This window comes from Coregonus lavaretus (genome assembly GCF_964263955.1).
Source record: "Coregonus lavaretus genome assembly, chromosome: 2".
NCBI lineage: Eukaryota > Metazoa > Chordata > Actinopteri > Salmoniformes > Salmonidae > Coregonus > Coregonus lavaretus.
This window is the reverse complement of record NC_139989.1, coordinates 33,227,347-33,371,525: the sequence shown is the minus strand read 5'-3', so window position 1 is coordinate 33,371,525 and position 144,179 is coordinate 33,227,347. Positions and strand designations below refer to the sequence as shown.

The window sequence follows — 144,179 nt, the reverse complement described above, 5'->3', positions numbered from 1 at the left end:
ACGAACCGGACCGGGCTGGCGACGCTCACCATAGGCTTGGTGCGGGGAGCAGGAGCGGGCCGGGCCGGGCTGGCGACGCGCACCATTGGCTTGGTGCGGGGAGCAGGAACAGGCCGGGCCGGGCTGGCGACGAGAACCATAGGCTTGGTGCGGGGAGCAGGAACAGGCCGGGCCAGGCTGGCAACGCGCACCATTGGCTTGGTGCGGGGAGCAGGAACAGGCCGGGCCGGACTGGCAACGCGCACCATTGGCTTGGTGCGGGGAGCAGGAACGGGCCGGACCGGACTGGTAACACACCCCAGTACCTCTCGCCGTGCCTCTACACCTTCCTTCCCCTCTTTGACCAGTGGCCCCCGTAACCTGGCGGCCTCCTCTGCCAACCCGCTGGGCCGCTCTATCGCGGTCTCCTGCTGCCCCGTCGTCCACGGCGTGAGCCCCCCCCCTAAAAAATGTCTGGGCTTCTCTCCTACCCGTGGACCAGGTCTCCATATTTTTCGCCAGCCTTTCGCCCTTCTGCTTCCAAGTCAAGCCCCTCTCTTCCTCACCCGGCTTGACCCAGTCGAGGAGGTGAAGGAGATCCGCTAGAGATCTCCCTGGCGATGGCTCCTGGACACGCTGCTTGGTCCAGTCTTGGTGGTTTCTTCTGTCACGATCGTCGGGAACAGAGGAGGACCAAGGCGCAGCGTGGAATGCGAACATATTTATTTATAGATGATCACACGAACAAAACAACAAAACGAAAACGTGACGTCCCTGGTTGCATTCACAAACCAACACGGAACAAGAAACCACACCAAATGAATGCCTAACGGCTACCTAAGTATGACTCCCAATCAGAGACAACGAGCTACAGCCGTCTCTGATTGGGAGCCACCCTGGCCAACATAGATATACAAAAACCAGAACACCCAAAGGAAACTCACACCCTGGCTCAACATACAAGTGTCCCCAGAGCCAGGGCGTGACACACACAAGTGTCACGGGACTCTTCTGAAGGTAACCCGGTACCGGTTAAAAAAATGAATGGAAGTATGGAAGTCGTTTTGTGCATCTTAAAAAACAGGGGTTATTAATAGAGAATATAATTTATCCATTTGGAAAGAAAGAGAGGAGAGACCGGAGAGAGAGAGCATTCAGACCACCAAGAGAGGACACCAAGACGGGGAAGGGGGATGACTAAGCCAGGACAGAAAAATAAAGCTAAAGCAGAAACAACGTCACATAAAAACCAGGGTCATATTCACTAGATACCAAACTGAAGAAAATAGACAGAAATGGGGAGGGACTGCCTGAACTTATAAGGAACGCTCGTTTTCCATTGCAAAACGAAGTGCAATATTGAATACGACCCTGATGTTATTCAATGTAAAGCCAGCGACTCCCTGCGAAGGTACATCTGGGCCTCCTTGTTATTATTCTATCCAACCCACCTGGAACAGAGTGGGCAGGAGCCAAATGATACAGTCATGATAATGGATTGAGAGAGAGAGAGAGAGAGAGAGAGAGAGAGAGAGAGAGAGAGAGAGAGAGAGAGAGAGAGAGAGAGAGAGAGAGAGAGAGAGAGAGAGAGAGAGAGAGAGAGAGAGAGAGAGAGAGAGAGAGAAAAGTGAGTGCCAACATGGCTGGCAGACAGTCACATCATTTCTTAATCTCTGCTGTTTCAAGGGGCTCAGGAGATACATTTGGAAAATAGATAAAGAGCAAGATATAAAGAAAGAAAGCTAAAGAGAGAGAGGAAATATGTCACAGAAACCGGAGAGAGGGAGCCAAAGACAGGAGAGTTGCATGCAACGAACCAAAAACTATTTGGAGAAGGAGCAGAGTGGAAAATAAATATTTTTTTAAATATAAAGAGTAGAGAATAAGTAGAGTCCTTCAAATGGGCTGATTAAACATGTAGCTAGCTAAGGCATCAAGCTGCGAGAAGAGACTAGTGATTCCATATTCACAACAGGCCCTTGACAGGGAGAGGACAGGAGAGGTGCCTCCTGTCTGGCAGGTAGAATACTACTCATCTCCTCAGATTTCCACTCCAGTTGTACACTTGACAGAAATACAGGGGACAGAGGAGGAGAGGAGAGGCGAGGAAAGGAGAGGAGGTGGCACTCTTGCATTTCATTTGGCACTGGTTGCATGTGGAGGAGCAGAGAGATGAGTAGAAAACTCAGCCAAGCCAACAGCATGGCACCTCAATCACACCGTATCTATCTCTGCTCAGAGCAGCATCCACTGGGCCGTTACTGAAGCAGTTTAGCTTATCAGCTCCTCTCCTCTTGAGGCCTCCCTCACTTCCATTCCTCCCTCCGGGACGCTGCCACCTCACAAGCCTCACACACCTCTCCTAATTATGCCCCCTGTCTGTCTCCCAGCCTCTCCCCCCTTCCTTCCTCCCCTCTCTCTCTCCCCCCTCTCATCTTGTTAGCTCCATTACTAGTTCAGGTGGCTCATTGGCAAAGCCGCTTCAGGTTCAAAACCAATGCTGGCATTCTGAGCAGATTCCATTATCGTCATGACAACAGTAAATAGAGATTGGTAGCAGAATGGTAACAACAGTGGCCAACTTCAATAGATAATCATTGTTCTGTACCCTGGTCAGTTCCTTGGGATTACCTTGTTTAATTAGGGGCGTTTTGAAATGCAAGGTCATGCACGAGCACTGAGGCATAGAACAATTGTCATTTATCAATGGTGATCTCCTACCGGTGTGAGTATGACACTCATAGGATTGTTTTATAATCACACCTTTTCTATGCATATGAACATTCTAAATTCCGTTCGTAAGTAGTATTTGAGATAAATTGATAAATGAGGCCCCAGGTGTTCCTTGTCTATGTTCTGTCCACTTACCCACTGCCTATGCTCTATAAGAGGAATGAGACATAGACAAAGGGCTGGTTAAAAAGTTTGGCTGCATCAAATATCCTTACAACCCCAAAAAATGATGTTTATTTTGCACTTAGTCTGATAGTCTCTATCATGTGTGTCTTTCACTAGTAGAGCTTCTTGCCAAGCCTGGCTATAGATGAAATAGTCCCCTCTTTGTGTTCACATTCAAACCCCTCTGCCCATATGTGTGAGACTAAGATATATAGAGAGAAATAGTGGGGGACATGAAAAAAAAGAGAGGGAGAGAGAGCCAATGGAAGGATGTGAGAGAGAGACAGCTTGTGTGAAAGTGTGGGCATCTAAGTGCCTCGGGAGAAACAGTTAACATTAGAATGTGAGTAACTGAACTGAGCTCTCGTGGCTCTCTGCTCTAACGTGATGTCTTTAAAAAGCAGGCTCCTTCAAATGCATTGCTGTCTCTCCACTGGCTTGCCTTTTGGCCAGTGAGTATAACCTCCTAGATAACTCCTCTCCTTTCACCAACCCGTAATTGTGTGGAAAGAGTCACGATAGAGTTTACGACTCAGTTAGTTATTATAATGCGTCTGTATTAACCAGGGTTGGGGTCAATTCCATTTAATTTCCAGTCAATTCAGGAAGTACAATAAAATTCAAATTCTCTTCTATGCTTTTCAATTAGGAAATATTTGAATTTGAATTGGAGTTTGGTTCACTTTTTGGAATTGACTGGAATTTAAATGGAATTGGTCCCAACCCTGGTATTATAAATAATAATATTCCTCTGACCCTACACTACACTACACTACACCTCTCCTCTCCTCTCCTCTCCTCTCCTCTCCTCTCCTCTCCTCTCCTCTCCTCTCCTCTCCTCTCCTCTCCTCTCCTCTCCTCTCCTCTCCTCTCCTCTCCTCTCCTCTCCTCTCCTCTCCTCTCCTCTCCTCTCCTCTCCTCTCCTCTCCTCTCCTCTCCCCCTTCATCTCTCATCCCTAGGCGACGTGGACCCATCCTACATCTTAACACGATAGTGATCCTCATCCTACATCGACTCACTGACTACTGACACGAGGGGAACCAACAGGGTCATGAACCATCCTCATCATATAGGCAGGCCTATAATGTGAACCGAAATGTGTCTTCTCTGTGCCTCCATCTCTCTGTGTAGGCCGAGAGAGAGCAGAAGAAAACACAGTGTACTAGTAGAGAGAGATATATACACTAAAGGCATAATAAATAGCCTAAGAGTGAACACTATCAGGTCCTTGCTCGCTAGCTGCTGACAGTACGGGCGTAATATCAAACCGTAGTCCTTCCTCTGACCGTCAGGCTCTGTGAAGCAGGAGAGGGTGTGAGCGGGTTTAAAGCTTGATCAATAGCTCGACCTTTGGGCCGATATGGCTGAATAGTATCCGTTACTCTCCTGGGACTCTGCGTTCGTTCAACGGCCAGATTCAAAAACGTGCACAAGCCAGGTGAATGTCAATGTTCTTGACTTCCAAAAAGAGTGGGCATGTGTTTGTGTGCATGTGCACGTGTGTTGTGCATGTATAAATAGTGCTCTCTGTCATCTCCGAGAACACAGAAAGAGTAATAGAATGCATAGTTAAAGGACATAAGAAGATGGCAGAGAGAAAGAAAAAAAGAGAGAGATAGAGATAGAAAAAAGGGGAGATTGTGTGAGAGAAAGAGAGAGTTATTATATTTTAAACATAAACAGTGCATTCGGAAAGTGTTCAGACCCCTTGACTTTTTCCACATTTTGTTACGTTACAGCCTTAGTCTAAAATGGATTAAATTGAATAACCTCATCCATCTACACACCATACCCCATAATGACAAAGTGAAAACAGGTGTTTAGATTTCTTTGCAAATGTATTAAAAATTAAAAACTGAAATACCTTACATAAGTATTCAGACCCTTTGCTCCAGAGTTCCTCTGTGGAGATGGGAGAACCTTCCAGAAAGACAACCATCTCTGCAGCACTCCACCAATCAGGCCTTTATGGTAGAGTGGCCAGACGCAAGCCACTCCTCAGTAAAAGGCACATGGCAGCCTGCTTAGAGTTTGCCAAAAGGCACCTAAAGACTCTCAGATAATGAGAAACAAGATTATCTGGTCTGATGAAACCAAGATTGAACTCTTTGGCCTGAACGCCAAGCGTCACGTCTGGAGGAAACCTGGCACCATCCCTACGGTGAAGCATGGTGGTGGCAGCATCATGCAGTGGGGATGTTTTTCAGCGGCAGGGACTGGGAGACTAGTCAGGATCGAGGGGAAGATGAACGGAGCAAAGTACAGAGAGATCCTTGATGAAAACCTGCTCCAGAGCACTCAGGACCTCAGACTGGGGCGAAGGTTCACCTTCCAACAGGACCCTAAGCACACAGCCAAGACAACCCAGGAGTGGCTTCGGGACAAGTTTCTGAATGTCTTTGAGTGGCCCAGCCAGAGCCCGGACTTGAACCCGATCGAACATCTCTGGAGAGACCTGAAAATAGCTGTGCACCGACGCTCCCCATCCAACCTGACCAAGCTTGAGAGGATCTGCAGAGAAGAACGTGAGAAACTCCCCAAATACAGGTGTGCCAAGCTTGTAGTGTCATACCCAAGAAGACTCAAGGCTGTAACCGCTGCCAAAGGTGCTTCAACAAAGTACTGAGTAAAGGGTCTGAATATTTATGTAAATGTGATATTTAAGTGTATTATTGTGTATATGGGGTATTGTGTGTAGATTGATGAGGGGGAAAAAACAATTAAGCAATTTTAGAATAAGGCTGTAACGTAACAAAATGTGGAAAAAGTCAAAAGGTCTGAATACTTTCTGAATGCACTGTATATGATCAAAATCACCCCCATTAAAGCCAGCAGGGAATATACAACGCCGTACCATAAAATACAATGGCACAACCAAAAAAAGCTAACTGAAATAGAGGTGCTAATGTCAGAGGTTGAGTACTACCAAAAGGTTTTATTTGGCTCGCTCAGTTGTGGCTTGACCAGTAAAAAATAAAACTACAGAGAGGAACATTACGACAATTCAAGTTGCTTTACCTATGGCAAATATACTTCAAATGAGTAGGCAACACTCACCAATGAGCCGTCCATCCTCAACAGCTCTCTCCTGTAGGCGTATAGGCCAACATTGCTGTTCTGCAGAATGAACGAGTCCACATTTATAATGAACGAATCTCAAATATAAAATATATTTTGATTTGTTTAACACTTTTTTGGTTACTACATGATTCCATATGTGTTATTTCATAGTTTTGATGTCTTCACTATTATTCTACAATGTAAAAAATAGTAAAAATTAAGAAAACCTTTGACTGGTAGTGTATATTTTTCAAAATGTTAGAATCTGGACAAAACAATGACAATTAAATCCATTTTAATCCCAGTTTGTAACACAAAAAAATGTAAAGGGGTGTGAATACTTTCTGAAGGCATTTTTTTTGTCAAAATTGCTCAAGCTCATTAAAATCTGATGAAAAATGTATTTTTGGCCTTACTGCTATTAGCCTATTAGCCATTAGAAAACATATTCACTACATGGAACAACAGATAGTCCCAAAAACATATCAACAGGAAGTTTGTTCTGAAGGGTCTCTCCAATATCTGAGAGATATAAGAAAGATCAGTACATTTTTTTTTTTTTTTTTTGACATGTACTTAACCCCATATTTTTGGCATCAAACAGTCTCCATCAGTGGAGGCTGCTGAGGACGGCTCATATTAATGGCTGGAATGGAGTAAACTGAATGGTATCAACCACATGGAAATCATGTGTTTGATGTGTTTTATACCATTCCCCTCAGCAGCCTCCACTGGTCTCCATATATACTGTACTTCCATACATTTTTTCAACTGATACCGGGGGACCTTCAGACGAGTCTTGTGAGGCCTGTAGGTTTCCTAGAGCAAAACAACCAACATGTACATGTTCGTGAGAGTCTCACCATTGCACAGATGGGGTAGCCCAAATGGTATTAGTGGGTCGCCCAAACGGTTCGGACTTCAGACGAGTCTCCTGACACTTGTGGAGGTCATAGAGCAAAACGGAGAACATCATTGTGTTCGTAAGAGTCTCATCTTTCCATAGACGGGTTTTATAGGCCAAACTGTTCAGATGCTACAGACGATTTTGTTAGAAGACCCTTTCACCACAGATGCGGAAGTGCGGCATAGGCGGATGCAGTGGATTGAGACGCATCAAATGCAAAAAAACAGATATCTCTAGCTTAAACTGACAGATTTCTATGGGGATTTTTTTTATGCTATTTGATTTCCGCTGGGGCGCAAACATCAACCTTATGGGATGAAATTTGCTTGAAAATCAGAGACAAGGTTTGAATATTGCTGTCCATCAATGACTCCCAACATAATTGAATGAGTTTGAGCAATTTTGACGTAAACAATTTATATGTGTTAACCTTAGAGTTGTGTGAAGTTGGTAGACTCTTAATGAAAATGATTCCCAGCTGTAATGGCTGCCAAAAGTGCTTCCACCAAGTATTAACTCAGTGGGGTGGAGACTTATCCAATTATGATATTTCAGTTGATTTATTTATATTTGTAACATATTCTAAAACTTTCACTTTGAAAATGTGGAGTAGGTTGTGTAGATCTGTAAGAAAAAAATGTAATTGAATCCCTTCTATATAACATTTTAAGGCAGCAAAATGTGAAAAAAATTCAAGGGGGTGTAGACTTTCTATGAGCACTGTATTTTTTCCCCATTCACTAGGCTACACTTGACAAGCAGTTCCCTTATTCCACCACTTGGCACCGTGCATACACATGGTCATGGCTGTGCGTAAATTGACGCACACTCTCAAGCAAACTTTCATATTGATAAATCTCACACAGTGTGGAAATGATCTCATGCATGGTTTACACACAGATTTGTGCCTACGCATGATTGATATATGAGGTCCCTGGTGCGCTGTCATCTACTATTCTATCTTAAAAGATTAACCTGAAGCTGGGATTATTTACTTTTATGTGAGTGTCAAAATTATTCTTTGATCTTTTTTAACCAGCTATGGCTCTATGGCTTTTCTCAGATGTAACAGCAGTGGTTGGTTATTCTGTCTTTTTGGTAAATTATTCATTGTTTCTGTTTGTTCACACAAATCATGAATGATTCAGAAAGAGAGACTCTGAGACAAATCACCCAATACCCCAATTAGAAGACAATGGTTTGTGCATGCGTGTGTGTGTGTGTGTGTGTGTGTGTGTGTGTGTGTGTGTGAGTGTGTCTCACCCATTAAGTTGGGATTGTGTCAACTGGAATCCCCCACATAAGTAATTAATACAAATTAACCAACATGGTTTCTCCGAAACTGAAATGTGATATTGTGTGAATGTAATTTCTGCTGAGAGAGATAACAATAGTTACTGGCGTAAAGCTCATTACCTATATTGAGTGCATCCGAAAAAGACACTCACGACCCCCCACTTCAAAATCTGCTACACACAGTTAAACCTAACACCACCTATACTCTACATACAGTATATGTTACTAAATAAATGGCCCAAAACAATTAATGCTTCTTTAGATAATTACACTATGGTGCAGTTGGCTAGTGCATCGACCGTGATAAGTCTAATGGGGGCATCCCAAATGGTACCCAATTCCCTACCCAAGAAAGCAAAGGTAAGTGAACTAAATGACTATCGCCCTGTAGCACTCACCTATGTCATCATGAAGTGCTTTGAGAGACTAGTCAAGGATCATATAACCTCTACCTTACCTGTCACCCTAGACCCGCTTCAATTTGCTTACCGCCCCAATAAATCCACAGACGATGCAATCGCCATCACACTGCACACTGCCCTATCCCATAGCTACGCCCCTGCCCAGTCATGTGAAATCCATAGATTAGGGCCTAATGAACTGATTTCCTTATATGAACTGTAACTCAGTAAATCCGTTGAAATTGTTGCATATTGCGTTTATATTTTTGTTCAGTATACATTTAGGGGAATAATTATCATTGTTGTAGTTATTCTAATGCTGTGATGTGGCCATTTGGAGCTGCAGTTTAAGCCTGACTGCTTCTTAAGTCGAATGATCTTTAGTGCTCTCTCTTCCTCAGGCCTTGATCTGGTGTGGTGCTCGCTGTATATATTAGAGCTACTATTTACAGTCTTATTACAGTTCATTCACACTACATACTACACCCACACATCTGACACATGTAGCCTACAACTTCAAGGTCAAACCAATCTTGGTGTGAGTGTGTGTGCCTGTGCCTGTGTGTGTATGTGTGTGTATGTGTGTGTGTGTGTGTGTCGACATGCATGCTTGCATTTTTGTGCTTGCTTGGTGGTGTGATTTTCAAGCGACATGGTTATAAATGTCATTTTGTTGGTTGGCCTACAGAGGAACAGAAGGTATCACTGACTCGCTGACATGCTTCCTAAAACAAACAGGAACACACTGACATCAGAACCCAAGGAGAGCTGGAAAACGTATGACAAAAATGCCTTTGATATACAACACACTGATATTAACTCAAAAAGAGAAAGGATGAATCTTTTACAAAAAGTGTTTTGTTTCCATCCATTATCCATACTATGATTACATATTTCACACACATCATTCCTCAAACGCAAACTTGCCAGTATCCAACATTTGTTATGACGACATCGCCAGGGATACAGCATCTGTCTCCCATATTACATTTGTAGCATCGCCGGGTGCAACTCAACACCTATCTCTTGAGTTGTAAGTCGACAGATCCTCCTGAGGAATCTCCTCACCCCTCTACTCCCTCTCCCCCCTCACCTCCCTCTCGCTCGCTTTCCCTTCTCAAACTCATTTCCTCACCTTCCTTTCACTTATATCTCCCTCCTCAAATCCCCACACCCTTCTACTCTCCCTCTCATCCCTCTCCTCATATCTCTTTCCCCGTGTATCTCCCCTTCACAATCTCATATTCTCCCAAAGCCTATCTCTCTGGTCCAAAGCACCGGTTGAAGGGATTACACACCTCCCTGTGCCAAGTCCACTACAGACCAGCTCTGATACTCTTCTGCGTCCCAAATGGCACCCTATTCCCTATATAGTGCACTACTTTTGACCAGAGCCCTTAGGACCCGGGTCAAAAGGAGTACATTGCATATAGGACTAGGGAATCATTTGGGACGTATACTCTGTGTGAATAACCCACCCATCGTCTCTGTTGACGTTCAGCTTTTCTAATGAGGCCACATCATCTCAAGGGGCTTTCAAGATTTATTGGAGTGATTTAGTTAGGATTTGTTGGCGCGATTCACATTGGTTGTCCATACTGGTGTGACCAACTGGATCTGTTAGCCTGCTAAGCCTAGGCATTAACTTGGAGCTAACACAAGTCTTCAGGTCTAAGAAAAGTTAGGCTACTAATCATGCGAGTGCAGTTCACCGAATCACCTCCATTACACTGTTCATCGTTGATGATTGGGATAGTTAACTTTCAGCCTGACTGTATGGTCGTCTTTTGAGGTTGACGACAAGACACTGGCGTCCATCTTATTTTTTCACCTATAGATTGAGGAACCTTCCTTCATCACATCCGACCAAAACTCTATTTGACCTCTTTCTTTCTCTCCCTTCCTCTCCTTTCTCTTTCTTCCTGTCTCTTCCCTCTGTATCTTCTGCACACTATATCTCTCCTAGCCGTCAGACTGGCCCATCATTCTTACTGTCTCTGTGCGTCTCTTGGTATTCCTCTTTTGGGTGTGTCTTCCTAAGCCCTGTGGCGTTCTGTCTTTTCTTGCATCAGAACGAAACAGCATTACATCATTGCAACAGAACGGCTGATCATGCGGAGTGAGAGAGGAGGCCCATCCATCTTAATATTTCAAATGCAGACTCCAATTTGTTAAGGCTAGGGGATGATCCCTGCTGATGGACGACCCAGTAGCTCCTTTATTAAACAAGTCATTCATTTCTGTCCCATGGCCGTCCAGCTCTTATTCTCCTCTCATTCCCTTTGTCCTTGTCCATCTTGTCCTTTCTCTCTCTCTCTCTCTCTTTCTCTCTCTCTCTCTCTCTCTCTCCCTCTCTCTCACTCTCCCTACCTCCCCTTGGACAGTATCTCATTCCATCGCCTCTCCATTTCCTACCCTTTGTCTTTCTCCCCCTCTTTACACCTTTCATGTTCCCTTTATCCTTCTCAGTGTCATTTTTTCGCTCTATGTCTCCCTTGGAGAAAATGCTGAAACAGAGAAATGTAATAGTTGAAGGGAGGATGATGATTCTCTGTAATGGGTCTATCATGTGATGTCCCACAGCAGGCCAGACAGACGGCAACAGTAATGCATCTACATACCCACACCTACTGCCAGGTGGCAAGGCTCAGCACAGCACAGCTAAACAAGTAAACAATGCATTGCTTTCAGTGGGTTGCTGAAACAGACGTCACCAGTATTTTACTGGATACTGATGTTACAGTAAATAAACCAGGCTACAAGAAAAGGCTGGCCCTCCAAAATGTACATAAAAGAAGAAGAAAAAAGATGTCACCTTGTTTGAAAAGAAAAATGCTAACACATTTATTTAAACAGTGGTTGTTTCAATCCTTCATTTCGTCCAACTTCTCATCCAGACCCACACTGTTCTGCAAAGATGACATTTGGAGATCCCACTACCTCTCATCTCACCCTGGACCAGCCGCAAAGCCCTGACTTCTGCCTCTTCCAAAGCTGTCAGTTTCAAAGGGACTGAGATTTTGTCTGTTTTAGCTGAGCTTTTTTAGGACTTTTTCAAAGCTTCCCTCCGTCCCCCACCCCCTGTCCCCCCTCTCTCTCTTTCTCTCCCTGGAATTCGGCTTCCTCTAAAACGTATTCAGTTTTATCCTCTCACTCTGTCTTCCTCAGAATAACTCTGTCTTTGTTATTGCAGGGAAACAGGGAAATATGTAAACCTATTTGTGCTTTCTTCAGCCACAGGAAGTGGCTCTCGCTAGGAAGTGTGTTATAAAGAGGAGTCCTTCAAACGACAGTCGCCCACCAGAAACGTAAAAAAGTAATATGTGATTTGGCTAAAGTATAACCATATTTGACATTTTGTTTCATATTATAACTTTGTTTCAGATTAGGCCTAGTGTGAAAATGTCAGTGTGTTCAAACAACCAATCAAATGTATTTATAAAGCCCTTTTTACATCAGCAGATGTCACAAAGTGCTATACAGAAACCCAGCCTAAAACCCCAAACAGCAAGCAATGCAGATGTAGAAGCACGGTGGCTAGGAGAAATGACCATGCCGAATCTTTTCAGCCTCCTGAGGGGGAAGAGGCATTGTCGTGCCCTCTTCCCGACTGTGTTGATGTGTATGGACCATGATAGTTCCTTAGTGATGTGGACACTGAGGCACTTGAAGCTCCTACTGCCCCGTCTATGTGCTTTGTTGTATTGTTGTTTACGCACCCTGTAAACAATCCGACAAGGAACTTTTGATTTCCATATTAACATGCTATTAAGAACATAATTTATCGATACATCCATTTTCAAATAGTCAACCTCAATAAAAACGTTTCAAATTAACCAACAGAAATGTAAACAAAAAGTCATTTGAATCAAAGAAGCAGAGAATTCCATCACCTTCCATCAATTCCATTACAAAACTACGACATGTATCACATTTTTTATATTGTTTTGCTCAAAAGGTTTTTGATTGTGTCAGGTGCAATGCCTGTTAATGACAGCTAGGGTATTGGGCACAGGAGGTTGGTGGCACCTTAATTGGGTATGATGGGCTAGTGGTAATGGCTGGAGCGGAATAAGTGGAATTCTATCAAATATATCCGTTCCAGCCATTATTATGAGCCCAATATTAGCCCCCCAAAAATTCAATCACCCACCAACTGAGATAAAGATGGACCAGCCCATTTAGTATTTTCCCGAACTGCCCTATGGCCAGTCCGTTTCTGCCACCACCCTGGCTCCACCGCTGAGCACCACTGTCATCCCTGAGAGAGAGAGAGCCCCAGGCAACACTCACGCTGTGGGGTTAAGTCATGCCTCTCGTGGCTCTTGGCTGCATGGCCCTGAAAGGCAGAGAGAGGAGGATGATACATTTAGTCTAAGGAAGGATGGAAAGCACAACAGTTTAGTGGAAGGAGGGAAGGAAGGAATGAAGGAAGGGGCCCCTTAAAAGGAGGGAATATACCTCTTCATGCAGTGAACGGAAGGCGGAATGGATGATATCTTGAAGGGAAATAGAGGAGAGAAAGAGTTAAAAATATAAAGTGCTTGAGCGCATTAGAATTGGATGGGGGAATAACAATCCCATGAGTGGTACCAGAGGGAATGAGGGATAGGAGAAAAATAGGGATAAATTATAGAGTTATAAATTGCAGAGAAGTACAGATGGGGAGGTGTTCCATATCAAAGTCATTGATTGGAAATATGTCACGATGACTAATCAGCTAATCAAACTGCGTGATTAACCTCATTTGAGAAATGCAAGTCATTCCAGAAACAAAACTTTATCAGGTTGTTTAAAAAGTACAGCATCTGCTCCATAAACATTCCCATTGAGATATGGTAAGGTTTAATAGCAGCAGTCACTGAGGTCCCCTACAGAGCAGCAAATCCCTCCCCCTCCTCATCACACCATGTCCCAGTATATTTATACATGGGAGCTCAGTGACCCACACCACCACTGCCTCCCCACAAGCATTTTGCTATAACATCTGCTAAATATGTGTATGTGACCAATACAATTTGATTTGATCATTTCCAATAGTAAACCTGTTTATTGCTCTCTTTAAGTACAATACAGTAGCACCACAGCCCACATCGCAGTCTCCATCTCTGCCTTCAAACCCACCTTTTCAAAGGTCAAAGAGCACACACACACGCATGCATACGCACGCATGCACGCACATACACACACACACACTATACACAAACACACACACAATCCACCCCCCTCCCCACACACACTTCAATAATATCTCAGACATGGAAACAGCTGATGTGTGCAGTCCACTGGTACAGCCATAATCAGTAATACATATCTATATGTGACAGGCTTTAGAGATTCCTGAGGGGGTGCTGCCTGAACCAGAGTGATCTGACCCACCAAGCCGCTGTGTTTTATGGTTAGATGATGCCGAGACCCTGTTTGGATTCTTTCCACACTAAGTAATATAAACTGCGTCCCAAATGACGCCCTGTCCCCTATATAGTGCACTAATTTTGACCACACCTACACTGTACATATGTAGGATCTTAATTTGATCACTTTTTTGTTGCTGAGTATTTTCCTGCACCGCAGGAAATGCAGATGAGCTTCATGATTTATATAAATTCACTGAGAACTCGCATTAAAACACGGTTGTATTAACAGTATTGCACTTTTCATGTAGCCTAATTTTGACCAGCTAATAGCCTAACCACCGATCAAGCAACATTATGGACTAAACGTTCAAATCCTGTTGCTGCAGAATTATTTTGCTACAACAATACTGGTCAAATGAAGATGCTACAAACTCATATGAGCATAGAGCATAAGGTGCCCACGGATATCAGATTTCAGTTACAGTTAAGATCATGGACGTCAAAAGAAGTAATGATTGTTCAGGTATTTCCTTCAGCTTTGCCTTGCCGTGTGTCTGCTATATATAGATTAATTAGGGACAGACAAAACAAGAATAGGATAATGAAGGTGGATGTAAAGGGATGGATTAAGGAAGTTGGCTGATGGTTTCAATCCCCCATGACAAGGAAAGGTAGATGAGAGAGATGTTGAGATAGGGATGGGCATACATTACAATTAGAAAATACAACTACAAAATACCCTAAAGACCAATGTATCAAAATAAAATATAAGCTACTTTTGCAAGTAAACGACCGAACAGAAACAACATTCTCAGTAACGGTTACAGAAAATTCTTACTTGCTATGACTGTGATATGTTGTTGTTAATCTACCTTAGTTGAATGCACTGTCTGCTAAATGACCAAAATATAAATGTATATGTGAAAATGAACAACTGCAAAGCACACTTGCTATTGTCATTGACCTTGTTTCGGGGCGGCGCTCATTAGAATAATACTCAGCATGCCTTGCAATTGTTATTTTTTACATATACATTTACATTTAGTTAATTTAGGAGACACTCTTATCACACCATAGTGACATCAAACTTTTGATACCAATGTAGGGTGAAAGGGGGCCACAAAATGTTTAACTTCTTTAAAGAAATGGTATAGAAAAGTATTTTGTATTTAGAAAATTACAGCTTTCGAAAATATCTTGTTAGAAAATACATTGGACTGTAGTTCAGCCCAATGTATTACACATACAAAATACTCAGAAGTAATTCAAATACGTATTTCAAATACATGTAACAGAACTACTACCCTTCTCTGCTTTGAGAATGGTTAAGTGTGAGAGACAGGGCAAGTTGGAGAGAAAGAAAGGCTTAGGAGATGAAGAGAGTGACAGAGAGAGGAGGAAAGAGAGAGAGAAAATGCAAAATGAGAGAGTTTGTGAGAAAGAGAGATATCAAAGGAGGATCGAAGGATAGAGCCCCCTGAGCGTGAGGTGTAAGAAATTCAGATGGGTGGAGGGAAGCGAGAAAGTGTGAGAGTAAAGAAAAAGGTGTCAGGTGGAATGGGTGCTCGAGACTGAGCAGGTAATTATTAATAGCAGGGGTTTGATTAGTTAAGTGTGGTTAAGGGAAGCGATAGGGTTTCCATCTTTCCCTCCTAAAATAGGCGGAGGGGAGGGGTATAAAAAAGAAAGGAGTGGACCCTCGTCTCTTTATCAGACCTCCACCCCACCTCTCTGGCCCCTTTCTCCGTCTCCTCCATACTACTCCTCACCTTAACTCAGGTAAGGCTGCGTGCTTTGGGCAACAACCAGGGCTGGGGTCAATTCCATTTTAATTCCATTTTAATTCAGCCAATTCAGGAAGTAAACATTGGGATTTCAGTTTACTTCCTGAATTGAAATGGAATTGACCCCAACCCTAGTAATAACATGAATTGGTCACCACAGTAGAGAAGATAAATAATTCAATTTTAGGCAGTTTTGCAGTACACTTACTAACAACTACTTTGGGAAAAACATGTCAAAATTCTACGCAAGCTGTTGTTTAAGTATGGCGGTTACATGTTGGAAAATAGCATGAACAGGTGCAATTTGTGGTGTTAGTTAGTTGTATAATGTGAATAGCTACTGTATAAAGAATATGAACAAAATGACCAAACCGTTCAACAATGATGAAGAGGACATTAACTAAGTATGGTGCAAATTGCTAACCTTCCCTCATTATCATTCTGTATGTGATTACGTTGAGTCGTTGAGAATGATTAATGCATTTGCATGATACTCATGTGTTCATATCTCCATGTTAATGCATATTCATGGAGTGTCAGTGAACTATTTTAGTGGCTATAGCCTCTGTTAATTAAACAGAGACAAATAATAGATGTGTCCCAAATGGCACCCTATTCCCTATATAGTGCACTACATTTGACCAAGACCAAATAAGGCCCTGGTCAAAAGTAGAGCACTTTGTAGGGGAAAGGGTGCCATTTGGTACGCATAAAACGTGTTGTTTGTGTGTTATGATGAAATATGTATGACTTAAAGACTTTAGATGTTGCTTTAAATGCTAATGAGTAGCTTAAGCGATTTACACATTTTTATTTATTGAATAATAGTATATTATTCTGTTTGTGTTTTATGTAAATGTCTCGTGACGTGGTTTCATTATTGACATGTTTGGCATTTGCATGTAGATTATTGATTGTCCCATTGTCCCAGATGGAGTTATGAGATTATGTGATTAGTTGATTAGATAAGATTACATTATTACACTGCGAGTCACAGCTGTACCTTTGTGTACCAGCCAGGATACTACTACACAATGCCTGTTGTTGTAGCTACTTAGTCATTGAATTGTGGTAGCCAGACCTGGTTTCAGATACTATTTGAAATATTTTTTGCATTAACCTACCTGGATAACCAGGTGGGCAAGGTTTGCACTGGGACCGCTCTATTGGTTCCATTGCTACAGTCAGATTTGGTCAAGTACAGATAACGTATTTGAACACAGGTCTGATTGTTCAGTTGTACTTTGGCGGTACAGTAGGTAGGTAGCTCAGCAGTTCTTTTCAGCACCATGCTGTGAGATAAGATAGTGGACTTTTTTGATATGTCCAAAGATGATCCCCCACAATCCATCTGGGTGTTGTTATTATGGCCGTGCCACTCGGATCACTGCTCTTTGGGTTTTGATATTGTTACCATGACAAGAGAGGCTGACTCCACTTTTTATAATGAAATCAATGACTTGCAGAATCAATAGCATTTGTTCTGAAGGACCGTGAATACCAAACATTAGATTGGATACACTTAGCACAAGATAGCAGCCATAACTAAATACATCATTACCCTTGGAGCTACAGCATTGTGTTGTAGCCACCCATTTGAGCTGTTCTTTACACACTTTCAACAATTCATTTACAAGTTGGCTATCATTCTGAATCAAAATCCTCCAATAAAATGCTTCTGCTGGACAGTAGGCTAAAACAAGCAGAGTCCCAGTTTGTTGCGTTTAAATCATTCTGATTCACATAGTGGGTATTTAAATGTAAAATCAGCTGTAAGTAAGAGCCCTACAGGGTATATGAGTCCAGAGTCACAAAACATTATCTCACCAACAGCACACAGACGTACATAATGCATGTACACAAACACACACAAACTCATCCCTGCCCCATGGGAGCATGCACACACACACACACACACACACTCATAACCCCCCCATGTGCACACCTAACCTATACCAAGCACACAGATCAAATCTAAGTTCACACACGTCACAGACATATTAGCAAAGCAACACATTCATACATACAAACACACACTCTCACTCGCACACTGACACTAGAAACGACCGCATACAAACATACACATGCTATAGTAAACTGAGATCGAGGGGGCTTAACTTAAGGGGCTCGAGTTTCTTGAGACGCAAGTACATTCTCCCTTGATTCCTTGCTCTCCTCACCCACACCCGGCCTGCCTAGACCCAGAACCCCCTCCTCCAAACATGCACACGCACGCACACACACACACACACTATGCAGCTGTTGTAATGAAGGCTAGGAGTCGGTCCGTTCTCCTGAAGCGCGGTTGGGTTTCCCTCACCTCTGGGTGAGAAGAAGGGCACAGCCAGCTCTCACGCAGAAAAAAAAATGAGGGTTTCATATTTATACTTTTCATTGGAGCCAAAGGGTTAGCCAAATGGAGGAGTGTTGGAAAGGGGTTGGGTGAAAGGAAGCGCTAGATCTCAATAAGATGAGGCTGACTGTTAAGGCATTCGCATAGGACAAACTGTGGAAAGAGGCTAACTACTAAATAGGGTCTTGTACGCTCCTATAGAGAGCAATAGTAATGGCGTCTTTTTGTAGGCACTAACTCCACCATGGCTCATTGGCCAAAGCCTATGGGAAAATGAATGTTTTTTTTTAGGGTTTTTGGATAAACGGCAAAGTAAGGTCTGTGGTAAACACAGGCTTAGGAGACTTTATATGTCTTGTTCTATGAGATCATCTTCATCAGCTAATGTCACTTTTTGTGAATTTTGAAGCATTTATGTAATCAAAACAAGCACATAAAGCACATAACCCTTACGGAAAAACCACATGAATTTCACGTGATCACATGTGAAAACATGTTATCGTGTGATCACATGTCAAATTAATGTGATAACATGGGGATGCAAGATTTCCACGTGTGTCACGTTCGTCGTGTAAAGGATCGGACCAAGGTGCAGCGTGATATGCGTACATAGTAGTTTATTATATAAACACCGACAAAATATCAAATCCAACAGAACGTGAAGTTCAAAAGGCTAAACATCCAACAAGCCAAACAGAAACAAGATCCCACAACATAGGTAGGCAAAATGGCTACCTAAGTATGATCCCCAATCAGAGACAACGATCGACAGCTGCCTCTGATTGGGAACCACACCCGGCCAACATAGAAATACACATACTAGATATTCACACCCATATATATACACCCTGACCAAACCAACTAGAGATCTCTATGTCAGGGTGTGACAACGTGACAACATGTGAGCACGTGAAAACTTGATCTCATGTGAAATAAATGTGACAACATGGGGATGCCAAATGTCAACATGTGATAATTCATAAAGGCCATGTTAACTAACTGATATTATCTCACAGAACAAAACATCTCCTAAGCCTGTGATAACCTCAGACCTTATTTTTCGGCGTTTTTCCCAAAACCCCATTCTTCCCCCATTAATTTCCCCCATAGAAACGGCCAAACGAACCAGAGGCAACGCATTTCCGTATTTTAGGACTACAAGCTGGCGAGCTCTATTGTACTATATATGTCTAGCTGGGCCTTTTTTCTCACTTATCCCATGAGCCATTGCTGCAGCAGTGTCTTAGGGAAATATCTTAGAGCACCCTACTTGGCCCTGCAGTCCTGACACCCTGGAGCAGGGCCACCCCTAAGGGGCCATTACAGACGTAAACGAATCCAAAGATAGATGTATAAATTGCCCTTGCACGATATCATAGCACGGCAACCACACGGCAACCACACGGCAACCACACCTCAACCCACTAATCCATTCCTCAATCACTCCTTCTCAACACCACTCGCTCCCCAACTCTCCTCCTCCTTTCCTCTCCTCCTCCTCTCCTCGCCTCTCCTCTTCTGGGAGACAGATGGGGGCTGGGGGGGGGTTAGGAAGGGTATGGTGATACATTTGTAAGTATGAAGCAATTGACTTCAATGGCACACAAGGTCGGACACACAGGGCCAAGGGGTTTGGACACACAGCTCGCCTTTCAAAGTGTAAGACATATGGAGCCCCCGTCCAACTCGATAGCTCTACACAGCTCTAACTCTTGTTCTGTGGTATGTCCAACGGCCTCCTAGCTCCACAGCTCTAGCTCTTGTTCTATGGTATGTCCGACACAGCATAAGGCTCAGATCCTATGGCGCTAACCCTGCTGAGTAGACGCCTGGAGACCTGCCACGTTTCTCTTATAATACCCCCAACCTCAACCCCCTCCCAAAAAGCACGCAAAAACTAAATGGAGAACTGAGCACCCCCCACCCCCTCCTCCATTTTCTCCTCCTCTCCCTCCTTTCTAATTCGTTCTCTCAATATCTCGCTCTCGCCCTGATTTCTTGCTCCAGTTCACAAGTCTCAGCAGTGTAATATGAGAATGTCTCTCTCTGTTCCCTTTGCTCTCATGTACCCTTGTGTTCAACTTCTTTCCCCCCTTTTCTTCTCCTCCTTCCTTCTTCTCCCCCTCTTTCTTAACGTTCCAGCTGCCGAGATGGCGATGAACAGCATTCTCAACGCTGCCGATATCAAGAAAGCCCTAGACGCATTCGCAGGTGAACAAACTTCATTTTATTTTCTTACATCACATTTAGGAACAGTCCAGGACTAAGAAGCATTCTCAATGAAGATTCTCCATTGAAAGAGTTTGTTTTTTGTCCAGGACTAGGCTTAATCTGTGTATGGGAAACCATCCCATAATGTGTCAACAAGAAAACACTGAATAGAGGCTAATAATGCTTAGTAAAAGTATAATTCACTTCTTGTATTGCACATTAGTGGCTTATATGTGTTCTCTATACTAAAGTTTTAACGGGTAGATCCCCTTGGTCCAACAGACACATTGGATGTGTTCCAAATAGCACCCTATTCCCTATAGTACACTCCTTTTGACCAGAGCCTTATGGGATCAACACATTTTTACATATTTATGATACTGTAATAACACATCATATATGACATAATTATGATACTGTAATAGCACATCATATCTGACATAATTATACTGTAATAACACATCACATCTGACATAATTATGATTCTATAATAACTGGTATTGTGTAACACATCTGCCAGAGGATGCCAGCTAGTCCTGGGGTTGGCACAGTCCTCTGACCTATAGAATTGATGTGACCACTGGCACAACACAAGCTCTGAATCCACACACACAGATACATGTACACACAGACAAACGCCGCATCACAGTGTAAAAATAGTAATTTCTTAATTAAGGCTTGTTTGGCATTAACGTTTAGCCTCTGGGGTGTTGTATCCAGGCAGTCACCCATGTTGTTTTTTGTACTTTGTGTGTGTGTGTGTTCACTAAACTGTGTGTCCATTATGCCATGCAGCGGCTGACTCGTTTGACCATAAGAAGTTCTTTGAGATGGTGGGTCTGAAGGCCAAGTCAGCTGATGATGTGAAGAAAGCCTTCCTGGTGCTGGACGCTGACGCCAGCGGGTTCATAGAGGAGGAGGAGCTCAAGTAAGAGACACACACAGGGAGACACACACAGGGAGACACACACACACAGACAGACATACACAGAGACACAGAAAAACACAGACAGAGACACACACCGACACTTTGACTGACCACACACTCCTTGATTGATTAAACAAAATACAGCGTGTGGTGACTGACCAGTGACCACGTGGACATGCATCCGCATCCCACATACACATACTCATGGTTAACTGTTTAGGCACCAGAGCGTTCCTAATTGTTGCACTGTCTGTACTCAAGTCTCCCTGCCCTCCTGCTGTTGTCCATAGGTTCGTACTGAAGGGATTCGCCTCAGACGGCAGGGACCTGACCGATAAAGAAACCAAAGCATTCTTAAACGAAGCCGACAAGGACGGGGACGGCATGATCGGCATCGACGGTAAGAAAACTATCTCTCTGACCGACGGACACGTACTCACCTGTGTCATCACAGCGTAATCAGACCAGAGTCTACAGAGTGTTCTAACCTCTTGTCTCTTCTTGTTCTCTTTCAGAGTTTGTTGCCCTGGTGCACGAGTAATAGACTCCTCCCTAAACCGACTAGTGCTCCACCACCCGGCCCCGACACTCACTCCCCCTCTCCCAGTCTGCAGCCGACCCCCACACACCCCCCTCATCCCTCCACCTACCCTCACTGACACCCAGCTCTCTCCCACTCAAGCGCACTACTACTACTGCACTGGAGGAAGGGGGTCGTGGCTCCCGCCCCCCCACCCCGCTAACTTACCCCTCTCCCCCACTCCCACCCACAACCCCCACCCTATTTATTTTTTCCTTTTTATACAAGCATATGTGTTTCTGTTTATGTATAGTTATCAGACCACCTGGAAGGCCAATAACCTTAAGTTAAAATAATAATGTAGATATTTCAAAATGAGAGAAAGTCATATCTCCTTTGAGTTGATTTTACTTCACCCCCGTTTTCTCTCTCCCTCTTCCCCCACTCTTTCTCTTTCTCTGTCCCTTGTTTCTGTCTCTCTCTTCTATCTCTATTTCAACTTTATGGCACTGCTCCCCTCCTTTCCTTTCCTCCCCATCCCTCCATCCCTCTCTCCTTTGGTAATGAGCTGTTGTAAAAACACACCAAAAGATGAAAGAGGTCAAGCTGTGAAAGAACAAAATAAAATAAAGAAATGCCTCAAGAACAACTGACTCACTCCGATGCTTCCTTTAATGCTTCCTCTGTTTGTCTCCTTCACTTCTTTGATTGGTAGTGCTGAGCGATTAGTGGTTTTTGAGGTCGGTTCGATTACAAAAAAAGTATTCACGGTTATATTTTGCCTTTTACTGCAGTGGGCTAAATCAGGGTCACACAGAGTGATTGGTAGTCTTAAACAAATATACTTTGAAACAAAAGTATACCCCTCATTCACATGGTTATAGGCTTAAAATAATAAGACACCTGTACCATGTCAGATATAGAGTTGAAATGTATTCAGTTTTGAGTTTCCATCCCAATATTACACTACAGAAGACGGACTTTATTATTTTTCATTCCTTAAAGTCATCATCTCATCTCTGCTCAGGCAGTAGCAGCCAGCCAGACCATCTAACGTTATCTCTGTGCTCCCCATACTGTACTGTCTTTAGTCATCCTATTTAGCGAGGCTAGCCTGTCTAATAATGCTGCAGAGCAGTCTGACGAAATCATTTGACTAGTTCTTCAAAGGAGATAAGGCATACATTCACGAATTGTCTCTGTCCCTCGCATCGCTGTGTTGTGTACATTCCTCTCATGTGGTCTGTTTGGTCTGTGTGTATCTAACCTAACAGCCAAGCCGGAAAGTACAGGCGCAATAGATTATGGTCATTGTAGTTCATTACCACGTTTCTGCACTGAACTAGGTTTAATTATTGGCTTGATACTACAGCCAAGCTGTCACGCCCTGACTCAGGGGACGTTGATTTGTTGAGTCAGGGTGTGTATATTCCGTGTTATGTTGTGTTTTTCCATGTTTAGTGTCTAGATCGTGTAGATCTATGTTGGCCAGGGTGGTTCCCAAACAGAGGCAGCTGTAGCTCGTTGTCTCTGATTGGGGACCATACTTAGGCAGCCGTTTGGCACCAGTCTGTGTGGGATCTTGTTCCGTGTGAGGTATGTTATTTGTCTACCTTGGACGTCACGTTTCGTTTGTTGTTTTGGTTGTGCGTTTATTCGTGAAATAAATATGAATGCATATCACGCTGCGCCTTGGTCCTTCTCGTTCATGAACGATCGTGACACAAGCGTCGCACATAGTTCTTGAATTGATTTCTCTCGTGAATTATTTGATTTCTCTCTACAGAAACCACGCGTTGGGCTCACCCTCCCAAATAAAATGGAATTCAATTAACTGAACCGACGTCGGTCAATTGGTTGTTCAATAACCCCCCCCCCCCCCCCCCCCCAAAAAAAAAAACAACACAAAAACAATTTTGGTTAATCGCTCAGCACTACCGATTGGCCATCAATAACTAGAAAATACATGTGTAAAATATCGACAGCAACAGCAACTAAAAAACGTCAGAATCAGAGGATGTATTTCTGTCTGATTAAAGGAATTTGAAACAATGTGAAAAGCAGCTGCCATTTTTATTCTAGCAGTAAAGTAAAAAGTAATTGTTTATTTAGTGCTATTACATTAGCTCAACACTTTCACATGTCAACCATTTACATAGCTGAGTACACACTAAGGCTAATTTAGGTTAAGTATCCCCATTGGTGGATCTTATAGAACATTTACTAAAGGCACTGGACAAGGTTTTGGATAGGGTTAAAACATTAAGTTTAGGCACTCATTCCAATGGTTAAGGTAAGGGTTAAGGTTTTGGATAGGGTTAAAACATTACGTTTAGGCACTCATTCCAATGGTTAGCACTGTTAAGTTAGTAGCTCAAATTCACTTGTCATAACAATCTATCTACATGGCATTCCTAAGAGAAAGATTAGCTCACTGTGGTTCACTGTAGTTTAGAATGAAAGTGAAGTATTGGTTTAAATTGGCATATTGTTACTGTACAAGCAAAACTAAACAAAAGTGCTACTTGAAGACAACAATTCAAAAGGCTTTGATAAACACAACTACCTCTACCACAATATTACCTGTACCTGACATGTATATGAAGTCAGTAAATATCCCTGATTCTGAAGAAATGTGCATAAATGAGCGCCCTCAAAGATTTGTCTCACTAATGAAATAAAAATGATTAATGCACTTGCCAGGTCAATCAGTGTACCAAGCATCTGTTAGGGTTTCTGGCATCTTACATTGCCCCCTGAACTTCCTTTATCACTGTAGTCATCCGATAAACTCCATAATATTTTTTAAATAACCTACTGTACAATATTGGTATTAGGGGGTGCTTGGGGAAAGTTTGGGGCAGTTTTAAGACAGTTTTCAACAGTTTGGGAAGATTTGGGTCAGTTTTAGGGCACCAACCCTAAAACCCCTGCTGCATGGTAGTGGACGCGTTTTAGGCTGACTACATTTCAGACACCTGCCAGATCTCACAACGCCTGGATAGGTATTTATTTAACAGATCAGTGAATCATATGAAATAGCAGTCGACTGCACAGTCGATAAAGTGGCATGAAACCATTTGTTGATGCAATGCAACAACTGAAATGTAGTCGACCTGGAACGCGCCCAGTACCTCCCAAAGGCGTGACCTCTTCACCGACGGAGTCGTGGAGCAGATCTGTCATCGGTGGACGTGGGCTTCAGCTTGACAGTGGCGAAAGGGTTCGTGCCCCTATACAACAAAGACAGAGTGAGAGAACAGAGATATGTAAGGCCACCGAAACTCACACAGTTTGTTAACTAACATTAACAGTCCAAAACAATGATTTCCCATGAAATAATCAAGTAGTCGTTTATTTGGATGAACACAGTGCAAAGCAGCACTAACCCAACGCACACCGGCGCCTCTCCAAAACGAACTGACCCAGCATGCCCCAGCTTCATCACATAGAGCAACTAATTTGCATAACATTGTGTGATAGGCTGAGAGACATTCAAATGTCTACACACATTACAATATCACCAACAAGCTCTCACAGTCACACTACAGAATTAGATGTTCATCCACGTTCTCCAAACGTGTCATTTCAAAATTGCTCCAAATGTTTTTGACACCCTGGGTTGACTCCTGCTGCTCTGTATCGTTCCATTTCTCCAAACGTCAAATTTCGAAGTTAAGGGATAAGTTTAGGCACTCATTCCAATGGTTAAGGTAAGGTTAAGGTTTTGGATAGGGTTAAAACATTAAGGTTAGGCACTCATTCCAATGGTTAAGGTAAGGGTTAAGGTTTTGGATAGGGTTAAAACATTACGTTTAGGCACTCATTCCAATGGTTAAGGTAAGGGTTAAGGTTTTGAATAGGGTTAAAACATTACGTTTAGGCACTCATTCCAATGGTTAAGGTAAGGGTTAAGGTTTTGGATAGGGTTAAAACATTAAGTTTAGGCACTCATTCCAATGGTTAAGGTAAGGGTTAAGGTTTTGGATAGGGTTAAAACATTAAGTTTAGGCACTCATTCCATAAGGGGCAATCAATCCATTTTTGGACTTATAAATTCATGATATGTACCCATTGATTCTTGAAGAATATAACTTAGAAATTCCTAATGAGATTAGTTCAACTGTCGTACCCCAATAGAACTTAAAATATAAGCTTATTTTGCTTCAACATTTGTAAACTAAGAAAATGTTAACATGATTAAAACTATAATTTTTATATCATGGATGGTCAGTCTTTGCATCCATAGTCTGTCTATGAATTCGAGAGTGACTACATTTCTCCAGCCCCATCCCTCAGCTTTTTACCAAACCAGGGGCGGGGATTCTGCTTTGTTATTATTTCTACTGCTGATTGCCGCTTTAAAACCTCTTAAGGATCGGACCCTTTTTTTCAATTTTCGCCTAAAATGACATACCCAACTCTAACTACCTGTAGCTCAGGACCTGAAGCAAGGATATGCATATTCTTGATACCATTTGAAAGGAAACACTTTGAAGTTTGTGGAAATTTGAAATTAATGTAGGAGAACATTAGATCTGGTAAAAGATAATACAAACAAAAAAACGTGAAATGCAAGAGAAAGGCCCCAATATAATATTGCAGTTTAGGCGCAATTTAGATTTTGGCCAATAGATGGCAGCAGTGTGTGTGCAAAGTTTCAGATTGATCCAGTGAAGCATTGTGCAATACTGGACTATTGCAAGTCTGCCCAAATGTGCCGAAATGGTCAATTGATACATTTTCAAGTACATAGAGAACATACAAAAATGATATGGTAATACAAAATGTAAGTTTACACACTCCCAGGAATGTCATACATGATGGATCATTAGCTTATACACTACATTTCACATAACTAAATGGCCGGACGGGGTGGGTGTGGAGCCAGAGACAGCAGGGGTTCAAACTGTAGAACCCAGTTCCTATATTTGAATATAAAATTTGATTTTATCAAACAAAACTATGCTACATTTTATCTCTGGGACCCTTAGGATGACAAATCAGAGCAAGATTACTGAATGTAAGTACATTATTTACCTTCAGAGGTGAATGTATCAAACCAGTTGCCGTGATAATTTTGTTGTTGTTGTGCACTCTCCTCAAACAATAGCATGGTATTTTTTCACTGTAATAGCTACTGTAGATTGGACAGTGGAGTTAGATTAACAATAATTTAAGCTTTCTGTCCATATAAGACATGTCCATGTCCTGGAAAGTTTGCTGTTACTTACAACAGTCATGCTAATCACATTAGCGTACGTTAGCTGAACCGTCCCGTATACGGGACACCGATACCGTAGAGGTTAAGGTAAGGGTTAAGGTTTGGGATAGGTTATGTATATATATATATATATATATATATATATATATATATATATATTTATTTATTTTTTAAACAGTGTGCACAACTGGGATCGAACACACAACCTTCTGATCCAGAATCATGGGATTACACCCAGCCACCATAGCCGTCCACAACGCCCTAGCAAAACCCAAGCCTACTTGATGGTAATAGCGTTCACTGTTGCCCCTAGTGGCCGGTTTTGAAGGCATTTCCCGACGTCCTCGGGACATGGATAAACATCAAATTTAGACGTCCATCTTGAACAATCTCCCTAGATATCACTTCTTAGTAATGAATAAACATAAATTGGACTGCAATGGTTGTTCCTTACTTTGGGAAGAGGTTTGGCCCAGGTCCACCATGGCGCTCTCCTCTCTGGAGGGGGAGGAATGAATACAACTTGAAAGGTGTCTATTCCAACCCATGCAAACATTTTTACATATAGAGCTGAAACCCAGAGAGGGGGGCAGAGCATCTATGGGTGTGCAATCCACACCATGCAAAGATCCAACACCATGCAAACACACACAGAAACACACACACACACTCACACACTCCTCACCCCCCTACACTGTCAGCAGCTGGAGCTTCCCCCCTGCATCCACCAGAAGGAGGGCTGTGGCGTCATAGAGAACAGCACATTGCCACAGTGCCCCTGCTGGCTGGAGGACAAACATGCAGCAGATTTTAAATACTAACTTCTCTATTTGAAGCTTTCATTAAACCTTTTCAGCTTTAACTCCATTCTAACTAGCTTTTACTATAACTAGCTTTTCCTTACTTGTTATGCCTCACCAAAAACCTGAATAGGAATGACTTTCACTCAGAAACTTTCCTCAGAGTATCATGTTAACAATAACAAACCAACATTGATTTTTTAGAAACACTAAGTTAGTGTAGAACAGCAGGCTCATCATAGAGTAAACACTGTAAACACTAGACTTTAAGACCTTCATGGCCAACATCGATCCTCAGTGATCATTCACCCAGGCAGCACTACCTTGTTGTCAGAGTGAGACTCCACCCTTCTCTCCATGCTGGGTGTGATTGGACGCATCTCTGTCTGTCTATTGGGTGGAGGCGGGGGCGGGGGCGGGGGTCTGCCGTTGCTCATGCCTCCTGATTGGTCCAGCAGGTTGTCCATACTGTGGGCGCTCCTAAGAGTGGAGCTACTGAAGGATCAAAGGTCACCAAAATTCAAAACAGCATTAGCATTAGCAACTATTTTTAGAATATAAAACACGATTAACATAGCTCACTAGCAATGTTTCATAATTCGCTAATAATTTCCCTTGAGGGGAAATTTGGGTGAAGTGTCCCTTTAAGAGACAGTGGAGCTAGTGGATTACCTGGAGCCAGTTGATCTAGGGGCCTCCTCCAGTGGCCCCACAAAGGCAGCTGGGAACCAACCCTGACTGTGGGGGGAAGCAGAGAAGAGATACATTTCGATGAGTTTCTATGAAAGAAAGAGAGCTATGCCATGCTAGCATATTCAGCAAAAAATATATATATTAAAATGGTATTTTAAATGTTCTGATACATATCCCAAAGACTACAATATCTAGTGGAGTATCTCTTGAATGGCTTGAAGTTTTCCTTATACAATGTTGTTCTGTGAGGGCAGCTCTGCCTCGAAGGCAGGAGCATCTCTCTCTCTCTCTCATTTTAGTCATTTAGCAGACACTCTTATCCAGAGCAATTAGGGTTAAGTGCCTTGCTCAAGGGCACATTGACAGATTTTTCACCTAGTCGGCTCGGGGATTAGAACCAGCCACCTTTCGGTTACTGGCACAACGCTCTTAACCACTAAGCTACCTGCCGCCCCCTCTCCCTCACCGTGAGCTGTTCTCTGCCCGGCCGTAGAGCCAGCCGTTTCGGGGCTCCTGCACCAGCACACTCACCACCTCCCCCCGGGAGAAGGGCAGCAGGGTGGGGCTGTTGGAGTTAGCAGGGTGGGACACCAGAGCTCTCATAAGTCTCCCTCCTCCACCCAGACCTAGGGACTCCCCAAATGAGCTGGAGCGGGAACGGATGTTCTGGGGTGAGGGGCCTGGAGGGGGGATGGAGGGGGACAGGGGATGGGGGAGTGAAGGGTGAGAGGGGAGGGAGGAGAGAGAAGGAGAGGATGTATGAACATCAGAGGGCCAGGAGGGCAGGTCATAGGAGAGGAAAGACATCTGAACACCATGGGTATGGTATGTGCATGGTCTAGTATTTATTTATGGTATGGTCATAGAGCTAGACATAGGACTCCAGATGGATATAACCTGTTTTAGTATGGACATTGCTATTGATGGCTTCCACCAAATTAGTCAACTGGGCTATCTATCTAACTCTATAGGTATGTATACTGTAGTGTAGATATACAGTATCATGCCCCCACCTCTAGAGGGCACTCTTCCCAGAGGCTGCTCCTCTTTGCCTGACCATTGGCTCCCCCTGTCCTCCTCCCTCATTCTGGACGTGTTGTCCTGGCCCAGTCGAGAGGGATTCCGGGATCCAAGTCCTCTGGTGGCGTTGACCTGGTCCCTCCATCCATCAGCTTTCTGCTGTAGGCCTCCCCCTGCCCCTGTCTGGCCCATCGAAAACACACACACACAAACACACATTACATTACTTTCATTCACCTTGTTTATTCATTGGCTTTAATCTAGTCAGGAAACTCACTCTCTTCTCTCTTACTTTGGTGACTCTCTCTCACTCAAAATAAAAACTGAAAGCAACAAACTAGGTGGAGCCTCTACTTATTAATTCCCTTCAAATCCACAAACTGGAGGTAACAAGGAAAGGCCAGGAGCAGGTTGTCATATTAGAAACCAGCCAAGGTTCTTCTATGATGAATGTGGTTTATGACAGTATTGGAGAGGGTGGTCCTCTGTAGCTCAGTTGGTAGAGCATAATAATAATAATATGCCATTTAGCAGACGCTTTTATCCAAAGCGACTTACAGTCATGCGTGCACACATTTTTTTTGTGTATGGGTGGTCCCGGGGATCGAACCCACTACCTTGGCGTTACAAGCGCCGTGCTCTACCAGCTGAGCTACAGAGGACCATGGCAACTGGATAGTGGGTTTGATTGCCGGGACCATCCGTACGTAAAATGTATGCATGCCTGACTGTAAGTCGGTTTGGATAAAAGCGTCTGCTAAAATTATTGTGTGTTTGTCTGTACTATGACTAAATGAGACTGTAGTACAATGAACTAAGCTACACTACCTTGTTCATGAGATAAATGATGGACTGAGTGAGACCACAGTGTTTCTCAGCCAGGAAACGGTATCTCCTCTCCTCCTCCATCAGAGCCTCGCGCTGACTCTCCCTCAGGAATTGAATGTACTCATCCTGTGGGCGCACACACACACACTGTGTAAATATATAACTAACAAAACCATCATATTTACAGAAACGTAAGACAATGGCGTTCTCCCTGGTGCACTCTTAAACTTTATTTTTTATTTATTTTACTCATACTCTTTATCTGACACACACACAGAGTGGACTGACCTGGTGAGGCCCTCTCCACGGCTGTCTCTCCAAAGATGTGGCCTTGTTCCTTATCTCCATCTCATATCGCCTCCTGCTGCCCTGGAGGAAACATTACACCAATGCCAGATTTACACTGAGCGTGCTCTTTCCATGACGGAGACTGACTAGGTGAATCCAGGAGAAAGCTGTCATCCCTTATTGATCTCACCTGTTAAAGCCACTTCAATCAGTGTAGATGAAGGGGAGGAGACAGGTTAAAGAAGGATTTTTAAACCTTGAGACAATTGAGACATTGATTGTGTGTGTGCCATTCAGAGGGTGAATGGGCAAGACAAAAGATTTAAGTGCCCTTGCCAGGCGCACCAGTTTGAGTGTGTCAAGAACTGCAACGCTGCTGGGTTTTTCACGCTCAACAGTTTCCTGTGTGTATCAAGAATGGTCCACCACCCAAAGGACTTCTGTGGGAAGCATTGGAGTCAACATGGGTCAGCATCCCTGTGGAACGCTTTCAACACTTTCTAGTCAAAGCCCCAACTAATTGAGGCTGTTCTGAGAGCAAAAGGGGGTGCAACTCAATATTAGGAAGGTGTTCCTAATGTCTTGTACACTCAGTTTATACGTTGTAACACCACCATAGTCTTCATGTAAAAATATAATTAAGGACCAGTATTAAACACGAATAGTCCAGGAGTAAATTACACTGTTTGATCCTCACACAAAGCATCAAACTTGGAGCACTGCCCACTACTTCTCTTCTCCCTTCTGATTTTGTCTGTGCGCCAGTCCATGCTCTTTACTGCATTACTTCTGTACTGTCAACACAAGGGGGTACAGTATGTGAAAGGAATATGTGAAGGAGAGTGGTTACTCACTGCTATGTAGTCCTTATCCAGTTTGACATTGTTGTCCATCTCCTGCAGCACCTCAGTGTGGAACCAGCGGAACTAGAGCAACACAGAGAATGGTTATTATGATCGCAGTAGTTGAAACACCATTGGTTAGCCAAACAATCACATCTCAAACTGACAGATTATAGAATCAACTGTGTTGTTACACCATCTAGTAAAATATACAGTACAATATCTTAAGTGGGTTGCTTAGTTGTGAGTTGTTTTGAGAGGTGTATAACTACAACCCAGGTAAAATTGCAATACACTCTTAATTCTTCATTTTGAATTCTAATACAGTAAAAGGACTAGTGCAGTGCTACTGTTCTACTGTTTGATGAGGAGTGTAAAGTAACCTACTACTCCTTCCAGTTCAGTGGTGAGTCGCCTCTGGTTCTCTGAAATCTGAATCAGGACATCTCCTGTGAGACACAATGAGAAATGATTATCATGGGCAGGCATTAAGAAACACACACACACACACACACACACACATCCCAAAAAGAGAGACACACGTCAGCACACACACATACTCCCACTCCCCCCCCCCCTTTTATAATCGCTTTTATAATCGTTCACAATATCCCAAGGCTCATCTCTCTGACTACACTAAGACGTTTCTGTAATTTCAACAGTAAAACACTGTAGAATTCACAGTAAAATATTGTGAAAATTAAATAAATAATACATTTTAAAAAGCACATTGTAAGACTTTTCTGTAATTTGACATTTATAATTTAGTCATTTAGCAGACGCTCTTATCCAGAGCGACTTACAGTTGTTGCATTCATCCTAAGACAGCTAGGTGGGACAACCACATTTCACAGGCATAGAAAGTACACTTTTAAAGGTGTGACTTGTAAGAGGCTATATTTGTTGCACCCATTAGTGAGAATGCTGTACAAATTTAACTATAATGGTTGAGTGGCTACACAGTAAACCCCATTTACTTAAATACTTCTAATACGTTGAACTCAAAGTCAATGAAAAGTAATTATTACTTCAAATGTTTATGTGGTACTGACTCAAAACGAAATGAGAAGTCACATCAACTCTATTTTTTAAATATACTGCAAGTAAATTTTTGGGAATTGTTTTTAAGATATGTTTTTGCATGTACATTGAGTGATTGATCAATTGATCTTATGCTTCATAAAGATAAATAACATACATTTTTCAACTGTTGGATATCCTAACTCTGGCTGGATTCCAATAGGAATCAAACATCACTTTGCAAACCAGCATAAAGTGACTTGCAGGTAGGGTTGCAAAATTCGGGTACATTTCCCAGGTTTTCCAGAAATCCCCGTTGGAAGATTCCTGGAAATCCTTCAGCCAGGATTTTTGAAAATCTGGGAATTTGGGGAAAGTTACTTGAACTTTGCAACCCTATTTGCAGGCCTGATGTGGCCTATAAACAATTATTGTCAGGCCACTGTATTAGGGTAAAGCTAGTCCTCAAAATAAGGCCTTATGAGACATGTAATGTATTTTCATAGAGCTTTGTTATAATGATAACTGATTAACTCACTTGGTGAAGACCAAAGGACTGAAAATGAACAAATTCAACAACTGTGTTTCTTTTGCCCTGTAGTCACTGTCAGTTTCGAAGCCTTTGTTAAGGCCTATAGTGCAAGTAATATAAGACTTCAAATATCAGTTGGTATGCTGTAATATATCATTACATATTCACTATTAGCAATTGCTGAATAGCTTTTCAATACAATTCAACAATAAAGTAAAGTATTGCTCTTTTGCTGTATATTTTTTATGTAGCAAACTGTAAATTATGGTGCATTTTGGAAAAATATTGTTGGCGGGGAAAGAATCGCTGGTTTATTAACATATTGTAAGGCATGCGTTGTAAGTGGCTATATTTGTTTCACCCGTTAGTGAGAGTCCTGTACTGTCCTGTACTGTCCTGTCCTGTATATGGTAGTAGCTCCCAAACAATTAAATGTATATAGAGGATAGATCAGAGTGGAAACTGGTTTTATTTTTACTGGTATTGTTCGCCCCTCCTGCACATACTGTTTTTTTTACTGTTACAAATTGTCTTTCTATTTGTGCAAAATAAACGGAACAAAATTTAAACCTTCAATGGTTTACTATTTCACCATGTCAATTAGATTTATTTTGCCCTCTAATCACAGCCAGTTTGGAAGCCTTTGTATAGGCCTCTAGAAGTGCAACTGATGTAAAACACCTATTCATTAATATGTTGTAAATGACTAGCAGCCAACCTGCTTGCTCCCATCCCTTGTAATTACAGTAAAATACTGTAAAAATAACTTTCTGACAATTTAAAGTATTGTACTGTGTTTCATTGCTTTGACATTATAATAATTTACAGGAAGCTGGCATCAAGTTAGCGTGAATATCTCAGTATTGGCACTATTCAGATATGGTCAGAGATTGTAATTACAATTATTTTGAAGACCAGTGTATCCTTAAATGCCCACACCAGTAAAAATGTTGTTGCACAACAACGTAAGTCAATAAGTCGTAGTTTTAGTCATAATATATTATGGCTTGAAGTGACAAATCCAAACTTACCACTTCCTGCAAATCCGTGTGAATGACGCATCTTTTCCTATGATACAGTATGACATACAAATTATTTTCAACCTACGTTTAATTTCAGGGCTGGGATTTATTTGAATGTTACCACGCCACCAGCATAGCATTGTTTATTAATCAGAAACAGCTGCAAAGTAATTCCTCTTCTTGACTGAGATGAGCCAAATAGCCTGGTCAGTGATATCCGGAATCCTTGGGACGTCCCTACCCAAAACCCTAACCTTAACCTTAACCCCTACCCTAACCATATTAAATTGGGGTAGGTACGTCCAAAGGATTCCAGATAGCATGGCACAAAGAGCCTTGTGTCCACATGGCCTCCTGAGCCATGGCGCAAATAAAAATGGCAGTGCAAACGTATCTTTTTGCACCTCCACTTTTTTACCAGAAAATTATCATAATCCATTGGATCATTGGATCATATATACAGTACCAGTCAAAAGTTTGGACACACCTACTCATTCAAGGGTTTTCTTTATTTGTACTATTTTCTATATTCTAGAATAATAGTGAAGACATCAAAACTAGGAAATAACACATATGGAATCACGCAGTAACCAAAAAAGTGTTAAACAAATCAAAATATATTTTATATTTGAGATTCTTCAAAGTAGCCACCCTTTGCCTTGATGACAGCTTTGCACACTCTTGGCATTCTCTCAACCAGCTTCATGAGGTAGTCAACTGGAATACATTTCAATTAACAGGCGTGTTCATTTGTGGAATTTATTTCCTTCTTAATGCGTTTGAGCCAATCAGTTGTGTTGTGACAAGGTAGAGGTGGTATACAGAAGATAGCCCTATTTGGTAAAAGACAAAGTCCATATTATGGCAAGAACAGCTAAAATAAGCAAAGAGAAACGACAGTCCATTACTTTAACATATGAAGGTCAGTCAATACGGAACATTTCAAGAACTTTGAACGTTTCTTCAAGTGCAATCGCAAAAACCATCAAGTGCTATGATGAAACAGGCTCTCATGAGGACCGCCACAGGAAAGGAAGACCCAGAGTTACCTCTGCTGCAGAGGATACGTTCATTAGAGTTAACTGTACCTCTGTCACGGTTTCGGCCGAGGCTGCTCCTCCTCCTTGTTCGGGCAGGCTTCGGCGGTCGTCGTCCCCGGAGTACTAGCTGCCACCGTTCAATGTTTCATGTTTGTTTGGTTTTGTCTGTTTGTACACCTGTCCCTTTTTAGTGTTTCATTTTGTTTCCTATTTAGTTATCGTGTGTTGGGTCAGGTGTTATGTGTGATTGTTTTTTGTCAAGCTGTTGCTCTCTGTATTTACTCTCGTGTTTTGTTGTTTTTCGAGAGTCCGCACTGTGTGCGCTATCGTCGTTTTACGCACTGTGGTTATTGTGCGTAATTTGTATTTTGCCTCCCGGTTGGGTTGGCTGTTCGCCTGTTTGGTGCTGCTTTCGTTTACTAAAGTCTGTTCACGAACGCCCGTGTTTCCTGCGCTTGATTTCCACACCGCATCTACACTCAGCTACTGACAGAATCACACATCCACCCATGGAATCAGCAGGAGCAACCGCGCCAACGGACATCATGGAGGACCGTCTTCGTGGGCAGGAGGACAGGATCAACCAGATCGGTCACGCCCTGGATCGGGTGATGAACACTCTCCACCGATGGGAAAGCAGCGGGGTACCCACGCCCCCACCTACCGGACCATCCCCATCGGTCAGTCCTCCTGTCCCCCTTCCGGAACCCAGCGGGATTCGGCTCTCGCTCCCGAGGGCGTACGACGGCTCCGCTGCCGGGTGTCAAGGGTTCCTGTTGCAAGTGGAGCTCTACCTCGCCACCGTACACCCGGCGCCCTCGGGACACGAGAGCGTCTCCGCCCTCATCTCCTGTCTCACCGGCAAGGCGTTGGAGTGGGCCAACGCCGAATGGAGGAGAATAGACGCCGCTACTATTACCTATGCGGAGTTCTCCCGCCGCTTCCGTGCCGTGTTTGACCATCCACCAGAAGGGAAGGCGGCGGGGGAGCGTCTGTTCTACCTCCGACAGGGAATGAGGAGCGCACAGGATTTTGCTTTGGAGTTCCGGACTCTAGCGGCAGATGCAGGGTGGAATGAGCGGGCCCTCATAGACCACTTCCGCTGCAGCCTCCGGGAGGACGTCCAGAGAGAGTTGGCGTGCAGGGATACCACGTTGTCGTTTGACCAACTGGTCGACATGGCCATTCGGCTGGACACCCTGCTCGCCACCCGTGGACGTCCCGGGTGGGGGTTGCCCATTCCACCTTCCGGCACCTCCGAGCCGAGCCCTATGGAGCTCGGAGGTGCTGGCGCTAGAGAACGGAGGAGTAGGAACCCGAGGGGGGCCGTTCCCTGCACCAACTGTGGCCGTGGAGGGCACACCGCGGCTAGGTGTTGGGGAAGGTCCCCCGGTGGAGGTGAAGGCAGGCCACGCATTGGGGAGTCCTCCCAGGTGAGTAGGCGCCCTACTTACCCAGAGCTTTCTGTCGTTCACATAACCTTGCCTGTTTGTTTCCCACAGGTTGCACCTCGTTCCCAGCATAAGGCGCTAGTAGATTCAGGCGCAGCTGGGAATTTTGTAGATCGCCAGTTCTGTGTAGAGTTAGGGATTCCTCTCCTTCCCGTTGATAAGCCTTTCCCTGTACATGCCCTAGATAGCAGTCCGTTAGGATCTGGGTTAATTAGGGAGGTCACAGCGCCCCTTAGGATGAAGACGCAGGTGGGTCATGAGGAGACGATTCAGCTCTATCTGATTGACTCTCCTGCGTATCCGGTGGTGCTGGGACTTCCCTGGTTGATTACCCATGATCCTACTATTTCGTGGCGAGAGAAAGCTCTTAAAGGGTGGTCTGTTCAGTGTGAGGGGCTATGTCTGGGTGTTTCCATAGGGGCGACCTCGGTGGAGAGTCCAAATCAAATGCCCGCACTGCATATTCCCCCCGAGTATGAGGATTTGACACTGGTGTTTAGTAAGACAAGGGCGGCGCAGCTGCCGCCTCATAGACAGGGGGATTGTGCGATAGATCTCCAGTTAGGAGCAGCACTCCCGCGGAGCCATGTGTATCCCTTGTCTCAAGAGGAGAGGAAGGCGATGGAAACTTACATTGCCGAGTCTCTGAGACAGGGATACATACGGGCCTCCACTTCACCCGCTTCCTCTAGCTTCTTTTTTGTGAAGAAAAAAGATGGAGGTTTGCGCCCGTGTATTGATTACCGCGGTCTCAATCAGATTACAGTGAAGTACAGTTATCCACTTCCTCTGATTGCGACTATGACGGAGTCATTACACGGTGCTCAGTTCTTCACAAAATTGGATCTCAGGAGCGCATATAACTTGGTGCGCATTAGAGAGGGCGATGAATGGAAGACAGCATTTAGCATGACCTCCGGTCATTACGAGTATCTCGTCATGCCATATGGGTTAATGAATGCTCCCTCAGTCTTCCAATCCTTTGTAGATGAGATTTTACGGGACATGCAGGGGCAGGGAGTAGTCGTGTACATAGACGATATTCTGGTGTACAGTTCTACCCGAGCTGAGCATGTAGCCCTGGTGCGCCGAGTGTTGAGGAGACTGTTGGAGCATGACCTATATGTCAAGGCAGAGAAATGTCTGTTCTTTCAGAAGTCTGTCTCCTTTTTGGGTTATCAGTTGTCTGCGTCAGGGGTGAAGATGGAGGTTGACCGGGTGTTAGCTGTGCGTAATTGGCAAACCCCAACCACTGTGAAAGAGGTGCAACAGTTCTTGGGTTTTGCGAATTATTACCGGAGGTTTATCCGGGGTTTTGGACAGGTGGCAGCTCCCATAACGTCTCTGTTGAAGGGGGGTCCGGTGCGCTTGCGGTGGTCAGCTGAGGCGGACAGGGCTTTTGGGAGACTGAAGGACCTGTTTACCTCGGCGCCGGTGTTGGCGCATCCGGATCCCGCTTTACCATTCCAGGTAGAGGTAGACACGTCCGAGGCCGGTATTGGGGCCGTCCTCTCACAACGGTCTGGCACACCACCTAAGCTCCGCCCCTGTGCCTTTTATTCTAAGAAGCTCAGTCCGGCGGAGCGGAATTATGACGTAGGGGACAGGGAGCTGTTAGCCGTGGTACAGGCCCTAAAGGTGTGGAGGCATTGGCTTGAGGGGGCTCAACACCCTTTCCTCATTTTGACGGACCACCGTAACCTGGAGTACATCCGGGCAGCTAGGAGACTGAATCCTCGCCAGGCCCACTGGACTATGTTTCTAGCCCGGTTTGTGTTTAAAATCACTTACATCCCTGGGTCCCAGAACGGGAAGGCAAATGCCCTGTCTCGGCGGTATGACACGGAGGAGAGGTCCGTTGAGCCCACTCCCATACTACCAAAGTCTTGTCTGGTGGCACCGGTGGTATGGGAGGTCGATGCAGAGATCGAGCGGGCGTTACGCACCGACCCAAGTCCTCCACAGTGTCCAGTGGGTCGGACGTACGTTCCGCTCGAGGTACGCGATCGCCTCATTTATTGGGCTCATACGTCCCCCTCCTTTGGACATCCAGGTATCGGCCGGACAGTTCACTGCCTTAGCACTAAGTACTGGTGGCCAACGTTAGCCAGGGATGTGAGGGTTTATGTCTCCTCCTGTTCGGTGTGTGCACAGTGTAAGGCGCCCAGACATTTGCCCAGGGGTAAGCTACAACCCCTGCCCGTTCCACAACGACCCTGGTCCCACCTCTCGGTGGACTTTGTTACAGACCTTCCCCCCTCACAGGGGAATACTACCATCCTGGTCGTTGTGGATCGGTTCTCGAAGGCCTGTCGTCTCCTTCCCATGCCGGGTCTCCCTACTGCCCTACAGACCGCTGAGGCTCTGTTTACCCATGTCTTCCGGCATTACGGGGTATCCGAGGATATAGTGTCTGATCGAGGCCCCCAGTTCACCTCCAGAGTGTGGAGACCCTTTATGGAACGGTTGGGGGTTTCGGTGAGCCTTACCTCGGCTTACCACCCGGAGAGTAATGGGCAGGTTGAACGTGTAAACCAGGATGTGGGTAGGTTTCTGAGGTCTTATTGCCAGGGCCGGCCGGAGGAGTGGGCGAGATACGTTCCGTGGGCCGAGATGGCGCAGAACTCCCTCCGCCACTCCTCCACCCAACTAACCCCTTTCCAGTGTGTGTTAGGGTACCAGCCGGTTCTGGCACCTTGGCACGAGAGCCAGATCGAGGCCCCTGCGGTGGATGAGTGGGTGCGGCGCTCGGAGGAGACATGGAACGCTGCCCACGTCCATCTGCAACGGGCCATCCGTCGGCATAAGACAAGCGCCGATCTCCACGGCAGTGAGGGGCCTGTATACGCACCTGGAGATCGAGTCTGGCTCTCGACCAGAAACCTGCCCCTCCGCCTGCCCTGCCGGAAGCTGGGTCGGCGGTTTGTGGGGCCATTCAAAGTCCTGAGGAGGTTGAACGAGGTGTGTTACAGGTTAGAACTGCCTATTGATTACAGGAATATTAACCCCTCGTTCCATGTGTCTCTCCTCAGGCCGGTGGTAGCTGGTCCACTCCAGGACTATGAGATAGAGGAGACTCCTCCGCCCCCGTTGGACATCGAGGGGGCTCCGGCGTACACTATGAGGTCCATCCTTGATTCGAGACGCCGGATGGGGGGTCTCCAATATCTCGTGGAGTGGGAGGGGTACGGCCCGGAGGAGCGGTGCTGGGTGCCGAGGAGGGACATATTAGACCTGTCCCTGCTGACCGAGTTCCATCGGGGTCATCCTACGCGCCCTGCTCCGCGTCGTCCTGGTCGTCCCCGAGGCCGGGATCGGCGCACGGCTGGGGCCGCGCGTCAAGGGGGGGGTACTGTCACGGTTTCGGCCGAGGCTGCTCCTCCTCCTTGTTCGGGCAGGCTTCGGCGGTCGTCGTCCCCGGAGTACTAGCTGCCACCGTTCGATGTTTCATGTTTGTTTGGTTTTGTCTGTTTGTACACCTGTCCCTTGTTAGTGTTTGATTTTGTTTCCTATTTAGTTATCGTGTGTTGGGTCAGGTGTTATGTGTGATTGTTTTTTGTCAAGCTGTTGCTCTCTGTATTTACTCTCGTGTTTTGTTGTTTTTCGAGAGTCCGCACTGTGTGCGCTATCGTCGTTTTACGCACTGTGGTTATTGTGCGTAATTTGTATTTTGCCTCCCGGTTGGGTTGGCTGTTCGCCTGTTTGGTGCTGCTTTCGTTTACTAAAGTCTGTTCACGAACGCCCGTGTTTCCTGCGCTTGATTTCCACACCGCATCTACACTCAGCTACTGACAACCTCAGATGGCAGCCCAAATAAATGCTTCACAGAGTACAAGTAACAGACACATCTCAACATCAACTGTTCAGAGGAGACCGCGTGAAATCAGGCCTTCATGGTCGAATTGTTGCAAAGAAACCACTACTAAAGGACATCAATAATAAGAAGAGACTTGCTTGGGCCAAGAAACACGAGCAATGGACATTAGACAGGTGGAAATCTGTCCTTCGGTCTGAGGAGCCAAAATTTGAAATGTTTGGTTCCAACCGCCATGTCTTTGTGAGACGCTGAGTAGGTGAACGGATGATCTCCGCATGTGTGGTTCCCACCGTGAAGCATGGGGGAGGAGGTGTGATGGTGTGGGGGTGCTTTGCTGGCGACACTGTCAGTGATTTATTTAGAATTCAAGGCACACTTAACCAGCATGGCTACCATAGCATTCTGCAGTGATATGCCATCCCATCTGGTTTGCGCTTAGTGGGACTATCATCTGTTTTTCAACAGGACAATGACCCAAAACACACCTCCAGGTTGTGTAAGGGCTATTTGACCAAGGAGAGTGATGGAGTGCTGCATCAGATGACCTGGCCTCCACAATCACCTGACCTCAACCCAATTGAGATGGTTTGGGATGAGTTGGACCGCAGAGTGAAGGAAAAGCAGCCAACAAGTGCTCAGCATATGTGGGAACTCCTTCAAGACTGTTGGAAAAGCATTCCTCATGAAGCTGGTTGAGAGAATGCCAAGAGTGTGCAAAGCTGACATCAAGGCAAAGAGTGGCTACTTTGAAGAATCTAAAATATAAGATATATTTTGATATGTTTAACACTTTTTTGGTTACTACATGATTCCATATGTGTTATTTCATAGTTTTGATGTCTTCACTATTATTCTACAATGTAGAAAATAGTAAAAATAAAGAAAAACCCTTGAATGAGTAGGTGTGTCCAAACTTTTGACTGGAACTGTATATATACTGAACAAAAATATAAATGCAATATGCAACAATTTCAAAGATTTTACTGAGTTACAGTTTATAGAAGGAAATCATCCAATTGAAATGAATTCATTATGCCCTAATCTATGGATTTCACGACTGGGCAGGGGTGCAGACATGGGTGGGCCTGGGAGGGCATAGGCCCACCCACCAGGCCCAGCCAATCAGTATGAGTTTTCCCCCCAAAAAGTGCTTTATTACAGACAGAAATACTCCTCTGGGATTTTTTATTTCAGCTCATGAAACATGGGACCAACACTTTACATGTTGTGTTCATATTTTTGTTCAGTATATGTGACTCGTTTCAGGAAACTAGGCGTATGTCGCGCGTCACTACTTTACAGGAGAGCCATTTGAACGTAAACTTTTTTATTTTTATTAAAAATTCATTTTTTGGCAGAAATGCCTTCTGGAACATGTGAACTTTCATGTACCTTAATAACAAACGTGTATGCGATCTTTAAATACGACTAAAATTGTTAAATTACGAGCCTAGATGGTTTAGCCACAGAAAAAGACAGCAACCTTCACGCTAGCCATGATTGGCTGAGATAATGAGTGGGCTGGACATGGACAAGCCAAGAGATGAGTTCGGATTGGTCTGCCATGTAGCACGCTTCTGTCTATTTGAGCTGGTCAGTATGTGTAGGTAATCCTGTCTAACTTGGCTTTAAAAAATATATATTGCATAGTAGAACCGCACAAGTGTTGCTCTCCACTTTCTGGAGGACCGAGTTTTGAAATCAGTATAATTAGAGTATGATAGCTAAGGAAATGTTATACAATTGTATAATCTATATAATTGTAAATATTGGGTCTAATATAGAACCCCCCTCCATGCAAAAAGTGCAAAAGAAAAAGTAGGTCATTACCACATTAAGAGAAAAAAAATGTAGGCTTTGATATTCACATTATTATTACATTCTAAAATCTCTATGTACTTTGCTCCGTTCATCTTTCTCTCAATCCTGACTAGTCTCCCAGTCCCTGCCGCTGAAAAACACCCCCACAGCATGATGCTGCCACCACCATGCTTCACGGTAGGGATGGTGCCAGGTTTCCTCCAGACGTGACACTTGGTATTCAGGCCAAAGTGTTGAATCCTGGTTTCATCAGACCAGAGAATGTTGTTTCTCATGGTCTGAGAGTCAGGTGCTTTTTGGCAAACTCCAGGCGAGCTGTCATGTGCCTTTTACTGAGGATTGGCATCCGTCTGGCCACTCTACCATAAATGCCTGATTGGTGGAGTGCAGCAGAGATGGTTGTCCTTCTGGAAGGTTCTCCCATCTCCACAGAGGAACTCTAGAGCTCTGTCAGAGTGACCATCGGGTTCTTGGTCACCTCCCTGACCAAGGCCCTTCTCCCCCGATTGCTCAGTTTGGCAAGGCGGCCAGCTCTAGGAAGAGTCTTGGTGGTCCAAACTTCTTCCATTTAAGAATGATGGAGGCCACTGTGTTCTTGGAGACCTTCAATGCTGCAGAAATGTTTTGGTACACTTCCCCAGATCTGTGCCTCAACACAATCCTGTCTCGGAGGTCTACGGACAATTCCTTCAACCTCATAGCTTGGTTTTTGCTCTGACATGCACTGTCAACTGTGGGACCTTATATAGACAGGTGTGTGCCTTTCCAAATCATGTCCAATCAATTGAATTTACCACAGGTGGATTCCAATCAAGTTGTAGAAACATCTCAAGGATGATCAATGAAAACAGGATGCACCTGAACTCAATTTCGAGTCTCATAGCAAACGCTCTGAATACCTAAGTAAATAAGGTATATCTGTTTTAAATTTTGTATTCATTTGCAAACATTTCTGATAACCTGTTTTCACTTTGTCATTATTGGGTATTGTGTGTAGATTGCTGAGGATTTTTATTTATTTAATCCATTTCAGAATAAGGCTGTAACGTAGCAAAATGTGGAAAACGTCAAGTGGTCTGAATACTTTCCGAAGGCACTGTATTCACGTTTAGTCCTCTAAGTACACATGTCGAACTGCATCATTTTTGTTTGTTTGTTTCAAACCATTTTGAAATGTTTATCCCAATGTCACACATTGGCTCATTATTTATAGAAAGACCCATATACTGTATACAGTGCCTTCAGAAAGTATTAACACCCCTTTACTTTTTCCACATTTTGTTGTGTTACAGCCTGAATTTAGAATTGATTAAATTGAGATTTAGTGTCACTGATCTACACACAATAACCCATAATATCAAAGTGGAATTTTGTTTGTAGAACATTTTAGAAATTAATACAAAAATGTAAAGCTGAAATGTCTTGAGTCAATAAGTATGCATAAATTAATTCAGGAGTATAATAAAATAAATTCAGGAGTAAAACTATGCTTAACAAATCGCACAATAAGTTTTATGGACTCATTCCGTGTTAAATAATAGTAGATAACATGATTTTTGAATGACTACTCCATCTCTGTACCCTTCACATACAATTATCTGTAAGGTCCCTCAATTCTAGTAGTGAATTTCAAACAGATTCAACTACAAAGACCAAGGGGGGGTTCAATGCCTCACAAAGAAGGGCACCGATTGGTAGATATGTAAAAAAAAAAAAAACTAGACGCTGAATATCCCTTTCAGCATTTTAATTAGGCTTTGGATGGTGTATCAATACACCCAGTCACTACAAAGATACAGGCGTCCTTCCTAAATCATTTACGGAGAGGAAGGAAACTGCTCAGGGATTTCACAATGAGGCCAATGGTGATTTGAAAACAGTTACAGAGTTTAACAACATTGTAGTTACTCCACAATACTAACCTAAATGACAGAGTGAAAAGAAGGAAGCCTGTACAGAATACGAATATTACAAAACATGCATCCTGTTTGCTACAAGGCACTTAAATAGTACTGCAAGAAATGTGGCAAAGAAATGAACTATTGGTCCCGAAAACAAAGCGTTATGTTTGGGGCAAATCCAACACAACACGTCCCTGAGTACCACTCTCCATATTTTCAAGTATGGTGGTGGCTGCATCATGTTATGGGTATGTTTGTCATTGCCAAGGACTATGGATTTTTGGGGGGATAAAAATAAATGGAATTGAGCTAAGCACAGGCAAAATCCTAGAGGAAAACCTGGTTCAGTCTGCTTTCCACCAGACACTGGGAAACGAATTCACCTTTCAGCAGGACAATAACCTAAAACACAAGGCCAAATCTACACTGGAGTCGCTTAACAAGGTGACATTGAATGTTCCTGAGTGGCCTAGTTTCAGTTTTGACTTAAATCCGCTTGAAAATCTATGGCAAGACTTGAAAATGGCTGTCTAGCAATGATCAACAATTAACTTGACAGCTTGAAGAATGTTAAGAATAACGGGCAAATATTGTACAATCCAGGTGTGCAAAGCTCTTAGAGACTTATCCCAAACGACTCACAGTCTTCTACAAAGGTGCTTCTACAAAATATTGACTCAGGGGCATGAATACTTATGTAAATTAGATATTTCTGTATTTTATTTTCAATAAATTTGCAAAATATATAAAAACATGTTTTCACTTTGTCATTATGGGGTATTGTGTGTAGATGGGTGAGAAAAAACATACATTTAATCAATTTTGAATTCAGGATGTAACACAACAAAATGTGGAATAAGTCAAGGGGTATGAATACTTTCTGAAAGCACTGTATATATATATATATATATATATATATATATATATATATATATATATATATCGATATGGATATACAGTGGGGAAAAAAAGTATTTAGTCAGCCACAAATTGTGCAAGTTCTCCCACTTAAAAAGATGAGAGAGGCCTGTAATTTTCATCATAGGTACACGTCAACTATGACAGACAAATTGAGAATTATTTTCTCCAGAAAATCACATTGTAGGATTTTTAATGAATTTATTTGCAAATTATGGTGGAAAATAAGTATTTGGTCACCTACAAACAAGGAAGATTTCTGGCTCTCACAGACCTGTAACTTCTTCTTTAAGAGGCTCCTCTGTCCTCCACTCGTTACATGTATTAATGGCACCTGTTTGAACTTGTTATCAGTATAAAAGACACCTGTCCACAACCTCAAACAGTCACACTCCAAACTCCACTATGGCCAAGACCAAAGAGCTGTCAAAGGACACCAGAAACAAAATTGTAGACCTGCACCAGGCTGGGAAGACTTAATCTGCAATAGGTAAGCAGCTTGGTTTGAATAAATCAACTGTGGGAGCAATTATTAGGAAATGGAAGACATACAAGACCACTGATAATCTCCCTCGATCTGGGGCTCCACGCAAGATCTCACCCCGTGGGGTCAAAATGATCACAAGAACGGTGAGCAAAAATCCCAGAACCACACAGGGGGACCTAGTGAATGACCTGCAGAGAGCTGGGACCAAAGTAACAAAGCCTACCATCAGTAACACACTACGCCGCCAGGGACTCAAATCCTGCAGTGCCAGACGTGTCCCCCTTCTTAAGCCAGTACATGTCCAGGCCCGTCTGAAGTTTGCTAGAGTGCATTTGGATGATCCACAAGAGGATTGGGAGAATGTCATATGGTCAGATGAAACCAAAATAGAACTTTTTGGTAAAAACTCAACTCGTCCTGTTTGGAGGACAAAGAATGCTGAGTTGCATCCAAAGAACACCATACCTACTGTGAAGCATGGGGGTGGAAACATCATGCTTTGGGGCTGTTTTTCTGCAAAGGGACCAGGACGACTGATCCGTGTAAAGGAAAGAATGAATGGGGCCATGTATCGTGAGATTTTGAGTGAAAACCTCCTTCCATCAGCAAGGGCATTGAAGATGAAACGTGGCTGGGTCTTTCAGCATGACAATGATCCCAAACACACTGCCCGGGAAACGAAGGAGTGGCTTCGTAAGAAGCATTTCAAGGTCCTGGAGTGGCCTAGCCAGTCTCCAGATCTCAACCCCATAGAAAATCTTTGGAGGGAGTTGAAAGTCCGTGTTGCCCAGCGACAGCCCCAAAACATCACTGCTCTAGAGGAGATCTGCATGGAGGAATGGGCCAAAAAACCAGCAACAGTGTGTGAAAACCTTGTGAAGACTTACAGAAAACGTTTGACCTGTGTCATTGCCAACAAAGGGTATATAACAAAGTATTGAGAAACTTTTGTTATTGACCAAATACTTATTTTCCACCATAATTTGCAAATAAATTCATAAAAAATCCTACAATGTGATGTTCTGGATTTTTTTTCCTCATTTTGTCTGTCATAGTTGACGTGTACCTATGATGAAAATTACAGGCCTCTCTCATCTTTTTAAGTGGGAGAACTTGCACAATTGGTGGCTGACTAAATACTTTTTTTCCCCACAGTATCTGACCATTTTATAAATGGTATAATTGCGTGATATGATAGTATTTTGCAAACCCGCTCCCCCCGTCGCGCCAAGATGAATGGTTTTGAGGACTAAAGTTTTGCTTCACTACACGCTCCACTGCTTTGATTTGTGTAACGTTAGCTGGAAACCACAAGTGAATTATCCCCTATCTTATAGTTACATGTCATTTGCGGTGTGCATGATCATGAGCAAAGTCATTGTAGCCTATCATTTCACTTCCCCTGTGAGAACCATGAGCACGGGCTGACTTGGCTTTACTGTACCGCAGCCGAAACCTGCCAGCAGCCTACCTAGCAAAAGTTGCACCGTGTCCGTTACAGTGTATACAAATGCATGTCAGCTATCTTTCAATAGTTAACCATATTATTAATATTTTTCATAATTTCATAATTCATAAACATTATAAAAAAAGTCCAACTGAAAATCTGGTGTTTCTATGTCAAACAGTTTTGTTATATTTCAGTCTTCCGTGATGTATACAAAGTGTAATATTGGGATGCAAACTCAAAATTGAATACATTTCAACTCTATATCTGACATAGTACAGGTGTCTTCTTTTCTTAAGCCCATAACCATGTGTGTAAGTTGTACACTTTTGTTTCAAAGTAGATTTGAAGGTTAGCAAGATAGATAGCTAGCCAATAGCTAGATAAGGTTATTTGTTGATGTTTATCAACTCCACATTGCTGCCAGTAAGTTACTGTATATTTTACAGGAAATGTTTTACAATGTGGGAGAAGTCCAATCAGTAAATGCTCAACTAGACTGAGTCAGTTTGTTATGCGGGTTTCCATAGCCAACCTTACATTCAGATGTAGGATCTTAATTTGAGCCAGTTTTCTACAGCAGGAAAACAGGAAATGTGAATTATTATGTATAATTAATGGACTTTTTTGTAGGGAATGATACATTTTCATAAGGTAAAATCATGTCTGAAATTTCTAAGTGGAAATTACAAACTTCAGAAGCCTTTTTAAACATCAAATACGTACAAGTTTTACATTTCCTGCATCAAGTTATGATCCTACATCTGTAACGCCTTTTAGCCTCAGAGTGTCTGTGAGTGGCTAGGTTCAGGCTGGGTTAAATGAACTAAACAGGACGCACAGCCTGTTACACTCTATTATTCATATGGTTCTGACGACTACCTGTCTGTCATCTGATTCCACTGCTATAGTAAAGACAACCCCCCTTAACAAAGGCTCCGGTTACATTATACCTCTGGACCAGTTGTTATCTACATTGCAGTCACACTGATGTGGGCAAAGTTAATTTTAATTAATATTCCACTATGTGGTAAAAATAACATAGATATACGCACCTATGCCCTCTATAACTCTGCTCTAGACAAACAGGAACAGACATACTGTATATGGCAAAAACATAAAATAAATTAAAACATACGCATACACCACATCTGCTATTCAACCCCACCCAACCCAGTGTCCACCCTCTGCCCCATACACACACACATGTGCACACACGTCTGAGAAAGCTCCAGAGGTATTGTGACAGTAAAAGGAAGTGTACCAATGTGCTGCCTGTCAGGTAAACTTTGCTCTGTGCGGTTCGGGGAAGGACACTGCATTGATTGGGGTAATAACCACAACCATAAACAGCACAAAGGATCTATACAGTACATGGGTCCTTTGTGTTTCTCTAGCTTTGTTCCTGCAATCTCTACCTTTCTCATACTTTTTAACTGACCTGACACACACACCATATGGCAGACACATGCACATATGTAACGTACGCACACACACACACACACACAGTGAAGGAAGAGGTTCTCACCAATAGAACGAGACGACATGGTGTGGAAGGCCTGCTCCCCTATCTTAGCAAGGGTGCTGAAGTAAGCATCACTGGTTACAGCAAGGGCTAAACACACACACACAGAAACAAACAGGCAATTGAATTGCATATTCAGTTGCTATGATTGACTTTGCTGACATCCAAGAGTTAGACTCATACCAGTAAAAGCACAACAAATACATTAATCTGAAAGCAGCAAATTGCAGAAAGGTTGTTTAATATGCATCGAAAGATTAATCTATAATTCATTCAGATAGCTGGGCCCACTACATATACATGTTCCATATTTACTATCTCATTGCTTTGGAGTGGAAAAGGACTGCTGCAGACAGAACATAAAATGGACAGACATATTTACATTCAGCAGCTCAACCAATAGAAACATGTGTAGGTTATATTATGGCCTACAGGTTCATGGTAATAAACATTCCCAGGTGATATGCTAGTACTTTACAAGGGAAACCTTATGAACTTATGAAAAGTAATTTGCATTTATTTCCAGGAGGTTTGTTGTGTAGAAGTAAGGCTGCAAGGAAGGGCACGACCAAGGATCTCTCATTGATGGGATTGAATAGCAACGATGTGGAAGAATTGTATAGTTCAAAGAAGGACCTCTAGTAGAAATCAGAGTCATATACTGTATGTATGACTCTGGTGAGAATGACTATTTTGTCACAATGTACTCTATTTTATTGGAATGCGTCATCGTATTCAAATACATGCCACAAAGGTCATCCGTTTCGCTTCCTTTCTTTCTCTTGCTCACCTTGGAAAGCATGCATGTAGCTGTTTCCCAAAGACACTAACTTCTGTAGACTTGGGTTGAACTGATCCATCAGGCTCTGTTGACACACACACACACACACACACACACACACACACACACACACACACACACACACACACACACACACACACACACACACACACACACACAGACAGACAGACAGACAGACAGACAGACAGACAGACAGACAGACAGACAGACAGACAGACAGACAGACAGACAGACAGACAGACAGACAGACAGACAGACAGACAGACAGACAGACAGACAGACAGACAGACAGACAGACAGACAGACAGACAGACAGACAGACAGACAGAGAGAGAGAGAGAGAGAGAGAGAGAGACAAACACACACACAGAGAGAGAGAGAGAGAGAGACACACACACACACAGAGAGACACACACACACACAGAGAGAGAGACACACACACACACACACACACACACACACACACACACACACACACAGAGAGAGAGAGAGAGAGAGACACACACATACACAGAGAGACAGACACACACACAGAGACACACACACACACACAGTGAGACATTGAAAGGCGTGGTGCTTATCTTGGACAGTTTAGGCTGTATGTGTTGGTAGATACCTCCTGTTCATAAGTCATATTGTATTTATCCATAGAATACAGTACTGCTCACAAGTATAGTGCGTCAAATTGAACAGTACATACATACAAACAACGAATGTACATTGCAAAATAGGCCTACAGTTGTAGTTAATATCTAGGGCTACACTACAATTGCCGAGAGTTCAAACCAATCTCACTCACCGCATATATGCCCAAAGTAGAGCGATGCAACTGGTCGCTGTTTTGTCCAGACATTCTGATGCTCTAAGTGTTCCCACTGGCTGTCTATGAAAAGTTAAATCTATTTATTTATACGTTGTGAAACATAAGGTGACAGTCCCGAAAGTCCCCTATCCGTATCAACGCGGATGTTCTAATTCACAGAAAACTGGGCGAGGACCAGAACGTGTGAGGAATTGACACTGGAGCTCAGAGAGGACTATTGTAAATTATTAATCAAGTCAAAGCTATAAATGACTGTACAACACAGAACACACAGCGACCAGTGACCTGGCGGGAAAAATTAATTTAATTACAGTTTTTGCCTATTGCTTACACACTTTTTGCAGAATTTGGCTCATTATGTCAAAACTCAACACACAAGCCAATAAGACATAGCACTTGGAGATTAACAACTCACATATATGCCAAAATGAAACACTGCAATCAAAACTTAACACTCCTTTCTAAAAATGAAATTCTTGCAACAAAACCATACACACAAGCAACATTTGAATTACTCTTTCATATCACCAGCAACACACTGATGGGCTTTATATAAAACACTGCAGTCTTTGTGTTTCTATTTTTATTGTCATTTTATTGTCATTGTCTTCTGTAAAACTCAAAAGTAGAATTTCTGCAGTAATCAAACAGTATTTACAAAAAAGTTTTTACAAAAAAACAAACATTTTTACAGAAATTCTTAACATCAAATTTAGCAACAAAACAAAAGTAAAAAACAAAAAACAATTACTGGATAAATTGCTATTGGGGGAAAAAACATATACTTGTTTTGTGTGTGTGTGCGTGTGCGTGTGTGTGGTGGGGGGTGGGGGGGTGGGGGGGCTTATGGATCACGCCTTCTGTTCGGATCTGGCTACAAGACCTCGTCAACATCACAGGCGATGTCCTCGCGGGCTAGGCATCGGGGAAAATATCACCTTGTGTGCCGAATCCACCCTTGGATTGATCCCACCTCAATGTCTCCACATGCCTCTTCCATTGCTTGCAGAAGAGTCATGCGGGCATGTGGTTGCCGATCATATACTTTCCACCGCCACGCTGAAAATAATTCCTCGATTGCATTTAGAAAGGGGCTGTAAGGGGGCAGGTATAAAACTGTGAAATGATTATGGTTGTTGAACCAATCTCGGACCAGAGCAGCCCGGTAGAAACTAACATTATCCCAGATGACAACAAACCTGGGCTGCTGTGGTCTGTCCTGCACAACTGCATGTAGTGCATCTAGAAATGCAATGATCTGTCCTGTATTGTAGGGACCTAGAGTGGCATGATGATGCAGGACTCCTTGGACACTAATTGCAGCATACAAGGTGATATTTCCCCCACGCTGCCCAGGGACATTTACAACAGCCCTTTGTCCAACTACGTTACGGCCCCGACGCCTGGTTTTGGCCAGATTGAAGCCTGCCTCATCCACGTAGATGAACTCATGTGGCAGTTCGGCGGCATCAAACTCCAGAACTGTCTGTAACAGAAAATATTGAATAGTGTTACTGAAAACACATACAGTAACTACAATGTCTATATTTTCACACAAGTAGGGGCTGGGTTGGGTGAGTATAGACAAAAACTACAAGATACAGGCAGGGCAGGTGGCAGCATAAACCCTCATTCCCACATCACAATATATAGTATGTAAAGTAAAGTGACACGTACCTGCACATAATCATGGCACAGATCCTTGACCCTGACACTGTTCCTCTCAAATGGCACCCTGTACAGCTGCTTCATTCTGAAGTTATGTTTCTGTAGGATGCGACTTAGTGTAGAAATGCTGACCCTGTTGATATTGTTGAATTCATTTCCATTTGCAATTATGCGTTGTTGCAACTCACGAAGTCGGATTGCATTATTTTCTCGCACCATTTCAATGATGGCAAGCTCTTGTTGTTGAGTGAAGAGCTGTTCCCTTCCACCTTGAGGAGGTCGTCCAACCATTCTGTAGATAATGCCACCACAAGATGTCATTGGTTAGGTTCTTTTTCACATACTGTACTTTCAAACTGTACACAGTACTGCAACATCACAATGGTATTCCTTTACATATACAGTACTTCACAGCACTACCCATTTTTGTATAGTATAGTTAGTACAGTAATACTGTAATATGATACAGAATCATGTGACACATACAGTAGGTACAGTCTGGAGTAGAAACTTGAAGATATACCTGTTCTCCAGTCAGAATGTCCTTATTATCGATGCTACTGTGTAGCGACTGAGGTTAGGGTGGACTCTTTGCCCAGCCTCCCTCATGGACAGGCCATGATGTATCACATGGTCCACCAGAGTAGCCCTGATGTCATCTGATATACGTCTCCGCACTGGTCCTCGTCCTCTTCCACGTCCTCTTCCACATCTTACCTGAGGCCTATTTGTAGTGCTAAGGCTCAGACTGATTGGTGTTCTGTTTTCTGTGCAAGTGTTTTCAGGTGTGTATGTAAGTGCATACAATTGCCAGATGAGTTTTGCATTTTGAACAGAGTGTTTTCCCAATGATAACAGGTGATTTCGTTTTTGAACAAAGTGTCTAATGTAAGAAAACGTGTGAAGTGTTTTGCAATAAGTGTGTTACAGAATTGCAAACAAAGTGCAAAGTTGACATTGTGTTTAAGCTATGGTTACACTGTGTTTAAGGTATGCTACAAGAAGTTTAGGTATTGAGGCTTTGGTCTAAACATTCGGTTTTAGTGTGTAAGCAATGGGCAAAAACTGTAAGCTTTACAAAGATAGGTTAGTAGTGTAAGTAGGGGCCTTAAAGGACAAGTTTCATTATCTCCAGCACAATACCAGTGTCTACATATGTGAAAACGGTGCATTTCTACGTTTTGCAGTAAAATATATAAAGTTCTACCCGATGACATCATCAAAAGTTACAGTTTTTCTCGATTGCTAAGACACATTTCTTGAAACCTTCACCCATTTTCTCAAAACTTTAAACACAAAACCAAATCTTCAAACCACATTCACAAAACCCCTGACTCTTCTGGCAAAATCAAATAATCGCCTCAAAACCATTTAATCTGTGCTCAAAATCAAACAATGCTTTCAGATCATACACACAGCCAGTCAATATATAAACACTACAGAGCGTTCATTAGACACTACATCAAAAAATGGAGGACACAGCGTCCAGGGCATGTAGTTACAGATTTTTTTATTTATTGTATATAGTAAACGCATTTTGCAATTAAAACAAAAAGTATAGTAATCACAACTTAGTACAGTGAATATATTGTATACTGTAAGTACTGCAAGTAATACAGTATTGAATGTATGTATATTCAGCACTTGCATAAAAATACAGTAGTCCAACTGCAAAAGCCCAAAGAACAAAGAAAACTCTAAATGAAAAGCACATTACAGTACACTCAAAAATGTTGTGCAACTGCGAAATCAAAGTCAATGAGAGATTCATTCTGCCTCAGCATCACGTCTTTGTGCTGGTTCCGGCCAGAGGACTTCGTCCACATCACAGGCAACGTTGTCCCTTGCCAGGCAATGGGGGGAAAACCCTCTGGTGTGCCGGATCCAGCCTTGACCACACTCCACACCTATGTCACCACAGGCCAATTCCATTGCCTGTAAGAGATTTTCCCTGGTAAATGTGTTTCGGTCATAGACCTTCCACATGCCACGCAGAGAAAAAGTATTCTATTGGGTTGAGGAAAGGGCTGTAGGGTGGAAGGCAAACATTTATGAATCGCTGGTTGGTTGAACCACTTGCGTATCCGGACACCACGGTGAAAGCTGACATTGTCCCAAACCACGACATAGACAGGATGCACTGCCTGCTGATGATCCTGCTGCTCACGCTCAAACAAAACATCCCGAAGACCACCCAGAAATGTAAGAAGATGTTCAGTGTTATATGGCCCCAGGGATGCATGACGGTGGAGAACCCCACGATTACTTATGGCTGCACAAAGGGTGACATTGCCACCACGCTGGCCAGGGACTTCCACAATGGCACGTTGGCCAATTATGTTCCTGCCTCTCCTTCTCCTCTTCGCCAGATTGAACCCTGCTTCATCTACAAAAATGTATTCATGGGGCCTTTCCATGGAATCCAATTCAAACACTCTCCATATATAAAAATAGATAAATAAGTAGTTTAGTAAGTGATACAGAAAGACAGACTTCTGCAATAGTGCATTTGTATGCACTCCTGTTTTACATACACTACAATAAAGTGCAGTTTACAGTAACAGTAGGCTAGTAGCATAGCATTGTACTGTAAGCATCAGCACTGAAAGTGTCTGAGTGTACACTTACTTGCACATACTGAAATCGTAGATCTTTGACCCTTTCTGAGTTGCGCTCAAAGGGTACTCTGTACACTTGCTTCATGCGTACCCTGTTGCGCTGGAGGACACGGTAAATGGTAGAAAGGCTGACACTGATTCCTTCAAAGTTTACATTGTGTTCAACAACTCTTTGCTGTATTTCACGCAGTCGGATGGCATTGTTTTGAAGGACCATATCAACAATGAGAGCCTCTTGCTGTTGGGAGAACATAGCAGGCCTTCCACCCTCATGTGGTAGTCTTGCAATTGTACAAAAAGGGAAAATGCACTTACAAACGTATACATACAGTAAAAATAGTAATGGACATTACTTCTATACGTAAAATATTGTATGGTAAGAAAATTATTCTTTTTTTCCCCAGTCCCCTTTCTATTGACAAAGTGATGTACTGAATCAAATGTATACAGTAAACTTTCAATGACCAAAATAAAAAGAAACAATTAGCTGTTGTCTTCTCTGAATGTCCTGATTATGGTGGCCACAGAGAATCTGCTCAAATTGGGTTGTACTCTTTGTCCTGCTTCCCTCATTGTCATTCCATGAACAACAACATGGTCTATCACAGTTGCTCGAATTTCTTCTGAAATTACTGTTCTTGGTCTTGCTCTTCCTCGTACTCTTCCTCCTCGTCCACCACCTCTTACACATACTCTTCCTCCTCTGCCTCTCAGATTGTTTCCATCTATTGTTGGTATCAACATTCAACGCACCTGTGCCACTTGTGCACTCTGAACTGGCTTAGATTCTGTACAATTGGTTTGATCACATCATTAGAAACAAGTGTGAACAATTTGGAGTGGTTGTGTTTAAATGATGACAACTGTGTTGTAGTTGCGTTTAACTTTTGCCGCCTGTGTTCACCATTTTGTAACACAAGTGCATCACAGTGCGAAATGTGTTTTAGTGAGTGAGAATGTGTTTAGAGTTTTGCAAAAAGAGTGATTGATTCGACAAATGGGTTTAGGCCACTGAGTATTTGGTTCAGAGAATGGGGTTTCGTGTTTTAGCAATTCAGAAAAACTGTAAAACAGTTTAAAGATAGTGATTTTCAAACACTATGGGGTTAGGGTGACGTGGGGAGCAAGAAAATACCCATCGCTCTGGCTAGAAACGAGTTGCAGATGTCACAGAGAAGTATTTTTTACCTTTTTAACCACAGATTATAGAAACATGCCATTTTCAAATATGTAGACACTGATATGATGCTGGAGATAATGAATATTAGGTTGAAAAGTGGCGGAATTGGCCTTTAATGCTACATTTCAACCATCATCAACATTTTAATCAGATGTCAAAGTTAACTGGAAGGATTCAATTAGTGATTTTTATAACATTTATAACATGCACAATCTGATGAGCATGAGCTCATGTGTGCGTGTGCATCTGTGTGTGTGTGCGTGTCCCTGTGTCCGTGTGTCCGTGTGTGTGTGTGTGTGTGTGTGTGTGTGTGTGTGTGTGAGCTATCCCAGCATGAGGGTTCAGATGTATCACTGGGGGAACTATAGGGCCCTTGACCCAATCAAAGAGCTAGACCAATAAGGAATAATTTATCAGATTATCCTGTGACCTCAAACACATACAACTCTCAGGTATGTGAGCTGAGGTAGTGAACTAGTCAATAATAAATAACCTTCCCATCTCCCCACGGACTACTGTTACCAACTTTTCTGTTCACGTACAATACAGATTCATACTGAGGCTCGGGATAGTAGCTAGAACTATAGTTCCCAATTTCCAACTATGAATAAGATTCATTATTACAATCTTTAATATTACAATATGTTTGAAGAATCATTGTATTTCCTATTTATATACAGTTATTAACGTGACGATAGTCTCGTCTATATAGGTATTGGTTGAAGCTCATTGTTAAATTCAAATCTCCCTACCATCATATCTAAGCCAATATGACACCAATCTCAAATCAACTTGATTGGAGATACACAACACACTCCCCTCCCCGCCTCTCGTCATGATCTGTCCATCCGTCACCGAGAACCACACACCAGATTGTTTTTAACAGTGTCATTAGCAATTCAGTTTTAAGAATATTTCTTGCGGCTACCTAGCTCAAATTCTAGAAGTCGGATTAAAACTAGACTATAGCATCCATAAAGTGACTAAGTTTGGATAGACTAAGTTTGTAGGTGCAACAGTTTTTATGAAATTTATAATTTCTTGCTCTCATGTGCACATTTCCGTCCATTAAAAAACAATGATGTGCTACCTTTTTGTAGCATTTCTGACAATGTTAACATATATTTTCAGCCGAATCTCAGAGTTCTATCAAACCGGGCAATCAACTCCATCGCTCAGCAACTTGCCAACACAAACAGCTCGCCGCCTCCATCAGCCAGGCAGCCAGCCATGATAAGAAGTGGTTGAGGACAAACCTAGACTACTATAGATAGCTATATGTTGGTATTCAAGCTTAGGTTACTCAATAAATGCATACAGATAATTGTCCAACATGAAAAATAGGTTAGTTGTTATTAGTGAGCTGAATGTGGTTTTGTTTTGATTAGCTAACGTTAGGTAGCTAGCTAGCCAGCAGCTGTAAAGGTAACTAATTAGCTAACGTAACGTTATACCACAGAATAGGCTACCAGTCAGATGAGAACTAACATTGGCTAGCTAGCTGTCACACCCTGGCTCTGGGACTCTATAGGTTGAGCCAGGGTGTGTTCATTCTATGTGTTCTGTTTCTTTGTTTGGGTGTTCTAGGTTGTCTGTTTCTATGTTTGCCTGTGTGACTCCCAATCAGAGGCAACGAGTGTCAGCTGTCGGCTGGTTGTCTCTGATTGGGAGCCATATTTAATCTGTATGTTTTCCCTTGGGTGTTGTGGGTTTTTGTTCCGTGTCGGTATTTGTTTACCGTGGACTTCACGAGTCGTGTTTTGGTATACTTTAACTAATTAAAGTCATGTTTGTTTCACACGCTGCGCCTTGGTCTACTCACTCCTATGACGATCGTGACAGAAAAACCCACCATAAAAGGACCAAGCAGCGTGTCCAGGAGCAGGCAGACTGGACATGGGAGGAAGCGCCAGGAAAGGAGATGGAGAGGCTGGCGATGGCCCAGGTGGGCAAATCGTGGTCCTGGGAGGACATGCTCGGGGGCAAGGGACCTTGGGGTAGGATTAAGGCCCTGGCGAGAGAGGAGCAGCGGCGTCAGCAGTGCCATCGTCGGACGGACGAGAGGCACCCCCAAGAATTTTTTAGGGGGGGGCACACGGCATGGGCGACTGGGCAGCAGGAGGCTGCCACAGGGCGAAATGGGAGACGAGGAGAGAAGGCCACCGGGTTACGGGAGCCATTGGCGAGAGGAGGGAAGGAAGTTGTAGAGGCACGGCGAGAGGTACTGAGGTGTATTGCCAGTCCGGTCCGGCCCGTTCCTGATCCCCGTTTAAGGCCAGTGGTGTGTGTTCCCAGTACGGTCCGGCCTGTTCCTGCTCCACGCACCAAGCCTACGGTGTGCGTCGCCAGCCCTGCCCGGCCTGTTCCTGCTCCACGCACCAAGCCTACGGTGTCGTCGCCAGCCCAGTCCGGCCTGTCCCTGCTCCACGCACCAAGCCTACGGTGTGCGTCGACAGCCCAGCCCGGCCTGTCCCTGCTCCACGCACCAAACCTACGGTGTGCGTCGCCAGCCCAGCCCGGCCTGTTCCTGCTCCACGCACCAAGCCTACGGTGTGCGTCGCCAGCCCTGCCCGGCCTGTCCCTGCTCCACGCACCAAGCCTACGGTGTGCGTCGCCAGCCCTGTCCGGCCTGTCCCTGCTCCACGCACCAAGCCTACGGTGTGCGTCGTCAGCCCAGCCCGGCCTGTCCCTGCTCCACGCACCAAGCCTACGGGGTGCGTCGCCAGCCCGGCCCGGCCTGTCCCTGCTCCACGCACCAAGTCTACGGTGCGCGTCGCCAGCCCGGTCCGGCCTGTTTCTGCCACTCGCACCAAGTCTACGGTGCGCGTCGCCAGCCCGGCCCGGCTCGTTCCTGCCACTCGCACCAAGCCAGGGGTGCGAGTCGTCAGTCCGGCACAACCCGTGCCTGGGTCATCGGTGCCAGATCAGGTACCGCTTTATTGCTCCCCAACGGAGCTGAAGCTAGCCGCTCCTGCTACGTCCAGGTCAGCTCCAGCCAGCGGAGCCAGACTGGACCAGGGGCGCTATGGGGGGTTCATTGGAGGGTGGTGGTCAAGGCCGGAGGCAGAACCGCCGCCGAGGAGGTATGCCCGCCCAGCCCTCCCCTGTTTTGCTTTAGTTGAGGCGCGGTCGCAGTCCGCGCCTTTAGGGGGGGGTACTGTCACACCCTGGCTCTGGGACTCTATAGGTTGAGCCAGGGTGTGTTCATTCTATGTGTTCTGTTTCTTTGTTTGGGTGTTCTAGGTTGTCTGTTTCTATGTTTGCCTGTGTGACTCCCAATCAGAGGCAACGAGTGTCAGCTGTCGGCTGGTTGTCTCTGATTGGGAGCCATATTTAATCTGTATGTTTTCCCTTGGGTGTTGTGGGTTTTTGTTCCGTGTCGGTATTTGTTTACCGTGGACTTCACGAGTCGTGTTTTGGTATACTTTAACTAATTAAAGTCATGTTTGTTTCACACGCTGCGCCTTGGTCTACTCACTCCTACGACGATCGTGACACTAGCTAACCAACAACGAGGAAAGCTACCTAGCTATGTTTTGCCAGGGAAGTTTTTTTTATATAAGGCTGAAGTCATCTGTGTAAACAAACATAAGCTAGCTAATGTCCTTGCCTGCTATAGCCAGTTAGCTAGCCAGCTAGTTAGCCAGTAAAAACTCAATGTTGACAATAACTTAGCTAGCTATATTCCACAACCTTCCACAAAGCATAGCTAGCTAGTGTAGTATCTGAGGAATTATGACTTTGCTAATGTTTTCAAAGTGGAACCTGAGAGGATGTTTATTCAGTTTTAGAGGGAGCATCTGGGGAGCAGTTTTAGAGGGACACCCCATAGAACAGAGGAAGTCTGTTGTGTGGAGACAGGTGATTGGTCAGTATGGGAAACCACCCATATCCTGATAAAGATTATAAATACTGGGTTGAGACAAAGGAGATCAGAACAGACATATTATTTTGGGACACTGTTCTCCAGATGCTGCAGACGTCTGTAAACTTATGCTGAAATCTTGTGATATAAATAAAACTTAGAATCAAAGTACAGTATAAGCGGACTCCTTGGTTTCACAGCATAATTAGCAACGTTTTCTCGACACAACACTAGCTAAGTAAAGTTCATAGTCAACACACAGATTTCAGCTTATAACATAACAGCTGCTAGCTAGCTTGCTCATTTAACATTAACTAACATTACAGACCTTACCTTATGCATTGATTCAGTACGCTCGCTCAATGCAATTGTCTTCCTGTCATTATAATCCAAATTTGCACTGACTGATCAATACAGTGTCAAGTTACTTTTCAGTGTGTTCCCAAAAAGTCTGAATTTGCCATCCACATAAGTAGCACTTTGTGCGAGTGCACATGTGCACCCAGTTAAAACAATAACATCATTGCTTGCTAGTGCAACCGAATCTGACCACAGTTAAAATAAAATGCCATGCTTGCTAACTTGGTTAGAGCTAACTCGGTATATGTCCTAACTGTATAAATGATTCTGTTTTCAACACATCAACTGTTTAAGACAATTTATTTTTAAGCAAGCAAGATAAAAACACGTTCAATCAGTACTGAGTGAATGAACAACAAAAAAAATGGTGCAACAAAAGCCTCCAGGAGCATGCCCACAATCCGCCACTCTGCCATACAGCATTGTGTCCCTGGGCATTACTGTAGGGATGGCGTGCATCTCACGGATGAGGGCAACGACCTCTTTCTTCCTTAAGAGTCTGAGAGATGGTCTCTCCTCTGTTCTAGCAAGACGGACGCAGTAGTACACACCACCCCACTCACTGCCACTTGCTTGCCACTCCACGAACCCAAAGGCTCTTTTAAGAGCCACCTAATAAATGCAAATAAGCACTGTGTGTCAAAACTATACACTAAAGTGAATGGTCAAACTGAGGACCCAGGACCTTCAGTTCCGAAGACGGTGACGCTAACCATTACACTACGAACCTTGTTATAAACACATCAACTTGACACTCTATTTATATGGACAGTCTGGCCTATTTAACTGGACAGTCTGGTGATGACAGGAGTTCATCAATATTGCACTTGATGATCCACAGTGTTATGCAGGCTTTTCTGATCAAGCCCAGTGCTACCACACCTGATTATACTACTCATCTGTTCATCAAGACCTCAGCTGTTCATCGAGACCATGAATAGTAGAATTAGGTGTGGTAGAACTGGGCTTGAACAAAAAAACCTGCATAAACCTGTAGCTTGTCAAGAGCAATTGTGGCCATCCCTGAATTGTATTTACAAAGTTGACTATATCTGATGAATGTACATTTGATTGTACATTTTATATTTAGTGATAACTCACTGTTGTTTACAGGTAGTGTAGTACCTGGCCTTTCTTCAGTAAACTATAAGGTACAATCAAATGTATTTTCATCTAAATAGTTAATGGTTACATGTTGATTATTTGTGCATTTTCCAGGAGGTTGTTTGATTGTCTTAAAATCTAAGTAACGTAATAGAAAAATCCCTATCAAAATCCATCCGTTTAAGCTAGAAATGTAAAGTCCATTATCCCTCTGAAGAGTATGAAATAGACTGCTTTAGAAGGTTTGAATCCTAAGCAACCTGCCTACACATACAGTAGTTTGAAGTACAATACCAACATACAGTGAGGGAAAAAAGTATTTGATCCCCTGCTGATTTTGTACGTTTGCCCACTGACAAAGAAATTATCAGTCTATAATTTTAATGGTAGGTTTATTTGAACAGTGAGAGACAGAATAACAACAAAACAATCCAGAAAAACACATGTCAAAAATGTTATAAATTGATTTGCATTTTAATGAGGGAAATAGGTATTTGACCCCTCTCAATCAGAAAGATTTCTGGCTCCCAGGTGAGATTAGGAGCACACTCTTAAAGGGAGTGCTCCTAATATCAGCTTGTTACCTGTATAAAAGACACCTATCCACAGAAGCAATCAATCAATCAGATTCCAAACTCTCCACCATGGCCAAGACCAAAGAGCTCTCCAAGGATGTCAGGGACAAGATTGTAGACCTACACAAGGCTGGAATGAGCTACAAGACCATCACCAAGCAGCTTGGTGAGAAGGTGACAACAGTTGGTGCGATTATTCGCAAATGGAAGAAACACAAAATAACTGTCAATCTCCCTCGGCCTGGGGCTCCATGCAAGATCTCACCTCGTGGAGTTGCAATGATCATGAGAACGGTGAGGAATCAGCCCAGAACTACACGGGAGGATCTTGTCAATGATCTCAAGGCAGCTGGGACCATAGTCACCAAGAAAACAATTGGTAACACACTACGCTGTGAAGGACTGAAATCCTGCAGCGACCGCAAGGTCCCCCTGCTCAAGAAAGCACATATACAGGGCCGTCTGAAGTTTGCCAATGAACATCTGAATGATTCAGAGGAGAACTGGGTGAAAGTGTTGTGGTCAGATGAGACCAAAATGGAGCTCTTTGGCATCAACTCAACTCGCCGTGTTTGGAGGAGGAGGAATGCTGCCTATGACCCCAAGAACACCATCCCCACCGTCAAACATGGAGGTGGAAACATTATGCTTTGGGGGTGTTTTTCTGCTAAGGGGACAGGACAACTTCACCATATCAAAAGGGACGATGGACGGGGCCATGTACCGTCAAATCTTGGGTGAGAACCTCCTTCCCTCAGCCAGGGCATTGAAAATGGGTCGTGGATGGGTATTCCAGCATGACAATGACCCAAAACACACGGCCAAGGTAACAAAGGAGTGGCTCAAGAAGAAGCACATTAAGGTCCTGGAGTGGCCTAGCCAGTCTCCAGACCTTAATCCCATAGAAAATCTGTAGAGGGAGCTGAAGGTTCGAGTTGCCAAACGTCAGCCTCTAAACCTTAATGACTTGGAGAAGATCTGCAAAGAGGAGTGGAACAAAATCCCTCCTGAGATGTGTGCAAACCTGGTGGCCAACTACAAGAAACGTCTGACCTCTGTGATTGCCAACAGGGGTTTTGCCACCAAGTACTAAGTCATGTTTTGCAGAGGGGTCAAATACTTATTTCCCTCATTAAAATGCAAATCAATTTATAACATTTTTGACATGCGTTTTTCTGGATTTTGTTGTTGTTATTTTGTCTCTCACTGTTCAAATAAACCTACCATTAAAATTATAGACTGATCATGTCTTTGTCAGTGGGCAAACGTACAAAATCAGCAGGGGATCAAATACTTATTTCCCTCACTGTAGCTACTGTAGTGGGTCAAAGCTGTGTGCTGGAAAACCTTAGTAGAGCATGGGTGGAATAGGCATTGTGGCGCTCATGAGAATTTCCTTTCTTTTTTGGCTTCAGACCAATGCCTATTCTAACTTAAATCGTAGTTTTTTGTTTTTAATATACAGGTAACTGCCAGAAACACTTGAGTAAATGAGGGATACAAAGATTATTGAAAGCAGGTGCTTGCATACAGGTGTGGTTCCTGACTTAATTAAGCAATTAACATCCCATCATGCTTAGGGTCATATAAAAATGCCCAATTGCCAATTATTTCAGCTGCCATGGCTAGAAAACGAGATCTCAGTGACTTTGAAAGAGGGGTCTCAAAGGAGCATAAGAGGTTTAAAGTGTGTGTTTGTGTATGTGGGGGGGGGGGCTGGAGAGGGGGGAGGAGAGAAAGAAAGAATGATGTTGGTGGGAAAGGGGGGAGAGAGAATGTGAGCGGGACAGAGAGACAATGAGAGAAAGAGAGATGGAGAGAGTGAAAGAAACAACAGAAAGGAAAGAGAAAAGGAGAGAGAGAGAGAGATCTGAGACTGAGAGAGAGAATGCGGAAAGCGGGGGAGAGAGAGAAAGTGAGAGAGCAGAGAGAGAGAAGGCCCTTGAGCTCTCATAAAACTAGTGGCGCAGTAATCATGGTCTGTCTGTCTGATGGCTATTTGTACACTAGGTGGCACCATAAACCACCAGAGACATTGGAATTTTAAACAGCTGCACTCTCCATAGTCATACACTACCGTTCAAAGGTTTGGGGTCACTTAGAAGTGTCCTTGTTTTCGAAAGAAAAGCATTTTTTTTGTCCATTAAAATAACATCAAATTGATCAGAAATACAGCGTAGACATTGTTAATGTTGTAAATGGCTATTGTAGCTGGAAACGGCAGATTTTTAATGGAATATCTACATAGGCGTACAGAGGCCCATTATCAGCAACCATCAGTCCTGTGTTCCAATGGCACGTTGTGTTTGCTAATCCAGGTTTATCATTTTAAACGGCTAATTGATTATTAGAAAACCCTTTTGCAATTATGTTAGCACAGCTGAAAACGGTTGTGCTGATTAAAGAAGCAATAAAACTGGCCTTCATGAGACTAGTTGAGTATCTGGAACATCAGCAATTGTGGGTTCGATTACAGGCTCAAAATGGCCAGAAACAAATAACTTTCTTCTGAAACTCGTCAGTCTATTCTTGTTCTGAGAAATTAAGGCTATTCCATGCGAGAAATTGCCAAGAAACTGAAGATCTTGTACAACGCTGTGTACTACTCCCTTCACAGAACAGCGCAAACTGTTATAAATAAAGTAATGGTATGGTGGTTTTAAAGTAAGTGGTACGCTGATCATCTAAAATATAACCACACCAGGGATTAGAACTCACAACCTCTGGATTTGAGGCGTGCTGATATAGTATTTTCCTACACATGACCTATAATACAGCTCTGCTCTTAGCAAAATCGTGCAATCTGCACTCCTATTTTAGCTATCAGTTCATCTGACTATTCTCTCATCATTGATTTAATGTACTTATTTTAGCACTTTGAGGTTTTTCTGGGTATACTGTCTAATGTTGGTAGGGCATATTATTCTGTTTCAATGTTACTCCTGAATCACTAGGATAAATATAATAATTTTTCTTGAGCGTATTTTTAACAAAGCTGAGATTTACTTTGAAGTCCAAAGTGTAGGAATACAGGTGAAATCAGTAATTGACAGACATGGTGGCATAGGATGAAGTACAGAATGGCGAGTTCAAATCCCTGGTGAGGACATATTGAATAATAATTATTGCAAAAAATAAACATACACAATGTAGTCATGTGTGTACTATATGTAAGTTGAAAACACTGTATGTGAAAAGCACTGTGTGTATCTTAACGACACATGTTGGTTGTCACTTGAAGTGTTCCAAAAACACATTTTCACATTCGAAATGTCACATTAAGTGTTCCAATAACACTTTTTCGCATGACTTTACGTGTGAAATCATGTGATTTTTCCGTAAGGGATTGCATGCAGATTTATCAAAATCTAAATGGTGATGTGGCTTAATAAATACTGCGATCTGATGCCACAGCTGTAGGCCTATATTGTCATTACATACATCACCTGTGGTGATCCAATGAACCCTATGAACTCTCCTGGACTGGATTCAGGCAAGATATGTAGTTGTTTTATGGATAAAACTGTAGCATAAAATACTTAATATTTGAGATCTATTAATGGAAATGATTAATTGGAAAACAGATTCATGCCCCGTTACTGTTGGGCTGTTATCCATTGAATTAATCTCCCTTTCTGTCTCTTTTGATTCTGAATTCCCCCTCAACCTCAGTCTCTGAGAGAGTGCCAACACCAGACGATTTTACTATTATTCTATTAACATATTTTAGAGCATATTCCTTTGCCTCGCAGAGGAAAAGCTTTCCATAAACATTCCTAGGCTGACTACTCTTCTCTCACCACAATCTCCCTTTGCAGTCACGTTTGTGAGAGAGCGCGCGCGCACACACACACACACACCCGGTGCAGTCACTTACACAAACCACTGCACCTATGTGCTGTGTTTAGCTGAGATTACCTTTGTTAACATGACCCGGTCGTGCTAGGCTTGTTCTCATGGTTATCCGGGTACACTAATTGTAGTTGATCGGGTTTATCACGCTTTCTCGTGTTCCTGCACCAACACTTACAACACCACCACCATCAGTATTCCTGTCTCCGGGGAACCTTGGATTTGACTAATGTGCCCGAGCATCGTCCCTGATGAAATCGATGAGAACCAGCTGTACGATTTTGATGATACCCTAGGCCAGGGTTCTTCAATTCCGGTCCTGGAGGGCCGAAACACCTCTGTTTTTCATCCTCTCCTTCTAATCAGGGGCTAATTCAGACCTGGGACACCAGGTGAGTGCAATTAACTACCAGGTAGAAATAAAAAACAGAAGTGTTTCGGCCCTCCAGGACCGGAATTGAAGAACCCTGCCCTAGGCTACTACAGTTCCACGGGTTGTCCTGCTTTCTTATTTAGGTGATGCATTCATCGACATAAATACATAACATCAAGCGATCATAGCGTATGAAAAGCACAAACAAATTGAATGCTTATCAGTTTATTATTATTAACTGCAAAGGGAAACTATAAACTGTTGGATTATTGTCACCTCGATCTAAATTTGGTGGGACGCGAGACACGGTCTCATATCGTTCTCACTATCTCCGGTGCTGATGGTCCTCATGATCAATGAGATTGTGTTGCAACGACAGTCCCGCCTCTCGATATTGACTTACATGCTTTTGCTCTCTCTCTCTCTCTCTCTCTCTCTCTCTCTCTCTCTCTCTCTCTCTCTCTCTCTCTCTCTCTCTCTCTCTCTCTCTCTCTCTCTCTCTCTCTCTCTCTCTCTCTCTCTCTCTGGTTGTCCTGGTGATAACGAGATAGAGGAGCCGAACAACACTGAAGGCAAGAGACAGAGGGATGAGATGGAAACGGTTGGAATAAGTATCTGCGTTCATTATAGCCTAATGATTGAATGAAGTGGAACATAGCTTGTGTAGCGTCTTTCATGATATGTTCACGGATCCTTTGATCTTCCAAAAAAGAATTACCCAGACTGCGCTTTTTCAGTGTTGTTGAACTAGATAGACAAGTCCCTTTTCTCATAATTATTGATTTCTGACGCCGCCAAACTGAAGTTCATCGTTATCATCTTGGCTGCCGGGATGGTGGCCTTCGTTGGAGCGGTCATCTGCATCATTGCCGTGGTCCATTCCGGCTCCGCAGCCGAATCTCCCCAGCAACCCGTGGCAGACAACCAGTCGCAGTCTCCGGACGCTGGAGTGCAGCAGACTTTCCCCGGGGGCTCCGTGGCGCGAGCGGGTCCACTGGGCGCTCTCCATGGTTCTGAAACGCAGGACGGAGAAGCGCCCACCTTCTTCCACGTCCCCAGCGGCTCAGACGGCATTGGTGGAACTAGGCAGGTTAGCCGACTTATCTGCACCCCAGTCCCCGCCGGGGAATGCAACCCAAAAAACTTTCCGCAACAAGCGGACGACCCGTCGCTGTACGCCGGCGAGGACTGGGGATACCTCCGTACCACGGCAGAGGAACTCAAACAGACAGTGCTCCAGCAGAAGGACCAGATTATCATCGACCAGCGGACCATTAGGGATCTGTCAGGCAAGCTTTCGGAGTGTGAGAGCGGAATAGAGAGGCGTAGCGGCCCGGAGAGTAGCGCGGGGCTCTGGGGAGGTAAAAGGGTAGATGAGGGCCGGCTCATGGTCCGGGACATTGCTCCGTCGTCGACTGTTGCACAGCTGCTCACTGCTCAAGCTGTGGACGAGCTGGAACAGGCTATCGTTCAGATGAAAGATCGCATAGAGAAACTGGAGGTAAGGGGAAATGGGAGAAACATGTATCATGTCTGTTGGTGTTGAATTCCACTATCACATATCTTTATTTTAAACAAACTGTTCTTGTATCTTTAAATAAAGCAGTGAATAGGTTAATTATGTCCCTCTTGTGGGTTCGAGCCGATGTGGTGATTACAGAGTCAGTTGACCTGCTTGGCAGACCTCGATAGCACTCACTAAATCTGAATTTCTACTCACGTCTCTGATGGCAGTATGTCGGTGTGGCTACGTGGTTTTACTGTTTGATTGAGACCATTTCCAGTTAATAGAAATCAGGAACAGGATTAGATCAGGTGAGATGACCATTCATAATAGACCTACAGGTAACTGCCAAAATAAATGAAACACCAACATAAAGTGTTGGGCCATCACAAGCCAATGGGTTGAGATCTGGTGACACACACACACACACACACACACTTTAAACTTCCTATGCTCCTTTGAGACCCCTCTTTCAAAGTCACTGAGATCTGTTTTTCTAGCCATGGTTAAAATAATGGTTAGTACTATCCGGGATCCTTGGGACATCCCTACCCTAAATCCTATCTTAATACCTACCCTTACTATAACCCTAATTTTAACCATAACCCTTAACTAACCCTGAACTTAACCCTGACCTAAACCATTTTACATTTCAACTTCAATTGGTTAACATCGAAGTCCCAAGGATGCAGGATAGCAAGGACTCCCAAATAATGGGCAACTGGGCATTTTTATACATGACCTTAAGAATGATGAGATGTTAATTGCTTAATTAACTCAGGAACCACACCTGTGTGGAAGCACCTGCATTCAATATACTTTATATCCCTCATTTACTCAAGGGTTTCCTTTATTTTGGCAGTATATCAACGTCTTTGACTTATTGTCCGTGAAAATTGATTAGATGCATTATATTCAACTTGGCTGTAGCAATATGTACATATTTTGGAATCATTTGTTTCTATTGCACCATTACAATATCTTCTCAACCTGCTTCACAACTCAAATTAAATTTAGCCAATTTGATGAATGGAAAACCAAAAACAAGAATGTTGTAGGATAATTGATTAGGCCTAGTCTACAGACACAGGAGTATTTGTTATTCCAGCCAGCTCTGCTTCCCAACATAACTAACCCAGGGGAGGAGAGGAGGAGGGGTGGAGGAGGGAGGGGAGCGGAACACAAAGCTGCTTTATAGCTGCCTGCCAAGCAACATATGATGTACAACCCCATTTCTTCTGGAGAAAATATCATAAATTATTCATCCAATCAGTTACCTATATTTGTCTAGAGCAGATGCCATCATATTCTTTTTGCAGCCTCTGCCTAGCACAGTGCTATTATACTATATCAGTGGTGTACCTCTGTATCAGTGGTTCCCAACCGTCTTTGGTCACTGAACCCCCAGTCACGTTGCAACTGATCATTAGGCCTATAGTCTTAAAACAAATGTACCCCATGTGGAAAGGCGAGGTACCCCCAAGGGCACTAGTACCTCATGTTGAGAACCACTGCTCTATATGTAACTTACAGCATGTGCCTCACTGTAAATAACATGTTGCATTGTCTGTGTGTGTATTTGACTGCACTTTGTTTTGCTGCAGTTGTATTGTTTTTCCTTGGCTGAATAATGACTGAGAGGACCTTTAATTACTTGCTTTCCCGGCACTTTTTCTGCATTTCGCTGCACATAATTGATTATGCATATTTATTTTGTTTTAACTCCAGAGATTAGAGTGCTTATCTAACAGGAAGGCCCACATTAATCACAGCACATTAAAAAGTGTGAGTGCAGCTCTAAAAATCTAATTGGCTTCCAGTGTTGCGCTCGAGACCACCTAAAGCGAGACCGATTTAAGACCAAGACCAGAGCAAATCGAGTCCGAGTCAAGATCAAGACCGGAGGGGGGGGGGTGGTGAGACCGAGTCAAGACTGGGAGGGGGACAAGGGGTCCAAGACCGAGTCAAGACCGAGACCAGAGAAATGCGAGTCCAATTCAAGACCATGATTGTAATTTTGTCAAATCTCCACTATAATAAGAGTTCAAAATGTCCAGTATTTCTGTGTTTCAGAAGAACATATGCATTTTTTAGACATTCAGAATGGTGAAAAAAAATGCATGCTGTGGGCAAATAGAGCCACTCTACAAATTATTACTAAACCAAACACAGTTGGGAACAATGGGCCTTCTACGCTTTCAGAGAAGGGCTAAGGATTTATTGAATAATAATAACAATAATAATTATATTATTCTTTTCAATTATGTTCTGATTTAATCTCTTCAGTTTTTGTTGAAAAGTGTTAACACTGAAGAGAAAAAAATATAAAATCAGGATTTTTATTTGGTCGTCTCTGGGGCTAGCTAAGTCAGCCATTGGCTAGGCCATCAGAAGCTAGATAGAAGGCATCTGCCATTCAACTGTATTAGGGCAACAATTTGGAGTGACAGTGGAATCAACCAATCACATTTTGATTTGTAATCGATGGGACCGTTTTTACAAAAAACTTTCTCTTCTCAATGGCCAACAGGTCACTGCACAATAGCAAGCAGTAGTTTTCCCACAGTCTAGCTAGCTATCTTTTGTTGTAGGCTAATTTGCAGCGGCTGCAGCAGGTGTTATCAAAGAAGATGTTGTTGCTAATTTGTTAGATTCTCCCTTTTCAAGAATACATTTCAACAAGAAGTTAACCTTTTTCTGCAGTGGGCTAAATCAGGGTCACACAGAGTGATTCTTGGTAGTCTTAAATAAATCTACTTTGAAACAAAAGTATACACCTCACACACATGGTTATGGGATTTAAAAAATACACCGGTATCATGTCAGATATAGAGTTGAAATGTATTAAATGTTTTGTTTTTTATCCCAGTATTACACTTTATATACAGTGCATTCGGAAAGTATTCAGAACCCTTCCCTTTTTCCATATTTTGTTACATTATAGCCTTATTCTAAAATTGATTAAATAAAAACATTTCCTCATCAATCTACACACAATACCCCATAATGACAAAGCGAAAACAGGTTTTTAGAAATGTAAAAAACAGAAATAGCTTATTTACATAAGTATTCAGATCCTTTGCTATGAGACTCGATAATTGAGCTCAGGTGCATCCTGTTTCCATTGATCATCCTTGAGATATTTCTACAACTTGATTGGAGTCCACCTGTGGTAAATTCAATTGATTGGACATGATTTGGAAAGGCACACACCTGTCTATATAAGGTCCGATGCATGTCAGAGCAAAAACCAAGCCATGAGGTCGAAGGAATTGTCCGTAGAGCTCCGAGACAGGATTGTGTCGAGGCACAGATCTGGGGAAGGGTACCAAAACATTTCTGCAGCATTGAAGGTCCCCAAGAACACAGTGGCTTCCATTATTCTTAAATGGAAGGAGTTTGGAACCACCAAGACTCTTCCTAGAGCTGAGCAATCGGGGGAGAAGGGCCTTGGTCAGGGAGTTGACCAAGAACCCGATGGTCACTCTGGCAGAGCTCCAGAGTTCCTCTGTGGAGAGGGGAGAACCTTCCAGAAGGACAACCATCTCTGCAGCACTCCACCAATCAGGCCTTTATGGTAGAGTGGCCAAACAAAAGCCACTCCTCAGTAAAAGGCATATGACAGCCTGCTTGGAGTTTGCAAAAAGGCACCTAAATGACTCTCAGACCATGAGAAACAAGATTCTCTGGTCTGATGAAACCAATATTGAACTCTTTGGCCTGAATGCCAAGCGTCACGTCTGGAGGAAAACTGGCACCGCTCATCACCTGGCCAATACCATCCCTACGCTGAAGTATGGTGGTGGCAGCATCATGCTGTGGGCATGTTTTTCAGCGGCATGGACTGGGAGACTAGTCAGGATCGAGGGAAAGATGAATGGAGCAAAGTACATGAAAACCTGCTCCAGAGCGCTCAGGACCTCAGACTGGGGTGAAGGTTCACCTTCCAACAGGACAACAACCCTAAGCACACAGCCAAGACAATGCAGAGTGGCTTCGGGACAAGTCTCTGAATGTCCTTGAGTGGCCCAGCCAGAGCCCGGACATGAACCCGATCTAACATCTCTGGAGAGACCTGAAAATTGCTGTGCAGCGACGCTCCCCATCCAAGCTGACAGAGCTTGAGAGGATCTGCAGAGAAGAATGGGAGAAACTCCCCAAATACAGGTGTGCCGAGCTTGTAGCGTCATACCCAAGAAGACTCAAGGCTGTAATCGCTGCCAAAGGTGCTTCAACAAAGTACTGAGTAAAGAGTCAGAATACTTATGTAAATGTGATATTTCTTTTTCTTTTTTTTTTATAAATTTCAAAAAAAGTGTTTTTGCTTTGTCATTTTGGGGTATTGTGTGTAGCTTGCTGAGGATGTATATATTTTTAAATCCATTTTAGAATAAGGCTGTAACGTACAAAAATTTGGAAAAAGTGGAAGGGTCTGAATACTTTCCGAATGCACTGTACATCACAGAAGACTGAAATATAACAAAAAAAATTGACATAGAAACAACGGATTTCCATGGTGAAATAAATAAATAATCTTTATTAATTATGAAATGATTAACAATATTAATAACATTCCACCCATGAGGCCAAAGAGGGCGCTATTGGTCATTGACTGCAGGAAAGGGTTGTTTCAAATTAGCATCATCTGGTGAGTGGAACTGTGTTTTTTGTAATAATAATGTCTTATTTTTTTGTTTTTGCTCAATCTGATTGGGTGGGCCTGGCAAGGCCTGGCTCCCCAGTGGGTGGGCCTCTGTCCACACAGGCCCACTCATGTCTATGCCCCTGATGTAAACAGCTCATGATGACTGCATTGCACATCACAAATAGCATACAAACCAAGACTTCAGACTAAACTTTTTCAATATCTGGTTTGCATACCCATTGTTGCCTTAGTTAGCATTTACTGGTAGATATCATAAGTTGAAACTTCTTTCCTACCTATTAAATAATAATATGCCATTTTGCAGACGCTTTTATCCAAAGCAACTTACAGTCATGCGTGCATACATTTTTGTGTATGGGTGGTCCCGGGGATTGAACCCACTACCTTGGCGTTACAAGCGCCGTGCTCTACCAGCTGAGCTACAGAGGACCACGATTACTTTCTTTTGTGAGCTGCTCCATGCCAAAACCAGTTGACAGCTGCACACTCTTGCTGCCTGCAGATTATATTCTGCTAAAACTAGGCTATGTGTGCGGCGCGCATGTGAATATATTTCACGTGCTTTGCGATTGTGTAGGCTACTTTGTGCATGATTTCACTATTGTACTACATAATTGATAAGTTGTATACCTCCACTACACTACTTTTATAAGCATCAGTGGGGAGTAAGAAGTGAGTACACGCAATACCCACTGAAAAACAGGTGGGTATACGGTGTTTACCTGCATATAGCTTCCACTACACCACTGGCCATTTGTGTTTTACAAAAAGTGCACTCTCCTACATGAGTGTGCTGGTATTACCGTTGCTGTCCTTTCAGAATCACAAACCTGTCACACACTGAAGGCCTAGGTCCAATAGGTTCGCCACTGCGCAAATATGTCAATAGATAGATATAAAGACTGTTCAGGTATTCAGGTTTCAAGATAGGAGGGTATATATTTGGCCTGGCTAAGTGGTTTAATGCGCTTATTGAATGGAAGCTGATAATTATGAATGTTTTACTCTGCTGGTCTCGTAAAGAAATTACGAATCCTCACTGTCCGAGACCAAGTCAAGACCGGGAAGAAATTAGAGTCCTCACTGTCCGAGACCGAGTCAAGACCAAGTACAAATGTATCCGACACCAAGACAAGACCGAGACACACAAAATGTGGTCTCGAGACCGGACTCGAGTACTACAACACTGTTGGCTTCATTTGTCTTTGATGTATTTCATTGTCTGCTCTTCCCTCCCACACTCCCTCCCATGAAGTCAGATATCGGACCGCTGGCGTTCCCTCACAACCACACGGATGCAGCAACTGTGGTGGCTTCAAGAGGGGCAGGTGGTGGTGGTGGGCTCTCTGAGGCCCCTGATGGTTGGGGTGATGCAGGGCCAGGGGGGCAGGCCGGGACAGGGGATGGACCAGAGCAGTGGCCACGGATGGAGGATCTGGAGGGAGAGCTTGAGAAGAAGCTGGAACTCCTGGAGAAGGAGAGGAAGGCCATGCGAAAGGAATCCCAAAGACACAGGAAGGAGATTGACCAGGGGATAAACTCCCTACACCACCGCATCGCTGGCCTGGAGGAGGGTGAGAGAAGGGGCAGAGGGTTAGGTGTAAGAGAAGATCAATGGTCATGAGTGATACTCATACCTGAATGATATTGATTGATATGGTGGGGGGGGTTAAGAGTCGGGGACATGAAACCATAACTGATGTACCAGAAAGGTAACTTATTATCAATCTATGAAAATGACTTCAACATATTATGATACAGAATAAGAAAAAAGGACATAACAAGAAAGAAAATCCAAGTGGATATACCATAGAACAGAGATGAGATATCCTGGGGGCAGGAAGGAAGTCAATGTAGCCATTGCATAAACCCCCAAAGTACACTACAAAGTCCTAACAAGACAAGTCTGTTCAACATTCCACCTACCAAATTACCTCATTACTCAAACACTCTTTCCCTCCCTCTCTCTTTCTCCACATATACCTCCTTACCCCAGGACTCTCAGAGTACCCTGAGGGCTACAAGCTGTCCTTCCCAGCGCGTACCAACTATATGTACGCGGTGGTGCAGCACCACATCCCTGAGCTGTGTGCCTTCACCGTGTGCCTCTGGCTGAGACCCACCGAAGAGGGCATCGGCACCCCTTTCTCCTACGCTGTGGCGGAGCAGCCCAACGAGCTAGTTCTGTTGCAGGGCCTGCACACCCCTGTGGAGCTGCTCATTAACGACAAGGTAATGGAGGATACAGAGCAGCAGTATTTTAGGGCACACTGAGTTAGACACAGCACAGTTTAAGCTGGAGCTATAACAGTACCTGGGAGTTTACTGTAGATTGATGTCTGCGACCAAAATGACACCCCATTCCCTATGTAGTGCACTACTTTTGACCAAAGCCCTGGTCAAAAGTAGTGCACTACATAGGGAATAGGATACCATTTGGGACACAGGCAAAGCACCGTTTAGGCTAGAGCTGGATAGTGTAGATTAGCATGATGTCATTATGGTAATACAATGCCTGGAAGGCATAGAGAGCTACCTAGCTGGCTGTGTCCTTGAGGAAGTGCAGTCCGTGCCTTTGAGAAAGTAATGCTGCGGAAAATGTTACTGTAATAAAAGAGCTGGATTAATATATTCCATTTGTTTAATTAACCACTTAAGGATCGGACCCTTTTTTTCAATTTTCGCCTAAAATGACATACCCAAATCTAACTGCCTGTAGCTCAGGACTTGACGCAAGGATATACCATTTGAAAGGAAACACTTTGGACTATTTCGTATCAAGTCTGCCCAAATGTGCCGAATTGGTCAATTGATACATTTTCAAATACATAACTATAAAGAACATACAAAAATGATATGGTAATACAAAATGTAAGTTTACACGCTCCCAGGAATGTCATACATGATGGATCATTAGCTTATACACTAACTTTCACACATCTAGATGGCCGGGCGGGGTGGGTGTGGAGCCAGAGACAGCAGGGGTTCAAACTGTAGAACCCAGTTCCCACATTTGAATATAACAATTTATTTTATCAAGCAAAACTATGCTACATTGTATCTCTGGGACCCTTAGGATGACAAATCAGAGCAAGATTACTGAATGTAAGTACATTATTTACCTTCAGAGGTGAATGTATCAAACCAGTTGACGTGATAAGTTTTTTGTTGTTGTGCACTCTCCTCAAACAATAGCATGGTATTTTTTCACTGTAATAGCTACTGTAAATTGGACAGTGCAGTTAGGTTAACAATAATTCAAGCTTTCTGCCCATGTAAGACATGTCTATGTCCTGGAGAGTTTGCTGTTACTTACAACAGTCATGCTAATCACATTAGCGCACCTTAGCTCAACCGTCCCGTATGAGGGACACCGATTCCGTAGAGGTTAATGTCTCCATACAGTGTGTTGAACAGCAAGATACCAGCACTTAAATAGCACAATATTTTATCTAATATAATATTGAGTTTTAGTCTAGGATATTCTGTACAACACATGGTTTAGGGTCAGTACAGAGAACCACTTCGTCATATGATTGATTGTCCATTGATTTGTTGTTGTTGCCATCTTAAATACTTCATTTGCAGTCTAATATAGTCTGCAGTATCACTGCATTACCTGCACTATAACACTTACACTCATACTCACCCGCACTGTTGTCCTCCCACCCCTAGGTGGCGCAGTTACCTCTGAACCTGTCCCGGGGTAGCTGGCACCACATCTGTGTGAGCTGGAGCCAGAGAGGCGGGGCGTGGCAAGCCTACCAGGGGGGCAAGCTGAGAGGAGAGGGGCAGGGCCTGGCAGCCTGGCACCACATCAGGCCTGGAGGAGTCCTCATCCTGGGGCAGGAACAGGTAAGACCTGGAGGGGTTGGTATTTTGGTGAGGTCAGGAGTGGTGGGTTGAAGAGACAGCAATGGCATAGACCTATAGGGGGTTGTTGTTTTTAAAGGACAGCGTATTTGATTGTTTATTGAGATATAGACACAGGGATGAAAAGAGAGGGGCCAAGTGAGAGGAACATGCAGAGTTGAAGTGGGGGACTTGAGCATGAAACCCCGGTCTCTCAGGGCAATGCCAAGTCCGGAGTTACCACTAGAACAAACTCTGACACATCTCTTCCTCTTTTCACCTCTTTCACTCCTCCACCTCCTTCTGCCTGTAGGACACTCTGGGCGGGCGTTTCGACTCGTCCCAGGCTCTGGTGGGGGAGCTATCCCAGTGGAACGTATGGGAGCGGGTCCTTACCCCCAGCGAGGTGTCCATACTGGCCCACTGCAGCCAGCACGGCCCCCAGCCAAAGGGTAACGTGGCCCCCTGGACCAACCAGGAAGTGGAGGTGTTCGGAGGAGCCACCAAGGTGCCCAGGGAGCCCTGCGCTGCCAAACGCACCAACACCCCACTGTGAGGAGAAGGGAGATATAGGAGCCAGTGACCTTATTCACAAAGTGTCTCAGAGTAGGACTAGTGATGGGGGAAAAATTAATACAGTTACATATCGCAATATTATTTTGGATGATATTATATCGATACTTTTTGTTGATGTTGCTAGGTAGCGTTAGCTAGCGCTAGTCGGACATGCCTGCGCCAAAACTCTGGTATTTTGTTGCTCTCCATCTTCTTTTTAAATAGTGAGCCAACATGTTTTCAATGCTTTTATTTCCATGACTGATCAAACTCATTTTCTCATGCTCTCTCGTCTCTCTGCAGCAGACATATAGAGAGCAATATCTTTGGAACATCAAATTGCAATAAATTCGCAGTATCGAATCGCAATACATATAGAATCGTGAGAATCGCAATACATATCGTATTGTCACCTAAGTATCATTATAATATTTGTGAGATCCATAAGTAGGACTGTACATATCATATTATACATGAAACCTTATTTATTATGATCTAACAGTCAAAGCTGATCTTTCATCAGCACTTCTACTTTGAGACTGAGAGCCCTGAGCTGTGTTCAGTAGGGCAAAACATTGTGGAGGTAACATATTTCTATCTGAACAACTAGTTATGTAGAACAGCAGGAATGCCTCAATGACATGTAGATTAAGGAATCATGTCAGCTATATTCATCACATTTCTATCTGCAAGGTTCAGTATATTGTACATTGTGAATTGTGAAGTGAATTGATGGGTGGAGCTCTGGTGAAAGGGAATAGGGGAATGAAGCACATTGCTAGAAGTGGGAGTAACACTGGTTTCGTAACTACTCATAAAGACTTTATTTATCCCTCAAGGGGAAATGTTGTTTTGTTTTGCATGTTTTATTTATCCATGTTTTACATCTATTGTTGGTTAGGTTTATTCAGAGCTACAGGACAGAGATGGGGTAGGCTAGGTATACGTACTTCTACATTTGAACTGCTGCTTTGGACTTGGTCTGTGGACTAGCACTAGTTCCAAGGAGCCCATTATGTTTTCTCAATAGGAGCTAAAAATTGTGTATCTACAGCTTTCTCTATCCTCTGACTTGTGTCAAACTGAAGGGTATAACTTGCGTGTACATTATGATTTTATACAACATTTTATATGCAGACATTAAGAACACACAATCGTGTCTGTATAGCATTGTTTTTTTTTTGTTTTTTTATCAACTTGTTTCAAAACAGCATTCTTACAGTATCTCTTTTCATATTCCTTCTCGTTAACATTTGTATATATAGTCTGTATCTTAGTAATACAGCATGTCTAATCATTCCCTATGACTAATAAGAACTACAGAGATAGAGATATGAACTAATCTCTTTGGCACTAATTCAAATTCAATAACTGTATCCAGTAATGTGAATGTGAGGCTTGAATTGATCCAGAAAAGATGTCTTAGACTTGGTCATTTGTATTACCCAAGCTCATTGAATAGCGTTGTTGCACAATATGGTATAGCACAAGGTTTGATACTTTCTAGACCACCAGAATAGGTATTGGTACCAAGTTGTACTGTCATGTATAAACTGTGTTATATAATGCTTTTATATTCAATGTAAAAAGAGATATGAATAACAATGGGTTTAAATGCATGTCATTATACTACATACACTACCGGTCAAAAGCTTTAGAACACCTACTCTTTCAAGGGTTTTCTTTATTTTTACTATTTCCTACATTGTCGAATAATAGTGAAGACATCAAAACTATGAAATAACACATATGGAATCATGTAGTAACCAAAAAAGTGTTAAACAAATCCAAATATATTTTATATTTGAGATTTTTCAAATAGCAACCCTTTGCCTTGATGACAGCTTTGCACACTCTTGGCATTCTCTCAACCAGCTTCACCTGGAATGCTTTTCCAACAGTCTTGAAGGAGTTCCCACGTATGCTGAGCACTTGTTGGCTGCTTTTCCTTCACTCTGCGGTCCGACTCATCCCAAACCATCTCAATTTGGTTGAGGTCGGGGGATTGTGGAGGCAAGGTCATCTGATGCAGCACTCCATCACTCTCCTTCTTGGTAAAATAGCACTTACACAGCCTGGAGATTTGTTGGGTCATTGTCCTGTTCAAAAACAAATGATAGTCCCACTAAGCCCAAATCAGATGGGATGGCGTATCGCTGCAGAATGCTGTGGTAGCCATGCTGGTTAAGTGTGCCTTGAATTCTAAATAAATCACAGACAGTGTCACCAGCAAAGCACCCCCACACCATAACACCTCCTCCTCCATGCTTTACGGTGGGAAATACACATGCGGAGATCATCCGTTCACCCACACCGCGTCTCACAAAGACACGGCGGTTGGAACCAAAAATCTCCAATTTGGACTCCAGACCAAAGGACAAATTTCCACCTGTCAAATTTCCATTGCTCGTGTTTCTTGGCCCAAGCAAGTCTCTTCTTATTATTGCTGTCCTTTAGTAGTGGTTTCTTTGCAGCAATTCGACCATGAAGGCCTGATTCACACAGTCCTGTCTGAACAGTTGATGTTGAGATGTGTCTGTTACTTGAACTCTGTGAAGCATTTATTTGGGCTGTAATTTCTGAGGCTGGTAACTCTAATGAACTTATCCTCTGCAGCAGAGGTAACTCTGGGTCTTCCATTCCTGTGGCGGTCCTCATGAGAGCCAGTTTCATCATAGCGCTTGATGGTTTTTGCGACTGCACTTGAAGAAACGTTCAAAGTTCTTGAAATGTTCCGAATTGACTGACCTTCATGTCTTAAAGTAGTGATGGACTGTCGTTTCTCTTTGCTTATTTGAGCTGTTCTTGCCATAATATGACTTGGTATTTTACCAAATAGGACTATCTTCTGTATACCCCCCCTACCTGTAAACCCCCCTTACCACAACACAACTGATTGGCTCAAACACATTTAGAAGGAAATAAATTCCACAAATTAACTTCCAATAAGGCACACCTGTTAATTGAAATGCATTATAGGTGACTACCTCATGAAGCTGGTTGAGAGAATGCCAAGAGTGTGCAAAGCTGTCATCAAGTTAAAGGGTGGCTATTTGAAGAATCTCAAATATAAAATATATTTGGATTTGTTTAAAACTTTTCTGGTTACTACATGATTCCATATGTGTTATTTCATAGTTTTGATGTCTTCACTACTTTTCTACAATGTAGAAAATAGTAAAATAAATAAATAAGAAAAACCCTTGAATGAGTAGGTGTTCTAAAACTTTTGACCAGTAGTGTACATGTATTCATTTTACGTATCAATGCACATCCATATATAATTAAATGTATGAAAGCCCCCTTAATCTTTTACACCTTGCCATCCAGTGACGTGCGGTGAGGTCTGAGGCCGGGTAGGCACATTCTTGAGTAATTTTGTCACCTCAGGGACAGTCTGCGTCAGGTCATGCTGGAACAAAAAGCTGAGAAGCTGTCCAGGTGATATGTCTCGTAGCATTTGTGAACTGTACAATCCGACAACATCAGCCTTAAGTCTAACAAAATCGAAGTACTTGGCATATTTTGACAGGCTCATGTTTGCTGGTGTCGAACTTTTGTGACATTGTTGAATTTTTTTTTGCAGTCCACTAAGCCAAGGAAATTAAGTTTGCCAAAGTGGTCAAACTTGGCTCTCATCTGAACATTGATATTTCCCCCTCTCTATTCTGATCGGCTGTTTAATTTGAGTTTCGCTTTCTGTCAGGCCCAGATCATTGCATTTCTGCTCGAATCACTCATAGAAACTAATCAGTTTGTCGCTGCCGTTCCAGTGCTTTCATTGTGTCGCTGATCTGGGTATGGCAGACACCCATATCCATCACTTTGTTCTGCAGAACACGGAAGATCGTGCCAGTTTAATTGAAAATTCCATCATAGGCCATGGGCAAAAAGGAAACACGGTGGCAGACTCTAGATGGGTTGGTAACTGTTCATTTGTTTCAGCAAAGGCATGTAATAGTTCCACATAGTTGCCCCTGGGCTTGTTTGATGAGCTGGCACTCTTTGTTGCCGCAAAATGCCAACTTCTGTTTACCTAGGCAGCATGATGTAGCATTAATTAGCTAGGGCTTTCAAAATCTCATTGTTGTCTTTTACCTTTGCAGAGTGCATGCTGATGTTCAATCTCTGTTGTTCATTCAATGCCAGATCTATCCGTAAGCAGCCAAATGTCTTAAGAGCTATCTGGCTTTGGATGTGTGACAGATTTCTCATGCTTGTTGAGTGTTATAGGCAAGTTGTTCAAGTCGCAGTAACCGACTCTTGCCCACACACTGTCGCTGGTGGAAAACAGCAGGCAGGGGAAGCAGCCAGTCTTTCCATTGATAGCACTCAGATTGAAATGATTGGGTTATTTTCTGTCCCTTCCTCTGCTGTAGGTCCCCAAGCTCAGGTGTTGCTCTTCAACCCCCTGTTTTGCTAGAAAATCCTACTTTGAAAACTGTTTCAGATGCAATATGTTAGCCGTCCTGATTAGTTTACTTTAGCTAGCAGTAAAACTAACATAACTGCCAAAAGGCTGCAGGTCACGTGTGACATCGATAGGCCGGAGCGAGCTCTGCTATATCCTCCTGCATATCCACCTTAATTTTTTCACTCCAATACCATTGCGCATTTATTATTTGAGTGCAATGAAAATGAATGGGACATATTGAAACATGAAAGGCAGCGAAGCTCTCTGCCTGCCTTTCGGTGTCCGTTAGCTGGCAGTATAAGGTAGAAACACGCATGTGCAAGTCAAGTCAATGCCTTTCATTGAGCTTGGTTTAAAGGATGGGAGAAAGGCACACGGTGAGGCTGCCTTTCCCGTGGCCTTTTTGCACATTTTGTACCAGATCACCACAAATATGGGAAGTAGTAGTGCTAGTTCAGAAATCGATTTTATCATGCAGAAAAAAAATGAAGATGACAAAAGGATTATTGATCAAATAATTTATGTATTTTTCATTAGTTTTTTTTTTAATTAATTTTCACTCTGCCTACCCTACCTACCCTTACCGCACGTCACTGTTGCTTTCCCTGGTTATGACTTAGTGGCAAGTGCCTGTCTGGTTATCTTTACCCATATTAAAGTAATATCCATTCTTTTCTCTACTGTAGTTATGATTCCAACATCATTCTTCAGTGTGATCAGTGTTTTGCCTGCCTCTGGTCTGTTCGGCTCATGTCTGCACTTATTGTCTCTGTGATGTTGTGGCAAGCTGTACAGTTTAGAAAATTAATAAGCAAGATATTTTCTCTATTAACCAAACAATGTCTTATAGCCGATGTTTGGAACATTACTCTTTGTATTACCTGTATTTCTAACAGGTTTTTACTTCATGTGTAGGTCGATGTTTAGGCAAATTTGTAATCTCTGTCTTTTTCCTCTTAAGCTCAAATTGCCTAAAGTAAAGTCTATTTCGATTGTGAGTTCTGTGTATTTCCTTTCTTTTCCCCTCTGTGTCAATTAATAACCTTTACTACATCTCACCCAGTTTCAAAAGTATTGATTATAATGTCAGCCTTTGATGGTGGCTATAACACATGAATAGGAAATTATATTAATTGATTTTCACTGTGCATGTTCTACATGTGATTGCATGTATTTGGACTTGAAGTGTTTATGTGTTTTGCATAGGGATAGAGCTCTAGGTATTACTGTAGGAGTAAAGCTCACACATGCTTGCTTGCACAGGCTAGATATGTGTGATTTAAGCATATCTAGCAAGTAGACGTTTACTGTATGGTGAGAGAGGTGCATGGATGTGTGTGCTTTTGCACACCTGTGAGCATAATAATTGGCAGGATTAAGTGTGTATGTGTGAGAGAGAGAAAGAGATTAAGCTCATGGTTATTTGGACAAACAGTGAGATTATACATACCGTGCAGATTAACAGTGTGTGGGACACGGACTGTCACTGTTAGGCTACTTCGTGACCATCCTGTTACTCACTGACACACAAACCCTCTCTCGCACTGCAGCCAGTCACATCCTGTGCTGTCCAGGACACACACCACAGGCTCAATTTAAAACACCACTGCTCCAAACACATTGAATTGTAAACACACACACGCACGCACGCATGCGCACACACACACACACACACACACACACACAGATGCACACGCACACGCACACACAAACAAACACACACACACACACATACACACACAGCATCAGTGTGAAGCCTTTTCTTCAAGACACAGGTGCTTGAATAGGGGAGGGTCAATAGAAACATGAGCTGGGTACTGGATATGGAAAAACACAACACAGGATTATAAAAAATATATAGCTTTTACTACAAAGAATCAATGTATACATTTACGAATATGGCTGTTGTCTGGTAAGTGCAATACATATCAGGCAAGGACCAATACACAACCGTGTAAACAATAAATAGCATACCTGTCTCCAAGTGTACACAGCCACCAGACAAAAGTTGTACTGAGAATACTTGCAATGACTATTTCACAAACACAGAGACTGTAAAAATTAGTATCATTGTGACACTGTAAATGTTGGTTGAGACTAGTTGCTTGGGGGCTCTGGCAGGCAGAAAGAAATGCACCACCATTCTTCTTCGTGTGGTTTTCCGGCAGACTAGACTCTGTGTTGCGTATTGGTGCCTTTCGCAGGTCAGAGTGCGGATTGCACATTTTGGTCACCCCCCAAAAAAAGGGGCATGGGAAAACTTAAATTGCACCACCCTCTAACCCTGCACCTATACACTATACCAAAAACCCACCACCCCATCCCACTACTTTGGCCCTAAAATATCTTACACCAGGCCGTCGACCTGGGAGGATGGATCCCCTTCTCTCAAAACTTCCTGTAGATCTTCTGCACTAAAATCTCTCACACCCAAATATTTATCTGCTGCTGCAACTAGGACATATATCTTCTGTGATTTCCGCTCCATCAGTGCAGTGCAGTTGATCACCATGGCTATAAACGCAAGAAATCCAACCTTACACTGTAAACCCTAATAAGTTCACATAACTCAAAAATTATTTTGTAACAGATTACACAAAAATATTTTAGTGATGTTTTTAAATGTTTTAAGTTTACATAAAATAAAAATTATATTTACAGTTGCCTTAAATTATCTCAATGTTATCTTATAAATATTGATATTCCTCAACTTATAATTAGGGAGTAATTCACTCAAAATTTTCAATATTTTTCAACTCATATAATGTGGGAAATACACTCAAAATTTTCAATATTTTTCAACTCATATAATGTGGGAAATACACTCAAAATATTAAATATTCTTCAACTCATAAATGTGGGAAATACACTCAAAATATTAAATATTCTTCAACTCATATAATGTGTGAAATACACTCAAAATTTTCAATATTCTTCAACTCATAATGTGGGACATGCAAACAAAATTAATTCTAAACTGAAATACTGATGTCGGTCCATTACACAATTATAATCAGCGAATAATGTTAGAAAACATGAAAGTGACACCACAGTGACAATTTAACTTTTTTTTTTATTCAACACAATGTGCTTTTAAAAAGGCACGAATCAAAAGGAGCTCAGTCAAAACAAAGTGCTTGTCATAAATTAAAACAAAAAAGGAAAAGGAAATGACTCCATAAAAACAAAATGTGTTTTAAAGTACATTAAGTGTTAATAGTTCCATATTCTGATAGTGGTCATTGCTACAGAGGGTAGATTCAGTATTTTGGGTCTCCATATCACACTATTCAGTAAACATTATGATAAAAACTCACAAAGGCTTCATGATAAAATTCAATAAGATTCTAATTATAATCCATCCTCAACAGCAATGACAACTATTAGAATGTGGAGCCATTTAAAACGTTTTTGCACTTACTGTACCTTGAAGGCTGCAACTCACTTTTTTTTAAAAATAAAACATTCAAATAAAAGTACTGGTTTCTACTGTGCCGTACTTCAACTGGCAACATCAAGGTAAGCATTAGGTCACACAACATTAAACATGTATAGTGCATGAATTCAACAGTCGTTTCCCACAAGTACAGTACAAAAACTTGGGCTTGGCAATACGTCAATGTTGTGATATTTATCTATTAACAATCAATGTATTAAATCTGAGGTAGAAGAGGCAAACAGTGTAACATATTAAACATGAGGTAGAAGAGGCAAATTATTACATTTGTAAAGAGGGGAAAAAAACTAAAAACATCCTCAATACTCAGCTCAACAAATAGTCCATTCTGAGTGATTCACTCATTGAACAAATCATTCTTCAGTGTCAGTAGACGGCCTTTCAGTGGTTTGTTGTCCTCAAGACACATCACAACTTTTTGGATAAATGTGAATGTAAGCTCAAGATTCTTTGGGTACTGTAGGTCTAGTGCATAGACATACCCAAAGAGCAGGAGAAATGAGTCAGCCAGGTTTGTGGGACCACTCACAAGTATTTCATCTTCCACGACAATACAGATGCTCTCAGGGCTGAAGAGGGCCGCATCAGTAGTATCATCAGTGACAACTGTCAGGAGAGCCACCGGAGTGTCAGTGAGGTCTGGACCATCTGCTGACTATAAAACACAAATAATACAAAAATGAGTTCAGCCCCTCAAGGATACAAATCATGCTAATGATGTCTAGACATTACGGTCACTTTGCACTTAGACTGCAACTAAGCTACATGTTTAAACTATTTTCTTTACACATGCTTATTATTTTATGTTAGTTTCACACCTACCTGTAAGCATACTTTTTGTTTAGTGGAATTCTTTATACTTACCTTTTCATTTATGTAATTTCTACATGTCAGTTTGCAGAATAACAACTCAAGGAAACTTCATAAACAGGTTCTGGGGGCTATTCCAGAAAGGAGGTTCAACAAACTGAGCCTAACCCTGAACTCAGAGTTGACTTACCCCGTGAAGTGAAACTGAGTTTTCAGTTACAGAACAGCTGATCTGAGTTAGGTAAGTTGACTCAGAGTACGTTAACTCGGAGTTGAGCTTGTGCCTGACGACTAGTAAAAAGCCATCATCAATGGAGCTCCGATACGGTTATTCACCATGGCAACGGGAGAAAACAGGAAGCAGACATTTTCTGGCTGCGGCTGTTATATAAATCACTGACAGAGTTTCAGATGCAGTCGTCTTTTCATTTTGAATTTAACATCACTTTATTTTATATTAGCCTTTAAGGAAGTGGTTGAATGTTGTTCAATGTTTTATTTTAGGCTATTTTGTTTTATTTAAAAATCGGCTGAAAATGAAATATAAAAACATTTTATCTCATACTCAATGCGGCGACAAACTAGAAACACGGACTTTGAAATTACGTTGTTGGAAAAAATACAATTGGCTATACTGATGGTTTTCACATAACCTGCTTTCTGGAATGCCCCTCTGGTTCTCCTAGAGTTCTTTGAGTGATGTCATGTTTAAGCTGACTGAATAGCTAAGCAAAGGGATTGATAGTGAGGCCAGTACACTTACATTACAGGTCCTGAAAAACTTGGGAGGCATCTTCACGCAGGTACACAGGAAGTGCACGAAGGACGAGGGCCCGTCTCATATTTACATCACGTTGTTCCTACATGGACAAAAAATATCCATTACAATAATAATTACACAAATATCAAAAACATTCATTGTACACTAATTATAGTAAAAATGAAAATGTTAAAAGATAAGCAAGTTAGTTATTAACAAGCAAAGCATCAAAGTTGTGTGCTTATAGATCTGCTATTTCTGTTGTTGTTCTTTGTATTTAACAAAGTATTAATAAAGGGTTCAAGTGATCAACTGTTGACCCCACAGTTGAGATAAAAACATTTAGAGAAATAGCAAAAGAATGACTGTGGAAACACATAAAATAAAACCAATTATTAGTGTAACCCTCTCACCAGGCTCGAATTTGACTCTCACGATATTACCTTATTTAGAATATCTGAACAGCATGGGATATTAGGTGAGAAGGACATCTCCAATAAGAATCCCTATTGTAAACTTGCTAGGGTGAATGACAAATAGGGTATTAACTTCAGATAGAATGATTATAGACTTGGTTATTGTTGTAAGGATATGCTTTCCCATGCATTAAATGAAACTGAAACAGTAAATGACTCCACCAATACAACAGACATAAGGTTCAAGATCTATATTAATCAAATGTTCAATGTATCACATCAAAAGAAATACAAATTATAAACCCCAATGATTTTTCCACAACGCCATGTCCAAATTAATTGCAATCTTGCTTAAACCCTGGGCGCGCGTTGGAGCTCATAAAAAAAATGACGACATACATAAAGTCCCGAAGTCCACCCCACATTTGTAGTTACTCACTACTTGTAGATAATGCCTCAGCAAAATATAGTAGTTCCGTGAAGGTGTCCTCACAAGATCCACCGCGAACACAGCTATCAATGCAGCCAGTACTCGGTAGCAGCAACAGACATCTGTTGGAAACCCGAACTGATCGTCACAAGCAATTCTCTCCAAGTCTTGCACGATGCTAGGCTAACCTCTAGGATGTCGAATGTCTCCACAATGCGACGGCAGCTTCAGTCTCCACTTGGTCTTTCTTAACTAAATAATAAACACTCTCTTATAGAAATAAAATCAGGATTTCCCTTAAAAAAACTCTGTAGGTATGGTTTTGTTCTCTCTTTATCGTTTCCTTTGGTCGTTTTTCCTTCACCAACCCCACTAACGTCTCTCCTCTCCCTTCTTTCAACTTTTCCCTCCCTTTTCTTTCCCGGCAACCAGTCCACTCTCCCATTGGCCACAACTTAACAAGTTAGCTCATTGGTCAAAACTTTAACGAGATACGTGGGAAATTTAAACTTAAAAGTAAACCAACCTATTCACTTGTACATTTTTTTAAAACATTGCTTCAAAAGAAATGCATTAATGACATTACAAATCAGGAGCTATTCGATCACCTTTTAAATCTAATACCAATGAATTATAACAAATACACTCTATACTTGGTTTTAGCAATGTATTACATTAGTAACACTATTTCATAATACATCCTACCTGAACTGTTAAAAGGATTTCGAGATGATCTCACAACCACACACTTGAGCCTAGGAAGAAATACAAACACAGGCCTGGTTAGCATAATGATAACACACTCACATTATGTTGTTTAGCATTGTTCGTTTCACGCTAGCACACACGTACACACAGCTCGATAACGTAAAATATTTACTGTGTAAGGCAGACACTTATTGAAATAAGTATAATCACAGTACGCACTTGCATTACCGGCGAACAGCGAAAACTCATGGACCTTCCTCCACCGTCAATGTCCCGGGCAAACATGCATTATGGGAAATGTAGTTCATCCAGGAAACCTGCTGATAACGTTACACCGTTGTAAGATGAAGTAACGTAACGTATTTATCACATATTTAACAACTTCTAAAGTTACAATTACTTGGATTTTTACACTATTTACAACAAATATTCACTGTGCACATTGTACAAATGTATTCCCAGTTCCACATTTAAGACTATCGAAATTCAATTGAAAAAAAAAAATGAAAAAAAAACAGAGTTACTTACCAAATCAGAGGTGATGATAAGATGGCGCTTAAGAAAACGAGGGCAATAAGACTAATGATAAAAACGGAGGTGGTGGTGGTTTCAAGCGGGCAGCATAAAAGTGCGCATTGCAAACAAATTAAAACAAATTAAACTGTGTTCCACATCCACACGGGCGGCCCAAACATCCCCGCATCAAGGCACATTCAAGATGGCTGACTCAGCTTTCCTGAGGGAGAGATGACCCACCCACCAGAACGTCATGACGTCGATAACGTCATGACACTACCTAAACTTTTTGAGCGTTCCACACAAATTACCTATAAAATATTGAGCGCTCTTCAATTAAAGTGGCATAAATCTCAACAGAGCTCAACACTTTATAGTTTGGTCAACTGCATAACGACATTTGACTGTTATGACCTTATTACTTATGAGCTAGTACAACTGTTTGGGAATACAGTGTACTATAACTCATCCTCTCTGGCTCTCTCTCTTCAGGCCTACTCACTGGGGGGCTCCCAGTCGTCTCACTCACCCTTGGGCTATCCTCTACTCTCTACACTGCCTCAGCATAGGAAACTTTCTGCCCCACTCAAACTCTAACAATCTCCACCTGTCTCTCTCTCACAGGGCACTTCGGATCCCCAGCTGCATGGGCACCCCCACAGTTGACACACAGTGCTTTCTCTATCCCAACTGTACACTCCCTCTGACTATGCTCTCCTGCACATTTCTCATGTCGTGGGATCTCATATCTACACACTGCTGCAACATGTCCGAATCCTTGGCACCTAAAGCACCGTAGCGAGTTCGGAACATAGGCCCTCACAGAATAGCAAATATAACCTAAACCTAAAAATTCCCTGTCTTAGGTCAGTTAGGATCCCCACTTTATTTTAAGAATGTGAAATGTCAGAATAATAGTAGAGAATGATTTATTTCAGCTTTTATTTCTTTCATCACATTCCCAGTGGGTCAGAAGTTTACATACACTCAATTAGTATTTGGTAGCATTGCCTTTAAATTGTTTAACTTGGGTCAAAAGTTTTGGGTAGCCTTCCACAAGCATCCCACAATAAGTTGGGTGAATTTTGGCCCATTCCTCCTGACAGAGCTGGTGTAACTGAGTCAGGTTTGTAGGCCTCCTTGCTCGCACACGCTTTTTCAGTTCTGCTCACAAATTTTTTATAGGATTGAGGTCAGGGCTTTGTGATGGCCACTTCAATACCTTGACTTTGTTGTCCTTAAGCCATTTTGCCACAACTTTGGAAGTATGCTTGGGGTCATTTTCCATTTGGAAGACCATTTGCGACCAAGCTTTAACTTCCTGACTGATGTCTTAAGATGTTGCTTCAATATATCCACATAATTTTCCTTCTTCATGATGCCATCTATTTTGTGAAGTGCACCAGTCCCTCCTGCAGTCCCCCCCACAGCATGATGCTGCCACCCCCGTGCTTCACGGTTGGGATGGTGTTCTTCGGCTTGCAAGCAACCCCCTTTTTCCTCCAAACATAACGATGGTCATTATAGCCAAAGAGTTCTATTTTTGTTTCATCAGACCAGAGGACATTTCTCCAAAAAGTACGATCTTTGTCCCCATGTGCAGTTGCAAACCGTAGTCTGGCTTTTTTATGGCAGTTTTGGAGCAGTGGCTTCTTCCTTGCTGAGCGGCCTTTCAGGTTATGTCGATATAGGACTCGTTTTACTGTGGATATAGATACTTTTGTACCTGTTTCCGCCAGCATCTTCACAAGGTCCTTTGCTGTTGTTCTGGGATTGATTTGCACTTTTCGCACCAAAGTACGTTCATCTCTAGGAGACAGAACGCATCTCCTTCCTGAGCGGTATGACGGCTGCGTGGTCCCATGGTGTTTATACTTCCGTGCTATTGTTTGTACAGATGAACATGGTACCTTCAGTCGTTTGGAAATTGCTCCCAAGGATGAACCATACTTGTGGAGGTCTACAATTATTTTTCTGAGGTCTTGGCTGATTTCTTTTGATTTTCTCATGATGTAAAGCAAAGAGGCACTGAGTTTGAAGGTAGGCCTTGAAATACATCCACAGGTACACCTCCAATTGACTCAAATGATGTCAATTAGCCTATCAGAAGCTTCTAAAGCCATGACATCATTTTCTGGAATTTTCCAAGCTGTTTAAAGGCACAGTCAACTTAGTGTATGTAAACTTCTGACCCTCTGGAATTGTGATACAGTGAATTATAAGTGAAATAATCTGTCTGTAAGCAATTGTTGGAAAAAGTACTTGTGTCATGCACAAAGTATATGTCCTAACCAACTTGCCAAAACTATAGTTTGATAACAAGAAATTTGTGGAGTGGTTGAAAAACGAGTTTTAGTGACTCCAACCTAAGTGTATGTAAACCTCCGACTTCAACTGTATGTGATGTAAACAGAGACGTCTACTTTCTTGGGGACCTGAATATTGACTGGTTTTCATCAAGCTGTCCACTTCTCAGATAGAGTTCAGTGTGTCAAATCGGAGGGCCTGTTGTCTGGACCTATGGCAGTCTCTATGGGGGTGCCACAGGGTTCAATTCTTGGGCCGACACTTTTCTCCGTGTATATCAATGATGTCGCTCTTGCTGCTGGTGACTCTCAGATCCACCTCTACGCAGACGACACCATTTTGTATACATCTGGCCCTTCATTGGACACTGTGTTAACAAACCTCCAAACGAGCTTCAATGCCATACAACAATCCTTCAGTAGCCTCCAACTGCTCTTAAACACTAGTAAAACTAAATGCATACTTTTCAATCGAACGCTGCTGGCACCCGCCCACCCGACTAGAATCACCACTCTCGACGGGTCTGACCTAGAGTATGTGGACAACTACAAATACCTAGGTGTCTGGTTAGACTGTAAACTCAACTTCCAGACTCACATAAAGAATCTCCAATCCAAAGTTAAATCTAGAATCGGCTTCCTATTTCGCAATAAAGCCTCCTTCACTCATGCTGCCAAACATGCCCTCGTAAAACTGACTATCCTACCGATCCTTGACTTCGGCGATGTAATTTACAAAATAGCCTCCAACACTCTACTCAGCAAATTGGATGTAGTCTATCACAGTGCCATCCGTTTTGTCTCCAAAGCCCCATACACTACCCACCACTGTGACCTGTACGCTCTTGTTGGCTGGTCCTCACTACATGTTCGTCGTCAAACCCACTGGCTCCAGGCCATCTATAAATCACTGCTAGGCAAATCCCCGCCTTATCTTAGCTCATTGGTCACCATAGCAGCACCCACCCGTAGTCTGCGCTCCAGCAGGTATATCTCACTGGTCATTCCCAAAGCCAACACCTCCTTTGGCCGCCATTCCTTCCAGTTCTCTGCTGCCAATGACTGGAACGAATTGCAAAAATCTCTGAAGCTGGATACTCTTATCTCCCTCAATAACTTTAAGCATCAGTTGTCAGAGCACCTTACCGATCACTGCACCTGTACACAGCCCATCCGAAATTAGCCCACCCAACTACCTCATCCCTATATTGTTATTTATTTTGCTCTTTTGCACCCCAGTATCTCTATTTGCACATAATCTCTTGCACATCTAGCATTCCAGTGTTAATACTATTGTAATTATTCTGCACTATAGCCTATTTATTGCCTTACCTCCATAACTTGCTACATTTGCACACACTGTATATATATTTTCTGTTGTATTTCTGACTTTATGTTTTTTTTTACCCCATATGTAACTCTGTGTTGTTTTTATTGCACTACTTTGCTTTATCTTGGCCAGGTCGCAGTTGTAAATGAGAACCTGTTCTCAACTGGCTTACCTGGTTAAATAAAGGTGAAATAAATAAATTAAAAAAAGTTAAGAGGAAGCTTCTCACTGTATCCAACCTACCAGGGTGTTTACAAACACTACAAGAACAAGATCATCCACATGTATTGTTCACATGTTTACTAATAGTGTAGAACTTTGTTCTAAAGCTGTGTCTGTACCCATTGGATGCAGTGATCACAATATAGTGGCTATATCCAGGAAAGACAAAATTGCAAAAGCTGGGCCTAAAATAATGTATAAGAGATCATACAAAAGATTTTGCTGTGAATCTTATGTGGATGATATAAAAAATTTGATTAATAAGGTGCATCCAGACGCTGCTTCTTCCAATTATTTATAAACATGCACCTGTTAAGAAACTGACTGTTAGAACTGTTAAGGCTCCATGGATTGATGAGGAATTGAAAAACAGTGTGGTTGAACGAGATGAGGCAAAAGGAGTGGCTAATAAGTCTGGCTGACTTACTACAAATTGAGAAATTATGTGACTAAACTCAACAAAAAGAAGAAGAAACTGTATTATGAAGCAAAGATCAATTATATAAAAAACTTTGGAGTACTTTAAATGAAATGATGGGCAGAAAGACAAATTCAACTCCACCTTTCATCGAATCAGATGACTTATTCATCACAAAACCATTTGATGTTGCCAATTATTTTAATGATTACTTAATTGGCAAGGTGGGCAAACTTAGGCAGGAAATGCCAGCAATGAACACTGAGCCATCGTATTCATGCATAAAAAAAACAAATAATTAAAGAAAAGCATTGCAAGTTTGAATTTTGTAAAGTTAGCGTGGGAGAGGTCACATTTTTTTTGTTATCGATCAATAATGACAAACCACCCGGCATTGACAACTTAGATGGAAAGCTACTGAGCATGGTAGCTGACTCTATAGCCATTCCTATCTGTCGTATCTTTAATCTGAGCCTAGAAGTAAGTATTTGTCCTCAGGCCTGGTGGGAAGCCAAAGTCATTCCTCTACCCCAGAGTGGTAAAGCGGTCTTTACTGGTTCAAACAGCAGAACTCTGTGTGCTGCCAACTCTAAGCAAACTGTTGGAAATATTGTGTTTGACCAAATACAATGCTATTTCTCTGTAAACAAATTAACAACAGACTTTCAGCATGCTTAATGAGAAGGGCACTCAACATGTACTGCACTGACACAAATGACTGATGATTGGTTGAAAGAAATTGATAATAAGAACATTGTGGGAGCTGTACAGTTAGACTTCAGTGCAGCCTTTGATATTAAAAAAAACATATGTGTTATGGCTTTTCAACCTCTGCCATATTGTGGATTCAGAGCTATTTATCTAATATAACTCAGAGGGTTTTCTTTAAAGGAAGCTTCTCTAATGTCAAACATGTATAGTGTGGTGTACCGCAGGGCAGCTCTCTAGGCCTCTACTCTTTTCCATTTTTACCAATGGCTTACCACTGGCATTAAACAAAGCATGTGTGTCCATGTATGCTGATGATTCAACCATATACGCATCAGCAACCACAGCTAATGAAGTCACTGAAATCCTTAACAAAGAGTTGCAGTCTGTTTTGGAATGGGTGGCCAGTAATAAACTGGTCCTGAACATCTCTAAAGCTAAGAGCATTGTATTTGGTACAAATCATTCCCTAAGTTCTAGACCTCAGCTGAATCTGGCAATAAATGGTGTGGCTGTTGAACAAGTTGAGGAAACTAAATTAGTTCGTGTTACCTTAGATTGTAAACTGTCATGGTCAAAACATATAGATTAAATGGTTGTAAAGATGGGGAGAGGTCTATCCATAATAAAGAGATGCTCTGCTTTTTTAACACCACACTCCACAAAGCAAGTCCTGCAGGCTCTAGTTTAATCTTATCTTGATTATTGTCTAGTCATATGGTCAAGTGCTTCAAAGAAAGACATAGTTAAGCTGCAGCTGGCCCAGAACAGAGTGTCACATCTTGCTCTTCATTGTAAGCAGAGGGCTAATATTCATACTATGCATGCCAGTCTCTCTTGGCTAAGAGTTGAGGAAAGACTGACTGCGTCACTTCTTGTTTTTGTAAGAAACATTAATGTGTTGGAAATTCCAAATTGTTTGCATAGTCAACTTACACACAGCACTGACACACACACGTACCCCACCAGACATGCCACCAGGGGTCTTTTCACAGTCCCCAGGTCCAGAAAAAATTCAAGGAAATGTACAGTATTATACAGAGCCATGAGTGCATGGAACTCCCTTCCATCATATATAGCGCAAGTGAACAGCAAATATAAATAAAGCAACACCTCACGGCACAACGCCTCTCCCCCATGTGACCTACTTGTTGTGTGTATGTTCTGATAAGTATGTGTAACTGATAGATGCACACACACAAACTACATGTTCATGTTTTTAAATGTATGTCAATTGTATGTAAGTCTTTTGTCTGTAATGTATTTTTCGTTATGTGTCAGACCCCTGTAAGACTAGCTGTCGCCATTGGCATCGGCTAATGATGTGGATGTTGATTAAGGCAGCCCCCCGCACCTCTCTGATTCAGAGGGTTTGGGTTAAATGTGGAAGACAAATTTCAGTTACAGGCACATCCACCCTGTTACAGTAGGACTGTACAAGACCAATAAAATGTTTTGGACATTAACTAGTGTTTTCAATGTTGGCTAGAGACTACAGAGAATAGATTTAGTTATGGATTTCACTTTTCATTTCTGGAAGTTATACCCTCAAGTGCTCGTTCCTCTCTGGAATGAAAGAGAAACACTGGGCTTGTTTGATTGGTAAGGCGAAAGCAACCGACTGTAGACGAAAGTCGAGGAGTGAAGACGGGGGAGGTTCATCTGTGACAGCCGACAGTCGGATACTGATGTGGTTTTCCAACAGCAAAGCTCAGTACAACAAGTCGATGTTGCCATTGTTTATAATAAACATTTCTCCAACCCCCATATCACAAATTGAAAATATATATGTGTGTACATTGTACAATCAATTGGTGAGAGAGAGAGAGACTTATATCACATTAATTTGTACACATCCACTGTATACATGAATTGTGGCAAAGTTGTTTTTTGATTCAGTCACATCTTTGGTCAGGTTCGTGTGGGTCAAACAAAAACACCCTAATGATTGGTTGACAATAGAGCCTCCCACAATGCAGGTGATGGCTGCAGGATGAAGTTGTGGTGGTCCCATTAGGGGGGGATGGAATGTAGGAGCATCATCACAGAGGGGTTGACCCAGGAGTGGCAACATGAGTGGGAGAGAGAACAGCTGGGAGGCATATTTTCTCTATCCAGAATTCTGTGAGGAGGGTCAGTAGGTATAGCTGGGGAGTGAAAGGAGGGATGGGGTTCTGTTGACAAGGCTGAGGTTGGGTCATGAGGTTGAGTTGTGGGGAGGTAGAGACTGTGAAGCATGTCCTGTTGCAAGCAGTATGCTGAGGATAGGATCACTTTTTCTGTGAGTTGGCTGAGTTATAAGCACATGTTCGCTTTTAACAATTTTGGGCTCAAATGAGAGGCAGAGCGAAATAGCAAGGAAGCTGTTGTCGTTTGCTACGGGTGTGAGGCTATTAGATATTTAAATGTGTAATTCGCACTCCGACCTGAAAAAGGTAGAAAAACGCAAGTCTAGTCTGCCGGAAACGCACAAGAAGAAGAAGAAGAAGAAGAAGAAGAAGAAGAAGAAGAAGAAGAAGAAGAAGAAGAAGAAGAAGAAGAAGAAGAAGAAGGAGGAGGAGGAGGAGGAGGAGGAGGAGAGTCCCGGAACGAAAGAAGCGGTTGCTATGGCCGACATGTTTCCATGTCAACAATAAATGGACCTAGCTTCTGCTGAAAAGCTAGCCAGAGGTAAGTAGCTAGCTAGCTAGGTTATCTACCAGTTAGCTATTTAGTTAACTTGCTATCCATAATCAAGTAGAATTCACAGAAGAATGGCTCATAACGCCGTGCAATGTTTGCAACTCTTTCATTAACTTGAAGCATTGCATTGCAACTAAGAGAACGTTAGTGAGAAGGCAAGACAACAACCTACACAAGCCACAAGATAACTAGCTACAGGACAGTACAGCTACTGTAGGCAGATACTTTAGTAAGATGTCTTGTTAGGTAGCTACCTGTCAAAGTTTGCTGTCATAGCTAACGTTACACGTATAAAGACTAACGTTACAAGCTAGCTAGCTAACGTTAGCTAGTCAACCCTGTGGATACCTTTCACCCATTTTTGATAATTGGCAAAATATGCATGACATGTCACTTTCCTGGCCATAGTGACCTACCCTGCAGTCACTACATTCCTTGCTTGTGTTGTCATGGGTAGAAGTAAACAAATACGAAGTGAGCAGGACTAGGAGGGTCTCTTTAGCTCAGCCTTTGCTCATAGTTAGTACTTGACAAACATTTCAGCCTTTGCTCATAGTTAGTACTTGACAAACATTGTGGCAACATATAGCTATATTTTAACCTGCCAAATAAACAAGAAGGCTATGCTTCCATTCAAATATGAGTGTGTTTTCTCTGCAGGAGAGGGGAATGGCAGAGACAACAGAGAGCAAGAAAGAGGAGGCCGATTACAAGAGGCTCCACAGCTTCCCACTCATCAGGGTGAGACAGATAGTCTTGCTGTGACACATATGTGGTTCACAAGTACAGGCTATGTGACCGTGGGTTTCGTGGAGTAAATGGTGAGTGTTGTAATGTATTGTTCTGATTTCTTCACAGCACACAGACATGCCAGAGGAGATGAGAGTGGAAACGATGGAACTGTGTGTCACAGCCTGTGAGAAGTTTGCCACCAACAATGAGGTCAGGATCATGATGATTGTGTGTGTGTGTGTGTCTGTCTGTACACTGTGCAAAGTGAGGCTTGATTATTACATTACATTCACTATTGCTTTAATCCACCCACTCATCTGACCCAGTAACTTTTTAAAACCAGGCCTGTATGTAATCCACCCACTCAGCCAGTCTGGCATTGTATCAGCCTGCCTCACCACTCATTCCAGCAACCCTGTGTGTCCATCTGGACTAGAACACTGGTTGTCGCTCTCTTCCTCAGTCTCTCTCTCCTCCTCCTCCCCTCTGTCTTTTACCCCCTCCATCACTTCCTCTCCTCTCTCATAGGCCCGATTCCAAACTGATCCTGCGTCCCTATCCTCAGGTGCTTGTTATGGATAAGTGTTTTACCCCAAGAGGGCTGGATGGAGTTTCAGCCATATTGCTGACTCCTATCCGTTTACTCTCAAATCCACAAGGGGGTGTTGACAAGGGCTTAGGGATAGGAGCCAGGGATTTGGTTTGGAATCGGACCAGACGGTCCAGTCATTATTGACCGGATCCCATAACTTTAAACATCTGTGCGTTTAACTCTGATTTTCACTAACATCATGCATTGATGACAAATAGTAGATTTGCATGAAAATGTAAGTTTACAGCTTTAGATTTGGTTTCTGTATCATCTCTAACCTCTCTCTCTCTCTCTCTCTCTCTCCCTCCATTTCAGAATGCAGCGAAGATGATCAAGGAGTCGATGGATAAAAAGTTTGGCAGCTCGTGGCACGTGGTGATCGGGGAGGGCTTTGGCTTCGAGGTGACACACGAGGTCAAGAACCTGCTCTACATGTTCTTTGGAGGCAGCCTGGCCGTGTGTGTGTGGAAGTGCGCCTAGCACACACACACACAACCTGGCTCCCCTCCCATCCACCCCTCCTCAGTCTGTCTCTACCTAACAAGTGTTTTTATATATGTATATACACATCCTGGATGATTCACCCATCTCTGAGCTATGCAGTCTTTTTAGTTGTTATTTACTGATTGTGTATGTGTGGTGGGATTGGGTGGGGGGGGTCTGTGTACATGTGCTTGCGTGCGTGTGTGATGTCCCTTACATCATTGATTGAATAGGCTCTCGTTCTTGATATATTGTATTCAATATCAGCATGTCACACTCTTGCCTTGTGTGTGCACCTACAGTATGAAAATGAGCAAATGTTATTTGTATACGAATGTGATCATTTCTACAGAACGGTGTTCACTGCATGAAGGAGTCTGGTCTCTCTCCTACTATCCTATTGATGGAATTCAGTGGGGCTGAAACACTTGCACTCTCTTTCCCTATTACTTTCTGCTCTACTTCTTTAACTCGAGGCGGTGTGTGTGTGTGTGTGTGTGTGTGTGTGTGTGTGTGTGTGTGTGTGTGTGTGTGTGTGTGTGTGTGTGTGTGTGTGTGTGTGTGTGTGTGTGTGTTCATCAACATCACATGCTCACCTGTTTAAAACATTTATCCAGCTCTGTGTCTTTCCACTACTCCGCCTGTACGTTGGCACACTGTCGTCTCGGTGGGCTGCCATGCCATCTGCTGAAAAACAGACACACAAACACACACTCTCTTCGTCTCTCTCATTGCTCTCAATTCACACTATCTCTCTCTGTTTCGCCAATCCTCTCTCTCTAGATTCTTTTTTATCTCCTTCTATAGTAGTATACTCTTAGTCTTCATCTTTCAGACACAAGTCCCATACGTCACCCTTATCTGTGTCTCTACCTCTCCTATAACTGATAAGATAGCACAGGGACTTTTATATCCTCTCAATGTACTGTAAATACTTGAATGTGAAGATAGGATCTGATTTTGTATATGATCATCATTGGGCTTTTTATGAAAGAGCTTATTGTTGAAATAATAGTTATTTTCTGTCACGCCAATGTTACAAGAATGTCATGGCTGGGTGTCGTTGTTGTTATGAATTTGTATCATAACTGATGATATTACATTAGCTATTCTGACTCCCTAGGCATTGCATCTCAATGAATATCAACTAGGCATACAGTCTCATTGCCACATAGAAACCTTTACGTTGTCAACCGTGGATGCCACCAGGTTCCATAACACTGATGTGTTGTATTGTTGTTTTCACTTCAACACCGTGTGTTTGCATAAATTCATTGCACATTAAATTATTTCTGAAAGTGACAAAAATGTTTTAGTTTTTTCAAATCTTCTGATTGTGGGTGTTGTTTGTTGAAAGTGAATAACAGTATGTGGACCGGGGATTTATATATACAGTATGTCTCTAGTGTGTATTCACTATGAAGCAAATGGGATGAAACGGGGAGGGACCTACCTGAATTTGTCCAGTAAGAAACGTTTGGCTGTGGTGTGCGCTATTGAATTCACCCCTGTTGTGGACTAAGGAAAAAGGGAGGCAGCTGGAGGTCTAGGAAAGGCCAAAACCCTGCGGAGTTCCCTTTTAATTAGTCACCATGCTAACACTACAACCAATGGGCAACCCGCCCTTTAAAATGCTACAACCAAGGGGCAACCCGCCCTTTACAACGCTACAACCAACAGGGCAACCCGCCCTTTAAAACGCTACAACCAACAGAGCAACCCGCCCTTTGATGGAATAGTTTCATATTATAGAAGGCAATTTACTGCTAGACCGTTGGTGGTCCTTATCTATAGGCCAAGCTCTGAAGTAAATACTTACATATAGCAAGGCACTTAACCCTAATTGCTCCTGTAAGTCCCTCTGGATAAGAGCGTCTGCTAAATTGTAAATGTAAATATTAAATGCAGGTTGTGTGTGAGCACAGCACTGACCCTGAAATTTGAGTTGCTCTGGGTGTGAGTGAACCTAAGCACGTCCTATCTCCTAGACTAGAGAACTAATGGTATACTTAAGCAATAAGGCCCGAGGAGGTGTGGTATATGGCCAATAAGGGCTGTTCTTATGCATGACACAACGCGAAGTGCCTGGACACAGCCCTTAGCCGTGGTATATTGACCACATATCACAAACCACCGAGGTGCCTTATTGCTATTATAAACGGGTTACCCAATGTAATTAGAGCAGTAAAAATCAATGTTTTGTCATACCCGTGGTATACGGTCTGATATACCACGGCTGTCAATCAGCATTCAGGACTCGAACCACCCAGTTTATAATGCTCCATATTCCGCCTCACACTGTTATTGAGTGCAAGCAGTAAGAGTGGTTTTAAATCTGAGCTCTCTTTTCCTCTTCTTAATCATCCCAGATTCCCAGAACCCTCTAGTCTCTCTCTCGCTCTCCCTCTCCCTGAGTCATCCGTTTCCCTCATGTCTTCCTTTTTATTTTACACATGATCGAGGGATACTACAGTTTGTAATATAGTATTCTAAAGTATACTACAGGTTTACTACACTGAACAAAAATATAAACGCAACATGTAAAGTGTTGGTCCCATGTTTCATGAGCTGAAATAAAAAATCCCAGAAATTTTCCATACGCACAAAAAGCTTATTTCTCTCAACTTTGGTGCACAAATTTGTTTACATCCCTATTAGTGAACATTTCTCCTTCGCCAAGATAATCCATCCACCTGACAGGTGGCATATTAAGAAGCTGATTAAACAGCATGATCATTACTTGTGCTGGGGGACAATAAAAGGCCACTTTAAAATGTGCAGTTTTGTCACACAACACAATGCCACAGATGTCTCAAGTTTTACAATTGACATGCTGACTGCAGGAATGTCCACCATAGCTGTTGCCAGAGAATTGAATGTTCATTTTTCCAACGTCGTTTTAGAGAATTTGGCAGTACGTCCAACCAGCCTCACAACTGCAGACCACGTGTAACCACGCCTGTCCAGGACCTCCACATCCGGCTTCTTCACCTGCGGGATCGTCTGAGGGGAAAAACCCCTTTTGTGGGGAAAAACTCATTCTGATTGGCTGGGCCTGGCTCCCCAGTGGGTGGGCCTACCCATGGCTGCACCCCTGCCCAGTCATGTGAGGGACTAATTAATTTATTTCAATTGACTGATTTCCTTATATGAACTGTAACTCAGTAAAATATTTGAAATAGTTGCATGTTGCGTTTATATTTTCATTCAGTATATATAATTCTATAGTAAGTACTGTAGTATTCTATAGTAAACTGTAGTATTTTTTCATGTTGGGGCCTCCCCCTCTTATTTTCACTCTACTTCCTCCATCCTCTCTCTCTCTCACCAACACACACACAGTCTGACACACTGACACACACACACACTCTCTCTCTTCCTCTATAGCCAGTGACAGATTGTCCCAGTGGGAGACAGGGAGGATTAGCACTGCGCTATCCCAGAAACTGTTGCCTTGGAACAGAGAAAGCGAGAGAGGGATGGATTGATGGAGAGAAAGAGTCAGGGAGTTAAAGAAAAAATGCATTATGAGGGTGGGATGAAGACAAGGATGACAGTCTTTGGAATGCAGAGATGCAGGATAACACAGGGATTATTTAACTGTGTGTGCGTGTGTGTGGCTATGTGTGTGGAATCTGGATCAGTCATATCATGAAACATGAACACGTTAGCAGCACTATGTTTTGGTATTCCACGTGTACCCTCGTGCATTTCATTTCCCATGGATTATATATCCATTGGTAGCCAGTGAGTAACTGAACCACCAGCGCAACCCACAGATCTCTCTGCCGGCCCCGCCATCACTTCACCCACCATCTGTAACATGAAACACTCTCTCTCTCCCTCTCTCTCTCCCCCTCTCTCTCTCCCTCTCTCTCTCCCTCTCTCTCTCCCTCTTTTTCTCCCTCTCTTTCTCCCTCTCTCTCCCTCTCTCTCTCTCTCTCTCTCTCTCGCTCTCCCTCTCTCTCTCCCTCTTTTTCTCCCTCTCTCTCTCCCTCTCTCTCTCCCTCTCTCTCTCCCTCTCTTTCTCCTGTCTCTTTCTCCTGTCTCTTCCTCTCTCTCTCTCAACACTGTATAAGTAAATCTGCCTAGTCTCTGAGGTGCAACAAATTAGTCAACTGCGTCAACGTTGTTATTGTACCATGCCTTTCTTTTTAGTCCAGATCTACACCTTACAGATTCACCGAGAATTCTGGGTCGTTTCCAAGCAACCTACATTAAGCTTTAACTGCTCTGAGGGAAAAAGGACGGGCTTTGAAGCTTTGATCTGTGTGTCTGTCTGTCTCTGTTTGTGTGTGTGTGTGTGTATGTGTGTGTGTACGTGTGTGTGTATGTGTGTGTGTGCATGCGTGCATGTGTCAGTGTCTGGAGGGAGGGAGGGCCTTGGTCAAAAGTAGTGCACTATATAGGGAATAGGGTGCCATTTGGGATGCAAACTCAGTAGACAGAGGGCTGGGGCTGGGGCTGTAGACTAATGAGGCTGAAAATAGAGAATGAGAGCCAGTCAATAGAGAATGAGAGCCAGTGGGTGACGACCCGTCAGAGTGTGTGAGTGTGTGTGAGTGTGAGTGTGTGTGTGTGTGTGTGTGTGTGTGTGTGTGTGTGTGTGTGTGTGTGTGTGTGTGTGTGTGTACAGTATATAAAGACTGAGAGGCAGTTCAAAGGCAGGGTGGGATGACGATCTGTCACAGCGTCTCCCACAAGACGACTATGCAGATTTAAGAGTTTATTCCCCCTGTCTGTTTCAGCCCGCTTGGGTAGTGTGTGGTGTGTTTGTCACTCTGTGACCATGTCAGGGTCTGTCAAGTTCTTGTGTAATAAATCCCATCTGCAATTCAATCCAATTACGTATTACAATATGTATTTCCATTGCAACTATCTGGTGTTCACAGAAACATTGATCCTAAAATAAAGGGGTAATGGGTATGAATGTCCCTTCCTCACTGTAACATCCATCCAGGTCACTCTAACCTGGCTCCTCCCTCTGTTCTGTTTGAACTAACGTGACAACACAGATAACAGGATCACTATCAGCTGTCTGTCAGGGAGAGAAAGGGAAAAAAATTGACAAAACGACAAGATACTACAAATGTCATTTTGCCCCGTCACATTTATTAAGGAGTCAGAGAGAGAGAGGAAGAGAGAGAGAGGAGAGAGAGAGAGAGAGAGAGAGAGAGAGAGAGAGAGAGAGAGAGAGAGAGAGAGAGAGAGAGAGAGAGAGATGGAGAGAGAGAGAGAGAGTCTTACAACTTCTTGGCACATTATGAAAAATAAAGTAAGTAATGTATTAGCCAGCCTGCTGCTGCTTCATACTGTGAATGTTGGAGCAGTGGGCCTTCAATAGTAAATGTATTCTCTTTAGCGGTGCTTGATTCTCAGGGCTGACTGGAATCACATTGTGTCTGTGCTTTGATGGGGAGAGGAGATTGTTAAATGTGTTTCTGGAGCACCAGGAATACTGTCTGGAAGGCTGGATGGCTGGATAGCTGAATGGCTGTCTGGTGGCTGGCTAGCTGTCTGTCTGTCTCTTTCTGGAGCACCAGGAATACTGTCTGGCTGGCTGGCTGGATAGCTGGCTTGTTGTCTTTTCTGTCTGTCTGTCCGCCTGCTTGCCAGGCTATGTCTCTGTTACATCTCCCCTTGTTTCCTTTATGCTTGTTAATCTGTCATGACTCTTGACTCAACAACTGCCTTCTTCAGTTTTGAATATTATAAAGTACATTATATTTGGAGGTAATGTGAATTGAAGTTTCTATTCACTCTCTCTCAGCATGGCGAGGCAGGGCATTGGTCGTCTCTCTCATTCCGTCTGTCTGGTATTGGCATGTCTGTCCCTGGCTCTCCACCTCATCCTGGCCCTCTTCTGTCTCTCCATCCTCCAAACATCCTGCGTTATCCCCTCCTCCTCCTCCTCCTCCTCCTCCTCCTCCTCCTCTTGTCTTTTCCTGGAACTAGTCCCCATGGACAACAAGGATGATCTCACTTCATTTTCTCACAAAGCAGCTCACACCATCCACCAACAAGTCTCATGAATGGAGACTTTACCAAAATGGCCTCATTCAACATGATCAATGAGAAGGAGAAGGACAAAAAAACTGATTAGAACCAAAATGGCCACCAAAGTGAGCCAACAGGTCAGCAGTCGCTCCAAACTGAAGGCCCTATTCAGCCACCCGCTGTAGAACCTGCCACGCCCACATCTGCCTGGAAGACGATTGGCTGCTGAAGTTGAAGCCAAAGAAGAAGGGGGAGGACAGTGAGGAGGAAGATGAGGAGGAGGACAGTGACAAAAGCAGTGAAGATAGTGAGTGGTGAGTGAGAGAAAGAGGAGTAGGAGACCACTGATAACAACTTATAAGTATAACAATTTAAGAGGAAAAAAATGCTTTCTACATAACAACAAAGTATATAATTCTGTCATAGCATATTACTTTTCTCATACATTTGTGATACTCATTGCTTAATTGGCCAGTTTCCCCATCCATCTTCCCCTGCTCTTTCCTGATAGGCAGAATGACAGCGAGCAGGATGGAGACCCACCCCCCCTGGCTGAGGTACCACCTTGGGATCTCTCGCTGGGAGCTGTATGACAGGAATGACCCTAACGTTGCCGAGGTGACTCAACAGATGGTCACACAACGCATCCTCAGTGCAGGTGAGAGGGTTGAGCTGGGGTGTGGACATGTAGCTAGGATTAGGATTAAGACTAAGGTTAGGGTTGAGCCGGGGTGTGGACATGGTGAAGCTAAGGTTAGGGTTCAGGTAATGGCTAGGGTTAATGTTGAGCTAGGGTGTGGACACGAAGCTAGGGTTAGGATTGGGGTTATGGCTAGGCTTAGAGTTGAGCTGGGGTGTGGACATGAAGCTAGGGTTAGGGTTATGGCTAGTGGTCTGTATAATTCAGGAATGGCACTGAACAAAAATATAAACGCAACATGTAAAGTGTTGGTCCCATGTTTCAAGAACTGAAATAAAAGATCCCAGAAATGTTCCATATGCACAAAAAGCTTATTTCTCAAAAATGTTGTGCACAAATTTGTTTACATCCCTATTAGTGAACATTTCTCCTTTGCCAAGATAATCCATCCACCTAAAAATGTGTGGCATATCAAGAAGCTGATTAAACAGCATGATCATTACACAGGTGCACCTTGTGCTGGGGGACAATAAAAGGCCACTTTAAAATGTTCAGTTTTGTCACACAACACAATGCCACAGATGTATCAAGTGTTACAATTGGCATTCTGACTGAAGGAATGTCCACCAGAGCTGTTGCCAGATAATTAAATTTTCAGTTCTCTACCAGCATGCCAGTGTTGTTTTAGAGAATTTGGCAGTACGTCCAACCGGTCTCACAACCACAGACCACGTGTAACCACGCCAGCCCAGGACCTCCACATCTGGCTTCTTCACCTGCGGGATCGTCTGGGACCAGCCACCCGAACAGCTGATGAAATTGTGGGTTTTGCACAACTAAAGAATTTCTGCACAAATTGTCAGAAACCATCTCAGGGAAGCTCATCTGCGTGCTTGTCGTCCTCACCAGGGTCTTGACCTGACTGCAGTTCGGTGTCGTAACCAACTTAATTTGGCAAATGCTCACCTTCGATGGCCACTGGCATGCTGGAGAAGTGTGCTCTTCACAGATGAATCCCGGTTTCAACTGTACTGGGCAGATGGCAGACAGCATGTATGGCGTTGTGTGGGTGAGCGGTTTGCTGACGTCAACGTTGTGAACAGAGTGCCCGGTGGTGGCGGTGGGGTTATGGTATGGATAAGCTATGGACAACAAACACAATTGCATTTTATTGCTGGCAATTTGAATGCACAGAGATACCGTGACGAGACCCGGAGGCCCATTGTCGTGCCATTCATCCGCCGCCATCACCTCATGTTTCAGCATGATAATGCAAGGCCCCATGTCACAAGGATCTGTACACAATGCCTGGAAGCTGAAAATGTCACAGTTCTTCCATGGCCTGCAATCTCACCATTGAGCATGTTTGGGATGCTTTGGATCGACATGTACGACAGTATTTTCCAGTTCCCGCCAATATCCAGCAACTTCCCACAGCCAATGAAGAGGAGTGGGACAGCATTCCACAAGCCACAATCAGCCTGATTAACTTTATCCGAAGGAGATGTCACGCTGCATGAGGCAAAGTGTGGTCACACCAGATACTGACTGCTTTTCTGATCCACGCCCCTACCTTTTTTGTAACAGATGCATAACAGATGCATATCTGTATTCCCAGTGATGTGAAGTCCATAGGCCAAATTAATGTATTTAAATTGACTGATTTCCTTATATGAACTGTAACTACAAATCTTTGAAATTGTTGCATGTTGCTTTTATATTTTTGTTCAGTGTAGGTTGACTCCATGTCCAGTTCATGTTGATTGATACAGAGTTGACCTCAACTCTGCTTAGTAACACAGTCATCATCTTGTTTGCGGATTTTGGGCTTCCCCTTGGGGTTGAAAGATAAAAGAGTAACCCCACCATTTTAAAGCTCATTAATTTAACCCAACTGACTTGGAATAGCTACAGTAGTTTGTGTAAAAGCAAGCTACAGTGGTGCCACAGGCTACTGTACTGCAGACAGTCATGTTTGAATTACAATATTTTTGGCTTAGTTTACTCAAAAAAGCAGTATAAATTAAAGGGATACTTCAGGATTTTGGCAATGAGGCCCTTTATGTACTTTCCCAGAGTCAGGTGAACTCCTGGATACCATTTTTATGTCTCTGTGTCCAGTATGAAGGAAGTTAGAGGTAGTTTCGTGAGCCAATGCTAACTAGCCTGCTAGCATGCTAGCAGATACCATACACTTCCAGTCATTGCGCTAACGCTAGTTAGCATTGGCTCATGAAACGACCTCTAACTTCCTTCAGGAGCACTAACTTTCTTGAGGAGCATTAGAGAGACATCACACACACACACACGCACACACACACACACACACAAAATAGTTGTTATTACAGTGGATGAAGAGATTACCCTGGGAGGCTGTAAAACATTGTCTGATGGCCCTCAAATCCTGTCTGTTATGAGACTGTTCAGAAGCCTTAGTTGGGATCCATTTGTTTATCTGTCACATGTAAACAAGGAAGTAGCATGCACTCTAAAAAAAAACTGATGGGTTGCAGGCGTTGGGTCACTTAGATGGGTTGTTTTCTTTAAAAACTGCTGGATTATTGATGCTGGCTGATGGGTTATTGATGCTGGGTTATTGAGATATGACTCAGTGGCTTAGCAGGGGCGTGGCTTTCAGATAGTTATTTTTGGCCACCCATAAAAGTAAACGTAATTCCATCTGCTTTGTTGTATTGTTATTTGATGTCACTGACACTTTAATGAACATTCCTCGAGACCCTATGCATATTGCAATGTTGGGATATGTAAATAATAATGTTATGAATTTTATATTAGAATATGTAATGTGCAAAAAAATTAAATTTGCAGTGTACAAACTTAACATGATGAATAGGAATGACATTTACTCTTACAGGTGGCCAAAAATAATCATCTGAAACTCATCTCCCTAAAATAACCTATGGAGCTGCTACAGTGAGGGAAAAAAGTATTTGATCCCCTGCTGATTTTGTACGTTTGCCCACTGACAAAGACATGATCAGTCTATAATTTGAATGGTAGGTTTATTTGAACAGTGAGAGACAGAGTAACAACAACAAAAAAATCCAGAAAAACGCATGTCAAAAATGTTATAAATTGATTTGCATTTTAATGAGGGAAATAAGTATTTGACCCCCTCTCAATCAGAAAGATTTCTGGTTCCCAGGTGTCTTTTATACAGGTAACGAGCTGAGATTAGGAGCACACTCTTAAAGTGAGTCCTCCTAATCTCAGCTTGTTACCTGTATAAAAGACACCTGTCCACAGAAGCAATCAATCAATCAGATTCCAAACTCTCCACCATGGCCAAGACGAAAGAGCTCTCCAAGGATGTCAGGGACAAGATTGTAGACCTACACAAGGCTAGAATGGGCTACAAGACCATCGCCAAGCAGCTTGGTGAGAAGGTGACAACAGTTGGTGCGATTATTCGCAAATGGAAGAAACACAACAGAGCTGTCAATCTCCCTCGGCCTGGGGCTCCATGCAAGATCTCACCTCGTGGAGTTGCAATGATCATGAGAACGGTGAGGAATCAGCCCAGAACTACACGGGAGGATCTTGTCAATGATCTCAAGGCAGCTGGGACCATAGTCACCAAGAAAACAATTGGTAACACACTACGCCGTGAAGGACTGTAATCCTGCAGCGCCCGCAAGGTCCCTCTGCTCAAGAAAGCACATATACAGGCCCGTCTGAAATTTGCCAATGAACTTCTGAATGATTCAGAGGAGAACTGGGTGAAAGTGTTGTGGTCAGATGAGACCAAAATCGAGCTCTTTGGCATCAACTCAACTTGCCGTGTTTGGAGGAGGAGGAATGCTGCCTATGACCCCAAGAACACCATCCCCACCATCAAACATGGAGGTGGAAACATTATGCTTTGGGGGTGTTTTTCAGCTAAGTGGACAAGGACAACTTCACCGCATCAAAGGGACGATGGACGGGGCCATGTACCGTCAAATCTTGAGTGATTACCTCCTTCCCTCAGCCAGGGCATTGAAAATGGGTCGTGGATGGGTATTCCAGCATGACAATGACCCAAAACACACGGCCAAGGCAACAAAGAAGTGTCTCAAGAAGAAGCACATTAAGGTCCTGGAGTGGCCTAGCCAGTCTCCAGACCTTAATCCCATAGAAAATCTGTGGAGGGAGCTGAAGGTTCGAGTTGCCAAAAGTCAGCCTCGAAACCTTAATGACTTGGAGAAGATCTGCAAAGAGGAGTGGGACAAAATCCCTCCTGAGACGTGTGCAAACCTGGTGGCCAACTACAAGAAACGTCTGACCTCTGTGATTGCCAACAAGGGTTTTGCCACCAAGTACTAAGTCATGTTTTGCAGAGGGGTCAAATACTTATTTCCCTCATTAAAATGCAAATCAATTTATAACATTTTTGACATGCGTTTTTCTGGATTTTTTTGTTGTTGTTATTCTGTCTCTCACTGTTCAAATAAACCTACCATTAAAATTATAGACTGATCATGTCTTTGTCAGTGGGCAAACGTACAAAATCAGCAGGGGATCAAATACTTGTTTCCCTCAATGTATGTCACCCCAACTAATGGTTAAAAAAACAACTGATGGTAAAATTAACCCATGTTTGTATAATCCATATTCATGCAACCCAACTGGCTGGGTCAAACTAACCCAGCGTGTGTTCTGTCCAATATTTACCTAGCGCTTGGTTACCAAATAACCCAAATTGGGTTGTTTTTAACCCAGCATTTTTTGGTGTATGGGTTTGAGCATGTGGGGAAGGGGAAGGGGGGGCGGGAGTTTTGTGTGTGTGTGTGTGTGTGCGTGCATGTTAGTGAGTATAATAATTAAACACACAATCTAAAAGAAACAAACAAAAGCCAAAAGCAATTCTTAAACACTAACAAATCAACCATAAATTGTGAGGATACAATCCAAAAACCACTGAAAAAATTTTAAGTCTTTAAACTACAAAATACAAAGTGATTACACCAAACTAGAATGCCAGCAAATGGATGAGAGTGAAGAAACAATCAAAGCAGAAACTTGAAAGCCAGATAATCGAACGTCGTAAATAAATCTCCAGCTCCTCTGATCTTTTGTTCTGAGGTCATTCAAGAAGATAAGAAATCCCACTCACACACCCACACATATACACACACACAAACATGTACTCACACTCAAACACACGCATCCGCATACACACACCACTTTGAATACTGTATGGAGATTGTGTTGAGCATAAAAGATTACACAATAATCAGCTTGTGTGTGGGCTGGCCCATAGCCACGTTTCATATACTCCTCCTCATCTTCCTCTTCTTCCTCCTCTCTAAAGACCCTGGATTCTAGAATCACCACCACTTATACCAGACAGTTTTTGATGTTCAGCCACATTCTGTACTTTACGTAATGAGGACTCCCTGTGGAGAACTGGGGTAACTGCATTTATGTACAATTCACTGGAAATACTGCACTATTACCAAAATAAGACCATCAGTGCAGTCAATGACAAGTAACTATGGTGTATTTTCCTTTGAACGTTGTGGAGACCCTGTGACTTTCATGTGTTTTAATGTATGTGTTATGTCTGTGTGTTCTGAAGGTCTGCATGCTGGTGTGTGATTATTATGGTGACGTTGGTGCATTGTCTGTTATGTGTGTTTCAGTGCAGAAGAGTGGGGCACCCAGTAGCAATAGTAGCAATCTTAGCATGGCCTTATAAATAAAAACGTACCAATGACTTAGTCTCCGAAGAGCTAAGGAAGGCTAGCCCACTCTCCTATAGAGGGTACAGGGATGAGTGAGGGCTTTGGAGTTCGTAACAAACCTCAGTGCCCCATGGTACACAGTGTCCAGCATACGTAATGACGCCACAGGGGCAAACCTGTACAAGGTATTACCATAGTCAATTACTGGCAAGAAGGTAGCAGAAACAAGTCTCTTTCTCGCTTCAGATGAAAAACATGACTTATTTTGAAAATAAAACCCCAACTTGAGCCTGAGCTTTTTCACAAGACCCTCTATGTGGGGTTTAAACATGAGACACTCATCTAACTAAGGGTTTCATCTTAGATTTCGTGAAAACCATCAACTTTGACTTATCAGCATTATCAGCTAACAGAGCTGAGCCTGGACAATAGGAAAGGCACATTCATCAAAGAACAATATCATTTACAATACAATATGATATACAATACGATATACTACATTATGATATACGATATGACTTACAATGCGATATGATACTATATAATACAACTTTATTGTATCAGTCACAGTAATCTTATTTTGAAGGAAAAAAATCACATTATCCTGTGTGTGTTTTATGCAGGCAGGAGAGAGATGCAGAGACAGACTTCAACCTATTCTACTTCCCTGACGTTGAGAGACACAACGCAGAGATTGCTGCCTTCCACCTAGACAGGTGAAAACAATAAAATATGGACCTCCCATATGAGATTCATCTGAGTGTCAAATGAAAGAGGAGAAACTAACTACTAAAGGCTACCACTGATTTCTCTCTCTCTCTATGTGTATGTGTGTGTGTCCTCTCTCAGGGTGTTGGGTTTTCATAGAATCCCTCCAGTGGTAGGTAGACTCATCAACTTAACCACGGAGATCAGAGATATCACCACAGACCACAAACTCTCCAGAAGCTTCTTCACCTCTCCTGGTGCGTGGCGGTTGGTCCAATCAGCTTTCATAATCAAATCTAACTCTCCTGGTGTGTCCAATCAGCACAGAAAGCAACCAAATGTCCCTCCTTCTCTGTTATTAAGCATGTATGTGTATAGTGGCTTGCGCTATGTGCTAGTCCAGAGTTTCCCAAATGGTTGGTTGGGTTGCACTGGTGGGCTACAGTTTACTTTCCATTTCATTCTGGGTTTAGGACTGGTCACAAGAAAAAGCTCCCAATGCTTTTAGGTGGGTTACGACCCCAAATGTTTGGCAACAACTGTCCACTGTAGGCCTACTACTTGTATTTTGTCAGTTTACTGTACTATTCGCCCAACCCTCTCTCTCTCTCTCTCTCTCTCTTTCTCTCTCACTCTCTCTCTCTTGCTCTCTTGCCACCCCCCCCCCCCCCTCCTGCTCCACAGAGAACCCAGTGTGTGGTCGACCCCAGGTCCTGGAGGTGTCCCTGGCCTCCATGCTGCCTGACCTCTCCCTGGCCCCCAGACGCTCCTGGAAGTCCCCTTGGAGACGCTCCTACAGCTGCACCAAACTGGCACCGTGGGTAGTGGGTACCAAAATGGGCCCCTTGTCTGGGGGTCTCGAACTATGGGAGGGGGGTGCAAAGAAACCATGTGAAGTAAATATCTGTATTAGTGGCTATATACAGTAGATGGCAAACTGATGGGGTGGAGGTTTAAATTCCAAGTTTGAATTGCATTGATAGAATTCAACTAATCAATCATCAACAATGTAATAATGTGTAGTAGTATCATACTGTCCTCCACTGGGAAGAAGCCATGCATTTGACTAAAGCATATTGTAGTCCATACCTCACATGCAGCTGCTACTGTTTCAGATGGCAGAAGAACCCAGACTACTGTGACACAGTGAAACAGACTCCTCCATACAGCCAAGGCACCAGACTGGTGGATCTAATTGACATGGTCATTCTGGACTTCCTCATGAGTCAGTAAGCACACTCAACTACACAGCTTCTACTACTATTACTACTTCAGTCATTATTATATTCTTGAATCAGTAACAATTCAACACACTACCTTTATTTGTCTCTTCTTTTTTTGTGAACAATATCGTTTTTTTTATTGAATCACTGAAGTAATACATACCATAAGAATGACACCCTGTTCTGAACATTTCCCCACACAACCATATTAGAAATGTGGCAAGGTTTAAGTCCATTGATAACGTGGAACCGATTTCGAATAGACAGAGAACAATAAACTATTATTTTGCTATAATTCCTACAAAGGTAATATGGACAGACATCACTACGAGGCTTTTGAGAAGTTTAGGAATGACACTTTCCTGCTGCACCTAGACAACGGAAGGGTGACATCAAACATTAACAAGCCACGTCATATAGCTACCTCAAAACAGATGTTAGCCACTGCTTCCATCCACCACCAACCACATTTGAATCTTATTTTCCAGCTTGCTTTATTTTTAACAGGTGGTTTCAATGTTTAGTGGCTGATGAGCACCGAGATGTTTTGTCTCTGCATTTTCTTCATAACGCTAAGTTTGAAAATGATTTGCAAGGAGATAGTCAACATGATTCATGCTAACTTTTCAGCTGGCTAGAAGATGTGGTAAACAATGAAGTTGACACACATCAGTCCAATCAAAGTTACCGGAGAAAAGACGTTGACTTATCTGTGGCCAATGACCTTGAGCCTTCTTGGACAGGCACTGCCAATTGAACTATATGGCAGCACCCAAGGGGGCAGAAGCTGCATGGCCCTCAGTGAGCTATCCCAGTAGGTGCTGCGGTGTTGTGAGTGACATCACCCTGAGCCAATCATGCGCAACCAGAGAAGATTAATGACACCTACGCTCTGTGCTTTCTCTGGCTGCCCCTCCGCCACAGAAGGCACATGAGCGAGGCTAAAACAGCTGCATTCTGGAGCTGCCTTACTAAAACAATAATGTGACAGGGAGGAGTCAAGTATGCTGCTATATTAACTCAAGAAATGATTTTGTTTACATTGTTTGCTAACTGATATGATATAAAATTGTGACACGTATTAATGCCAGAATTACATGCAAAACATCGGCATCTGCTGGACAGTGGTAGGGCTGTGTCTCACTTGCCCTGAATGATGCGTCGGCAGTGCATATGTTGAAGTTGTTGTAGTTTATACAAACCGGTATTACAGTTATGTAATATTGTGGAAATTATGTTATTTTTAGGTTTTTAGGATGAACCCTCAATTTTGGTGCCCTTACGACAGTGTTGCAGGTAAAACTATCAGCTTGTATAAAGATCTGGACAACTGCATCAGAGAAAGTGCAAGATGACATCTCTCCCTCTCTCTTCCTTCTCTTTCTCCCTTTCCTCCTTCTTTCTCTCTCTATCTATCTCTCTCTCTCCCTATTTTCCTTCTCTCTCTCTCTCTCTCTCTCTCTCTTTTCCTTCTCTCTCTCTCTCTCTCTCAATCTTTTCATTCTCTCTCTCCCACTTTTCATTTTCTCTCTCTTTCTCTCTTCTCTCTCTCTCATTGTCCTCCTTCTCTCTGTCTTTTTCTTCTCTCTCTCCCAAATCTCTCTCTCTTTCTCAGGATCCGTCGTTCCACTCTGATGGGTCTGCGCCTCCTGTCCCTTCCGGGCTTCCGTCTGAGTGATGTCATGAGGGAGTCTCTGTCCCAGGACCCCCTGGAGGATGTGGCCCCCCTCCTCTCTGTACAACACCTCTCCGTGCTGGACCGTCGCCTGAAAACCTTCCTGCAGGCTGTACTCACCTGTCTGGGTACCATGATGACGTTATCCATGATGACTTACAGGGATATGATGTTAGCTTATACCGCCACTAGACAATAATAAAGACATCCATTTACAAAACCATCACTGCTAGATGTCTATCAATGGATTCAGCTGTGGTTGATAAGATGATTGTATTTATCAATCAGTTCATTATTTGTATACTTTCATGGCACAGTTTAACTGCTTGTGTTGCCTTATGAAATTAGAAGAATTATAAAGTGTTGAACCATTACAAAGGTGGAGTAGTGTTACTGGAGTTCAGACAGCAAGGCCATTTGATCACAACAATGCCAGTACTCAGTAGAAAGAAAATGCAGTATATCAGAAAGTTATGGTCAGTGGCAACCCGTCATTCAAGGCAGGTGGGGCAGCACCTCTTTTTAGCCCCACATTGCCTGTTTTGCAAATCAGTTATTTAATAAAATCGCATACAGACATGGTCTCTTTTTTGCTTTTGAGAAGTAAGGCAGCTCCAAAATGCAGGCGTTTCAGCCTAGCTCAGTGCTTTTTGTGGTGGTGGGGTAGCCAGCGGAGAATACGGAGCGTAGGTGTTGGTAACGTTCTATAGTTGTGCCGTTGCGCTGATCATGTCAACATTATACTTTCAAAATCTTAGCTATGAATCAAGTCGACAATCTACTGGCAAATCATTTTTAATCCTTGTCATATGAAGATAAATAATTACGAGAAATTATAGATAAAACATATCGGTGCTCATCAGCCATTGGCCATAAACATTACACAACAAGTTGGAAATTGCAAATTCAACAATGAGTGGTTTGGAAGGAATCAGTGGCTAACTGCAAGCTTTGCAAAGCAATCACTAGCCTTCTGTTCAGTGGAGTGGCTGTGTGGTCCCAAATCTGGGATTAAGGGTCTCTTTTCCAAGTTTAAAATGATAAACATTCAACGTTGGCCATGCTGTCAATGAAGCATGATTTGTGCCGCGCTCAAAACAACTGTTAACTCGGAACTGCGAAATCTGACTTCAGTGAGTTCAAGACAACTGGCAACTCGGGAAAATGAGCTCCGCCTGGGAAAATAAGTTTTGAACGGTCATCCAACTCGGAATTGTAAATCCGGAACTCGGGCCTCCTTCTAGAGCTACGACCTGAAGATCACTGACATCATCATGATTCGACCTTGTTTTTTTCCGAGTTCCCAGTTGTCTTGAAAGCACCATAAATCCAGAGAATGCCAGACTTTGATGACAAAGTTTGATGACAAAATTTGCCCACTAAGGACCACTGCGCCACCTTCCTGTTCAAGTGAGCACGGCACAACAAGGTGAGTCCAAAAATGTATTGTATGCTGCTGCATAAATGATGTAATATGCCAGGGAGCTATGTATACTGTAGCTAAGAAAGTAATACTAAGTGTATGTTGTGTAGTAAGCTGTTAGTAGCCCATGTGCCTCAACCTAATAATTTGGTCTATTTTCCCCTCGTAATTTTGCCTATTGCCCTGATTTGGTGGTGCACATGTAGCCTATAGCCTGTTTTAGAGAAATGTAATAATTGAATATTGTAAGAGCTTTCATTGTCTGCTTATATGCCCCCTTTATTTATCCTACGGTTCTGACTTGGTGTACAGGGAGAACACTGTAAGAACGGCCCATGTTCTGAATTCTGTCGCTGTTCATTTCAAAAGCGCTGAACAAATTGTTATACAGTGGGGGAAAAAAGTATTTAGTCAGCCACTAATTGTGCAAGTTCTCCCACTTAAAAAGATGAGAGAGGCCTGTAATGTTCATCATAGGTACACGTCAACTATGACAGACAAATTGAGAAAAAAAATTCCAGAAAATCACATTGTAGGATTTTTAATGAATTTATTCGCAAATTATGGTGGAAAATAAGTATTTGGTCACCTACAAACAAGCAAGATTTCTGGCTCTCACAGACCTGTAACATCTTCTTTAAGAGGCTCCTCTGTCCTCCACTCGTTACCTGTATTAATGGCACCTGTTTGAACTTGTTATCAGTATAAAAGACACCTGTCCACAACCTCAAACAGTCACACTCCAAACTCCACTATGGCCAAGACCAAAGGGCTGTCAAAAGACACCAGAAACAAAATTGTAGACCTGCACCAGGCTGAGAAGACTGAATCTGCAATAGGTAAGCAGCTTGGTTTGAAGAAATCAACTGTGGGAGCAATTATTAGGAAATGGAAGACATACAAGACCACTGATAATCTCCCTCGATATGGGGCTCCACGCAAGATCTCACCCCGTGGGGTCAAAATGATCACAAGAACGGTGAGCAAAAATCCCAGAACCACACGGAGGGACCTAGTGAATGACCTGCAGAGAGCTGGGACCAAAGTAACAAAGCCTACCATCAGTAACACACTACGCCGCCAGGGACTCAAATCCTGCAGTGCCAGACGTGTCCCCCTGCTTAAGCCAGTACATGTCCAGGCCCGTCTGAAGTTTGCTAGAGTGCATTTGGATGATCCAGAAGAGGATTGGGAGATTGTCATATGATCAGATGAAACCAAAATATAAGTTTTTGGTAAAAACTCAAAGAATGCTGAGTTGCATCCAAAGAACACCATACCTACTGTGAAGCATGGGGGTGGAAACATCATGCTTTGGGGCTGTTTTTCTGCAAAGGGACCAGGACGACTGATCCGTGTAAAGGAAAGAATGAATGGGGCCATGTATCGTGAGATTTTGAGTGAAAACCTCCTTCCATCAGCAAGGGCATTGAAGATGAAACGTGGCTGGGTCTTTCAGCATGACAATGATCCCAAACACACCGCCCGGGCAACGAAGGAGTGTTTTCGTAAGAAGCATTTCAAGGTCCTGGAGTGGCCTAGCCAGTCTCCAAATCTCAACCCCATAGAAAATCTTTGGAGGGAGTTGAAAGTCTGTGTTGCCCAGCGACAGCCCCAAAACATCACTGCTCTAGAGGAGATCTGCATGGAGGAATGGGCCAAAATACCAGCAACAGTGTGTGAAAACCTTGTGAAGACTTACAGAAAACGTTTGACCTGTGTCATTGCCAACAAAGGGTATATAAAAAAGTATTGAGAAACTTTTGTTATTGACCAAATACTTATTTTCCACCATAATTTGCAAATAAATTCATAAAAAATCCTACAATGTGATTTTCTGGAAAAAAAAATCTCATTTTGTCTGTCATAGTTGACGTGTACCTATGATGAAAATTACAGGCCTCTCTCATCTTTTTAAGTGGGAGAACTTGCACAATTGGTGGCTGACTAAATACTTTTTTCCCCACTGTATTGACTACATACGTCCTAGCTCGCTCATTAATGTGTTAATCGAAATTATGGATTGTCGTCCGCTTGTCGTCCCCTTATGCCATAGTTTGTACATCTCAATTGTCAGTAGAAACCAGATTTGTTTAAGCAAGTCAGCCATATTGGCCCAGCGTCGTCCGGGTTTGGCCGGTGTAGGCCGTCATTGTAAATAAGAATTTGTTCTTAACTGACTTGCCTAGTTAAATAAAGGTAAAAATAAAAAATAAAACTGCTATGGTTTTTTTAAAGGCAGTAAATGAGGCTGAATGAACTGTTTCGCTGTCCGACAAGGCTCCGCTGATAGCCAGTTGTACCAGTGGTAAGGTGTTGGGACTGCTGTTGGGACTCTGCTGTTGGGACAGCTTTATATAGACTCTAACAGTTTGTGGGCACCGTTTGTCACCGTTATAGTGCATTTAATGTATTGTTTAGTGTTGTGTTGTGTAGTGGCTTTGCTTTCCCACATTATTAATTTTTTTGCCCCACCAAGATTTACATGCTAAAATCGCCACTGGTTATGGTGAACCTTGAAGTCATAACAACCTCTATCTCTTTGTTTCAACAGCAACAGATAAAACGACTCAAACAGGTTCCTACCACTCATGTGTCATTTGGGTGTGCGTTTGTGTGTGTGAGTGTGTTTGTGTGTCTGTGCGCTTGTTTTCCTACATTATCAGGACCTAACATTTCACCGGAACGTTCTGAAGAGGTAGGAAAACAATAAATGTTTTGAAAAGACAGGACTTTTTTCAGGTCTGAACACTATTTTAAGCTTAAGGGTTAGGTTTAGTGTTTTGGGGTCAAGGTTAGGATTAGGTTAAGGTTAAGGTTAAGGTTAAGGTTAAGGTTAAGGTTAGGGTTAGGGTTAGGGTTAGGTTAAGGGTTAGGGTTAGGCTTAGGGAAAATATTATTTTTTATGGTCAAACATTTTTACACTCCAAAAAGTCCTGATATTTCACAAAAACAAAGCTATTACTGTACTATACACATCCTTCCCGCCTTTGTGAAGATGTCCAGCTCTGTAACAACCACCACTAACCGGGTGGTGGTCATCATCCATGTATACCCCACTGGGAAAGGGGCGGGGGTTGCTTCTACCCCTCACTGTCAGGCAGTCATATGGTCGGACAAACTGACGGTCTCCCCATCACTGGGATAGACGGTCTCCTTAGTGCTGGGAAGATTCCGTGCAGGGTATCTGAAAGCGCTGGGGGTAAGAATTTCTGTTTTACATCATTTGGATACATTTTATTTTATTAAAATGACCATTTTTGTTTAATGTAATAGAAGAGAAAAATGCATTTCCTGCTTTTTCTCCCACAGACTTAAAAAATATATATTTCATTTGACGTCATGCTTTACAAATAATGACTTGTCTTAACTAATGACTTTTATCAACATAGATGTATTTAGGTAGGCCTATGCCATTTACACGCTCATGGATTTCAGTTTATATTGACTTCTGTGTTTGTAGTTAAACTTGAATTTGAACTTTGGTCACACAGTAGAAATATGTGTGTCCCAAATGGCACAGTATTCACAAGTGCACTATGTAGGGAATAGGGAACTAATTAGGATGCAGCCTTGAATAATGTATTCCTTGTTCAGTATGTACAGTAGTTGCAGGTGCTCTCACTGTTGCCGCTGGCAACAAACAGAACACATTTCTGGTCAGTAGCAACTTTTTGATTCATAAAGTTCCACTCTATTTGAAGACATATAATCTACTGTACAATAGACCCTCATGTTTTCGTTCATCCTGCTTGTTTTCCTCCCAAAACATAAGCAGTGGGGTGGGCACTGGCGTTAACTCTGTATTGCCCATTTAAATACATTTTATTGCATTTTTTCATCCACAACCAGACATTCCCACGTCCTCTTTCTGTTCTCTCTCTCTCTGTCCCTTAGGTGAAAGGCCTCCTGGGAATTAATGTTGTTATTTGCTAGCTAACGTTAGCAAATAAGAGCAACTTAATCTGGTAGACATCTATTCCACCCTTGTCTGGAAAACACTCTTTTACTAAAAATAGAATTGTAGAAATAGCTAACTCACTCTCAGTGTGTTGGTAGTAATGATGAATGTGTGTAAATTGTCTATGGTTGGTTAGTTGGTGTTCTCAGCTGGCTAGCAATTTTGCTGCCAATTTAATGACGCTAACTAGCTAACAGCAAACTGACAATATTGAAATGTCCATGTTAGGTGTGCTAATCTAGCCAGTCTAATAGAGATCAATGCAATTAGTGGGGTGGTTAAATTGTGTATTGTTGTGTGTTTTGTTGTAGGTGGTACATCATCTGATTCCACCAACATGTTTCCAATCCCAAACTCTTCACAAGGTGAAGGTAATGGCTAAAATAATTACAAGCTGACGGCTAAAATAGCTCAATTTACAGTAAGCATGACATAAACATGAATTGGGTCATGTTTGTATGGGTTTGTGTTTGTGTTATGGTGGTTAGATGTAGCATGAGGACCACAGTGTACCTTGCAGACCATGCAATCAATTTAGTCTACCCCTTTTCTCTTTTTACCTTTTCTCTTTGTAAAACTCTGGTTATCTGGAGTCCTTCCACAGGCCCTGATTAAAAATATCCCAAAGCGGCAGCATTTTGGGTACACGAGCATGAGGGAGGGGACACACCTTGCAGTTATGGAGCACAACAAGATTGTGGGACAAAAACGAGAAAGGGATACTGAAAGGTTTACAATCAAGACTACAACAGTAATGACACAACCACCTCATTCTTCTCTCTGCAGATTCTCAAAACATAATACAAAGACACGTCTACAAAAATCCCCTGCTACTATTGACAAGAACGATCTGTCAAAGTCAATGGCCTGGGGGAGGTTTACAGATAGGTCTTTGAGATGAGGAAAGGGGTTTTGGTTGTGCTTAGCAACAGTTAATGTATTGTTGTGTATGAGAATGATTCAAAGGTGTCATTTCTCCTTAAACTCCCATACACAACAATACATACTGTGTAAGAATACCCTCCTAAGACTTTTCACACCTTCTGCAGCCCATTCCCTTTGTTGACCGATCTTTCCTCTCAAAAGCAGCTCCCAATGTCCCTAAACAATACACTAGTCTGTCTCTAAACACTTAGGTCCCAATCGGTTGACACCTTTAACAACCAAGGTGTCTTGCCCTATGTCCCTTCCACAAAAAGAGTAAAATGGTTACACCACAATCATGTCTTTCCAGGAGACATGCAGTACCAGCAAATCTTCTGCAAGAGGTCCAAACAGATGGTGGTTAAGGTCTACAAGCCCTACACCACTTCCGGCAGTCTTATCCAGGTGGCCGTACACTGCAGACTGGACAAGACCATTTGCCACAAGCACTCTGCTTCCACAGCCCACCATGCTAAACACCATTGCCAGTGTACCGAAGCCGGATAAAGGACAATCAAATATGGATATTTTCGATCAATCATCAAAATGTGTCTGCCTTTATGGATTCACAGAATATATTTATATAAGCTGTACAGGGCTCTGTGGCATGAAACAGATGTTAGACATTCAGATATATCCAAATAATGTTGATTTGTCAAAATCTAAAATACATAGGAGTATACAAGATTTGATGCTAACTCAAAAGAAGAACTGGGTATTCAACAAGAACGTTATATGGTAAAAGTAACATACAAACAAATACACTATAAACAGTGTAGTACAGTTCAGTGTGTCTCAGGTGTAGTAAAATGCAGAGAACTGTAACTACACATTGTTACAACATATAATGTGATTTAACCAAAGAATTTAGGTATCCAATACTGGGAGTTAGAGGATAGGTACTGTTAGGTGTAGCATAGAGAATTTTCGACCAGCCTTAGCGATGCTGTGTTCGTCCTCGATTCGTGGAAACACGAGTCTCAAAATGTCTGTGTCCAGATGCTGGGGGTCCGTTTGAATCTAGAAAATGCTCCGTTATTAAAAGAAAAATGTTTTGCTCCATGAAGTAATCCAACAGTGTACGCCGCCATCTATTTCTAGTCTTCTCTCATTGATCGAGACAGGTGAGTGTCCACCCCAAAGTGCCGCATGTCATTATGACACACACACAGCCTATATTCAATGGAGAGAGTTCAAATTCTAATGAGTGGCTGACACACTTGTTATCCATGACAGAAACAGGTAAATGATTACCAGGAAGTCCCATGTAAAGTATAAAGTTTGACGCACAACAATCAGTCAGATCACCTCTTACTGTACTACAAACATCCTTCCCTCCTCTGTGAAGATGTCCAGCTCTGTAACAACCACCACTAACGGGGTGGTGGTCAACACCCATGTAAACCCCTATGGGAATGGGATGGGGGTCGCAGGGGTCGCTTCCACCCCTCACTGTCTGGGACAGACGGTCTCCTCAGTGCTGGGAGGTTTCCGGGCCGGGCATCCAAAAGCTCTCGGGGTAAGAATTTCTGTTTTTAAATTATTTTCAAATTAAAACAACGTATTGGAAGAAGAGAAAAAATGAATTTCCTGCTTTGTACTTTGTTTTTCTCTCACAGACCGTACCGATCATGATTGGTTTGATGATGCTTTTGACAGGAATTGTAATGGCTACAGCAGCGTGGTTGGACAATATTGGAGTAGTCAGTGGAATATTTGTCTGGGGATCTATCATTGGGAGTGAGCTGTTCTGTCTAACAAACCTATCTTACATTTCCTGTCTGCCTGGATGCAAAACAAAACGTCCTCATAGTTAAAGCATGTCACTTATTTCAAATATGTGTGTCAATATGTCAAATATATACAGTGAGGGAAAAAAGTATTTGATCCCCTGCTGATTTTGTACGTTTGCCCACTGACAAAGACATGATCAGTCTATAATTTTAATGGTAGGTTTATTTGAACAATGAGAGACAGAATAACAACACTAAAATCCAGAAAAACGCATGTCAAAAATGTTATAAATTGATTTGCATTTTAATTAGGGAAAATAAGTATTTGACCCCTCTGCAAAACATGACTTAGTACTTGGTAGCAAAACCCTTGATGGCAATCACAGAGGTCAGACGTTTCTTGTAGTTGGCCACCAGGTTTGCACACATCTCAGGAGGGATTTTGTCCCACTCCTCTTTGCAGATCTTTTCCAAGTCATTAAGGTTTCGAGGCTGACGTTTGGCAACTCGAACCTTCAGCTCCCTCCACAGATTTTCTATGGGATTAAGGTCTGGAGACTGGCTAGGCCACTCCAGGACCTTAATGTGCTTCTTCTTGAGCCACTCCTTTGTTGCCTTGGCCGTGTGTTTTGAGTCATTGTCATGCTGGAATACCCATCCACGACCCATTTTCAATGCCCTGGCTGAGGGAAGGAGGTTCTCACCCAAGATTTGACGGTACATGGCCCCGTCCATCGTCCCTTTAATGCGGTGAAGTTGTCCAATCCCCTTAGCAGAAAAACACCCCCAAAGCATAATGTTTCCACCTCCATGTTTGACGGTGGGGATAGTGTTCTTGGGGTCATAGGCAGCATTCCTCCTCCTCCAAACACGGCAAGTTGAGTTGATGCCAAAGAGCTCAATTTTGGTCTCATCTGACAACACTTTCACCCAGTTCTCCTCTGAATCATTCAGATGTTCATTGGCAAACTTCAGACGGGCCTGTATATTTTCTTGAGCAGGGGGACCTTGCGGGCGCTGCAGGATTTCAGTCCTTCACGGCGTAGTGTGTTACCAATTGTTTTCTTGGTGACTATGGTCCCAGCTGCCTTGAGATCATTGACAAGATCCTCCCGTGTAGTTCTGGGCTGAATAATCGCACCAACTGTTGTCACCTTCTCACCAAGCTGCTTTGGCGATGGTCTTGTAGCCCATTCCAGCCTTGTGTACGTCTACAATCTTGTCCCTGACATCCTTGGAGAGCTCTTTGGTCTTGGCCATGGTGGAGAGTTTGGAATCTGATTGATTGATTGCTTCTGTGGACAGGTGTCTTTTATACAGGTAACAAACTGAGATTAGGAGCACTCCCTTTAAGAGTGTGCTCCTAATCTCAGCTCGTTACCTGTATAAAAGACACCTGGGAGCCAGAAATCTTTCTGATTGAGAGGGGGTCAAATACTTATTTCCCTCATTAAAATGCAAATCAATTTATAAGATTTTTGACATGCGTTTTTCAGGATTTTTTTGTTGTTCTGTCACTGTTCAAATAAACCTACAATTAAAATTATAGACTGATCATTTCTTTGTCAGTGGGCAAACATACAAAATCAGCAGGGGATCAAATACTTTTTTCCCTCACTGTATATAGGTCCTGGATGGCAGGAAGCTTGGCCCCAGTGATGTACTGGGCCGTATGCACTACCCTCTGTAGCGCCTTACGGTCAGATGCCGAGCAGTTGCCATACCAGACGGTGATGCAACTGCTCAGGATGCTCTCGATGGTGCAGCTGTATAACTTTTTGAGGATCTGGGGACCCATGCCAAACCTTTTCAGTCTCCTGAAGGGGAAAAGGTGTTGTCGTGTCCTCTTTACGACTGTCTTGGTGTGTTTGGACCATAATAGTTTGTTGGTGATGTGGACACCAAGGAACTTGAAACTCTCGACCTGCTCCACTACAGCCCCGTCGATGTTAATGGGGGCCTGTTCGGCCCGCCTTTTCCTGTAGTCCACGATCAGCTCCTTTGTTTTGCTCACATTGAGGGAGAGGTTGTTGTCCAGGCACCAAACTGCCAGGTCTCTGACCTCCTCCCTATAGGCTGTCTCATCGTTGTCGATGATTAGGCCTACCACTGTTGTGTCGTCAGCAAACTTAATGATGGTGTTAGAGTCGTGTTTGGCCACACAGTCGAAGATGAACAGGGAGTACAGGAGGGGACTAAACACGCACCCCTGAGGGGCCCCAGTGTTGTTGCCTACCCTTACCACCTGGGGGCGGCCCGTCAGGAAGTCCAGGATCCAGTTGCAGAGGGAGGTGTTTAGTCCCAGGGTCCTTAGCTTAGTGATAAGCTTTGTGGGCACTATGGTGTCGAACGCTGAGCTGTAGTCAATGAACAGCATTCTCACATAGGTGTTCCTTTTGTCCAGGTGGGAAAGGGCAGTGTGGAGTGCGATTGAGATTGCGTCATCTGTGGATCTGTTGGGGCGATATGCGAATTGGAGTGGGTCTAGTGTATCCGTGATGATGCTGTTGATGTGAGCCATGGCCAGCCTTTCAAAGCAGTTCATGGCTACCAACGTGAGTGCTACGTGGCGGTAATCATTTAGGCAGGTTACCTTCGCTTCCTTGGGCAAAGGGATTATGGTGGTCTGCTTGAAACATGTAGGTATTACAGACTGAAAATGTGAGTGAAGACTCTTGTCAGTTGGTCCGCGCATGCTAGTTCCTGGTAATCCGTCTGGACCCACGACTTTGTGAATGTTGACCTGTTTAAAGGTCTTGCTCACATCGGCTACTGAGAGCATTATCACACAGTCGTCCGGAAACAGCTGGTGCTCTCATGCATGCTCCAGTGTTGCTTGCCTCGAAGTGAGCATAAAAAGGCATTTGGCTCGTCTGGTAGGCTCGCGTCACTGGGTAATAGTTTTCAAGCCCTGCCACATCCGACGAGCGTCAGAGCCGGTGTAGTAGGATTCAATCTTAATCCTGTATTGACGCTTTGCCTGTTTGATGGTTCGTCTGAGGGCGTAGCGGGATTTCTTATAAGCGTCCGGATTAGTGTCCCACTCCTTAAAAGTGGCAGCTCTAGCCTTTAGCTCGATGCGGATGTTGCCTGTAATCCATGGCTTCTGGTTGGGATATGTACGTACGGTCACTGTGGGGATGACTTCATCGATGCACTTATTGATGAAGTCGATGACTGAGTTGGTATACTCCTCAATGCCATTGGATGAATCCCGGAACATATTCCAGTCTGTGCTAGCAAAACTGTCCTATAGCGTAGCATCCGCGTCATCTGACCACTTCCGTATTGAGCGAGTCACTGGTACTTCCTGCTTTAGTTTTTGCTTGTAAGCAGGAATCAGGAGGATAGAATTATGGTCAGAGTTGCCAAATGGAGGGCGAGGGAGAGCTTTGTATGCGTCTCTGTGTGTGGAGTAAAGGTGGTCTAGACTTTTTTTTCCTCTGGTTGCACATGTGACATGCTGGTAGAAATTAGGTAAAACAGATTTAAGTTTGCCTGCATTAAAGTCCCCGGCCACTAGGAGCAACGCTCCTGGATGAGCATTTTCTTGTTTGCTTATGGCCTTATACAGCTCGTTGAGTGCTGTCTTAGTGCCAGCATCAGTTTGTGGTGGTAAATAGACAGCTACGAATAATATAGATGAGAACTCTCTTGGTAGATAGTGTGGTCTACAGCTTATCATAAGGTACTCTACCTCAGGCGAGCAATACCTTGAGACTTCTTTAATATTAGACATCCCGCTCCAGCTGTTATTGACAAATAGACACACACCCCCGCCCTTGTCTTACCAGACGTAGCTTCTCTGTCCTGCCGATGCATGGAAAATCCCGCCAGCTCTATATTATCCGTGTCGTCATTCAGCCACAACTCGGTGAAACATAAGATATTACAGTTTTTAATATCCCGTTGGTAGGATATTCTTGATCGTAGATCATCCATTTTGTTTTCCAATGATTGCACATTGGCCAATAGAACAGATTAATTCGTTGCGCAGCAGCCATGATCCTGCTGTTCACGTCTCGTCCCAATCTTAGAACCACAAGAACGTTGGGATTTGAGTGTTAAGCTCATCTTGGGTAGGGGTAGTGGTAGCCATGGTGAAGAAAGAAGCTCAGCGGCTGATGGCTAATAGTGGTTAGCACAGTAGAGAACGCTATAGCCACAAGGCTGAGACGCGTTAGCTAGCTAGCAGCTACCTGAAGGTGTGCTGTAGCTAGCTCAGTGCTTAGCTAGAGGGGTTGTGCTAGGATAGTGTTAACCCCTTAGGTTAGCTTACTCCCGCGACCGCAGAGCCGTGTGACTGGGACGGCGGTCTAGTTAGTGCCTGCGACTGAACGCAGGTTAACTAGGTGAGGGGGAGAGCTAGCAAAGCTACCGTGTTGCAGGTAGAATTGCGTGGTCAGTTAGCCTAAGCCTAGCGCCGTGGGTTACTCGAGTTCCACTAGCTAGCTAGGTAGCTACAGTAAGTAGCTAGCCTGAGGTGACCGAGAGTTTGAAAGACGTTTCTTTCTACACAAGCAATACTACCATTTTGCAGGTAGAATTGCAAAGATAGTTCACTTTGCAGCGAGTTAGCCAAGTTAGCTTGTGAAAAAGAGCGCCACCATGTGGTGGTCTCCAATAGAGGTGCCGGTTTCGATTATAGGTGCAACTGTCCCAGAGTCCCGGCCAGAGGACTGATGATGACCAGCAGGAGACAGGGATACAACTTACACTATATTGCCACACCTAACAGACAGGCACACACAGCAAACAAGAAGAGGAGACTAGTTATTGATAGTGATTGTATGGTCAGTGACGCACATGTTTGGGAAGTCCAGAGTGGAGGATTGTCCTTGTCGGAAGGGTCCAATGGTGAGTTGTGCTGAGGTGGTGCAGAGTTCTTCTGACCTGTTGTCTCTCTGCACCCCTATGTCCAACTAAAGCGCAGACAGGTTTGAGATCCCCACCAGGTAAAGCCTGTGACATGACTCTAGCCAGGGGAGACTGTTCTGGAAGGGCCCTTGGCAACCCCCTAGCAACACAGTAGCCAGCACAAGAGGTGTGAAACCGGGGATGGTAGCTTCTGCTGGGCTGGAGAGTTTCTAAAGTTTGTGCCTCAATAGCTAGGTTTCCATCCAATTGGCGACAGATTTTCATGCGAATATTCTAAAATCCGCATATAAACTATATTTGCATTTTCATCAGCCACGCGTCGTGGGCTAACCGAGTCCCAATAGCTAGCGGTGAAGCTAGCTAGCAGAGGTAAATTATTTTGCATTTCTACAGAAAATAAGGTACTACTTAGCCTCACGAGGGTGTCCGAAGTCCCACGTTCAGCAGTGATGACCTTGCAGGTCACCTGTGAACTGTTGAGTCAGACTGGTCTCATAGACTAGACGTAACATAGTAATTATAAATCCAGGACACTCAAATTAGTATGATATGTTACTTTTGGTATGGTTACATAAGATAAAAGGCAAAAACGAAAGGAAGGTGGTTGGTTGGTTGGTTGGGGTGGATAAGTGGGCCTATAACACAAATGTCCCAAAAGGTTGTGTGTTCAAATCTCATCATGGACAATTTTAGCTAATTAGCAACTTTGTAACTACTTATTACTTTTTAGCTACTTGGCAACTACTTAGCATGTTAGCTAACCCTTCCCCTAACCCGATCCCTAACATTAACCATTTCAGCTAACCCTTCCCCTAACCCTTTAACCTAACTCCTAACCTTAACCCTAACCTTAACACCTAACCCTAACCCATAGTGATAGCTAACGTTAGCGTTAGCCACCTAGCTACCTAGCTAACGTTTGCCACAACAAATTGGAATTGGTAACATATCATACTTTTTGTAAATTCGTAACATATCATGCGCATTGTAATTCGTAACATATCATACGAAATGGATGATGGACATCCACAAATTAATACATACCGTACTAAATGGAGTGTCTAGGATTTACATACAGAATAATACAAAATGCTCTCTGACCACTTTGTTTGAGTGGAGAAAATCGAGAACCAGTCGCATAGAGCTCTTCAATGAGGAAGCGAACATGGACAGTGAGCGGGACAGTATCGCTTTTATACAGGGTAAGAAGCACCCTGTTCACTGCTATCTAGGTCTCCAACAGACGTTTGTGATTGGTTACTTCAAGTTTTGAGACTTTCGGAACAAAATCTCACTTGTGAAATACATAATAAGTAATTGAAACATATCTACATATGTCTTACTATAATGTAAAAAAGAAATATAAAACTAAGTCAACTATGTTCTGACAACTGTAAGAGCACTGAGCAGCCACGGCACCTCAAATAGCAGGAGGAGAACAATCAAGCTGAATGAAAATAACTGTTATTATTATGTTTACATGAATACACTGTATTTTCGTTCAAGCAAAGACTTGAAATGGACTTCAAATAAATATGTCTGTCTTTTAGCAAGTGTCCATCATTGGGAATCAAATACTGGTACCTGATGGCAGGTATGGCAGCATATTGACTCCAAGCAACGCCCCTTTCCCTCCACAGAACAACTACGAGGTATGACATATTTTCCGGTTGAATTGCAGGGTTGCCATATGAAATAGGTTGCTCAATATAAAATATATAAAAATAAGGTCTCACCAGTGTCCTAGTAACTGAGTTTCTGGAGTCATTTTAAACTTCCACTGCTACATTCATTTGAAATTGGTCACTGTGTGTGTCCCAAGTGGCACCCTATTCCTGATATAGTGCACTACTTTTGACCAGGGCCCATGTAGTGAATAGGGTGCCATTTGGGACGCCAACAAAGAGATTCTGCAATGATTAAATATTATGCACTGCAATTTTGACTCACCCTGTAGGCTAAACCCAGTAATCAGTTTAAATTGTAGATACTGTAACATGTGTACTTGAGCTTTTTGTTGTTAACAACTCTTTATTGTACACATTACAATCAATGGTGTACATTTAACTCTGAAAGTCTGAGACTCTGAAAGTGTAAAATGTACACTATTTTCAGTCAACATATGAGTCCCACTGAACCATGTATATTCCCCCTCAAGCCGATACCACGACGGCCCTCAAGGAACTACACTGGACTTTGTGCAAACTGGAAACTACACATCCTGAGGCCACATTTATTGTAGCTGAGGACTTTAACAAAGCAAATATGAGGGAAACACTACTGAAATTATATCAACACATTTGAAATAACACGTTTGAAAGTGTTAAAGATTAGCTCTGTTGCAGTGTTCCCAATTTAAATCTGAAAGTGTAAAATGTACACTATTTTCAGAAAACATGAGTCCCACTGTACTGGTGTTAAAATAACATTTTTGAAATATTTAACTATGTTGCAGTGTTCCCCATTTAACTCTTAAAGTGTTCAAAAGAACTTGATTGTGGTGTTTGCATAGCTCTACCGTAGAGTAATACACAACACCTACAGTGTAAAAGATAACACTTGATTTACAGTAAACTGGACTCACTTTCCTTATTGCTGACGCTGTTACACATTCTCAGTGTAAGAAATTAACACCTGTAGTGTTACAGTCAATTATTAGTGGGTGTTGTTTTAACACTGTATGGTGTTAAGCCTAATTTGCATATTTCCTAGCGTGCTTTTTCTTTTTTAGTAAAATGTATTTGTTAGTGACAGAGACATGGTTGTTGAATTGTCTTTTACCAAGTGAGTAGGGGAATGCTATCATTCAAATTAGTGATATTACGTTTTTGTACCGGAGCTCTGGGGCATGCGTAGACATCGAAAAGGAGTTTACTTCGAAGCAGTGTGCCGATGCCTGTATCAGTTTATCAGAAGTACGTCATCAATGACGTCCGAAGCGTCGTTTGATCACATGCTTTTTCAAACCGTGTGACGCAAAATGCGAGATCCAACTGATTTTGCCGTGGTTCCAGTGCTTTCTTCGAGTCCAAGTTGCTTTCAAACACCGACCTCTACTGGACACCAATGTTCTCTCTAAGCTGTGCGCGTGCGCGCAGCTCCCCCGGAACTGCCGCACAGAACAAATATCAGCCCCGCACAGAGAAGCACGAGATTGAGGCTTTACAATTAGATACTGAGGAAATGCCACTATCACTTAGACGAGTTAAGCTAGCCCTGGCATACTCGGCAAGACTGAAGGGTTGTACGGTAGATCATCCTACACCGACAGTACTGGAAGACTGCTGGGAACATGAACGATATCAAAAGAGGGGTTTTGGCCCAGAGATTGGGAAAAAGGTTGATGAGTATGGACTCAGGGACCTTGTTATAGGGTCATCTGTGGCAATAGGAAATGTGCCACCACGGTTTTATACAAGACGACATGTTGATCTTAGCCTGATCGAAGAAAATAAACAGTGGTGTGAAGATAATGTAGGAACAATAATGGATCAATATATTAGTAATCCGTTTTATTCTTGTCTTGCAGTGTATACAGATGGTTCAAAGGATCCCATGAATGGGAAGACAAGAGCAGGTGTATTTATTCCTGAGTTCGATGTTAATCTATGCAATACACTAACAAATTATTTATCTGTATATTCAACAGAAATGGTTGCGATAATTGTTGGATTGCAATGGATAGAGGAGGTGCAATCAAGAAGAATAGTAATATGTTCGGAGTCTTTATCAGTTTTGTGTAGCTTAAGATCTGGAAAGTCAGAACGTGAGGATTTATGGTTAGAAATAATGATGTTGTCGTTGGGCTTACAAAGAAATGGTATAAAAATTAAGTTCTGTTGGATTCTGGCTCATACAGGAGTTTATGGAAATTATATAGTAGATATAATAGAAAATAAAGCAGTGAAAAATAATATTGTGGATATACAGGTGCAGTTGGGTAGAAGGGAACTTAAAACATTGATTCGGAAAAATGTGTTAGATGTTAGACATTTTTATAGTACAAGGAAATCTGTACGGGAGATAGTGTCATATAATGGGAACAGAAGGGAGGAAGTTATGTTGTGTAGGGTGAGATTACGGCATACAGGATTGAATTCCTCTTTGAAATTGATAGGGAAACATGGTACTGGAGTGTGTAATGGCTGTATGGTAGAGGAAACGGTTATACATTACTATTATTATTTTGTGAAATGTATGACGTAGAAAGGGAGAGGTTGTTTGATAGGGTCAGAGAGGTTGGACGGGAATGGTGAGTGGGTGTTATTTTGGGTGGGGGTGATGGGAGTAGTGAGGTTTGTAGGGAATTATTTTATTTTATTAGAAATTCGGGGTTAGTTAAGAGAATATAGTGGTATAGATAGGTCGTGACCGGCCTCACACTCCAGTACAGTAGGTGGCGGTGTATACACCTGTCAGTTGGTTGCGATCCATCAATAGAAACTTAAAGAAGAAGAAGAAGAAGAAGCACGAGATTTAACTTTCTAAAATGTTCTCTGTTAGTTAACACTGTCAATGTTTCCCTTTACTGTGGGAATTGTGATCGAATCAACGCAATATTAGCCACTTTCAATGCAACATACCGAAACAAAACAAACTATGCAAGACTTAGTATGCAAAACTAACTATGTAAGATATTTTGTTGTAGGCAGAACGCATCAGAGAAGGATTCTATTGCATAGAACCCCACAGTGAAGGTGTCATAATACCTATAAAACCTATCGGTCAAACAGGGAAATGGTTCCAATCATTTTTCCACCATTAATATTTCACATAGGGGATTTTAGAAACACTTAAAATAAGGGCTGTGTTTCGTGTAGGCTTACCCTGGCATAAATGTTAATGTAAATCTCTCTCGGACAAGGTGACTTTTATCAATATATTCAGCTCTATTTACTCTCAGTTTCGAAAATGCTAATGACCGTGAAAGTAGACATCATGCAAAACTACAAATCCCTGCAAGCTCCTGCACATCATCTCTAGCTGACACCTTTGCTAACAGGTATTGTGTCAATTTAAAACTTGCACAAGACAGTTCACAGAATTGTCCATTTAAATAAATGTTGCCAATTTAGTAATTACTACATTTAGCTATCATTAGATAGTTAATCAAGAGATTCTTACCTTTGCCTCGATTCGGAAGTCTCGTCCAGATCATGATGGCATTTGTAGTTCTTTATGATAGCCACATTAGCAGCTAATTAGCATTAGATTTTTTGGGGGGTAAATACAGGTTAATATATTGATAAAAGTCACCTTGTCCTTGAGAGATTTACACAGTTATCAAAACGTCATGCCAGGCTAAGCCTACACGAAACACAGTCCTTATTTTAAGTGTTTCTAAAATCACCTATGGGAAAAATTTATGGTGGAAATACGATTGGAACCATTTCACTGTTTGACCGCTAGGTTTTATGGGTATTATGACTCCTACTGTGGTACTCTATTGACAGGCACAACTCAGGCCCATACTCTACACAGACCGGTGTGCAATAACCAACCAAAGCTGCAATAGGGCTATATGCAAATAGACCATTGCCATATATGGATCTGTGCCATTCACTTTGAACTGGACTGTAGCTGCATCTGTTTTGACATCAAAGCGAGAGCTACATGTAGCCACGTGTGCACATTTGTTCATATCCTGTGCTAGTTAGTGAGTTATTAGCCCAGTTATAGGTAATTTGTAGTTAGCAATAGGGGAGTGATTGCTTCCTAGAAGAGCACAAAACTTTCATTTCTAGCCATCTTTGAAAAGCGAGTCTTAAAGGGGCAGTGTTGTATTTTGAGACAGGCTTGAATAAGCTAAGGAGCCAATAGGCAGAGGGTGGAATATTTTGTCGGATTCTCTGTAATAATGGTATGGGATTAATAATGCATTTTATTTTGTAAAGTGGTTTCTTGCATCAAACAACACAACAACATTTTCAGTCACCTCCTTGTCTGAAGGACAAGTGGAAACACAGGTTAATGTCCTGAATGTTTTTTTTCAAAAGTCTTATGGAATGTAGGCTAACAATGAACACCACACATTGGCTGCTACTGTAGGCTGAATGATAGAACAGCTATTTCCATGGTAAAATGTTATGGGATGCATTTTATCCATAGTTAGGCCACTCTGCTAGGCCTACATTATGATCAAATAGTCACAAGCCTACATGACCACTGTTAAAACTGTAACTTAAAGCAGGTACAGCCTCAGTGTTCACAGTAAACGCGCGCCGGAAGTTGCACAGAACTGTCAGAAGTTTGCGCTCAGCAGACATGAAAGTTGTCATTGCTGAAAGAAATTAGTGGGAGCATTGCTGGACATTGCTGGACAAATATAGTTCAGATTTTGTACTTGTAGTTTCACCTGACTGGTCGCTTAGCAGGTAGAGTAGGGAACTATAGAACTTTCAGGGACATGAGGGTATGAGGTCGAATTCCGGTAAAGGCACACTGTTTTAATGTTTTTTTTATGTGAAACCACACTTTCTGCACATTGTTGTTCAAATAATTTGTTTATTTAATATAGTATAAGCTTCTGTCTTAAGCATCCTAAATAATGCCATAGATTCACAGTTTTTGAAAAATAGTAAACTTGAAGGCAAAAAATGGAAGCATGATGTGAACCTGGTTTCCAACTGATTGTAGGCTACTAAAGCCAACGATTTACTGCAGCACCACGGAGTTCTGATGGAAATAGTGTGTGTGTGGGGTGGGGGGGGGGGGACGTCTGTTAACCTCTTAAGGATCGGACACTTTTTTTAAATTTTTGCCTAAAATGACATACCCAAATCTAACTGCCTGTAGCCCAGGACCTGAAGCAAGGATATGCTTATTCTTGATACCATTTGAAAGGAAACACTTTGAAGTTTGTGGAAATGTGACATTAATGTAGGAGACTATAACACATTCGATGTGGTAAAAGATAATACAAACAAAAAAACATGCGTTTTCTTTTTTTTATCATCTTTGAAATGCAAGAGAAAGGCCACAATATAATATTGCATTTAGGTGGAATTTAGATTTTGGCCAATAGATGGCAGCAGTGTGTGTGCAAAGTTTCAGATTGATCCAGTGAAGCATTGCAATACTTGACTATTTTGTATCAAGTCTGCCCAAATGTGCCGAATTGGTCAATTAACACATTTTCAAGTACACAACTATTCAGAACATACAAAAATGATATGGTAATACAATATGTAAGTTTACACACTCCCAGGAATCTCATACATGATGGACCTAAATAATTTAAACAACCATTTCAGTAATGGTAAAAAAAAAACCTGATTGGATTAGTTCCGATAATTGTACATTATTTATCTTTGTGTAGCATAAGATTAATCAATCAATCAATGTACATGCAAAAATACAGATATGAAAATTAATCCTAAAAAAATCTACCGTCAGTAGAGTATGCTGGGAAATATGATAATGATGGGCGTGGTTTTGATGGGACTATTTTACTCTCCACAGTCTAAAACAATAACTCTGGTTATTAACTCCAACACTGGGGGTTATTTTACACCACTGAATGTTAATCACTCTTACCGAGTGAATTTAACTCCTGAATCAACACTAGAAATGTTACACTGAAAAATCAACACTGGCCAATTTGCTGTGTAGCATGTCTATCATTTGATGAATCCCAAATGGCTTCCTATTCCAAATACTGCACTATTTCTGACCAGTGCAGTATAGGGGATAGGGTGCAGGCTCTGGTCTAAAGAAATGCACTATATAGGGGATAGGGTGCAATTTGGTACATAACCATAGTCAAGGTCATACATGTCCTGTGATGTCCTGTGTTGTTTTCTGTACAGACTGTGAACTACCCAATGGGCCCTGAGGGAGCCGGTATGGGTACAGGGTTTCAACAGAACCACCTGCTTCCTCAATACACTGCCTGAGAAACGGGCCTCAGTGAATACATTGCAATTTTTCTGGTTGAAATCATGTTCTTATGTAGGCCTATGTTTCCGATGCAAGCCAGGCAATGGTTAGCAGTACCACATCACTGATCTGAATAATTTGACAGTTAAATACTGTTAGTGTATTGTAATTTCATATATCAGTATAATGTTTTGGCTACTATATGGTTGATATTTTTAATGTTCAAAAATAACAATAATTTTCTATATAGAAATAGTCGTCTTCATTTATCAACGAAAATCAACCACAGTGTATCCTTTGTCCATGTTTGTAAATGACATAGGCCTATAATGAGGAACTTTATTATTATTATTATTATTATTATTATTATTATTATTATTATTATTATTATTATTATTATTATTATTATCTTTATTATATTAGCAAGCAAATACATATCACTGAATGTCAGGTCATGATAAACGTAAAATAAATGACAAAGAATCGAGTTTGGAGTCACTTTTGTCTTCTATGGCCTACAATGTAAGTAATGACAAAGGGTAGTAGGTTGGTGGTCTGTTGATATCCCTCTGGTGGTGTGGGGGCTGTGCTTTGGCAAAGTGGGTGGGGTTATATCATGCCTGGTTGGCCCTGTCTGGTGGTATCGTCGGACGGGGCTACAGTGTCTCCCGACCCCCCCTATCTCAGCCTCCAGTATCTATGCTGCAATAGTCTATGTGCCGGGGGGCTAGGGTCAGTCTGTTATATCTGGTGTTATTCTCCTGTCTTATCCGGTGTCCTGTGTGAATTTAAGTATGCTCCCTCTAATTCTCTCTCTCCCTCTGTCCCTCCCATCCCGGAGGACCTGAGCCCTAGGACCATGCCTCAGGACTACCTGGCCTGATGACTCTTTGCTGTCCCCAGTCCACCTGGTCGTGCTGCTACTCCAGTTTCCACTCTTCTGCCTGCGGCTATGGAAACCTGCTGTTTTCAACTCTCTCTCTCTACCGCACCTGCTATTTCAACCTCTAAATGCCTCTAAAAGGGACATTTACTCCTGATGTACTGACCTGTTGTAACCTCTACAACCACTGTGATTACTATTTGACCCTGCTGGTCATCTAGGAGCGTTTGAACATCTTGGAGAATAATCTGGCCTTAATGTCCATGTACTGTTATAATCTCCACCCGGCACAGACAGAAGGGGACTTGTCACCCCTCAGAGCCATAGTCCCCGTGCCCAAGGACTCTAAGATAACCTGCCTAAATGACTACCGACCCGTAGCACTGACGTCTGTAGCCATGAAGTGCTTTGAAAGGCTGGTCATGGCTCACATCAACAGCATTATCCCAGAAACCCTAGACCCACTCCAATTTGCATACCGCCCCAACAGATCCACAGATGATGCAATCTCTATTGCACTCCACACTGCCCTTTCCCACCTGGACAAGAGGAACACCTACGTGAGAATGCTATTCATTGACTACAGCTCAGCATTCAACACCATAGTGCCCTCTAAGCTCATCACTAAGCTAAGGATCCTGGGACTAAACACCTCCCTCTGCAACTGGATCCTGGACTTCCTGATGGGCCGCCCCCAGGTGGTAAGGGTAGGTAACAACACATCTGCCACACTGATCCTCAACACGGGGGCCCCTCAGGGGTGCGTGCTCAGTCCCCTCCTGTACTCTCTGTTCACCCATGACTGCATGGCCAGGCACGACTCCAACACCATCATTAAGTTTGCAGACGACACAACAGTGGTAGGCCTGATCACCGACAACGATGAGACAGCCTATAGGGAGGAGGTCAGAGACCTGGCCGTGTGGTGCCAGGACAACAACCTCTCCCTCAACGTGACCAAGACAAAGGAGATGATTGTGGACTACAGAAAAAAAAAGAGGACTGAGCACGCCCCCATTCTCATCGACGGGGCTGTAGTGGAACAGGTTGAGAGCTTCAAGTTCCTTGGTGTCCACATCACCAATGAACTATCATGGTCCAAACACACCAAGACAGTCGTGAAGAGGGCACGACAAAGCCTATTCCCCCTCAGGAGACTGAAAAGATTTGGCATGGGTCCTCAGATCCTCAAAAAATTATACAGCTGCACCATCGAGAGCATCCTGACTGGTTGCATCACCGCCTGGTATAGCAACTGCTTGGCCTCCGACCGCAAGGCACTAGAGAGGGTAGTGCGTACGGCCCAGTACATCACTGGGGCCAAGCTTCCTGCCATCCAGGACCTCTATACCAGGCGGTGTCAGAGGAAGGCCCTCAAAATTGTCAAAGACTCCAGCCACCCTAGTCATAGACTGTTCTCCCTGCTACCGCACGGCAAGCGGTACCGGAGTGCCAAGTCTAGGTCCAAAAGACTTCTCAACAGCTTTTACCCCCAAGCCATAAGACTCCTGAACAGCTAATCATGGCTACCCGGACTATTTGCACTGCCCCCCCACCCCATCCTTTTTACGCTGCTGCTACTCTGTTAATTATTTATGCATAGTCACTTTAACTCTACCCACATGTACATATTACTTCAACTATCTCAACTAGCCGGTGCCCCCGCACATTGACTCTGCACCGGTACCCCCCTGTATATAGCCTCCCTACTGTTATTTTATTTTACTTCTGCTCTTTTTTTCTCAACACTTTTTTTGTTGTTGTTTTATTTTTACTTTTTTGTTAAAATAAATGCACTGTTGGTTAAGGGCTGTAAGTAAGCATTTCACTGTAATGTCTGCACCTGTTGTATTCGGCGCATGTGACCAATACAATTTTATTTTATTTTATTTTATTAAGGAGAATGGTGTGTCCCAACCAATGGCTGGCATAATACAAAAACCTCAGATGATGTGAAATAGGGTCTAAGCTACAAAGATGCACTATACAGAAATTGCTCCGCCATGTCCTGGTTGCTAAAAATCTAACAGTTTGCCGCATTTCAGTTTGTGACAAAACAATCAAATATAGTGTACAGTGAAGGAAAAAAGTATTTGATCCCCTGCTGATTTTGTACGTTTGCCCACTGACAAAGACATGATCAGTCTATACTTTTAATGGTAGGTTTATTTGAACAGTGAGAGACAGAATAACAACAAAAAAATTCAGAAAAACGAATGTAAAATTTGTTGATTTGCATTTTAATGAGGGAAATAAGTATTTGACCCCTCTGCAAAACATGACTTAGTACTTGGTGGCAAAACCCTTGTTGGCAATCACAGAGGTCAGACGGTACTTGTAGTTGGCCACCAGGTTTGCACACATCTCAGGAGGGATTTTGTCCCACTCCTCTTTGCAGATCTTCTCCAAGTCATTAAGGTTTTGAGGCTGACGTTTGGCAACTCAAACCTTCAGCTCCCTCCACAGATTTTCTATGGGATTAAGGTCTGGAGACTGGCTAGGCCACTCCAGGATCTTAATGTGCTTCTTCTTGAGCCACTCCTTTGTTGCCTTGGGTCATTGTCATGCTGGAATACCCATCCACAACCCATTTTCAATGCCCTGGCTGAGGGAAGGAGGTTCTCACACAAGATTTGACGGTGCATGGCCCCGTCCATCGTCCCTTTGATGCGGTAAAGTTGTCCTGTCCCCTTAGCAGAAAACACCCCCAAAGCATAATGTTTCCACCTCCATGTTTAACGGTGGGGATGGTGTTCTTGGGGTCATAGGCAGCATTCCTCCACCTCCAAACACGGCGAGTTGAGTTGATGCCAAAGAGCTCGATTCTGATCTCATCTGACCACAACACTTTCACCCAGTTCTCCTCTGAATCATTCAGATGTTCATTGGCAAACTTCAGACGGCCCTGTATATGTGCTTTCTTGAGCAGGGGGACCTTGCGGGCGCTGCAGGATTTCAGTCCTTCACGGCGTAGTGTGTTACCAATTGTTTTCTTGGTGACTATGGTCCCAGCTGCCTTGAGATCATTGACAAGATCCTCCCGTGTAGTTCTGGGCTGATTCCTCACCGTTCTCATGATCATTGCAACTCCACGAGGTGAGATCTTGCTTGGAGCCCCAGGCCGAGGGAGATTGACAGTTATTTTGTGTTTCTTCCATTTGCGAATAATCGCACCAACTGTTGTCACCTTCTCACCAAGCTGCTTGGCGATGGTCTTGCAGCCCATTCTAGCCTTGTGTAGGTCTACAATCTTGTCCCTGACATCCTTGGAGAGCTCTTTGGCCATGGTGGAGAGTTTGGAATCTGATTGATTGATTGCTTCTGTGGACAGGTGTCTTTTATACAGGTAACAAGCTGAAATTAGGAGGACTCCCTTTAAGAGTGTGCTCCTAATCTCAGCTCGTTACCTGTATAAAAGACACCTGGGAACCAGAAATCTTTCTGATTGAGAGGGGGTCAAATACTTATTTCCCTCACTGTATATAATTTTACATTTACATTTACATTTACGTCATTTAGCAGACGCTCTTATCCAGAGCGACTTACAAATTGGTGCATTCACCTTATAGCCAGTGGGATAACCACTTTACAATTAATTTTTTTTTTTCTTTGGGGTGGGGTAAGGGGGGGTAGAAGGATTACTTTATCCTATCCCAGGTATTCCTTAAAGAGGTGAGGTTTCAAGTGTCTCCGGAAGGTGGTGAGTGACTCCGCTGTCCTGGCGTCGTGAGGGAGCTTGTTCCACCATTGGGGTGCCAGAGCAGCGAACAGTTTTGACTGGGCTGAGCGGGAACTGTGCTTCCGCAGAGGTAGGGGGGCCAGCAGGCCAGAGGTGGATTAACGCAATGCCCTCGTTTCGGTGTAGGGACTGATCAGAGCCTGAAGGTACGGAGGTGCCGTTCCCCTCACAGCTCCGTAGGCAAGCACCATGGTCTTGTAGCAGATGCGAGCTTCAACTGGAAGCCAGTGGAGTGTGCGGAGGAGCGGGGTGACATGAGAGAACTTGGGAAGGTTGAACACCAGACGGGCTGCGGCATTCTGGATGAGTTGTAGGGGTTTAATGGCACAGGCAGGGAGCCCAGCCAACAGCGAGTTGCAGTAATCCAGACGGGAGATGACAAGTGCCTGGATTAGGACCTGTGACGCTTCCTGTGTAAGGCAGGGTCGTACTCTCCGAATGTTGTAGAGCATGAACCTACAGGATCGGGTCACCGCCTTGATGTTAGCGGAGAACGACAGGGTGTTGTCCAGGGTCACGCCAAGGCTCTTCGCACTCTGGGAGGAGGACACAATCATTGTACCATCTAAACCAAATATATTGTACTTTCAGCTGATGTACAAAACCGAAAGTAAAAGACGCAAAAATGAAACTTGAGAATGGGAAGCATAGAAATAGTCACATAGAACAGATCTACCACTTCTTAGACTTGCTTTCAATGAGAATGGCAGATCTATTACACACAATTCTATGTGAATTTGGTCAGGTCCCGCAAAACGTTATATATTGCAGCTTTAAAGATTTAAAATAATTTCAAGAAACAATATAAATAGTTTGACAACACTGTTTGTAAGCTTTTAATTATATCAAACTCAACCATTTATGTTTTCCTGTGATAACGATATGGATGTCTCATGGTATGGTGGGGTGTGCAAAATGGGTCAATTTTTAGCACCATTATCTCCTGACCACTTCATCCATGGGCAAACATGTATGGAACGTTTTGTTTAAATCAGAAGGAATACTGTCAAAAGATCATTGAATTCAAAGGGATTTACCCTTTTACAAATAAGGCAACAATTAACATGTCATCCCCCACGAATTATGCATTCCCCCTTGGGCCAATTACGATATCGCGTGTGACTAACAAATTTCAGTTATCATGTGTTACCACAGATTATGCATTATATTGACCAGATACTCAACTGGCCACCCTAACAATGAAAATAAATGTCTTCAACAATGGATAACACTAAAGCAAAAGAGTACACTTTCTATTCAAACAGGCACAAAACATTCTCCCTGAATCGATTTCGTATAATTATCTACTCTATTTTCTTTAATCAAGAAAATAGAAATTCAACATATGATCCTATCTGATCATCATGCTTATTACAGCCAGATACAACCACTCCCTCAACATGATCAAAACAAAGGAGATGATTGTGGACTACAGGAAAAATAAGAGGACCGTGCACGCCCCCATTCTCAACGACGGGGCTGTAGTGGAGCAGGTTGAGAGCTTCAAGTTCGTTGGTGTCCACATCACCAACAAACTATCATGGTCCAAACACACCAAGACAGTTGTGAAGAGGGCATGACAAAGCCTATTCCCCCTCAGGAGACTGAAAAGATTTGGCATTGGTCCTCAGATCCTCAAAAAGTTATACAGCGGCACCATCGAGAGCATCCTGACTGGTTGCATCTCTGCCTGCGATGGAAACTGCTTGGCCTCCGGCCGCAAAGCACTACAGAGGGTAATGCGTACGGCCCAGTAAATCACTGGGGCCAAGCTTCCTGCCATCCAGGACCTCTATACCAGGTGGTGTCAGAGGAAGGCCCTAAAAATGGTCAAAGACTCCAGCCACCCTAGTCATAGACTGTTCTCTCTGCTACCGCACGGCAAGCGGTACCGGAGTGCCAAGTCTAGGTCCAAAAAGCTTCTTAACAGTTTCTACCCCCAAGCAATAAGACTCCTGAACAACTATTCAAATGGCTACCCTGACCATTTGCATTGTACCCAGACTTTTACGCTGCTGCTATGCTCTGTTTATTATCTATGCATAGTCACTTTAACTCTACCTACACTTTAACTCTACCTCAATTACGGGGACTGCCCTTGAGGAGAGAAGTGAGAGGAGAGGCGATGGAGCTGAAGTTTTTAATGAATCAGTGGTAGAAGTTGACAAACCCCAAAAACCATTGTAGTCCCTTTACGGTGGTTAGGACTGGCCATGACCTGACTGCCTCAACCTTCCTCTCATCCATCACCACTCCCTGCGGGTTGATCCGGTATCCCAAGAAGGAGACAGCGACTTGATGGAACTGGCACTTTTCCGCTTTGATATATAGGTGGCTCTCCAGGATGCATCCCAGGACTACCCAGACGTGGGCGATGTGATCCTCCAAGGTGGGCGAGTAGACCAGGATGTCGTCAATAAACGACCACCTGTCTTCCAAGCATGTCCCGGAACACCTCGTTCATGAATGCCTGGAACACCATAAGGCATCACCAAGTACTCGTAGTCCCCAGACATCATGCTGAAGGCCGTTTTCCATTCATCCCCCTTTCAAATGTAGAGCAGATTCTAGGCACTCAGCAGGTCCAGATTGGTTTTTAAAAAACAGACCGCGGAGCGGTTTGATGGCGGCCGGCACCAATGGGAGAGGGTAGCGGTACTTGGTGGTGATGGAATTGAGGCCTCTGTAGTCGATGCACAGACGTAGACCTCCATCCTTCTTGGCCACAAAGAAGAAGCCTGCCGACACAGGGGAGGTGGATGTGCGGATGAAACCCTGTTGGAGTGCCTCCTGGACGTACTCTTCCATGGCCACGGTTTCAGCCACCGACAGAGGGTAGACGCGGCTGAGCGGCGGCACAGAGCCCGCAAGCAGGTTGATGGCACAGGCCAGGGGTGATGAGGAGGGAGACAGGTGGTGCGGGTCTTGGAGAAAACCTCCCGGAGAACCTGGGAAACCTCTGTGATGTCGGGCTGGAAGACAACCACAGGACCGTCAACCAACGTGGAACCACAGGCTAAGGAAAAGCGGGTCTTCCGGCATCCGGGTGCCCAGGCAGTGATTTTCATCCTCGACCAGGAGATGGTGAGGTCATGACATTGGAGCCACGGGAGGCCAAGATTTACTTTGTGAACGGGTGTGGAGATGATGAGGAAGGGAAGGCTTTCTTCGTGCGTGGGTCCCACGGTGAGGGTGAGTGGTGCTGTGATGTGCGTGATTATGCCGAATCTCAATGGTCGACTATCCAAGGCTTAGACTGGGAAAGGAGAGGAGAGCGGGTATGAGGTGATGTTCAGGGAGGAGGCAAGGGCCTGGTCGATAGAATTACCCCCGGCACCGGAGTCCACTAGAACTGTAGAGACAATACATGAGGGACAGCCAGCCAGTGAAATGGCAACCAGGAATGGTTTGGCGGAAAGTGTTGATGATGGAATACTCACGCCTACCCCGGGAGACGGATGATCATGGGGCTGCCCCTCTGTCACTGTGGATCCCAGGTTGGGACGCACTGGACACCGTTGAAGCTGGTGCCCCTCCTGGCCACAATAGGAACAGAGCCCCAGCTGTCTCCGACGCCGTTGCTCTGCCGTGGAAAGGTGTGTGGCCCTACCTCCATGGGTTCAGGCTGTCTCAGGATGGCCAAAGGAGGAGGTCGAGAGGCGAGGGGGGGACCGGCGCTCCAGAAGAAGGTTGTCCAGACAGATGGCCATTGCGATGAGCGCGTCCAAGGAAAGGTTGTCGTCCTGGCAAGCCAACTCAGTCTGGACCTCCTCGCGCAGTCCACTTCGGAATAGGGTGCGGAGAGCCGGCTCATTACATCCGCTGGAGGCTGCCATGGTCTGGAAGGTGAGGGCGTACTCCACAGCAGTCTGGGCACCCTGCCAGAGTTGGAATAGTCGCTCACCTCCCTCTCTGCCCTCCGGTGGATGATCGAAGACCGACCTGAACAGAGACATGAACCTCTCGTAGGAAACCAGCTCCTTCTCTTCTCTCTCCCAGACGGCTGTAGCCCACTCAAACGCCTGCCTGGTCCGCAGGGAAATGACCGTGGCAACCTTGGACCTCTCGGTGGTGGGGGCTCCCGTCTGATGGGCGAAATAGAGGGAGCACTGGAGTAGGAACCCACATCATTTGGATGGAGTCCCGTCATACTTGTCCGGGAGGGACAGTCAGGCATCGCTGACCTGGGCGGAATGCTGGGTAGGCTGTGGGGCTGGCTTGCTGGGACGACTCGTGGTGGGAGGCCCTCCGCTATTTGGAGGTGAATCCTCTCTGGGGGTGTCGAGACGGTAGAGGACGTGGTGGACCTCATCCATTGCCGTACCCAGTTGTGCCAGCTGATTGTGGTGTTGGTGGGGTAGGTGTCCCTGTTTGCCGACCGTCTGGGAGATGTCATTTTCTTCTGCTGCTTCCATATGGAGAGGCAGTATTCTGTAACATATATACTTGGAGTCAGGAAGTAGATGCAGAAGGTACATTTCATGATAAACAAAAACAGGAGAAGTGTACTGAACGTGACAAAAACCTATACTGCCTGAACACTGAGGCTACTGAGGGCTAAATAAAGGGAGAGTAATCAACGTGATGATGAGGTCCAGGTGTGCGTAATGATGGGGAGCAGGTGTGCGTAATGATGATTGCCAGGGCCGGTGGTTAGTAGACCGGTGACGTCGAGTCACATCCCTGTTAGTGAGCATTTTATTATTTGTCAAGATAATCCATCCATCTGACAGGTGTGGCATATCAAGAAGCTGATTAAACAGTATGATCATTACACAGGTGCACATTGTGCTGGGGACAATAAAAGGCCACTCTAAAATCTACAGTTTTGTCACACAACGGAATGCCACAGATGTCTCAAGTTTTGAGAGAGCATGCAATTGGTATGCTGACTGTAGGAATGTCCACCTGAGCTGTTGCCAGAGAATTTAGTGTTAATTTCTCAACCATAAGCCGCCTCAAAAGTCATTTTAGAGAATTTGGCAGTACGTCCAATCGGTCTCACAACTGCAGACCACGTGTAACCACGCCAGCCCAGGACCTCCACATCCGGCTTCTTCACCTGTGGGGTCATCAGTGTCGTCATGTAAAATCCATAGATTAGGGCGTAATGAATTTATTTCAATTGACTGATTTCCTTATTATGAACTGTAACTCAATTGTTGCATGTTGTGTTTATATATTTTTGTTCAGTATAGTTTGTGTGCTAGCTAGCCTGTTAATAAAATAACATATCTAGCTAGCAAGTGAAGTCCTCTAGTTTGGGTATGTAAACATATAATTTCCCTAAGCTATTGTTGCTAGTATCTTTGAAACTAATTTAATCATCATGATGATAAATGATCATTGCTAGCTGGCTCTTTGAATTGACATGTATTTTGACCAATAAACATGCTCATTGTGATTTTAAAAGAAATAATGTGGTGTGCAAGGGTGAGAACTGACTGATTCAAGGATGAGAGAGGTGAGGCAGAGGGGTGATACCTGACCAATGCAGGGGTGAGGGTTGAGATGGAGGGGTGACGCTTGACTAGTGCAGGGTTGATACTTCACTAGGGGATGGGTGAGGGTTAAGGAGGGGGGGGCAGAGATGGGAAAAATATATATCTTGTTACAAATACAAGATACCAAAATAAAATACAAAATACTTTTTTGTATTTTCAAAAATTTTAAAATAC

At 43.1% G+C, this 144,179-nt stretch overlaps 5 protein-coding genes, 1 long non-coding RNA gene and 1 pseudogene across 11 annotated transcripts; 5 read left to right on the top strand and 2 right to left on the bottom strand.

The window, feature by feature from the left end:
- Nucleotides 1-20,181: 20,181 nt before the first annotated feature.
- LOC311138785 (parvalbumin-7-like) lies at nucleotides 20,182-21,834 on the top strand (the record flags this gene model as incomplete). The annotated part of the gene is made up of 4 exons (XM_084173609.1): nucleotides 20,182-20,247; nucleotides 21,043-21,175; nucleotides 21,466-21,607; nucleotides 21,691-21,834. The coding sequence occupies exons 1-4, from the start codon at nucleotides 20,187-20,189 to the stop codon at nucleotides 21,832-21,834; spliced, it is 480 nt and encodes a 159-aa protein (XP_084029735.1). The 5' UTR covers nucleotides 20,182-20,186.
- Nucleotides 21,835-24,849: 3,015 nt separating this feature from the next.
- Nucleotides 24,850-50,047, bottom strand: LOC311143648 (BAR/IMD domain-containing adapter protein 2-like 2; the record flags this gene model as incomplete). The annotated part of the gene is made up of 13 exons (XM_084179517.1): nucleotides 49,973-50,047; nucleotides 49,162-49,237; nucleotides 48,375-48,461; nucleotides 31,778-31,839; nucleotides 31,403-31,474; nucleotides 30,549-30,629; nucleotides 30,261-30,386; nucleotides 29,426-29,615; nucleotides 28,879-29,092; nucleotides 28,392-28,457; nucleotides 28,043-28,214; nucleotides 27,374-27,417; nucleotides 24,850-24,928 (listed from the first exon to the last, which is right to left on the bottom strand). The coding sequence occupies exons 1-13, from the start codon at nucleotides 50,024-50,026 to the stop codon at nucleotides 24,850-24,852; spliced, it is 1,323 nt and encodes a 440-aa protein (XP_084035643.1). The 5' UTR covers nucleotides 50,027-50,047.
- Nucleotides 50,048-66,423: 16,376 nt separating this feature from the next.
- Nucleotides 66,424-76,169, top strand: LOC311145272 (neuronal pentraxin receptor-like; the record flags this gene model as incomplete). The annotated part of the gene is made up of 5 exons (XM_084181507.1): nucleotides 66,424-67,092; nucleotides 73,017-73,335; nucleotides 73,758-73,993; nucleotides 75,437-75,616; nucleotides 75,927-76,169. 5 exons carry the CDS (start codon nucleotides 66,424-66,426, stop codon nucleotides 76,167-76,169), a joined length of 1,647 nt encoding a protein of 548 aa, XP_084037633.1.
- A 7,466-nt stretch (nucleotides 76,170-83,635) lies between these two features.
- On the bottom strand, nucleotides 83,636-88,125 carry LOC311148728. Of its 4 annotated transcripts, none has more exons than XR_014614940.1 (5): nucleotides 87,692-88,125; nucleotides 87,374-87,483; nucleotides 87,161-87,210; nucleotides 85,613-85,709; nucleotides 83,636-84,694 (listed from the first exon to the last, which is right to left on the bottom strand). It is a non-coding gene; the product is annotated as an uncharacterized lncRNA (long non-coding RNA). The 4 variants fall into 4 exon arrangements; XR_014614941.1 differs by having other exon boundaries at nucleotides 87,383-87,483; XR_014614942.1 differs by lacking the exons at nucleotides 83,636-84,694; nucleotides 85,613-85,709 and having other exon boundaries at nucleotides 86,586-87,210.
- Nucleotides 88,126-94,937: 6,812 nt separating this feature from the next.
- LOC311138150 (dynein axonemal light chain 4-like) lies at nucleotides 94,938-98,453 on the top strand. Of its 2 annotated transcripts, XM_084172819.1 has the most exons (4): nucleotides 94,938-95,333; nucleotides 96,006-96,086; nucleotides 96,204-96,287; nucleotides 96,985-98,453. In XM_084172819.1, exons 2-4 carry the CDS (start codon nucleotides 96,015-96,017, stop codon nucleotides 97,147-97,149), a joined length of 321 nt encoding a protein of 106 aa, XP_084028945.1. In that variant the 5' UTR covers nucleotides 94,938-95,333; nucleotides 96,006-96,014; the 3' UTR covers nucleotides 97,150-98,453. The 2 variants fall into 2 exon arrangements, with proteins under 2 accessions (XP_084028945.1, XP_084028944.1); XM_084172818.1 differs by lacking the exon at nucleotides 94,938-95,333 and having other exon boundaries at nucleotides 95,883-96,086; nucleotides 96,985-98,447.
- Nucleotides 98,454-102,339: 3,886 nt separating this feature from the next.
- Nucleotides 102,340-113,578, top strand: LOC311138776 (extracellular serine/threonine protein kinase FAM20C-like; annotated as a pseudogene). Its single transcript, XR_014615216.1, has 11 exons — nucleotides 102,340-102,427; nucleotides 102,923-103,179; nucleotides 103,276-103,463; nucleotides 103,661-103,826; nucleotides 110,100-110,192; nucleotides 110,326-110,441; nucleotides 110,869-111,001; nucleotides 111,300-111,409; nucleotides 111,714-111,793; nucleotides 112,663-112,703; nucleotides 113,023-113,578. The product of XR_014615216.1 is annotated as an extracellular serine/threonine protein kinase FAM20C-like (transcript).
- Nucleotides 113,579-120,738: 7,160 nt separating this feature from the next.
- Nucleotides 120,739-133,896, top strand: LOC311138769 (uncharacterized protein; the record flags this gene model as incomplete). The annotated part of the gene is made up of 4 exons (XM_084173587.1): nucleotides 120,739-120,909; nucleotides 121,010-121,130; nucleotides 127,556-127,653; nucleotides 133,810-133,896. The coding sequence occupies 4 exons, from the start codon at nucleotides 120,739-120,741 to the stop codon at nucleotides 133,894-133,896; spliced, it is 477 nt and encodes a 158-aa protein (XP_084029713.1).
- Between the last annotated feature and the right edge of the window lie 10,283 nt (nucleotides 133,897-144,179).

Coding starts and splice junctions, on each gene's coding strand:
- LOC311138150 (XM_084172818.1), top strand. CDS start 95,985: ATGAGTGTGTTTTCTCTGCAGGAGAGGGGAATGGCAGAGACAACAGAG. Junction 96,087..96,203: donor ACAGCTTCCCACTCATCAGG/GTGAGACAGATA, acceptor ATTTCTTCACAG/CACACAGACATGCCAGAGGA. Junction 96,288..96,984: donor AGTTTGCCACCAACAATGAG/GTCAGGATCATG, acceptor CCTCCATTTCAG/AATGCAGCGAAGATGATCAA.